This window comes from Anabrus simplex, chromosome 7 (genome assembly GCF_040414725.1).
Source record: "Anabrus simplex isolate iqAnaSimp1 chromosome 7, ASM4041472v1, whole genome shotgun sequence".
Taxonomy (NCBI): domain Eukaryota; kingdom Metazoa; phylum Arthropoda; class Insecta; order Orthoptera; family Tettigoniidae; genus Anabrus; species Anabrus simplex.
The window spans coordinates 115,473,984-115,600,694 of NC_090271.1; the positions used below are offsets into that span (position 1 = coordinate 115,473,984).

General features: G+C 39.5%; 1 protein-coding gene across 1 annotated transcript; it reads left to right on the forward strand.

The window, feature by feature from the left end:
• The first annotated feature begins 9,416 nt into the window (after nucleotides 1–9,416).
• On the forward strand, nucleotides 9,417–91,431 carry LOC136877324 (esterase FE4). Its single transcript, XM_067151266.2, has 9 exons — nucleotides 9,417–9,550; nucleotides 15,387–15,540; nucleotides 21,500–21,685; nucleotides 40,705–40,904; nucleotides 45,543–45,717; nucleotides 51,894–52,075; nucleotides 55,905–56,058; nucleotides 88,241–88,364; nucleotides 91,186–91,431. Exons 1-9 carry the CDS (start codon nucleotides 9,470–9,472, stop codon nucleotides 91,346–91,348), a joined length of 1,419 nt encoding a protein of 472 aa, XP_067007367.2. The 5' UTR covers nucleotides 9,417–9,469; the 3' UTR covers nucleotides 91,349–91,431.
• The last annotated feature ends 35,280 nt before the right edge of the window (nucleotides 91,432–126,711 follow it).

The following is a 126,711-nucleotide window of genomic DNA, read 5'->3' on the forward strand; positions in this document are numbered from 1 at the left end:
CAGCAGCAATAATCGATCGCAACAGTTTAAAGAATAAGTCGTGTTGAGTTACACCAGCTGTTAGTGAAGCGTGCCGAGTTCAGTTACATGGTCTTGTAAGACGCGCGTGTTGTCCGTTTCGACTGTAAATTGTCGCAAGTGTATTTCAGGCCCAGTAGTAAACAACCCAGACAAGTACATTGGTGTTGATGATGGTGGGTTTTATCTACACATACACACACACGCCTCCTGAAGATTGGTAGCCATTGGTAGGCCAGAAGATGAAGGTCATAGGAGGCATTTAGAGTGCTAATCTTTCTTCAAGTGAGGTGACCTAAAGTAATAAGACAAACACTTATGCTCGATTTAAAAGTGCATTATCGAAGAAATGAAACCTTGCCCGCATACTTGAGATTCAATTCTTGAGAGGTAAATCTTATCACCACTTTATATACACCAGAAGTGCTTAGTCAGTTACATATAACTGTAAGCGACCTGTGGTCTGCATAGTTTAGAAATGAAGGGCACAACAGCGATACTCTGGACTTTATTCATCCTGGCTACCGGTCAGCTGGTGGAAGTGTTCTCTGATGAAGAATATCCGATCATAACACTGCCACAGGGTGTTCTGAAAGGGAGGAAGGTGACTCCAGATAATCTTTCTCCTTATTACAGCTTCCTCGGCATACCTTATGGTAAACCACCGGTGGGAAATCTACGTTTTAAGGTAAGAAACTGACAGAAAAATAGTGATATTTCTCCAGTGTGCCATCGAATTATAAACTTAAGGAATGTTGGAGCGCTTAAGAAAATAACGATGATGATGGCGATGGAGGTAACAATTGGTGTCAGCATGTAGCCTACTACTGCCAAATAACACTAATAGTTCTGCTCAAGGCTTAAACGGACGCACAACCTCATACTTCCCAAACTGTTATGAATACTGCGGAGAGATCTGGAACTGAACCGCGGTTTTTGGCTCGCATCTTAGTGAATAGAAATTGTCTTCCAACATCTCTCCTACCCTTGTGTGATCGCGTAATCCTTTTCCACCAACGGGAATCGAATCGGACAACCAATGTTTCAGACCGTAAAAACTTGACACCTTAACGCTCATGTCCTCAGGCAGGCACATTTGCTGTTACAAAACTCGTTCATAAGTGATGAATTCCTTTTGTCACGAGAACGTCTATAACAGGCTACACACATTCGAAACTTGTGTAACGAAATCATGTCCTCATATTACGGCTAATCGATCCGGAACTGAAGATTCGATTCCAATGGCTGAGGGACATAAGAGGAAACATAACACTCAGTGGGCCTCAGTTAAGTGCACGTGGCGAGGGAACCTTTAAAGTAAGTAATGATTTTGTGGTAAAAGATTAGGTATTAACCCCGAATCCGAAATATATACCAATGTGATTAAGACGAAATTTTCGTGTAGAATTCTACGTGTGCTTTGGACGGCAAGAAGAACCAATGCATCCATTCTTCAGCACCTAAAAGTATAAAATTTCTGCCCTGTAGTATGTATGAAAGGATACTTTATTTCTTTGGACACTTGGGGAGACGACGTGGAGAAAACTTAAAGAACGTGTTGTTGTTGTTTTAGTCATCAGTCCATAGAGAGGTTTGATGCAGTCCTCCATGTCACCCTATCCTGTGCTAACCTTTTCATTTCTACGTAACTACTGCATCTTACATCTGCTCTAATCTGCTTGTCATATTCATACCTTGGTCTACTCCTACCGTTATTACCACCTACACTTTCTTTAGAAACCAACTGAACAAGTCCTGGGTGTCTTAAGATGTGTCCTATCATTCTTCTCGTCAAATTTAGCCAAATCGATCTCCTCTCGCCAATTCGATTCAGTATCTCTTCGTTTGTGATTCGATCTATCCACCTCACCTTCAGCATGCTTCTGTAACACCACAATTGAAAAGCTTCTATTCTCTTTCCTCCTGAGATAGTTATCGTCCATGTTTCACTTCCGCACAATGCCACGCTCCACACGAAAGTCTTCAAAAACATCTTTATAATTCCTATATCAATTTTTGAAGTGAGCAAATTTCTTTTCTTAAGAAAGCTCTTCCTTGCTTGTGCTAATCTGCATTTTATGTCCTCCTTACTTCTGCCATTGTAAGTTATTTTACTACACAAGTAACAATTTTCATCTCTTTCCTTTAAGACTTCACTTCCTAATTTAATATTTCCTGCATCACCCGCCTTCGTTCGACTGCACTCCATTACTTTTGTTTTGGACTTGTTTATTTTCATCTTGTATTCATTACCCAAGTGCCTCCGTGGCTCAGACGGCAGCGCGTCGGCATCTCACCGCTGGATACTGTGGTTCAAATCCCGGTCACTCCATGTGAGATTTGTGCTGGACAAAGCGGAGGCTGGACAGGTTTTTCTCCGGGTACTCCGGTTTTCCCTGTCATCTTTCATTCCAGCCACACTCTCCATTCTTATTTCATAGCATCTATCAGTCATTAATAAAATCACTTTGGGAGTGGCGACCCCATCGTACTAATAACCTATATATGATTCATTCATTTCATTCCTGACCAGGTCAATGACTGGAAAACAGGTTGTAGGTTTTCATTTTCACTTCTTACCCAAGACTTCGTCCATACCATTCAGCAGCTTCTCGAGATCTTCTGCAGTCTCAGATAAAATAACAATATCATCGGCAAATCTCAAGCTTTTGATTTCCTCTCCTTGGATTTTGATTCCCTTTCCAAATTCCTCTTTGATTTCCTTTACTGCCTGTTCTATGTAAAAACTGAAAAGGAGTGGGGACAAACTGCAGCCTTGCCTCACTCCTTTCTGGATTGCTGCTTCTTTATCAAAGCCCTCGATCCTTATCACTGCAGACTGACTTTATACAGATTGTAGATAATTCTTCGCTCTCGGTATCTGATCCCAATCACCTTCAGCTTGGTCCAATCAACATTATCGAATGCCTTTTCTAGATATACGAATGCCATGTACGTGGGCTTGTCCTTCTTGATTCGATCCGCTAAGATCAGACGTAAATTTAGGATTGCTTCACGTGTTCCTACATTTCTTCTGAAACCATATTGATCTGCTCCCAACTCAGCTTCAACATGTTTTTCCATTCTTCTGTAAATAATACGTGTTAACATTTTGCAGGCATGAGATACTAAACTAATGGTGCGATAGTTTTCACACCTGTCAGCACCGGCTTTCTTGGGAATAGGTATAACAACATTCAGCCGAAAATCGGGTGGGATTTCTCCTGTCTCATACATCTTACACACTAAATGGAATAGCCTTGCCATGCTGGTTTCTCCTAAGGCAGTCATTAATTAAGAAGGAATATCATCAATTCCAGGTGACTTCTTCCTATTTAGGTCGCTCATAGATCTGTCAAACTCTGACCTCAAAATTGAATCTCCCATTTCATCAGCATCAACACCCTCTTCTTGTTCCAGAACCAAATTAACTATGTCTTCACCTTGATACAAATTTTGGATATGTTCCTGCCATCTTTCTACTTTGTCTTCTTTCGCTAGAAGTGGCTTTCCATCTGATCTTTTAATATCCATACAGCTAGATTTCCTTTCTCCAAAGGTTTCGTTGATTTTCCTGTATGCAGAATCTATCTTTTCTAGGACCATACAACCTTCGATATCCTTGCACTTTCTATCCACTTCATTCTTTAATCGCCTGTATTAATTTCTGCTCTCTTCATTTCTAGCATTCATTTATTTTCGTCGTTCATCAATCAGGTCTAGTATCTCCTGAGTTATCCACCGATTCTTAGTTGATCTTTTCTTCCTTCCTAACATTTCTTCACCAGCCCTGCTGACTTCATTTTTCATGACTATTCACTCTTTCTATGTTGTGTTTCTTTGAGACTTTTAATTTAGTCCTTTTGTAACATGTTCCTTGAAACAATCCCTCACGTTCTTTTCTTTCAACTTGTCTATATCCCATCTTTTTGCATTCTTTCCTCAGTTTCTTCAGCTTCAGATGGCATTTCATGACCAACAAGTTGTGGTCAGAGTCCACGTCTGTTCCTGGGAAAGTTTTGCAATCCAACATATGGTTTCTAAATCTCTGCCGCTGAAGTTTATTTCATACCTTCCAGTGTCTCCAGGTCTCGTCCGCGTATAAAGCCATCGTTTGTGGTGTTTGAACCAAGTATTGGCAAGGACTAAATTATGATGAGTGCAGAATTCAACCAGCCGACTTCTTCTTTCGTTCCTTTGTCCCAATCCGAATTCTCCTACTGTATTATAATCTCTTCCTTGGGCTACCACTGCATTCCAGTCTCCCATAACAATTAAATTCTCGCCACCTTTTACATATTGTATTAAATCTTCTATCTCTTCATATGTTATTTCGATTTCCTCATCATCCGCTGAGCAAGTAGGCATATAGACCTGCACTATTGTGGTGGGCATTGGTTTGGTGTCTTATGTTGACGACAATAATTCTTTAACTATGCTGGTCGTAGTAGCTTACCCGCATGCCCTATTTTCTTATTCATTATTAAACCAATTCCTGCATTTCGTCGGTTTGATTTTGTGTTGATAAATCGGTTGTCGCCTGACCAAAAATCCTGTTCTTCCTGCCAACATATTTCACTTATACATCTAACTTTAGTCTATCCATCTCCCTTTTCAGATTATCTAACCTACCACAACGATTCAAACTTATAACATTCCATGCTCCGACTCGCAGAATGTCAGTATCCATCTTCCTGATGATCGCCCCCTCGCGTGTAGTCCCCACCCGGAGATCCGAATGGAGGACTAGTTTACCTCCGGAATATTTTACCCGGGAGGAAGCCATCATCAGTACACCATTCATACAGAAAGATCTGCATGTCCTCGGGAGTTAGTTACGGCTGTAGTTTCCCGTTGCTTGATGGAAGGGAAAGTGGAGGTCATTAGATCACAGGCAAGGACTGCGACCTGATAGATAGGACAAGTGAAGACTATCGCCGGTTATATATTTCCAGCGCACCCTGAGGAAACCCGATCGTCCCGGATAGCGACGCTAAAGCAGATATGTGATCAGTAAAGAAAAATGCACGGAGGTCACGACAATCAGAAATGAGTGAACATTCAAATAATAAAAATGTCCGAATCCCCAAAGAATAATATTTCAAGGGAAGAGCCCAAAATACGAAGTTTGAAAATTCTTTGAGAAATGGATAATTTTACCGTCTGAATGCGAATTGTGACGCTTCGAAGGGGTTATCACTGAAAATCTTTTCCTGAAGCAAAATTAAGGACATCCTAGAGTTTCCTTATGACCCTAAGGGACAAAATTATGCGGGGATTAAGAAAGATGGGATTTTATTTGTATGCTTCGTGTCGACTTCTGAATGTATATCCGATCCACGATGCACGCATCATTGAATATAGGAACTTATGCCCAACATAACTGTACCACTGTGGTAGAAGTTACATGGTGTTTAATATTTAGAAAATTACAAACCAAATGTCGGGAGCCATTGCCGAGTTTGAAACCAGTGGAATAGGGAATTCGCATAGAATTGAAGTCAGCCGTCTTAAACTTCTCAGAATTCAACTTTGCGGAATCATACGACTTACTAAAGTGTAGACACAGACTTGTACGGAATGGTAAGATAAGATACGGTTCGCGCATTCTCGGGGTAAATATTTAAACATCTGTGTCGGTGTATCAGTTAAACACCATTGCCGTGAAAACCCAGCGGGACTGTTCCCGGCCAAATTTGTCACTTTCTCCAAGACAAAATTGCTACATTTCGATATATTTCTAATAAAACAAACCACACGCATTTCTTATATTGGTAATATTCTTTTTCTTAATCCGTTTACCCGCCCGCCTCTACCGCCTCAAAGGCAGTGTCCTGGAGCATGAGACTTTCGGTCGGGCAGATGGAAGTGGAAAGTAGGACCAGTACCTCGCGCGGGCGTCCACACCTATTGAAACAGGTGCCTTGTAGAGAGAGGGGAAAATTGAAAGTGATAGACAAGGAAGAGGGAAGGAAGCGATCGTGGCCTTAAGTTAGGTATTATCCCGGCATTTTCCTGAGAATCGAATCCCCCTCTACTCAGATGATCTCCCGAGGCTGAGTGGACCCCATTCCAGCACTCGTGCTTTTCAAATTTCGTGGTAGAGCCGAGAATCGAACCCGGGCTTGCGGGAGTAGCAGCTAATCACACTAACCACTAAACCACAGAGGTGGACCCCATTTGTAGTAATGTAAGAACTACCGCTGCCCATACTTGGGTATGTCATTTCTATTTCAGATACCATCACCATTGGCAGACAGCATTTTGCGGGCCTTGGTCCTAATAATAAGTTTGTCCTAGTATTTCCTAATCAGTGCCAAACTCCTCCAGGTCTTAATTACCAGGATGCTGATGTCCTGTCACACACAGTGCTTCCACCTCTGCTTCGCTCTTCTAACTTGTCGGCATACTTCTGGGAACGTATTAAGTAATGTATCTTCTTGTACTTTATTGTCAGTGACACGAAGGACATGTCCATTCACTCTAGCCTCTTGATTTTTAGCTGTGCACTTTACTTGCCTTATATATTCTGCTACTAATTTTTTTTTTGCAAGAACACGGTAATTTTTGCAAGAGCATCTGCTCCCTTGTAACTTCTTACGCACATCAATTTGGACACGTATATTGTATCTGTCACGAGTGGGCTATTTTCTTAAACGTATTTCTGTACGGAGATTTCCACGTCAATTTATGAATACCTTTATGATTGAAAATAGCAGGCAAAATTTATTATCCTGATCCCATTGTCAATTCTCTGGTTATGGAGTCTGTATTTATCAGTCAGAGGCAATACAAGACTTCTTGTCCTATCATGCACTCATATTCCCCAAAAGTTATTTTTCTTTCGCCTCTTCGGCGCTCACTGTATAGCTCATTGAACGCATCATAAAGCAAGTCTTTCTTTACTTAACTTTTGTCTTCAAATGGAAAATGCACACGGATGAGTTGCCGTTTCTTATTCACAACAAAAAAAATTCCAAATATGTGTTCCTTCGTGTGACAGCTGTGGAATAATATTTGATCCTACTTTCCTATAACTACATTACCTGTACTTCTCACTTCTTGGATAGCGGTGTTATCTAAAGTATACTTATCAAGCTGATCGAAAAGCTTCTTAGTGCTCGAGTCTGGTACAACGTTAAACGTTCCACGATCCGGTTATCATGTCCAATGAACATTTCACACGCCTTCGTCGTGGTTAACGTGTTCGAATCTCCTTGGCGGAACAAAAACTTAGGTTCAGGATGTTGACTTTCAAGGTACAATCAATCAATCAATCAATCAATCAATCAATCAATCAATCAATCAATCAATCAATCAATCAATCAATCAATCAATCAATCAATCAATCAATCAATCAATCAATCAATCAATCAATCAATCAATCAATCAATCAATCAATCAATCAATCAATCAATCAATCAATCAATCAATCAATCAATCAATCAATCAATCAATCAATCAATCAATCAATCGATCGATCAATCGATCAATCGATCAATCAATCAATCAATCAATCAATCAATCAATCAATCAATCAATCAATCAATGGGTTGCGTGCTAAAAGCCTGGTTTAATTCCATACATCTCCGCAGTGCTCATACTCGTATGATGCTGTTGATGGTGACTCCTCCGTAGGATGCGGAAATTAAGCCTTTAGTGGTCACTTGGTGTTATTAGACATACACGAGGTTCCTCCAGATATCAACAACATTATCATTATTAGGGAGGATTGTGTGTATTTCGTTGATTAAATATGCGTACCTGAGGGCAGTTTCTGTTTATTTTAGTCTAGCAGAGTTTATTTTCTTTGCCTGGAATCGGACACAATGTTTCACCCTCTTCCTACCTCAGTATCATCACAACACACAATGTACAGGCTGGTCAGTCACAACGTGAAACGGGCATACCATTGTTAGAGGGTTGGTCTTGCTGATAAATAATTTGAAATAAATAATTCGATACCTGGATATCTCGCGCCATTGTCATTGTTGAAGAATCCAGAATGCAGTTGCTGAATTTGGCCAAACAGATCACTTCGCGGGTGAATTCAAATGAGTTTTGCGCGGCAATGTTGTTAAATCTCCTCGTGGCTTATGCCTGGCGTAGGAGTGCAAGGCGTAATAAAACTTTGCCAGTTGAGGGAAACAAACAAACATCCGAGCTGACAGTATCACGTCAAAGCAGCAACATAACGGTGGCACTGGCCGAAAACCAACAGTGTGTTTGTGTTTGAATCTCATTACTTGTCGTGGTTCTCAAACCGTTCTTCAGATTTAACAACAGTGCCGCGCAAAGCAGACCTGAATTGATCGGAAGCGATCTGATGGTCTAAATTCAGCAGATGATGTAATGAAAACGGCGCGAAATATCGAATTAATCCTTTGAAATTACACATTAACACCACCAAGTCTCTAACGCTCATATACACGCGAGATAACGATTATCATATTTCAAATTATTTATTGACACCACCAAGTCTCTAAAGCTCATATACCCATGAGATATAGATTACTATATTTCAAATTATTTATTAGCACCACCAAGTATCTAAAGCTCATGTACCCGTGATATATAGATTACTATATTTCAAATTAGTTATTAGCACCACCAAGTCTCTAACGCTCATTTACCCGCGAGATATCGAATTATTCCTTCAAAATTTTTATTAGCATCACCAACGCTTTAACGACTCACGTTATTTTCGACCACCCTCTGTATCAATCAGAAGGCACACCGACACTCTCAGTGGCATAATGATCATTACTGAGGAGAGAAGTCACTAACAACTCGACCCCACCCTCAACAATCACATGCAGTATATATAGATATATATTGCTACATTACATAAGGATTCTTCAACAAATCAGTATGAACCTACTGGAAGGGACTGTTTCAATGTATTATTGAGTGTATTCGAAAATCATGAACGTAGTTCAATTACTATAAACACGTGGCTGGCGTATTAAACACCTACAATTACCTCCGAACTGGGCCGGGGTGGATAACGACAACTTGTGTTCAGAAATCCAACGACATACCGTCTGAACTCTCAGCCCGGGTATATTCTTCCTTTTCTTACCAGATTTTGGTAGATGTTACTTAAATATTTCCGGTCTTTCGAACACAACTTCACTATAAAATGTTACATTGTAACATAGCTGTAAATATACCAGAGTATTAAACAGGGAATAGTATAGTGTGTATAGCGTCGACACACTATACTATTCCTTGTTTATAAAGGTATTTAAGTTACATATAATTGAGTCGACACTTGAAGGAATGGTTTCTTCTTAACAAACAAAAACAAGTATATATATATATATATATATATATATATATATATATATAATTTGGTAGATAATTCACTTGTTGTCATTTGTATTCCTGACAGGCTCCTGTTCCTGCCGAACCTTGGAATGGGACCCTGGAAGCACTAGAGGAAGGGAACATGTGCAAGCAGCCTCCCAACGTTAGAAACGCCTCTGGTAGTGATGAAGACTGCCTCTTCCTAAATGTATACACGCCAGAGGTGAGTGAACAGCAGCACAATGCAGTAACATATACCAAAGACTCCACTCAATCTACAATATGGTGAAATTGTAAGAACGACTCATTTCGATAACGATTTTCGAAACGCTATATTGTACCAGGAAAAGTTCGTGGGTATTGGGCATGAGAAGGACATCAGGTAGTGGAAGGTGATTTTGGAGCCGATACAGAGCAGGATAGAACCGCAGGGCGAGCAATAGATTGTTATACTTTAGTTAACAATTTTTTCATAATGTTCAAAGATTCATCACCCTGCAATATTAATATAGGACTCAAATTTTTCATCAAAATCAAAGGTTTAAACGGAGATCTTCTTGAAGTCAGTTCGAGAAAAAATAAAAGAATATCACTGATCCTATAGTCTTTTTAACTTTTATGAAAACACTAAGTATTTGTCTTGAACCTAGAGTCTTTCTAAGTATTATTATTATTAAATGAAAAGCGCACAAGTTGCAAAAAAAACAGTTTTTGTACAGATGGTCAACTATGCTAATGCCATTCTTATTATTGAGGTTGTCCTCATTTTGCAGTTTTGTGCATGGTATCTTTCACAATGATCGTTGAACAGGTTACATATACAGTCTTCGTTCGGCTGGTGGAAGTTTTTGGTTTGGCAGAATCTGTGGTGAAATCCATGAGTGGCGTAACGTGTAATTACGTGCCGTAGCTCGTAATTTGCTTGCTTCCATTCTTCCGTCATTATAGCGTCCGTGGAATAGAAGTCGGACCAAATAGCATTCCTTTTCTCGTTTAAATTTTGGCGCGCATTCTCGTAGGGCTTGGTGTTTGGTAGACAAAACTGTGTTTTGATATCGTCAATGAAATAGTCCTCCTTGGTTAGAACATACGTTAACCTTGAAGGGGCTGACTTCCCAATGTCTAGTATTCTCTTGAGATATCGGGCCTTGACTTTTTCTATTGTCATCAGGTCGCTGAGTGTGAGTTTTTCCCAGGTGATGCTAATCCCATAGGTTGCTATTGGTGATATGGCTGTCCTGAACAGTAACATTGCTGTACCCAATGATATTTGTTGAGGTTGTTGAATGTTGTAGATGGCTTTTATTGCTGCGGCTGCTCTTTCTTTGACGTGGATATTGTAGGATGTTAGAGTAGTTTGGAGGGTGACTCCAAGGTACTTGAATTTCGGCACTACTTCCAGAGGTTTGTTGTGCATGGTTATTGTATTTTTAGGTGCATGTTTTCCTCCTTTCCTAAAGGTCATTTGTTTAGTTTTGTTGTGGTTTATTTGCAAACCGTTTCTTTCTGCCCATGATGTGAGCCTATTGAGGACCTCTTGGAGCTCTTCTATGTTTTCTGAGCCTATTGCCATATCATCTGCGTAAAGTATAAGCAATGCTGAGGTATCTGTGATTATTTCTGTGATGTCTGCTGTCATGATGTTGAATAAAATTGGGCTGATTGGGTCACCTTGTAGGACTTCGTTTGTTTGGGTTACGTTTTTGGATAGAGTTATGTTGTCTGATATTTGGACATAGTTATATTTGAGGATATTCGAGATTATGATTGCTATCGGATGTGTAGCTCCTATTAGGTAATTGAGCTTCCGGATGAGTGTTGCTCTATCAACAAGGTCAAAAGCCTTACGATAATCTACGAAGACTACAAAATATTTCTTTCCTGGATGCCTCAATGTATCTTGGACCTGTTCTATTAGATATTTTACAGTATTTTAGATTTGTGTCTTTCTAGTATTAAATCCAAAAAAATGAACACACACTTATTATTGAGAAATTGAAATAAAATTTTTACACTATGATGAATGTTTCTCAGTTCGTTAGCATTGAAATTAAGGATCATAAGACACTTGTAAACCCTAAAGTTCATCTACGTAATGGGAACATGAATTAGTTATTAAATTTGAAAAATAAATCTATCAATAAATATGAAATTCTTGGTAATGATGAAAAGTTATGATATTGTTCACACGTAGCACTGAGAATATCACTGCTCAGGATTAATGAGAAGAAAGTCAGTCAGTTTGTGACTACTCACTTAGAAGAGAAGATTTTGCTTACAAATATTGAATGGGAGTCTGGAACATTCCGCGGAGTGCGGACGGAGACTCGAACTCGGCGATGTTCCATGAAGAGACCACATTGACGTCCCTCGATGGGTACCATAGATGAAATGATGTCTGATGTAACTGGATCTTGAAGTATTTCACCAAGACTTCCGCTGCTCTGGGAAGTGATATTTGAACACGGAAAGTTCAATTGGCGCGATAAGTAACCACAGATATTATCATTCACTGTCGTAAAACATAGTTTAGCTCGTATTCTAATTTTATAATGCTAAGTGAATAATTACAGTCCTTGCTGCATAAGACACTTGAAAAATGCAACGTGTAATAAGTTTTATCACAGTCTCTGATCACAGTCTCTGAACCAATATCGTAAACAGATCAAGCTGATTTTCTGATCGTGATTATATTATATTAGCATGAATTGTCTAATAAAAAGTTCTTAATATTCACCAAGTTCATTACTGGAGAAAGTCTTGTCCTGATATGGCACGAACACTGAGTAAATAAAGAGACACCGTTCAAGGATGTAATGTTTTAAAAGAAATGAGTCCTAGAATAATTAGGGTTATCGTAACTGATGGTTTCTGTTTATCACACGCGACAGTTTGAGATATCGTTGTAGTTCACTATTGTGCGAAATTAACAAAGTTCACATGTCATGCGCTAGTCTGTGAATATCAAATACTTGACTTCTCACTTCAATAAGTTCACAAGTGTGATCTTCTGAAATGTCCTGAATTTATCGTATTTTATCGTAGTCGCGGCACGATAGAATAAGTTCACGGGCGATCGATTACGGCCATGATTACGGACTCACGAAACGCGAGAGAGTGTACTTTCTTCGCGAACGAGACTGCACTGACAGACTGTACGAGGGTCAGACTGCTCCCTCTCCCTCTGTCTCACACAACACACACACACACACACACACACACACACACACACACACACACACACACACACACACACACACACACACACACACACACACACACACACACACACACACACACACACACACACACACACTGCTTGCCGGCCTTGACATAGTGGCATATATATCCCCGCCCGGAGGGGTGGCACTATGAATCATGTGACTGAGAGTGTGCGTTCTTTTCAAACTTTAAATTGTAATAATTCAAAAACTAGTTGACAGATTGACTTGCAATTTGCTGGGTTTTACTTTTATAACGTCAGCTACAATTTAAAAAGTTCATGAAAAAAGAACTTCGAGAAACGTCTCTAGGGGAGGCAAGTTACAAGCAGCAGGTGACGTCACTTGACCTTGCCTGGCTTGGTAGCTACTGGAATGTTCCTTCGCTCAGCTGTTCACATATCGGAAGGGAATTGTATGCTGAAGTAAAGTTTTAAATCCATATGTGCCAGGGCATTGGCATTCCTGGTACAATATGCTCTAGAACAAATATTATACCATATAATACTTCAAACCAATATTATAAATTTATTTCACTTCATTATAATTTTTTGCAGGTGTAGGGCCTGGTTGTGCCCGGACATTTTATTAGAATGCTTACTTCTAGGATTTATATTACCCGTCCGAAGTGATTTTTTAAAAATATTTTATTCCAACGTTGGTTGATATTGTTTACGGACTCTTTTGTTGGTTTAGTAATATTATGTGTATAATTTTAAGTTTCATTTTCAGATTATTAAATTTGCTTTAAACTGTTTCCTTGTTGCACCACAGATTGTCTGGTAAGTAGCTGATTCTTTCAACAAATAATAGAAGTAAGTTATACCTGTACGTATACACGTGTCACGCTGTTGATGTGATGTGCAAGACTCCAGCTGTCACTGGGACTGTCACCAATCAGGCTAGGGACCCCGAAAACGATGGCATATCTCTCGTTCATTTTAGATATTTTCCTTTTCACCCTCTTCTGAACCCCTATGCCGATAAGGGTGAACGTGGACTTAAATGGTATCCAGAGTGTACAATTCATCTCATTGAGACCGAAAATTATGGATTAGACACTAATATAGTACCACTTGCCTGACAGATACTGGGTAGTCCATTAATGAACTGTGAATATCTGATATTCAAAATAGACAGTCTGTACGACATATTCTGAAAGAAGTCCATGGATATCGCGAAAACCCCCAGAGAATGTTACCCTCTGGACAGCTGAAAGAAAGAAGTTTATGTGGCAGGAAATACTTCAATACGGAGCAGAGATCAAAGCCCAACAGTTGAAGAAGCACGGTCCAATGTAGGACCACTCGAACCAAGAAGAGGATGAGAAAGTGTTATATACGGTGGCACAGGTGTACTCTACGGGTTGGAGTACCTCATAAGTCATAAAAAATGCCATTTCTCTTCTCATTCAGCATTTTTGAGGGGCACTCTAGAATGTACCCATGGAGAAAATGAGCACAGAGCAGTGAATGAAAGCCATTGAAGTTTCCTTATTAAGTCAGCATTTCATTCTTATGCTTGTCCAGATCTGGCAGCCTCGAATTCCTTTCTTCGTGGATATCTCAAAGAATCTGCATACGTCGACAAGCTAGCAACCATTCGGAAGTGCGAGAACAATATTAAGGAGGAAATTAACTCGTTACAGGGAGAAGAAGTTGATAAGGATATAAAAACTGGTTTTGGAAAGAGCCCATCTTTGTGAGGAAGTGAACAGGAGCCACCTGAAAAACATAAAATGTATTTTCGAAGCAAGTATGTTTGTTGCATAAGAAAGTTATAAATAAACCAAGTTCATGTAAGAATTTCGTGCAACCTTAGAGTAAAGCAAAGCAAAGGCTACCTCCTCAGAGTGGTTGGAAGCTGTTGGACGAGCGGATGGTTAATGATTCCATTATTCATAAGCATAGCGCTTAGATGGACGAAGTGGTTTAAGGACACAAGGTAGAGTTTTTATGTTTTTATGATGCAACCCTATTACCATCCTTTTACCCATAGAACACTCAAATTTTACACATGCACTATATCTTTTTCAATCCAAAACAAGACTATGGTACGATTTATGCATTAATTTCCAGAAAATATTTTAAATTTGAATGCGTAAAAATTATTTTAAGGCATTTTTATATAAAGGTGCACATTTTATGGTAAAGAACCGGGGAGAACAACTAATATTCACCATATGATTCATAGGCTCAGATTTACATGCTAAGTCAGATATTATAGTAATTTTCCTAACAACTTGGTCATCAAAACATAAAACTTCAACCACCATATTTTCATACGTTAATAAATATTGTAATCAAAATTGATTTTATTTTGAAGATATATTTCACCTCTTATATAGCCAGTATCCCTGTCGATACATTCAACAAATTTTACTTCAATTGGTTCAAGGTTGTAGAGAAAAGTTGGAGAAAAACATATTAAAATTAACATTTCATGTACGGAATATTTTTCTTGTAATGAATGCATAAGTCGTGCCATATTTTCGTTTTGGGTTAAGGAAGTACTGCATAAATGCTTGCGTAAAATTTGAGTGTTCTATCTGTAATAGGATAGGAATAAGGTGGCATCATAGAAACATCTATTGTTGTGCTTAGTTCTATTTCCAACTACACCATGTGTCCTTAACCAAGTTAAACTCCTGATGAGGAGTCAAACCCGTGACCTTCCTAGTGAACCAAGCACATCTTTATCACCTCGGCTAGGTGGCCCACTGATGAGTGTGAAGTCCATCATTCGTCATTATGAAAATGTAGTGAAAATTTAAGATAGGATCCTGTAGTATGGAAATCATTTTTTTTGCTTCTAAGTTAAGCTGTTGCATTGTTTCAGCTGCCCGGATCAGACTCCTTGAAACCGGTGATGGTCTGGATTCACGGAGGTGGCTTCTTAGAGGGGTCTGGCAACCGCCAATCTCAAGATCCCCAGTTCCTCATCAATAAAGGAATAGTTTATGTTAGCATTAACTACCGTCTTGGTATATTCGGTAAGTGACTATCGCTTGCGTGTAATGTAACTTACAGATTTACACTAAACACCACTGCATCTTTTCTTCTGTGCATTAGAATATTTTCTCAAAATATAAAAAATACCTCTCGAGAAAATGTAATATCTTCAAAAGTAGGTCATTCATAGGCCCTGCGTCACCCTATTCGAATTAATTCCGTCCCATAAAAGCCTTTGCATATCGGTTTCTCATTTACCGGTTGCCTACGGAAATTTTAAAGGTTTAAAATAACACAGTGCGATCATGATGTATTTACGCGCACAGTAGTGTGAATAGCTGCCTGTCAGAAAAAAGTGCATGAACTCTGTTCGCAGTGCGGGCCTCGGCCGCCTGGTAATTGATTCCTTCGAACAGGCGACATACGGCTGGCAAACGATGCATGTTTGAATATATTTAATTTTCTAGACAAGTAATTGTCACATTTAAAAAATAATCGCTCCCCTATATTTCAAATGCCATACTTCTAAAGCCAGATGGACAGTCCCCAACAACAGTTCAAGACCACTGTATTGTTCCAAATTAAGGAATCCTGCCCTCACGTTTCTGTTGTTCTCAAACATGATTTTCTGTTGTTGGTTCATATTGCCATTTAAATAGAATTGAGATATGGTTATTAGTTTTCGAGTTACAACTGTCTTCTTTACTTGTTCTTACTCTATAACCCGTGACACAGTATCACAAACCGAGCAAGTGATTGCGCGGTTTGCGTCACGGGTAGGTAGTTCCTTCTTTCCTCACTAGAGCACAGGCCCTTACCACCCACAAAGAAGAAGAATGAGAAGAAGTAAAAGCTGTGTTAATAAGAAAATTATGAGATAACAGACGAGATAAGAGCTAAAAAAGCTCTTTCTCCGCCTTGAATGCAAATTTTAGATATTGTAAGTGCAAAAATTCTCACAGAGTAATTGCAGTGGAGTTGAGGACTAGTTAAGTCTTCCGTGCCGAGCACAATGAAGACATTTACAATTTAAATCGGCTGTTAAAGTGTGTGACAAATCACACAGAGGCTAGCCCAGACCAATATGTAGACTGTCTAGGGAGAACACCACTTTATCTAAAATGAATTGCAATCATTCACTTCCTATCTTGAGACAATTAGAGGCAGTGAGAAGAATGTAAACAATGACCACTTCACACAGATTAAAGGTATTCCTATGAGCGGCACAGGAAGCCATCGCTGACCATCAATTTTAGGAACGAAAAGTGGGATGTTTAGGTGCGATTTCTTTCTTTTCCTTTTCAAGTCAGTAATTACAGAACGTTCAGTGCACTGGTCGATGCAGGGTCCGATTCTTGGTCGGTCCGAGTATTTTATCTGCGTAAATTTAAGGACTGGGTGTTTGTAATTGTACATTTCTCTTCATCTATTTATAACACACAACCAACCACCGCAGAAACATTCAACTATGAATACATGAATCCACACTGTTTTAGAGTACGGAAGGGCATCTAGTCGTAAAGATGTACTAAATCCACATCAATGTTCAGGAATAATAATTAGAAGAAGTTGGTGTTCCCCATACTTCAGATACGTCATACTCTGCAGTAGAACGTCTTGTCAACCTGTAGGAGCTTTCATGTGATGCCCGAAATGGCTACACTCAACAACGTAAAGTGGGAGAAGTTGCCGAGTGTTGCAGGGGTTACAGACTAACCCGGGGACATAATTCGCTGAAATACTGCATAATAGCTCTGTGCACTGCTCATGGTAAAAGTCGCTGTAGTGTGTAGGCATCCAGTCTGCTCAAAAGCATAGGAACTGAGTGGCCACGTTATACGTATGAGAAATTTATGGATGTATTATTTTTATCTAGAGAGTGCCATCACAATGAGTGACAAACAGCTGCGATTTATGCATGACAGTATCCAAACAGAAGACATCCATATTACAGTAAGTTACGGAATGTTGAGTACAGACAAAAATCTGTTGCTGGGAAACCTCAGACAAGTACCAGATTTGTAGCACATATTGGAAATACAGCGTTGCGTTCTTATTAAACATAATCTGCACTGTCATCCATTGAAACGTCACACAATTCAACGCCTGCAACCTGATGACCAACGCCGTCGCGAGACTTTCAGTGAATGGATCGCGGAACAATTGAGTAGCACACACCGAACGTAAATTACGTTGTTACATATATGTCATAAATTCACGAATGTGGTGAATCGTGTCGTTTTGGTTTATTTGATTATTCCTTCAAGATCAACCGATTTACATCTCATGGACATTTTATGAGGTATCTATTCAATCAAACTTACGCACAATTACCTGCAAATAGAACTGATGCCATGCGTTAACTTCGTGCAACAAGTGCTATCACACCAACAATGGTAACGAATAGGGAGGGAGCACGCTGTGAAGTGTGGCATTGTCTGTGGGACAGAGAGGGGGCTAATTTGAGTATTAGTTGAGTTGAAATTTGCAAAAATGTTCGTACGTTTGTGATTAATCTTCACTTTCCCTTCCTTATGAATGATCCTACCAGGTGCGGGAACCCAACATCGGAGAGTGTACCAGAAGCAGCCAGTACAATAATGTAAAATAGGCCTAGAACAGTTTTTCATGAATAGTATTTTAATTTAATACATAAGGTATATTATATTTTGCTTGATATGAAAATATTGACAGAAGTGAGATGACTGGTAAAAGAATAGCTTTCAGGAGCCTACAGTGAAGTAAATATTTTAAAATCGTTTTCTTGTCAATAAATTAAAGAATCTTCTCTCTCATAAGATTTTATAACAAATTTTGGTGTGGTCTTACACTTTTGTCAGGCACAGTAGTAGAGAGCATAGTTCCATTTCAGAAAATTAAGTTAAGACCGTTATGCCAACACCCCGGAGAAATTCGGCGAGTTCATTTATGAATCCCGTAGTATCATAACCGAAAGTGGAAATGATTTCCTTTGGCGTTTTTTGAATTACTTGAGGTAAAAATTTCAGCTGACTCACCCCAGGCCCTATATTTAATCTTGCCATGTACTAAGTAAAATAACATTCAAAGATGACCTGAAAAAAGGGATGGTAATTATGGAATAGTCACAATAACTTGCTTCAAAGGGAAGGTTCGCTCATTAACTATTGGGTCACTATCCACAGAGTATGAAATTAAGTAGAGTTTTTCTAATCGCCGTCCCGCTGTAGATTATCCATGGCCATTTTCTTCCTATAAATCCTTCAGTTAGTCATAGTGAGGGGGTTCACACTGTAGCAGGCATATTTCACTGCTCAAGAAACATTCAGTATCTATTATTGGACGAAGATGAACAGACCTGTGAAATAATCTCGTACAAAAACCAATCAATTTGGGCTTTCTGTGATTTATTTGAAACCGATGCTTCTGTGCGTCAGTGGTAGAGTGTCCGCCTCGAAATATGAAGATCGTGGTAGATTAAAATACAACACCGAATTGACGTGTAGGAAACCTAAATTGAGTTAAAATAATCTTCAAGTAGTCAAGTAATCTGAAGTAACACATCTGGCAAGATGGATTGTTGACACCACCATAAAGTAGTTGAGATATTTAGGATTATGCACATTCAATGCATTTATTACACAACTAATATTCTATTAATACTTGTCTGGAATCTCTTTATTCTCATTTTATGATGTATGAGTTAACAGACATATAGTAGGTTTCAGAACACGTATACTTTTTTGACTCTTGCTTTTCTTATGTTTTGGCAGATTTCGGTTTTTAATATTTTAGGCAATTGTTATTGGTCAGAAATTGCAATTTTTAATTTTATCTAAGGCAAGCATAAGAAAAACTGTAAAATTTACTGAACGTCCTTTGCGAGAAATATAAACAATTTTATATCAGTGAAAATTATCAAGCAATTACTAACGTTTCTTCTTTCAGGTATAAAATTAAAATAAATGTTTCTCGCTATTATGGGAGATTAACGACGTTTTTATACAAGCTTTTGAGAAATGTTCCTTCTAAAAGTGACTTTTGTTTCACGATTGTCAGTTACCATTGTGCTCTGAGGAATGTTCATTGCTGCAGGTACTCTTCCGCATATGATAGATTATGTTTCAAGCACATAAAGTGTCGACATTTGTAGCAGAAATACTTGGTTTTCATGCCTGATTTTCTCTTGTACACAGTAAATCTTCCAAATTCGCGGTATCTTACTATAATTAAACGATACTTATAGTTCGTTTTTTGCGGTTGGATTCAATGGGAATTATATTCTCTTTTGCTTGATTCTGAAAACACGGTTTACTTGTCAATAAATTAAAGAATCTTCTCCCTCATATACAACAAATTTTGGTGTGGTCCTACACTTTTGTCAGGCACGGTAGTAGAGAGCATAGTTCCATTTAAGAGAATTAAATTAGGATCGTTATTCCAAAAGGTATTGACACTCCGGGGAAAATAAGTTTTTAGCGACTTTGCTTTTGTCCTAGCTGATGAAGCAAATTTCACTTTTCAGGGATTGAATTTCTGTTAATAGACATCCAATTTATTTGTGCATTGATACAAGGCAAATTCACGTTCGGAAAAATTCTGCCATCTTCGTATTCCTTGCCATACTGTAAGCAGTTGACTTCTTGTCCATTGTATTCTCTGCTCGGTTTGTACGTTTCTTTTTTTTTTCTTTTGCTAGCTGCTTTACGTCTCACCGACACAGATACGTCTCATGGAGACAAATGGAACAGGAAAGGGATAGGAGTGGGAAGGAAGCGGCCGTGGCCTTAATTAAGGTACAGCCGCAGCATTTGCCTGATGTGAAAATGGGAAATCACGGAAAACCATTTTCAGGGCTGCCGACAGTGGGGTTCGAACCTACTATCTCCCGAATACTGGATACTGGTCGAACTTAAGCGACTGCAGCTATCGAGCTCAGTGTACAGTTTTTGAAAGTAGTTATGAGTCCTTACTCGTCTCCGGAAAAACGATCAGTATCCATGGAATTATGATACTTGGCCAATGTTATCACTGCATTTTTTGCCTTTTCTTGGTACGTGAAATAAAGAAGAGATTTGATCACAAAGAGTAAATTCAGCACTGTTTCTTTTTCCCCTTTATGACGGTTACCTTCTTTGAAAATTGTGTTTTGTTTTACCTGATAGTATAAATAAGCGGCAATCTCTTTTCAACACTTCTGCTGCAAATTGCACACTCGCAAACCAATTATTGGCAGCAAAATTTCTGACTACGCCGCAGGTATATTCTGTAAGTCTAGAAACATCGTATTTAGGAGAATGAAAGTCTGTTTTAAAACCATTTCTGGCTTTAAGGTAAGAGAACAAGAGTCAGCTACCAACACATTGGAATTCAAAAATATGAACAGTGAATATACACTGACAATACATACACACGGGTACTTGAATTTCGTAGTTTCAGTAGTTTTAAGTCCTTACGGAATACTCTCCCTCTCTCTCTCACACACACACATAGAGAGAAAAAAGAAGAAATTGAAACACTGAAGCTGTACTCGGTTAAGTTTCATCCGATATTGTAACACTTCAACCTTAAATATAATTAGTCTTAAATCTAATTAGAGACGTTGAAAATATCATCACGCTGTTTTTTTACACTAAACCTCATGACCATAACATACCAGGTTTTTGCATCACCCTGATGCTGTACTTGTCACATTTGCTCGCTAAGTATTGTTTGAAAGGAAAATTTCATATAAAGGGAACAAGCTGCTCGTCAGTGCATGCATATTCCCTGATAGCGTATTTTTACTGTTCTCGGTGAACAGAGAACAGTCCTCTAACGGCAGGCAATATGTCTAGTTCTCTACGCTGCGGACGATCATTTATTTCTACAAACTTCAGATACCTCAAGAGAAATGGAAATATTGTCATAGACATGTTAGCGTGAAATATTTTAATTTCTACGCCATCTGTCGAAACAAGTCCTTCAAAGTTAATTTTGTTGCGCGATAAGAAGTAACAATGCCGTCGTTTTCTTTTTCAGGTTTCCTGAGCACTGAAGATGAGGTAGTACCAGGCAACGCTGGAATGAAGGACCAAGTCCTTGCTTTACGTTGGGTACAGCAGAACATCGCCGCATTTGGTGGCGATCCAAACCAAGTGACTATTTTCGGGGAGAGTGCTGGTGGCGCCTCGATACACTACCACATGATCTCTCCCATGTCTAGAGGTAAGCTGTTACCACAGAAGTGTTATCGTATGATCCAGTGCACCTGGAACTTTGCAGTGTAAATTTTATGTGCTTGCATTTTCACTGTTCACTGAATTCGAAGTATATACGGAGTTCGAATTTAATGCAAAATCTTTTCAGTTATCAGTACACATAATGTATCAAGTATATCATGTGACTCCCGAACGCCGTACTTTCTATATATAAATGTCCCGCATGCACAAATGATGAATGGGATATCTACCAACTGATTTTCACAGGCGCACTACTGCCAGTGGGCAGCTTACGTCAGAATATCAAGAGGTAAGAACCGGACGGTCACTCGCAGCATGTTACTCAGCGCTACCGGTCTAATGCACACCCCCTGCATTAGTAAACCGCGTTTTCCACCGAATAGTTCTAGTCTGGTGTATGGTAGAGTCACACTATATTTGCTGTCTGCATATCGGCAATGGCAACTGTGTTCAGCAGCGACGAATACACAGACATTATCTTAATATGGACAACCTGATTGGAATGCAGCCGAAGCTCCAAACAGACGTATGCCTTGTACCCACGTATTTCGACGAACAATATTATTGTTTCATACGAGCAACTCTTTTATCGAGTGGAATGTCTACACTTGCATGAATTAATAAGTTATTAAATTTACTTTTCTGCATCTTTGGCGTGTTTAGAAACAGAACTGGCGAGTAGGGGATGAAACGAGGAGGGACAGTTGTACCCCCCCCCCAACTTTGTCTAGTAAACATTACAATTTCATTCCACTTTTGCCAGCTGGAACTACGAATATTTAAAGAAAGCTATTTGTACAAGCCTTGTTGTGATATCTGCTAGTTCTTTCCTTTGTTTTCTTTAATTATTAACAAAATTATTGGCGGAAATACGCACAAAATTCCGTTTGTCGCGGCTGACCGATCAGTATAGCACTACGCCAAGTAGTGGAGACTTTCCATGTGCTGTGAGGAAGGGTAGAAGGGGTACATTTTTGTCCAAGGTCGTTGACACTGAGTTATAATTCACCCGCTTGCCACGCGCACTGGTCAGTCTGGCAGTCTCTTTAGTGTCCGATAGTTTCTTAGTGTGTATTCAAATACTAAATGATTTTAATTGCATAATCATACCGTAATTCTATTTAATTGTACCGGGCAAGCTGGCCATGGGGTTAGAGGCGCGCAGCTGTGAGCTTGAACCCGAGACATAGTGGGTTCGAATGCCACCGTCCGCAGCCCTGAAGATGGCTTTCCGTGGTTTCCCATTTTCATACCAGACAAATGCTGGGACTGTACCCTTTAAGGCCACGGCCACTTCCTTTCCACGCGTAGCCCTTTCCTGTCTCCTCGTCGCTATATGTCCCATCCGTGTCGGTGCGACGTAAATCCTATTGTAAAAAACATTCAATTTTAAATTATAAGCTAAATTATTTCTTTTGTGTTATATTATTTAAGTAAATGTATTCAACCTGCCCCGTGGTTTGTTTGTGAGACCTGTGAAAATGTTATTATACAGCCTGAATCAAAATCTCAAAGAAACAGTTATTACAAATAAACCACGGGGGAGGTTAATTACATTTACTTAATAAATAACATAACACAAACGAAAGAATTTAGTCCGGTGAAAGTAAAGTTGGCATTATCTCCCGTTGAAATTATAATTACAATTACAATTGAATATGTTCTTTTTCTTACAATTGGCTTTACGTCACACCGACACAGAAAGGACTTACGGTGACGATGGGACAGGAAAGCGCTAGGCGTGGGAAGGAAGCGGCCATGGCCTTAATTAAGGTACAGTCCCAGTATTTGCCTGATATGAAAATGGGAAACCACCGTAAACCATCTTCAGGGTTGCCGACAGTGGGATTCGAAACCACTATCTCCCGGGTGCAAGCACAAAGCTGCGCGCCCCTTACCCCATTGCCAGCTGTCCCGGTACAATTAAATAGAAGTACGACATGATTATGCAATTAAAATCATTCAGTATTTGAATACACACTAGGAAACTAACAGACACTAAAGGGACTGCCAGACTAACGAATGAGCGTGGCAAGCGGGTGAATTATAACTCAGTGTCCATGACCTTGGAAAAAATATGTACCCCTACTACCCTTCCTCACAACACATACGAAGTCTCCACTACTTGCCGTAGTGCTATACTAATCGGTCAGCCGCGACGAACGGAATTTTGCGCGTATTTCTGCCAATAATTATGTTATACTTAAGGAAAATGAAGGAAAGAACTAGCAAATGAGACAACAGGGCTTGTAAAAAAGCTTTTTAAAAAATTATTCCTAGTTCCAGCTGGCTAAAGTGGAATAAAAATGTAATGTTTCCTCCAAAAAGTGAGGCAGGTGTCAACTGGCCCTCCTCGCCCCACCCCCTACTCGCCACTACTGTTTGTAAACACGCCAAAGGTGCAGAAAAGTAAATATAATAACTTATTGATTTATACACGTGTAGACTTTCCACTCGATAAAAAAGTTGCTTGTAAAAACTAATACTGTTCGGTGAAATACGTGTATAGAAGGCATACATCTGTTTGGAGCTTCGGCTGCATTCCGACCAGGTTGTCCAGATTAAAATAATGTCCGTGTATTCGTAGCTGCTGAACACACTAGCCATTGTCGATATGCAGACAGCAAATATAGTGCGACTGTACCATACACCAGCCTGGAACTTTGCGGTTGAAAACGAGGTTTACTAATGCAAGGGATGCATTAGAGCGGTAGCGCTGAGTAACATGCTGAGAACGACCGTCCGGTTGTTACCTCTTCACATTCTGATGTAACCTGCCACCGGGCGGTACTGCGCCTGCGAAAATCAGTTGATAGATATCCCATTCTTCACTTGTGCATGCGGGACATTTATAAGTAGAAAGTACGGCGTTCGGGAGCCACTTGGCATATATGCATTGAGAGGTGGTTTAATTTACTTGGGCATGTTAGGTATACTTCTCCCCTCTTTGCACGTTTCCAGTAGTCCAAAACTTAGATAAGGAAAACTTAACTCCTACTCTACTGTAACATCTAACCTACGTAAACAGTAAATGTAATTGAGTGTAGTACATGAAGTACAAAGCTAATGTTCACGTTGCTTTCTAAATATTACTATAATGAATGAAAGAGTCGGTAGATTCAGGTAATTTGTTGACATTAACCAGATGAATACTAGCTAAAGGGAAGGCAGTGACTTGCAGAGAGGAAATGGTGACTGCCCTGCGTAGGAAACACAGCCTTTACAAGGAAAAGGCTGGGCATATCAAGCCACGCTAAGCTCAGACCTCCTTCGTCTCTTCCTAATTCTCAGTCCGATGATAGGTTGACAGCAATTATTTTCCTCCACTCTTCTCCATTAATCACTTTATTTTCTCATAAAGACCTCCTCCTACATCTTCTCGGATATATCTCTATAAATGAAGTTGTAGGGGGTCCGCTGTCTGTAATTTCGTTTGTTTTGCCATTTTTTTATATTGATCCGTTTTTGGTCACCCAAAGACATAATAGGTGGTTTTTACTTTCCGTGTCTCTTTGCTTGTTTGTCTGTCTGTTTGTTCCACCATCACGTCGATACGGCTGGATAGATCTCTATCAAACTTCATATTTAGAGTATACGCATCCCGGGGAAGGTTTCGATATGCATACCATTTTAAAATTTTTGAATAGACGGGGGTTTATAGGAAAACCAGAACGGTTTTCCTCCATTTTCTCTTATACTATTGATTTTCTGTAAACTCCGTGGATCGTACGTGAAACGCCTCTTCATTATAAACAACTTTCGTTATGTTCCTAATTTACCTTACTCTTCACATGACGGAGAAATTTACTATTTTATGCGGGTATCATGCTCTGCATTGAGTGACCGACAGACCGACAACGAACTTACAGGTTACCATGGCAACGTCTCTGACTGCTTGCCATAAGGGAAGTAACGTATTACCATTTTCCTCATCATGCTTTTAAATTCGTGGTTGTTCCTTGGGTAGAAGACAAGAGTGGCGTCAATCGGCCTATCTGCGGGATATTGGCGGAATATCGTTGGAGGTTATAACCGCCCTCGAATAGATTAAGTAATAACAGCATAAGTCATCTTCTTATCTGTTTACCTAAGAATCACTGCGCCTAAATTTCTCCTCTGTTACCGCTTTATTATATCCACAACTCACACCAGCATAATTTATTGAGGGGCATTTGATTTTTCAATACATTCACTTGGGATTTACATATTTCTCGTTATACAGCTCCTCAGTTATAATCCATTTTCAATTAATTTCAACTTTCTTAACTGTATTATTTTTTCCTTAATTATTCCGTATGTACGCGAATGCTAGAGTCTACTGGATATATTTCCACCAAACTTCATATTTAGAATCCACCTGTCCTTCGGTAGGTCTTATGGCAAATATTGTTTCTAAACCCCTAAACTAACTGGGGGTTTATGCGAAACTGAAACAGTGATTTTGCACTCCCACAAAATACAGTATACACAAAAAGAATTAATGGAAGTCTACCTTGCCGTTATGGAAACTAATTTCTAAACCTTTTTTCTCATGCGCGTCATTTCGATACGACGATTAATAAGGGAGATATCATTAACGGACCGTTTTTCGGACTTAACTCAAGAGCGGGTGCGTGTAAAGCGTATTTCTTACAACTTGAAAACTACTGAAGATATTCGAACCATACTTTATATTTAGCATCCACCTGTCCAAAGGTAGGTTTTAAAGGTCTATAACATTTCATGTTTCCGGAATGGACCGGTGGTTTATAGGGAACCGGAATGGTGAGTCTTCCACAATATATACAGTACAAGACCAACCTGACTGGAAATCGACCAAACGTGATGGAATTCTATCTCTAAAACACTTTTCATGTGAATTTCTTCGTCAGGGGGATTAATTAGGGAGATATCATGAATGGTCAGTTTTGCAGGTTACGTCCAGCGGACATAGCCCAAAAGGTGTTGTACGTGGAGCGGATTCCTTATCATTCTCTATATAAATAAAATCGTAACGACTGTGTGCCTGTACATTGACTATTTTTGGGAAAATTTCGCACAGCTATCCGTTTAAGGGGTAATAATAGCCAATTGCATATTTTTTTGGTTTAGTTTCCTGAAAGTCCCAATTTTTACCCTCCTCGCCCAAAATCCAGATTGCGGCATAATCTGACGGACGAAAAAGAAAATAGAAATTTGACAATATTATACGTTTTAGCCCATAACGGACGGAAAACTTCCAAGATATTTAAATTTTTCCCCTTTTATCACCGAAGAATATCGAAATACGGAGGCAATTTTAATGATGGTGCAGACCATCGGGAAGTCCTAACACATAAAAGATTGCACAATCTCCGTTCAATTTGGAATGATCTACAACCTTAGTCTTATGAACTTTTTGTCGTATCTGTATCCTTTTCACGTTTAATTTTTCTCTGTTAATCGATACTGATTAAATTTGGACTTTTCACATGCATAATTCTTACTTTCAATCACTTATAGGAAATATAGAATCATCAAACTCTTCACGAAAATTGGCCCACCCAGTAGCCATATGTGAGCAAAATGCTATGTATGTAGCTGTCACATAATTATCCGAAAAGTAATGCAATGTGAGATAATCTTACAAGAACTTTACCCTGTTCAACGTTTCTAACTCAATCTGACCCAAGAATAGATGAGGTATCATAGGACCAGCCATTTAGGGCACTAAATCCGGCGTCTTATGGTACAATCCTTTGTCGATATGACGTATGTTTAGCAGCAGTTATCTGTAAATGAATGTCTGCAATATTTAAACAAGTATATACTTTCGTATGTCGATCAATATATATATTCACTGATGTCGATTTGTAGCGACCGGTAAAGGGTGTGTCTGCTATTGTAATCAGTACTCCCCATACCAACTTTGACTGGCAGTAAGAATTGGGTCCTTCTCCAACTCCTGTGTAACTGGCAGTAGTAAGCAAGGCCTAGCATTGTAATGAATTGTTCACTTTTCGATTTGACTTGCAGAAGGCAAGGGAGCATGCAGTTTTGTTTAAAACTCCCCTACTCGATTGTGTTTGGCAGTAGGCAATGGTGCTCGCAATTATAAACCAATGTCGCTATCTAAAATGTGACTGGCATTAGGCATAGTGGCCTGCTATTTTGATGAAAACTCACCAACTTGGTGTGACTGGCAGTACGCTGGCTGGCAGTAGGAAAAGGGGCCTGACATTATAATGATAACTGCACAACTCAATTTCGACTGATAGTAGGGTAGTTGCCTGCCATTATAATAAAACTCCTCAACTGTTATCTGTCTGGAAGTAGGAAAGGGGGATGCCATTGTAACAAAAACTCCCCAAATCGATTGTGACCGCGCAGTAGGCAATGGGGCCTGCAATGATAATGTAAACTTCCCAACTCGATTGTGAATGTCAGTAGGCAAGTTAGCCTGTCGTTATATCACAAATTCCTAACAATGACTTTACATTGGAAACAGCGTATGGGAACCTCCCCATGTTGTTTCTCGGATAACGCTAGGAGATATGCAATTTTAAAACAATCTTATTTACAGCATGTACAGTATTTACTTCGATATTCGAACACAATGTAGAATACCGTAGCGAAGCACGGGTACATTTGCTAGTCTGGATATATATGTAGAGGAAATGGTCTCAACAATTAATGACATAGTAACGCAACTCTACGATCGCACGCCCCAGTGCGTACGGGAAAAGGTTCCAGAGCTCCTAAACCGTGGATAGATGACGAAATTTTCCACTTAATGGCTAAACGAGACGCTGCTCATAGACGATACAAGCACTACCCAACGAATGTGAACCACCAGATTTATAAAACACTGCGTAATAAAACGACTTCTAAAATCCGAAGCGCCAGACTACGTTACGCCCATAACTTGATTAGACCTGACGTACGCCCTGCGACGATGAGGAAATCCATGAAATATTTTGGCATCAATAACCAGAAGTCTAACGAAGAACTAAATGTTAACGTAGATGAATTAAACGACCATTTCATCTCGCCCACGGGAATGAATCCGGTCGTAAAGGAGAAAACTGTAAATACATATGACAATTCGCCATCTGTGCAAAGAGATCAATTATACTTCAGTCACGTCACACCGCAAGAAGTGATTGACTGAATAAAACGCATCAAGACCAGGGCTAGGGGCATAGATAATATAGGCCATGAAATGCTCATGAAAATTCTCCAGCACATCATTTATCCATTGGTGAATATCTTTAATTACTCATTGCAACAGGGGACTTATCCGGAAATATGAAAAATGGCCATAGTTCTCCTGCTTCCGTAAATAAGATTGGCGAAGGACGTCGGTGACTATCGGCCGATTAGCATCTTATGCATATTGTCAAAAGCTTTAGAATTCATAGTTCACAACCTGATTACCAAACTATCTTACTCAACACAATCTCTTCGATATCCACCAGTCCGGCTTTAGACCGAGACACAGCATTTGCAATGCATTAACACATGTGACTGATGACATAAGGCAAGATATGGACAACAAACATCTGACAGTTCTAGCGTTATTGGACTTTAGTAAAGCTTTCGACACTGTTGACAGAGACATACTTATATCCAAATTAAATAGTTAAAATTTCTCCGCGTGTGCACTCCAGAGGATCAGATCCTATCTCACCGGTCGCCGGCAGTGTGTACTTAATAACAACAATAAAAATTGAAAATGACGTACGGTTGACGTAGGAATACAACAAGGATCTCTACTGGGCCCCCTATTTTTCTCTTTGTATATAAATGGCATAGCTTCCGGATTAAAACACTGTAAATACAACTTATACGCTGATGACCTACAGGTATATACATACAGCAAACCCGAAAACCTACACTCAGAAACACGTCACCTTAATGAAGACTTGATGACCATAGATACATGGGCCAGAAATCACCTATTAAAATTAAACCCAGCAAAATCCCAGGCAATAATTATTGGTTACCCTACATTACTTCGCAAATTCAATCGAACAGCGTTACCACAGTTGTCCTTAAGTTGTACTACCATACAGTATAACCAAAATGTAAGAAATCTTGGTATAATATTTGACGAACATCTGTCCTGCTCCTCCCAAACTATATCTGTGTGTAGAAAAATATACGGAACGCTACACAGTCTCAGTAAATTCAAATACACTTTCCCTTTTAAACTACAGAAAATGATTGTTGAATCACTCGCATTACCTCTTTTTGATTATTGCGGTATAGTTTATAACAACCTAGGAGTAGACTGGGGAAGGAAATTACAGTGTGCTGAGAATGCTTGTGTAAGATTTATCTGTGGACTTCGCTACGCTGACCATGACACACCGTCTTACACTCGGCTCGGGTGGCTTCGGCTGCAAGAACGACGCACACTTCATACTCTTTGTTTTTTTGCATAATATTCTTAAAACTTCTCAACCAGCCTATCTCCGTGATCGCATGAAGCTCCCCTCCACAGACCATAACAAAAATACCCGATCCTGGAGCACCATGTGTTTATCCCTTCCTGTACACAGAACAGCAATCTACACGAAATGATTCACCGTTACCGCATCCCGACAATGGAATCTCTTATCAGTGGACGTCAGAAGCATGTCCAGCAGCTCAGCTTTTAAACATGCCTGTGTCGAAACACATGCATGAATCATCAAGTTATGACCTGAAAACACCTCCTCCTATCCTACCGCCTCTCCATCATAATTTCCCTCTCCCCTTCACAGATCTTCTTCTTTTTCTTCATCACGTTCGTCTTCTTACTAATCCTTCTCTTCCCCTCTCAGTTGAAGGCGATATTTCGGTGTACTGTAGAAACGTATGTATTTTCTAAACTTTCTCTTAAGTAGTAGTTATAGTACACATTATTCATATATATTTTATGTTCTCTACGTACGATTTGCATTATATTGATGATATGATTTTTGTAAGTGTGATTACCTTTGTTAATAATATTACTGTTATTATTGTTAATATTATCATATTATTGTCATCAGTAGTTATTGGTAAGTGTTCTAGGTTAAGACTAGTTAAGTGTAAGAAAGGGAATACATCCCTACCTTTGCCAGGATAAATAAACCATATTATTATTATTATTAGTATTATTATTATTGCACTCTAGGTTTTCCTCGTCCTTTCTTGTCATGAATCATTCCTTCCATTACGTTTAACTTCTGTGACTGGTCAATTCATTGATGTCTTCTTTTCCTTACCGTTGCTAGTAGAGAAATTTTTCACCTATTCGTTTAAGAATTTCTTCATTAGAGAGTTCTTCTGTCTACGAAAAATTTTCCATCCTCCTTCAGCACCACACCTCATATACCTCCAGACATCCAATTTTCCTAGCTATACAAGGCCACACTCCAGACATATCACTTCACAAATCTCTTTCTGGTTTCCACATTTAGGTCCCTTCACGTAAACAGCACCCACTCCTTGTGATGGGCTACATTTATCTGAGCAATTTTCCTTCGCTTTATGTCGACCGAAATTTTGACATCCAGAGTGATTTTACTTCGTAAGTAGGTACTGGTGTTTGCCTGTCTGAGTGGTGGTATATCATCCATTCTGATGTCGACTGCAATATTTTGGCGGTTGCGTGTCATTATTTCCGTCTTCTTTGTATTTATTTTCATGTTATACTTCTCTCGCAAGATCTTGTTGATTGCCTGCAACTATTTTTTGTAGCTTCTCTTCGTTCACCTATTGACGGCTATGTCATCAGAAAATCTTAACATTTTGACTTCCCCTTCACTGCTCTTCATCCCTTCTTTTTCGAATACCCCAAGCTACCATATCGTCTTAACATTCCTTAATGCCTTTCAATATATGAGTTGAATAACACTAGTGACAAATTAATTAATGTTATTGGCTTTACGTCCCACTAACTACCTTTTAAGGTTTCAGAGAAGCCGATGTGCCAGAATTTAGACCCGCAGGAGTTCACTTAAGTGCAAGTAAATCGACCGACACGAGGCTGACGTATTTTAGGACATTCAAATACCACCGAATTCAGCTAGGATCGAACCTGCCAAGTTGGGGTCACAAGGCCAGCACCTCAACCGGCTGAGGCATTCATCCCGGCAGGTGACAAATTATGTCCCTGTCATACTCCTTACCGTATGTATGTGCCTTGTACTTCACCAATTGTATTTGAGGTGCCCTTCTGATTTTTATACAGTTCGCCCATCATTCGCCTGTCTCCGAAATCTAGACCAACATTAGCCGCAATCCTCATTAACATATTCCAGTTCACATTATCGATGATTTTATCTAAATGCACAAGTCCACTATGATTTTCTTATGTCGAGCATTTTAACTATAACATGTCGTAACTTTAAGATAGTTTCCCTTGTACCTCTGTTACGTCTAAATCCAAACTCGTCTTCAGATAAATTTGGTTCTACTTTATTATCTATTCGGTTAAATATTGTTCTTATCAATATTTTTGATTCGTGCAACAATAGACTCGGAGTGCATTGGTATTAACATCCCAGAGGTCCAAGTTTCTTTGATATTGGAATTATGGGGCAATTTTTGAAATCTTGTGGAATTTCTCTGGTTTTACTCATTTCCGTGATCGGTTTAAACATAAAGCCGTCCATTTCTTCGTCAAATCCCTGTACAGGGTATCGCTTCTCCACTCACGTCATCTTGTCCTGGTTCTTTATTAACCTTTATTCCTATAATATCCGTAAGACTCTTCCTCCGTTAAAGAGGATCCTACTTGAAAATTTCTTATGAAACCTTCATTTTCAAGATCGCCTATCTCGGCTGGAACTTCACATAATTTCTCTATTTACCGCTCCAATGACCCACTTCTTAGATCCCGAATATTTCTCATTTTTGTTAACATGCTGTCAGTACAGTCAATGTCTGTCTGGAATTGAATTCTTAACGTATCATAAGCTGTTACTGTACTTCCTTTCTCGATATTTTCCTCTATTTCCTTCCACCTTCTGGTAATGTATTTTTCCTTTGCCTTCTTTGACTCTTTGTTGACTAGATTTCGGAGCCTTTTATGACTTCTAATTCCTTCTTCACGCTTCGGGGTTTTTCAATTTCCTGCGGACGTTCAATCATATCTACCGTTCTCGATTGTTTCCGTACTTGTGTCTCCTTTTTTTATATTTTCTGATTCGCATATCTGAGGATATAGTGCTTAAGGCCAATCCATTTCTCGTTTAATGTATCAGTGAATATTTCTTTAATCTTCTACTGTACCAGTTTTTGATAGTTTTTTACAAGGATAATGAAAGGCTGATGGAGGCAATAAAGAAACGACGACTGAAGTTTTACGGACATCTGTTCATGATGGATGCAACACGACTAACGAAGCAGTTTTTTAATGTGTTGTGCAATAGTCTTAACGTCTCGCATAAATGATTCAAGGAAGTAGGGAAGGACTTCCAGATCACGGGATTGATTTAAGAGGACATTTCTAACCAAGCAAAATACAGATTAGATATCAAGATCCTTAAGGGCTTCCACGATGAGAAAAAGAAGAACATTGGGTGGACAGATGAGGAAAGACAGGTGGCCAGAGAGTGCAACGTTTCTGAGCTGCAAAATAAAGCTTCAAGAAATGCCTTATAGTTACTTGACGCGTTACAAAGTATGTCTCTCAAAGAAAATCATCAATAGAATTCTTATCTGTCAAGTGTAGTAACTAACTGCATTGAGGGATGCGGCAGTACTATCTGTAAGTATTACCGACTCGCGCTAGAAAAACTTTATGGAATGATTGGATGGCTATTTAGAAACTTCATACCTGTCTATTCACAGTAATAATGGGACCTGAACAATTGACCTAGTCTTTTGTACACAGGAAAAGTTTAAGTCGACCTTTCAACGCCCACATAAGAAAAACTTGTTTGCCTGCATTCACATTTACAAACAAGTGCTGTTATTTTAGCTTTTATCTGACAATCTCCTAGTTACGTCTTCAGTTCGGTGCACATGCCGTGCTGTCACAAGGCAGAAAAGTGTACTCTGTGAACGATAAATTGAACATAACCGAGTGTGTGAAGAACGGAAAGTCGAATGTGTGTATTTTAAATGCATTATATTTCATTAAATTTGCTCTCTTCTAGTATACTACATTCAATCCAATCTTCTGCCACTCCATAAGTCATTTTCTACTTATCACTGTTAAGATATTATTCAGTGAAAAGCGCACAATGTGCAAAAACAGTTTTTGTACAGAAGGTCAACTATGCTAATGCCATTCTTATTATTGAGGTTGTCCTCATTTTACAGTTTTGTGCATGGTATCTTTCACAACGATCGTTGCACAGGTTACATGTACAGTCTTCGTTCGGCTGGGGGAAGTTTTTGGTTTGGAAGAATCTGTGGTGAAATCCATGAGTGGCGTAACGTGTAATTACGTGCCGTAGCTCGTAATTTGCTTGCTTACACTCTTCTGTCATTATGGCGACCGTGGAATAGAAGTCGGATCAAATAGCATTTCGTTTCTCGTTTAAAGTTTGGCGTGCATTCTCGTAGGGCTTGGTGATTGATAGACAAAACTGTGTTCTGATATCGTCAATGAAGTAGTCATCTTTGGTTAGAACATATGTTAACCTTGAAGATGCTGACTTCCCAATGCCTAGAATTCTCTTGAGATATCGGGTCTTGACTTTTTCTATTGTCATCAGGTCGCTGATTGTGAGTTTTTCCCAGGTGATGCTAATCCCATAGGTTGCTATTGGTGATATGGCTGTCCTGAACAGTAACATTGCTGTACCCAATGATATTTGTTGAGGTTGTTGAATGTTGTAGATGGCTATTATTGCTGCGGCTGCTATTTCTTTGACGTGGATATTGTAGGATGTTAGAGTAGTTTGGAGGGTGACTCCAAGGTACTTGAATTTCGGCACTACGTTTAGTGGTTTGTTGTGCATGGTTATTGTATTTTTAGGTGCATGTTTTCCTCCTTTCCTAAAGGTCATTTGTTTAGTTTTGTTGTGGTTTATTTGCAAACCGTTTCTTTCTGCCCTTGATGTGAGCCTTTTGAGGACCTTTTGGAGTTCTTCTATGTTTTCTGAGCCTATTGCCATATCATCTGCGTAAAGTATAAGCAATGCTGAGGTATCTGTGATTATTTCTGCGATGTCTGCTGTCATGATGTTGAATAAAATTGGGCTGATTGGGTCACCTTGTAGGACTCCGTTTGTGTGGGTTATGTTTTTGGATATTGTTATGCTACATGTGATAATTATCATTCTTGATCCGTATTGATGATACTTGAATGAATAATATCAATAAGTTAATTTATTGAATTTACCACCTAATCAATACAAAATGTCTTATTTTAGTTGGTTTACTTTGGCATATTAACTAAAATGGTACATGTTTCGCCTTGAATTCAGGCATCATCAGCCATTGTCTTAACTTTAAAATAGAAACACGCACCTGATTTATATAGCCTATATATGAAATAAAACAAAAAACCTTACAGAGACAAGAATTACAATTAACATATAGTAAAAGAATTAAAGTTAAGTTGGTTATAAAGATATTACAATGAGTGAGTAAAATTACAATTGGTGAAAGTAATGGTGATATGACATTAGAAGGCTTCTGTTATAATTAAAAAGAAAGAACAAAGCACCAGTCTGTCATAAACGAGTGATAGGATTGCTAAAAATTATGTTGGCCGACCAGCGGTTACAACGAAAATGACAATGATAATCGTATTTAATAAAAATGTAGAATAAAATAGTAGTGAAATATGGTCATGTGACCGTCAATATTTGTTGACAAGAGATAAATCGAAAGTCAATGGCATATGGTGATATGGTTCAGTTTAATAAAAATACGAAGTTGAATAACGATGTTTAAATAGGGCCCTTATGGACCCCCTCAATTTGTTGCAAATGCTGCAATGTTGTTAAGAATGTGAAGATGATTGACATTCAAGTCGAAACAGAAGATTTACAGTTGAATCTGTAAAAGGAAACAATAACGTGGTGTTAATTGAGTGAAAAATCATAATGAAATGTTAAAGTGAAGATTGTGTACACTTACCATTAGACTAAGAGAGGGTAGTTTGTTACGTTATTAACAGAACGTTATTGTCGACTGTCTGCTTCTTACTGCGAGTGTTGTAATTGTATGTTTGAGTTGGAGGTGGAACTGTTTGCGAAGGTGTGACTATGGGCTTGTTTGTAGTACTTGGAGGGGAGTTGCTATTGGCGGAAGAGAGAGAAGGAAGTGTATTGCTGCGCGTGTTGTAACGGTTAGATGCCGTTGGAGGGAGCGAAAATACAGTGGATGTGGCTAAGTGTCTATTGGTTGCATTTGAATTAGAGGTACTGGCGGTGAGGGAAAGGGAGGGGATTGTGTTAGTTGTAGAGGAGGTAGGGGCTTATTGATTTGAGCTTGAAAACTTTTAGGAATATATTGGTGAGGGGAATTGAATCTTGTAATAGACATAAAGTCTGTTCGTAAAAGGGGATTTTTTATCAATGATATCGTTTAAGTTCTTATCTTTGTTGAAATGTTGGTCGAGGAAAATGAATAAATTTTCATACTCAGTCATAAGTTTACTTTTGTTGACTCTTTTAAGGATATGAAGGTCTTGTTCTATAGTGGTAAATTTATGTCCTGTGTCCCTCATGTGGTTGGCCATTGCTGAAAATTTGTTATGTCTTTGTGCATTACAATGCTCGGCGTATCTAGTGGAGAAGCTGCGGCCAGTTTGGCCAATATAAGAAATTTTTTTGCTAGGGGCTTTACGTCGCACCGGCACAGATAGGTCTTATGGCGACGATGGGATAGGAAAGGCCTAGGAGTTGGAAGGAAGCGGCCGTGGCCTTAATTAAGGCACAGCCCCAGCATTTGCCTGGTGCGAAAATGGGAAACCACGGAAAACCATTTCCAGGGCTGCCGATAGTGGGATTCGAACCTACTATCTCCCGGATGCAAGCTCACAGCCGCGCGCCTCTACGCGCACGGCCAACTCGCCCGGTATAAGAAAAATTACATGTGGAGCATTTTAGTCTGTATATTCCTGATCCAGAGTAACTATTGTCTGTGATGTTAATAGAGTTATGATTAAAGAATAGATTGCGATTAGTGTTTTTGTTGTATAGGCTATTTTTACATCGTGCTTCATTAGTGAATTGGATATCGGATAAATTCCATGGTTATTGAACATGAATTTAGCGTATTTTGGTTTAACGGGTTTCAATGGGGGTTAAATTTGTAGCTAATTTTAATTTGGTTTTAATGATGATTTTATCAATTGTATCTGTATGAAATCCGTTGAATTTACCTATTTCTTTAATGAATTGTAATTCTTTCTTTAAATTGCTGGGGGACATAGGTATTTTTAATGCCCTATATATTAGACTGTGATATGTGGCTTTTTTATGTGAGTTGGGATGTAAAGAATCATTTTTTTGTGCTTGTTGGAGAAAAGGTGGATTTTCTGTATATTTGGAAGTGGAACTTGTTTGATAATCGTGTGATTTTGATGTCTAAGAAATTTAAAGAGCTATTGATTTCATCTTCTTTAGTGAATTTAATGTTATTGTCCAAATTGTTGAGGAAGGATAATATGTTATCACTGTTATTAATTTGTTTATCTATTATTGCTATGGTATCATCGACATAACGATGCCAAAGACGGAGTCCGTTGATGTTATTGATAATCTTGCTGTGTTCGAGGTTATCTAAGTATATATCAGCTAATATTCCAGATAACGGGTCTCCCATCGCCAAACCTTCGTGTTTGTAAATTTTCTTATTGAAGGTGAAGTAATTGTTTTTTAAAACGAAAGTAAGTAATTTTGACCACTCATCAATTTCGATTTTACTCAATTTGCTATGTTTCCATAGATTGTTCCTTATGATATTAATAGTATTCTTGATAGGGATATTTGTATACATGTTGGTGATATCGAAAGAGCATAAAACGTGGTTTTGTTGTAGATTGAATTTATTTAGGGAATTGCAAAGTTCGATCGAGTTTTTTTATGGGGTTGGAGTTGTTGAATTTGAAATGTTTTTTCAGGAATTTGTGTAAGAATTGAGAAGTTTTATTGGTAGGACTATTCATACTATTAATTATAGGTCGAATGGGGACTTCCTTTTTATGAATTTTGGGTAATGATCTTGCTGTAGGTAACTTTGGGTTCATTATGGTTAATTTTTGATAATCTTGATCATTTAAAATAAAAGTAGAATTTTTGAGAAAGTTCTTTAAGCCGCGCTGTATTTTGTTTGTTGGATTTTTATTAATTATAGTATAGGTTTTGTCTGATAGAACGGTTTCTGTTTTACCTATGTAACTTGTTTATTCATTATTACCATAGTGTTGCCTTTATCTGCTTTGGTTATTACTACATTACTATTATGGATTTTAGATTTCAGATTTAGGATTTGTTTTGAGATGTTGTAGTTGTTGTTAGATGTTATCTCATTAAACAATGTTGGGAGTCTCTTTTTTACTTCATAACGTACGTCATTTTGCTTCTCAATCGGAATTTGTTTATCAATATTAGTTTCGGTTTCAGCGATGGTGGTAATTATGTCGTCTGCTTTTTTGTGATTAGGCCAATTGTATTTAATACCCTTACCCAATAGATTCATCTCTTGTTTGGAGAAGGCAGTATTAGATAGATTAATAGTAGTGGAAATGTTAGTCAAATGGGAAGGGGACACTTTGTTAGTTGTGTTATGGTCGGAAGTTTTGCGTTTGTTTTCTTGTAAACAAGATAATTTATGGTTTAGGGTTTTCCGTTTCCTGTCTAATATGTAAGATAGTTTAAGGTCAGTGTGCCTTAAAAATGAATTCCATTCGAGTGGAGATAGTTTTTGAGAGATGGTCAAATGTGTCCTATATAATTGTAAATTCAATAGATATTTCTTCCTGTATAAGAGCTTGATTTCACTTTTTAACCATATAAACATAACAAATTTTCAGCAATGGCCAACTACATAAGGGACACAGGACATAAATCTACACTACAGAACAAGACCTTCATATCCTTAAAAGAGTCAACAAAAGTAAACTTATGACTGAGTATGAAAATTTATTCATTTTCCTCGACCAACATTTCAACAAAGATAAGAACTTAAACGATATCATTTATAAAAATCCCCTTTTACGAACAGACTTTATGTCTATTACAAGATTCAATTCCCCTCACCAATATATTCCTAAAAGTTTTCAACCTCAAATCAACAAGCTCCCCTACCTCCTCAACAGTAACTCTTCTGTTTCGACTTGAATGTCAATCATCTTCACATTCTTAACAACATTGCAGCATTTGCAACAAATTGAGGTGGTCCATAAAGGCCCTATTTAAACATCGTTATTCAACTTCGTATTTTATTAAACTGAACCATATCACCATATGCCATTGACTTTCGATTTATCTCTTGTCAACAAATATTGACGGTCACATGACCATATTTCACTATTATTTTATTCTACATTTTTATTAAATACGATTATCATCGTCATTTTCGTTGTAACCGCTGGTCGGCCAACATAATTTTTAGCAATCCTATCACTCGTTTATGACAGACTGGTGCTTTGTTCTTTCTTTTTAATTATAACAGAAGCCTTCTAATGTCATATCACCATTACTTTCACCAATTGTAATTTTACTCACTCATTGTAATATCTTTATAACCAAATTAACTTTAATTCTTTTACTATATGTTAATTGTAATTCTAGTCACTCTAAGGTCTTTGTTTTATTTCATAATAGGCTATATAAATCGGGTGCCTGTTTCTATTTTAAAGTTAAGATAATGGCTGATGATGCCTGAATTCAAGGCGAAACATGTACCATTTTAGTTAAAATGCCAAAGTAAACCAACTAAAATAAGACATTTTATACTGATTAGGTGGTAAATTCAATAAATTAACTTATTGATATTATTCCATTTAGGGTTATGTTGTCTGATATTTGGACATAGTTATGTTTGAGGATATTCGAGATTATGATTGCTATCAGATGTGTAACCCCTATTAGGTAATTGAGTTTCCGGACGAGTGTTGCTCTATCAACAAGCTCAAAAGCCTTACGATAGTCTACGAAGACTACAAAATATTTCTTTCCTGGATGCCTTAAATTATCATGGACTTGTTCTATTAGGTATTTTACGGCATGTAGTGTGCTTCATCCCTTTCGGAAGCCGAATTGATTTTCTGGTATCTGGGAGTCTATTTCTTCTGCAAGCCTGATTGTTAAGATTTTCATGAAGATTTTGAATGATGTATTTTCGAGGGCTATACCTCGATATGAATCAGGATTGTCAGTTTCTCCTTTCTTAAACATCATTTTGATTGTTGACAATCTCCATTGCTCTGGAATTTCCCCAGTGTGCATGCATGTGTTGAATAGTTCTACCCAATAGTCTAGCATGACAGGTAGAGATTCTTTCAGGTGTTCTGTGCAGATGCTGTCTGGGCCGGGGGCCTTTACATTTTTTGCTGCTGTTATTGTATTATATATTTCCTGCCTCGTTATGGGGATGTGATTCTCCGTCATTGTTACTTTAGTTAATTCAAAGGCTGTTGATAGGTGTTGGAGGTTGAGAATCTCTGTTAAGATATAACGTGGCGGTAAAGCATGACTCCGAAACCGCGTTAAATAGAGCTTATGCTGTATTTTGACTTATCGTCCTGTAGGTTGCATTTTCGAGTTCAGGTTTTCGCTGGGAATGATAAGTCCATTTGCGATGTTTTACCGAGTTTTAATTAATTGGTCGAGAGTAAAAACCAAATGTACCGACATAATACGACATGGATACCTCAACGGATGGATTTCAGTTAACCTTTAATGTAATCGAATAAATATGACAGGAATAAATCCACGACCTTGGGATCCATTGGGAGTAGGTTCGGCAGAATTCACATGTACATAACATTTAAAGAATTCCCTGAGTTAAAACTTTCTTAGTACTAAGCAATTTTAACTCCGATGAAAATTCTGTGTAGAGAAATGGGTTGACATATTAATATTAGTTGAAAATTCTGTTTTCCAGGTCTGTTTCGCAGTGCCATTGGTCAAAGTGGTTCATCATCCAACGCCTGGGCTGTAGCAGATAAACCCAGAAAGAATGCTTTCCTAGTTGGAAAAGCTTTGGGATTCACTGGAGAGTCCAGTCAAGATCTGGTGGACTTCCTGCGCAACGTCAGCCCCGACGAACTGCTCATGACATCAGCTGCCACCATAAATGTAGAAGTAGGTTTCAATCATTAGCATTTATATTGCTTATAAATACAGAGGTCATTTCATAAATTATGGCAAACATGTTATATCTTCAGAACATGCGGGAACACAGTTAGTGATGTTTGAAAATATGTATCACACATTGATGAACGCTGCCGACTACTAGAGTCTGGGTACTTAAGTGACTAGTTAACAACGCTCTAAACTGTTAGTGTTCTACTACCCATGCTCTAAGATAATTAAAATCTTCCTTCTTTCGTAATATGACATGACATATTTCACCAGAAAGTGTTGATTGCAAAGAGCATGAGGTCTTTCTGAGGGGTACCTAGTCCATAGGAGAGGGTACAGAGAGGGAGGTTCACAAGGCGAAATAATAGATATTATAACTTTCTTCCATTTATTCAATCTATGAAAAGTTACCCTATTATATTGCTGAACTGTAGCAATCATAGATATTTATTGGAAAATAAACCCCAATTCGAACAAGAAAATATCGAAAAAATTACGCTGATCGAGCAAAATACAACTGAATGATGTCCTTTTCAATCAGTTATGGCCATCATGGCTTTCTCGAGGTAAAACAATAAAGTGCTTTGTATGTAGGTTAATATTCCACTCCAACGAAATTCTAAAGTCCTTTAAATTATCACTTGTGATTTCGAAGTATGCTTTTTCTACGTAAATTAAACAAATACAATTTTGTAATTCCTTCTCGTGAACATCTCAAACTATCTATATTCAAACATAGAACACTTGAAATTAAATCCGATCTCCTGGTATAAGGATCTAGGTATTGTCCTATTTTACGTAATTTATTATACACTTTACGTGAATATTGCAAATCGAAAGTTTATGGTACGTTTTCACAATGAATATAGCACTGAATTGAAATTCTACTGTTCCAACAAGTGTGAACATACGATATTACGAGAGCACACTGTCTTCAAAAAGTCTGTCTTTCCTCTTAAATATTGTAAAGCTTTAATTTTCAAAGTTTATAAAATATCAAGTAAGTAACTTTTGAATTCAGTTAATGTTCTTCGTCAGCAATGGAACATTCTGTTGAAAGTCAAAATTATGTTCCTGAATGAAAAGACACTTATATCACCTGAAATATGTTTTCTTGTTGAGCTCGAGCTGTTGAATGCTGCTATGCAAGCAGCAATCTGAAACTCGGCTAACAGCAAGTACCACGATGTTCCATAGTACCACGTCCCAGAATCCGTCCCCCTAGTACCAAGTCCACGTTCCGCATTGATCTGCATCAAATCACCGTCGATCTCCGTCGTTCTCCGTCGATATTCGCCGTTCTCCGTCGATCTCCGTTGTCTTGAGTCAGGATTTCTCATGTTAATAAAAGAGTGGCTTTAACACGAGAAAGTCCATCCTACCACGCCCCTGTTGAGTGCTCTGTGTTGAAACAAGCACCATTTGATTTGTGCTGTTAGAACTGATTATAACTGTTTCGGAAATAATCACCATTCACTAGATGATATACGTGTCGAAGCATTGTTTCTTTTCATAAGTTGCAATAATTTGGAAATGAGAAAACATATTTCTATGCATAGTTCATCTTTACACTCACTGCACACCGTTCGTCTTGTCAGAAATAACTCTCATTCGAAGCACAGTTCATTATGACTCACTTTCGCGGCAAGGAAATAAATAAGTAATAGCTCTCTCTCGTAATATATCGTAATGTTCCTTCTCACCATCACAGTTCCTCAAGTATTCGTGTACGAATCCTATAGTTCACAATGTCACTAAAATACGAAGTATGCGCAAAGTATTACGGCGTATTTGGAGTTCATTATACATTCTATTCACACGAATTTTTTCAAATGGTACAGTCTGTTACTATAATTAGCGAACAGTATTTACACACAAGTTAAATTGTTTTAGATTTTGATAATACTCAAAATAGTCAATGTGTTGCAAACCTGCACTCACAATGTTCTAGGTTGATACATTTCAAGGCCATTACAATTTGAAGTAGTCGTGGTAACTTCAAGTTGGTTAAAGTTATTTACACGAAAACTGAGATATTTTGTAAGTTCAAATATTGCTGAAATATAACAAGTCTTACGACTTCGATGTTATAAACACGTTAATTTCCGAAGTTCAAATGTCCCTGATGAATTGTAAATCCAACAATTTATAGGTTACTCACTGGTGTTCACATAAACTAAGTGTCAACATGCTGTCGAAAATTATGCAAGTATTTCGACGTTCCCGTAGAATGAACACTGAGTTCGACTTCACTAGTCGCGAGCAGCATGAACCGGCGAGCCAGCTGTGAAGGGTTTGAACTGGTCTGCTCTGCCCGGAACCTCGAGTTATATTCCGTAAGGCCAAGGTTACTCGCCACGTCACGAGGAGAAATGTGGTTCCTTTCTCGCTTATGTCTCTTGAACGACTTGATGGAATTTCTTGAGATTGACATATGTTTGCCTTCAGAACACTAGCTACACGATGCGGGATGTCTCATTTCTGTATTTTCATCAATTAAAATTTTAGAAGATTTTCTTCTAGTACATTCGAGAGAAAGGCATACAACATGTGGTTCATCGCTCATGACGTGTCCTGCTTGCCACGTGGCACTTCGTATCGTGCTCACATAAGATATCGGGCACATGAACACATATTACTGCCGTCATTTTCCAAATATTCTGGCAACTTTAAAATAATGTACCTGGCTGAAACAGTACCACATCGACCAGCTCAAGTAAGGCAAGATGAACACTGCTGAAAGAAAACACCTTGTCAGTATGGGTTCGAGTTGTATTCTGGACATTTTATTTCTTAATTCTAAACAAATTTGTTCACCTTTAAGTCCATGAGTTTCAAATAATTTTTCACCACTGGAGTAGCCCCAGCAGTGCTCCAGATAAGACTCCAGATGCTCTTCAATGGTGATAATGGTCTGTTTGTAATCCTGTCAAACCATTCTATTATTTCGAGTGCATTTTCGGTAAGATGGAGACATTTACTGTCCATATATATAGCTAGTGACCACGAACAGTTTCGTTATACATTCTGGCGTTTACTTGCAACAGTTGTTTATTTCCCATCCCAGAAATTCTCAAAAGTCAAGATGGCTGATCTGATAAGTCTCGTTTGAGTTCGTTCTTGACGTTAACGTACCAGGGAATTTTTGTTTGATTCAGTAGGTTTCCATTAGATCGCTGTGTTGAGCACAGGGTTCATCCTACCTACTTCAAACAGTTGTTTATTTCTCATCGCAGAAAGTCCCAAAAGTCACAATGGCTGATCTGATAAGTCTCGTTTGAGTTCGTTCTTGACGTTAACGTACCAGGGAATTGTTGTTTTTGGTTTTGAGTCAAAATGGTTCAAAATGCGTTTCATGCATCGAGAGTCTTCTATGCGTCGTATATGACTGTAGGAGTAAGCCGCGTGCTTGAGCACTGTGCCCATGATCTTCTATATTGGAGTGGATAGCTTGTCTGAATGTTCATGTTTTGGGCCAAAAGTTGTTGATTTTCATTATCACTTGTATCTCTAACTTAGCGAGCGTTTGTTTATGAAAATGGTAAGGCATTCTGACGCATAGAGAAATACCGACTTGACGACAATATTCATTGACGAATTTCGGTATTCATAGGAAAGCACCTTGTGTTATATATATTCAGCTTGGTTTAGAAAGAAGCTACATCCATTTGTTTTGCTGTAGCCACCAAGGCTATGTAGTCCGTTTGATTGGAACCACTACCAAGGTATTTCAACTTATGCTGACAGTTTTTTGTTCCATACTCGGTGTTTAAATGGGCCGTGTTTCCTTTGATGTTTGACATTACTTCCGTCTTTTCGAAGGATATCCGCAAGCCTGTTTGTTCTGCTATGTCTTTCAACACATTAATTTTTTTCGCAGTTCCAAAAAAACTCGGTCAAATGATGATGATTATGATGATATGGTGATTAGGTACAGAGGCTTCCGGGTTCAATTCCTAGCCGGGCCAGAGATTTTAACTGCGTATGGTTAATTCTTATAGCCTAGGATTTGGGTGTTTATGTTAGTCTTAATCCACACACATCACACTATCAATCACCACAGAAACTCGCAATGATGGATACAGAACATCCCTCAAGATAGTGACGCGGAGAAAAGGTATGCGACTGTAAAAATCCCACATTTCGCGTCAACTCCAAGGGATGGAGAAAGAGCCAGGAAGAAAAAGGAAAAGAAGAAGAATTTCTGTGTGTAGATATTTGACATTCTATCTGGTTGGGACCAAAGTCCTTCTGCATTGTAACAAAGAGAGCAGGGATATTCAACCTGAAGGATTCACAACACGCTCAACGGTAGTGATAACACAGGTGCCCTTGCACTGGAATGGCTAGGAAACTTGTCCGTCCACGCCGTTAAACGGCTATACATGCATTCTAGGCGTTCTAAATGACGATACGAACGGACTTTTGCCCCAAGAGATAGATTTCACCTGACTCGTCAGTGATCTCCTTGTACGTTACGGATCTCATATCGTTTTCTTTGTTTTGTCTATGTGTATCTACAGGACCAGTTCTGACTTATGAATGTACAGTATATTTTAGATTGCACCATCACAACCAGTGATCTCTTTGTACATTCTGGATCTCATAATTTTCTTTGTTTTGTCTATGTGTGTGAAGGACCAGTTCCGTCTTATGGATGTTTACCATGAAGTACCTACCGTGGAGCCGGTGGTAGAGGGAGAGACGGCCTTCATTACAGAGGATCCGGTTACCCTTCTGGACAAGGGGAAATTCTACAATGTGCCCTATCTAACAGGAGTAACTTCAGATGAAGGAATATATCTTGTAGCAGGTAAGTATAATAAATTAGTAGTATATATTACTTATTTTGTTTTTTATAAAGTATTATCTCTTTTCGTAGCAGCATTAAAAGAAATTTAGTGCTAGATAGTAGGAATAGCATAAGCTTCACTCACAGATTGTACTCTCCTCTGGGTAATATACCAGTTCCAATGGTAGGAAGTTTCCACCCTAGACAGTTTTTAAGTAAAGTGCCATTCAAATTTGTGCCTAGTATCTTTGACGAAGTATCGATGTCCGACTTTCTTGCACCAGATCTAAGGTATGTATTAACGTTCGAAATCACTTTTTTCACCCAAAAATGCCATTTTATTTTCACTGGAAATGAAAACTTGAAGCCTTTACTTCAAAATGACCGGGCGAGTTGGCCGTGCGCGTAGAGGCGCGCGGCTGTGAGCTTGCATCCGGGAGATAGTAGGTTCGAATCCCACTATCGGCAGCCCTGAAAATGGTTTTCCGTGGTTTCCCATTTTCACACCAGGCAAATGCTGGGGCTGTACCTTAATTAAGGCCACGGCCGCTTCCTTCCAACTCCTAGGCCTTTCCTATCCCATCGTCGCCATAAGACCTATCTGTGTCGGCGCGACGTAAAGCCCCTAGCAAAAAAAAAAAAAACTTCAAAATGAGATATAATTAATACATACAATCCACTGTAAGTATCAGAAAGTAAGATGTAAATTGCCTCGTGCGCGCGTGCTAAGGGCGTGGCTGCTTACATGTAAACATCTCGTCAGATTTTCTTATTCAAATTTACCTGTTGCGTGCGCCATGCCTCCTGAGAATATAGTCCATAGTTCTGACCAACAGATGGCAATACTTGCGTACTCCGAAGATTTTTATTCCATTACTAGAGAACAGACAAGAACAAATCTGTCAGCTTCCCTGTGGCCAAGTGGTCTTCCAAGTTGTGACTAAGGATTTTGTTTCTTTGTGAGTGTATATAAAGTGGGTTCTAGAAGCCGATGTGGAGCGAAGAAAAAGCGAAATTTTCACGGAAACAAACATAGTAAGGTGAATGTAAGTGTTAATTGTTCTGTCATTATAAATAGTGAGACAGAACGTAGGGCTAAAGAAAGGGCATCATTTTCTAGTGCTTCTCAGTCCATACTTCGTTTTGTAAATATTGAACCGCATAGTCTTAGTGACATTTTCAATATCATTTACAATTGCAAATATATTGTCCTAGTTGCTTCATTTCTAAAACAGTTTTGTAAAAAACCTAGAAAATCTGAGATTTAGTTGGGGAATGTCCCTTGTATTGTTCTGCAGCAACTATGATTATAAATTCCCCAATGTCCAACTCCCAAACGGCAGGGTAAATTCGTTGAAGTGAATAGAAGGTTACCTTATGCTATGAAAGAGAGATTGGTTGTGAACAGTGTGAAGCTAAGAAATTTTCTACCATCATTAACCTGGCTCCACCTCCTTCACTTCTAGCATATTATAAACATGTCAAAGCTCTTACTGTCACTCAAGGGGTTGCAGAAGAGAGCATGAAAGGTGGCTGTAGAAAAAGTGAAAGTAAGTAGCGGATATGAGTGTGGGGTATCAGTGGATGGAACATGTGAGAAACGTGGGCATTCATCTCTCTCTGGTGTTGTTTCTGCGATATCAGTTGACCCTGGTTAAGTGATTTGATATGCATATCCTATCGAAATATTGTGTGGGTTGTAGGAAACATTATGCAGATGACAAGAAATCACCGGCATACCTTTCCTGGCAGGCAGACCATGCATCAGTGTGTGCAAAGAACTACATTGGCTCATCTCCAAACATGGAGCCTGAAGGTGCAAAATTAATATTTGGCCGATCCAAGGAGAATAGGGGCTTACAATATATTCGTTTCTGTGGAGATTTGGACTCCTAAAGTTTGAAGACTGTGGTAGATTCTGGTCCATACAATGGAAAAGATATCACAAAGATGGAATGTGTGGGACATTACCAAGAAAGGTTGGAAATAGCTCTTCGAAAGCTGTCACAGGAAATTAAATTTACGTTCCAACACAAGCAGTATTCACGCCATGTCAAATGGCATATGAGCCACATTGTACCATTTGACAGCAACAAAGGACCGTCCAACTCACCATAGGTGTCCTGTAGGAGCTGACAGCTGGTGCTCTTATCAGCGAGCTAAAGCAAATAATAAGGTAGAAAAATTTAAATTCAAACCAGGCCTGTCTTTTGACATTCTTCAAGCAGTGAAGCTTGAGCGACTCACCGACTCAGAAATGCTTTCTAAGTGCTTGCATGGATTGACTCAAAATAATAATAAGTCATTCAATGCCATAGTATGGAGAAGGTGTCCTAATGAGACATATGTGGGGCTTGATACCTTAAAATTAGGAGTGATGATGTGATTTATGCCAGGAGATCCAAAGGATTATCTGGCAACCAGTGTTGTTGCTCAGTCAGCACCACCCGGAGGACATGTGTAGGGAAATTTCAGGTAAAACCTACGGACGTTGAGCAACGTTGTCCCCGCAATCAGAAGTGTAGACTCTGAGTCAGGAATATCGGAGAGGCGCAGCAAAGACAGTAGTTGCTTCGTTCCATCTCAAAAATAAACAAGCGAATAGAGAACTGAAAGTTCACTTTGATGGCAGATTACTCTCACATACGAAGTATCCATAATTCCTAGGAGTCATTCTAGATAGGACTTTAAGGTTCAAAGAACATCTTACGAGAACAGCTGCCAAGCTCAGAACCAGAAATAATATCCTGCAGAAACTGTGTGGCACTACAGGGGGTTTCAACAGCTTCTACACTTCGGAATTCCGCCCTTGGCTAAATATCCCGTGGCTGAATATTGTGCACCAATCTGGATAAACAGCGCCCTTGTTAAGCTTGTTGATACTCAGCCCAACCAAACCATGCGTTTAATATCAGGGACAATCAGATGTACTCCAATATACTGCCTGCCACCATTAAGTCACATACCACCTCCATCCGTGAGAAGAGAACAAGCACTTATCAAGGTGTACAATAATATATGCAACAATTCTTCTCTTCCTGTACATCTTGACCTCCCTGTTATTAAGAAGAAGATACTTCGCTCTCGCCTCCCTCCATTGAATACTTCGAGGAAAATGCTGAAAGTAATTTCAACATGAATGACAGCTGGAAGCAGTTGTGGAAGACCTCTGCAACACCAGAACAGCAATCTATTTCATGCATCACACCTAAGCAACCAGGTTTTGAGCTCGCCAGAAAAATTTGGTGTACTCTAAACCGAATCAGAGCTAACTGAGGCAGATGTGCAGACTCCCTTTATAAATGGAAGAAAATTCCATCTCCCGAGTGTAGTTGTGGTGCTGAAAGACAAACTGTTCAGCATATTATCCAAGAATGCCGTCTAACAGCCTTCTCAGGAGATCCAGCCGAGTTCCTGATGGCTAACCAAAACGGTGTTAATTATATTAGAGATACCAATCTGACATTCTGGCTTAATGTGTTCAGACGTGTAAATAGTTTTAAAATAGTTTTTTGTGATGTGATTGTAAACCATACGATAATATATAGGAGTGATGGATGTCGTTTGCTATTTCAACTGGGGGAACAGAGTTTAGAAACATTGAAGAGGATGGGAATTGCTCCTGGCAAGTACACATCATTTGGTGTACTTGAAGCTGATGCAATACGGTTGCACAAATGTGCAAATCAAAGTACTGCAGAACAAAAACAGAGGAGGCGGTACTTGAGAGGCAGAAGAAAAATGAAAGGACAAGAAACTTCTAAACGAAAGTCCAACCCATGGAACAGGCGAATTTTAGTGTGCCCAAGTAAGGGGGTTATGTTCGTAACGTAGTTCTAAAACTGCAGTGCTGTTTTTCTTGAACGTGTTTTGTACATCATCCCACATTTGAAATAAATTTGAATACCCTTAAAATTGAGATATAAAACTCAATGATAGATTGAATAAAGGTAATGAATGTGGGGATGTTGAAAACTACTACTTTGTTAATATTGTGAATAATTATTTATATATTTATCTGAAGTACACTGGTTTTTCACCCAATTAAGTACCTTCTTGACCCATTGATACCATTTACAGTTTAAAAGAAATAAAAATTCGCTAAGAAATCACACGGCAATGCAAAGCAAAATACAATACAAAAAAACTTAAAACACGAATGAGTACATTAAGAAATACAGTATGATGAATACCAGAAAGAAGGAATTATCAAAAATTCACAAATTGCAAATTGTAAATAAAAGCTTCTAGTTTCTTACTGAATTCATTATCGGATTCGGTGAATATATCGACTTCTTTTGTTACAGTGTTATAAAGCGTTGTCATTTTTACGAAAGGTGAATTTGACTGATGCAATGTTCTTGACCTTTCAACGTGAACTACAGTAATTGGTGCTGATGTGATCTTGTCTGCGGTACATGGAATAAAATGCGTTTTAACAGCTCCAAAGAATCAAATCGTCCTATTACAATTCTTCCTAGTAATTGTATAGAAATCAGGGACCGTCTGGTTTTCAATGAAGGAAACTGAAATATATTCCTTAATAACTGGGTTGATGTGTCGAAAGGGCAAAACGAATTAAAAGTTTTCAAATAAATATAACGTAGGGACTTGGTTTGTACAATTTCAGTAGCATTCACTTGTTGCTTTGTATAGGGGCTCCAAATTATTACATAATATTCCAGTATGCTCCGTACTAAGGTAATATATAATTTAATCAGTACAGAGGGCTGGGTAAAAAGGTCACGAATTTCTTATAAAAAATCCTAGCATTTGGTTAGCATTCTTTGTTATTGTATTGATATGATTGTTGAACGTTAGCTTACCGTCAAAAATTACACCAAGGTCCTTAAACATTAAAACCCTATCCAATTTTTCTCCCCGTATATGATAGGCTGGGACTTAAAATTCCTCTCTCCTGGTAAACGTCATGTTTATACATTTACTAACATTCAAAGACAAATTATTAATGACACACCAAGAAATGATATTATTAATATCCCTTTAAAAATCATCCTAGTCTTCGTGGTCGCTAAAGGTTTCAAATCATCTGCAAAAATTAAATCGTTAGAGTGGCAAATGTTGTCCGGTAAATCATTAATATTAGAATTAAAAACAAGAGAGGTCCAAGATTTGAACCTTGCGGAACACCAGAAGGACTGATAGAATTATCTGAAATTCCATTAAAATAAACAAACTTCTGTCGATTTTTTAAATATCAACACATTAACTTCAACAACTGTTTACAAAACCCAAATTTAAACATTTTTAAAATCAAAATTATATGGTCGACTTTATCGAATGTTTTTCGAAATCCATATAAACAACATCAATCCTTCCGTTCGTATCATACAAATTTTGAGTATAGCCCAAGAGATTGGTGATAACTGATCTGCTGGGTACAAATCAATGTTGAAATTCGGACAGAGCAATCTTAACATGGTTTTAAATCTTATAGTGCAATATATGTTCGTATACCTTAGCTACGGTGTTGATAATGCACACTGGATAATAAATATTATTGTCATTATTATAAGCATTTTAACAGGGATGATTAATTATTTTCAAATTTTTGTAAATAATGATGTCTATCTCCCTTTCAGTTCTTGATAATTAGAAGACCCAAGTTCATAACATTCTATGAATGAAGCACTTCAATTTGGTGAAAACAATTTCAAGATTATAATATTTTTTTGAAATTTTACGTATGACATTTTGAAAATTTATGTATTTTTTAACTGAACATTATTTTTCGGTTAAGATAAAGCAGAAAATGTTGATTGAATTATATGAATATATTAGTCTAATCTTTTGTGCCTTATTTTATAGAATACAAAAAATCGGTTAAGAATTTTGGATTTTCCTTCGAAACGTCAAAACAGCCTCAGCAGTTTACATGTTGCCTTAGGATGCACTCTTCCTTCCTTCGGCTCTTCGACGGCAATAGCTTTCTGAACTTCTTTGAAATAATTTAAGAAAATACTAGGTAAGCAACTGATAGGGAATATACCACCAAGAGGAAAGCCCAAAATTCGGATCAGTATTGATTGATTGATTGATTGATTGATTGATTGATTTTGTTATAACCTCATTCGTCTTCTTATATTTTTAAATGTTATAAAGACGTTATTTTTTCCTAGATTGGTAGTGAAATAATACATAGAGGCTCGAATTTCATTTCCATATTTATTTTTCAGCCGGAATATTTCAAAAGAACAGAACGTTGCAGGAGGTCGATGAAGATTTTTTAAAGACCTTTAAGCCTGAGTTGAGGATGTGCAGAGAAGCAAACTGCGGAGATGAGATGATACCCAAGATCAGATCCTTCTACTTCGGTGACAAGCCATTGAGCAACGACACTTTAGGGGCTCTAATTGATGTAAGTGATTACAAAGAAATACACTAACCTGTTAAGTAGTTTAAGACCAAGCATATTATTGCAGTCATACCCTCTATAGGCCTACCACCATGATCTTGAGATTAAGTGTCACTGTTCAATTAGAATGTTAAAATTCTTCAAGTGCTGTAGTCAGTAAGTCAGCGTGGTCAAAAAAAAAGTAAATTCTGATGTTTTGAACTAAAATATTCTGAGGAATTTCTTGAACAAATCGGTGTGTATATAGATAACAGAAATATGCCAACTCAGATCTGTTAAAATTTTAAATTTTAATATACTGTTGAAGATTACGTTCAATTCATATTTTGCACTAGAGTTTTATATAAATAAATCAGGGAGAGAAATGTGTCGTTACGTGCTTAAGCGACCATCAACCTTGTCGAGAGCCCTTTCGCTGTTACCTGAAGGGGGATGACTAAGCCAGCTCGGGGAATTTCCCACCCCGCCCGGGGACATGCCATGGCCCTTCCTATATTGTTCCTTTCATCTAGTTACTCCATGCACTTTCTGGAAGATAGGACGGGAAGTTTCGATCTCCAGCCAAGCCCTGAATATCCCCAGCGAGCGAGCTGTTGTTGTAGTGTCCGACAGACCACGGAGTGTATAACTGGAGGCGACGGAACTAAAAACTGTGTACTGCCTTAAGTGTACTGTGTGTGTGTATTTCCATGGATTGAGGACCGCCGTGAATTAGCGATTGAAGCAGTTAATGAGCCTTAGGATAATTGGACGTGTGTTAATACTCGCTGTTGTGAGTATCGTCCTGCTGTTGGATACTGTTGAGCTGTTGCTGATTTTTGTTCACTTCATGAGATTGTGTGAAGTACCATTGGAGTCGAACCGACGAACAGTCGTCGTGTGTTGTATAGCCAGGGGCACTGTGTTCAAATCCAGCTGTCTACCCACAGTGGCTGCACGAGGTGACTGTACTTGTGGGAAAGTGAGAGCAAGTATTATAGACGTTCTCAGGTAGCAACCGGTTGGGACTCCCGGGGGTGTGTACTGAAGAGAGATTTGTAAATAGACTGGTAATTAGTGTGTGTGTGTGTGTGTGTGCATTTATTAGGCCATCCTGAAATAAATACTAGTAATGAAACAGATGGAAACAGATTCGTACCAAATGGTGTCAGAAGTTAGAATAGATCCCATGTGTGATACATAATTATAATCAGCGAACCAATTACTGCAGGTTTCAAGCGCCACCGGGAACATTCCAGAACTTCGGTGCAGAGTGAATGCACACTCATATAAATCTTTTTGACAACTTTTGTTGATTACAGTTTGCTAGTTGAGACCAGAGGCCACACGAAAATGGAGGCTCAGTTAAATTCGCTCTTCGATATGGTGATGAAGATGATGGAGGACAAGATGGAAGAAAATTCAAAGAAGATGGAAGGAAATCAAAAGAAGATGGAGGAAAATCAAAAGAAGATGGAAGAAAATCAAAGGAAGTTGCAGGAAAATTTAAAGAATATGGAAGAAAATCAAAAGAAGGTGGAAGAAAATCAAAGGAAGATGGAGGAAAAGATGGAAGGAAATCAAAATAAGATGGAGAGGAGGACAGGAGAAGGCCAGAAAATGACGATGGGGAAGATGGAAGAAGGCCACAAGAAGGTAGAAAACGTACAGAGACAGATCATGCAGGGTCACCATGAGATAAAGGATATTATCCACACAGAAATAAAAAAAGTGAAAGACGAACTTGAAGAAAAAATACGGAGGTTTGACGAAACAATAGCTACGGTCGATCAAAAATTCAGCGCGATTTGCGAGGACCTGAAGTGAGAAGTCGCCCAGCTACGCGGTAACGTACGAGACGGGACCTTTGTGGAGAGGCCATTGTCTCCAGTACAGAGTTCGACCAAGGTGACGCCGCCAACGTTCGACGGGTAGGTACCATGGAGTACGTACCTGCCGCAGTTCGAGGCAGCCTGTTCTGCTAACCACTGGAGTGAGGGGGACGAAGTTACAGCCCTCGTCGTGGCTCTGAGAGGAGAAGCCCTCAATTTACTACAGGCATTACCAGAAGGCGCACAGAACAACTACACCGAGCTAGTGGCTCACATGGACGCCCTCTACGGAGACCGCCACCTACAACAGGCGTACCAAACCCAGCTTCGAACCAGAACTCAGAAGAGTACGGAGACACTCCAGGAATTCGAGACAGATGTCGCCTGTCTCGTTCACCTGGCTTATCCTTCAGCACCAGAAAAGTTCCTCGAACAGATGGGTAGGCACTCCTTCATAGATGGACTACGCGACCCAGATAAGTCCCTGACCGATTTCCTCGAAGCCGTGGGATGTTTTATGAATCCAAGCGTAACCCAACAAACGAGGCAACGAACAACGCTCGAGCCCTCGGGTACCTCGAAGACCTGTCACCTGTTGGAATTGTGGTACCAAGGACCATATACGCCGTAACTTCGAAGACCGCCGTAGACGGGAGGCCCCATCTGACGTCCCGACGACCGAGAAATACACCAGCCAGAGAAATGACTATTAGCCAGCCTTGGGGGGCGAAGGTTGGCTCAGGAAAGTCGTCAAGCCTCAGTCGCCCACGTCCGCGTAACGAGACTGCGATCAGATAACTGCAGGCTAATGGTAGATGGAGTCGTCGAAGGGATAGCGAGGATCATTCTGATTGAAACTGGTGCAACGAAGACCATTGGGAAGTGAACAGTTGTGCAGCGGTGAAGAATTCGACCCCTGCCGGTGAACCTCAGCCTGGCTACTGCTACCGGAGAGACAACGCCTGTCCACGGGGAGACGATGATGGATTTCTTCGTAGTGTGGTGGACAGTGAAGCACCGGGTTCTCGTTGCGGACATCGTGGACGAGATAACCATAGGATTTGACTTCCCGAACGAACATAAAATCATCCTTGATATGAGCGCCAAAACGCTTCGGTACGGGGATGAAGAAATTGCCATGCTACCAGCGCAGGAAGGCACTGTTTACGCCAGATTAAGCTGCGAGAGGATCTGACCATCCCAGCAAGGACCTAGGTGGACGCAGCTGTGGACGTAGATGGAGCTGCTGGAGTTTTGACGGCCATTGTGGAGCCGGAATATCACAACGGTCAAACAAAGGGATTACTGTCGCCAAAACCTTGATCAGCACCTCTCATCAGCCTTATTTTCGAACTCTCCAACTTGAATGACTACGACATGGCCATCCACCATGGCACGTCTCACAAATGTCATCTCAGCACCGTTGATTCTAGGTTCTCCTCTCTTCCTGATAACCCATGCTTGACTTCCGTGCGAAAGGACTGGCCTGGCAAGTTCACTGTAAATATGAAGTCTCGATATTCTCAGGACTGAAGATATTTTCATCACTGACTTTATGGTATCCTTGGTTTTGCTAAAAATAGCAATATTTTTTATCGATATCTCCATTTATATTACTAGCAAGTGTAGGGGATTTGCTGTGATAGTTGATGGAATTATTTCATTCTAATGGATTCTTAATCATGATATGTTTACAGTTACCTGTGGAAGCAAGTGGTTTTTTTCTCATTGTTATGTGCTGTTCAGTTAATATTGTGTGCATAGCATTTTAAATCATCCTCTGAACTGAAAAATAATACCTGATCATCAGCATACAACAGCGTATCGATTTATAAGCTGTTATTTATGATGGAGGATTTCCAGTCCTTGGTAAGAGCGTTCAGTAGATTATGAACAGCAAGAGTGATAGGCAGCTATCCCACCGTATGACTGATGATTCATTTCCTTTGTGATATGGTGTTACTAGTTGTGAATGCAACCATAATGCTTTAATTCTCCTACATTATACTTTATACTTACAGGTGTCAACGGATATGTTGTTTGCTGAAGGAGTTATGCATGGAGTCAAGAAAATGTCTTCAATAAGTTCTGCGCCAGTTTACCTTTACCAGTTTTCATATGACGGTGGTCTAAATATTATGAAGAAGTATTTAGCAGGCATAATTAACTTCCCAGGTACGTAAAATCGTGAGATTATGGGACGCGAATAGAAACAAAACATCTGGTTGTGATTATGATGCTCTCAAGAATAACATTACAGCTGCAAGTTTCATAAACATTTATACGTAATGACTCGACTATTCGAAAATCTGAATACTGTTTCATGACTGGAGCATATATTGGGGTATTTTGATAATATTTTAAAGTGGTTAGAGATATTAAGTTCTACTACATATCACCTTCCTCTGCTCAACATTCTGCATTACATTAAATATAGAATAGAGTAAACATTTTCATCTCTTAATTGTTTATAGAAATAATATGAACAAATTATTCGAGAATGGACCTTCATTTATGTACTGTTATAAATATAATAATATATAGAATGTAATAATGTTCATATTAGGAATGTACTTGTTTGTATGTTCTGAAAACATGCCGTGAGCGGCCAACTTGGTCAATAATCTGTTTTCTGGGTCCAAAAATTAAACATTTGTGTGGTCCTTATAGGGTGCACAATCCGCTGGTACTGCTGGGCGGACCACTTACCTAAAGTCAGAAACAAATGCAATATATCAGAAATGTACAGTGTGGTCGGAAAAAACGTTAATCGACAGAGGGTTAGTGATACTGGTTAATAATCGATATCTCGCGCCGTTGTCATTTTATCCCCTGCTGAAGTTAGAAAATCAGACCGCTACGTGGGCGAATTCAAATGAGCTTTACGAGGCGGTGTTGCTAAACCTGCTCGGGGTTTAAGACCGGTTTCAAAGCACCAATCGAAGAAGACTTGCGTTGCAATGAGAGTCCAGTTTCAATGTAGGCACGCCATATTGATGGCTGCCACATTTCTGCAAGTGACCGTTCGTCTAGCAGCCACCGATGCCAAGAAACGAATATTAAAAAAAAAAAATTATAAGCACCGTGTTACCATTACGGTGTTACCGTAGCGTACTTGCTATGGCGCGTTCCTGTCAGCTCAGAGGTCCGTGTTCAAATCCCTCTCTTGCAGAGAAGTTTTCTTCAATCGGTGCTCCCAATCTGGTCTCAAGGCACGTGAAGATTTAGCAACACTGCTTCTCAAAACCATTTTGAATTCTCCCGCGTAGTGATCTGATTGGCTAACTTAGTCAGTTGATACATTGGCAACGGCGTCAGTTATCGATTTATATTTTTCAACTTATTTATCAGTTTGTGACCAATCCTATAACACTCACTTTTTACCGACATTTCTCGATAATGTGAGATAATCGGCATTTTGGGATTATAAATACATAAGCAGATAATTAGCACAGAAAAATTCTAAATACGTAACATTATAGTACATCTGACCGAAAATTACATAAAAATGACAGTCGAGTAACTTTTATACTATAGCATCTATACATGGGACCAAGATGTTAGTGAAAGTAACATTTTACTTTAGTCCACAACGACCGACAAATGAACAGTACTCATCCACCAGGGGATGAAAGAGGCATTTCGAAACACTACATATGGAATATGTTCCTGTACATCCTAACTAAAGAACATAGCACATCACTGGACTCGAACCAGTGGCCCTTGAATATACACTAGATTTACACAGATCCCTTCCCGCACGAGCTACTACGTATTGATCTTCCGTAACTAAGAAAGTAACAATCCAAGAAATGCATATACTGTTGAAATCAGGAAATTATGAGCATTTTTCAACTACAATGAAAATAACAGGTATAACGGAGAATAAACGGATGTAGGTATATTTATTGAATACTAGCGAATGTACCCGTGCTTCGCTACGGTATTCTACATTGTATTCGAATATCGAAGTAAATAGTGTACATGCAGTAAATAAGATAGTTTTAAAATTGCATGTCTCTTAGCGTTATCCGAGAAAGAGCATGGGGAGGTCCCCGTACGTTTCCAATGTAAAGTGTTTGTTACGGATTTGTGATATAACGGCAGGCTCACTTGCCTACTGGCATTCACAATCAGGTTGGGAAGTTTACATTATACTTGCAGGCCCCATTGCCTACTATGCGGACAGAATCGATTTGGGGAGTTTTCGTTAAAATGGCAGCCCCCTTTCCTACCTCCAGACAGATTACAGTTTTTATTATAATGGCAGGCAATTACCCTACTATCACTCGAAATTGAGTTGTGCAGTTATCATTATAATGACAGGCCCCTTTTCCTACTGCCAGTCACACCAAGTTGGTGAGTTTCCATCAAAATAGCAGGCCACTATGCCTAATGCCAGTCACATTTTAGATGAGTACATTTCTTTATAATGGCGGGCACCCTTGCCTACTGCCAAACACAATCGGGTAGGGGAGTTTTAAACAAAACTGCATGCTCACTTACCTTCTGCAAGTCAAATCGAGAAGGGAACTATTCATTACAATTGTAGGCCTTCCTTACTAATGACAGTTACACAGGAGTTGGAGAAGGAACCCTTTCCTACTGCCAGTCAAAGTCGGTGTGGGGAGTACTGATTACAATAGCAGACCGACCCTTTCTCGATCGCTAAATCGACATCAGTGAATATATATAGATCGACATACGAAAGTATATGCGTGTTTACAATATTGAAGACCTTCATTTACAGATTAACTGCTACTAAACGTACGTCATATCGACAAAGGATTATACCATAAGACACGCCGGATTTAGTAGCCTAAATGGCTGGTCCAATGATATGTCATCTATTCTTGGGTCAGATTTAGAAACGTGGAACAGGGTAAAGGTTTTGTAAGATCATCTCACATTACATTACTTTTCGGATAATAATGTGACAGCTACATACGTAGCATTTGGCTCACATATGGCTACTGAGTGGGCCAATTTTCGTGAAGAGTTTGATGATTCTGTATTTCATATAAGTAATTGAAAGTATGAATAATGCATGTGAAAATTCCAAATTGACTTAACATCGATTAATAGAGAAAAATCAAACGTAAAAGGGATACAGATACGGCATAAAGTCATAAGACCAAGGTTGTAGATCATTCCAAATTGAACGGAGATTGTGCAATCCGTTACGTGATAGGAATTTCCGAAGGTCTGCACCATCATTAAAATTGCCTGCATATTTCGATATTCTTCGGGGAAAAAAAATGAAAAAATTAATGATATAGGATTTTTCATTCGTTACAGGCTAAAACGTATAATTTTGTCAAATTTCAATTATCTTCTTATTCTTCTGGCAGATTATGCCACAATGTGGATTTTGGGCGAGGCGGGTAAAAATTAGGACTTTCAGGAAATCAAAAATTATGGAGATTGTTATTATTACCCCTTAAACGGAAAGCTGTAGGAAAATTTCGCCAAAATAGTCAGTGTAGAGGTACACAGTTGTTACGATTTGATTTATATAGATAAGGAATCTGCTCCATGTAAAACACCTTTTGGGCTATGTCCGCTGGACTTAACCTGCAAAAGTGACCATTCATGATATCTCCCTTATTAATCCTCCTGACGAAAAAATGCACATGAAAAAAAGGTTTAGAGGTGGAATTCCATCAGGTTTGGTCGATTTCCAGTCAGGTTGGTCTTGTTCTGTATATATTGTGGAAGAGTAAAATCACCATTTCGGTTCCTTATAAACCGCCAGTCCATTCCGGAACATGAAATGTTATTTACGTTTAAAACCTACCTTTGGACAGGTGGATGCTAAATATAAATTTTGTTTCGAATGTCTTCAGTAGTTTTCAAGTTGTAAGGAATACGCTTTACACGCACCCGCTCGTGAGTTAAGTCCGATGGGACTTGTACAGAAAAACGGTCCTTTAATGATATCTCCCTTATTGATCCTCGTATCGAAATGATGCACATGAGAAAAAAAGGTTTAGACATTAATTTCTACCAAGGTAGGTAGACTTCCATAAACTTTTGTTGTGTATATTTTTTGGAAGTGCAAAATCACTGTTTCGGTTTCGTATAAACCCCCAGTTAGTTCAGGGATTTAGAAACAATATTTGCCCTGAAACCTATCAAGGACAGGTGTATTCTAAATACGAATCTTGGTGGAAATGCATCCAGTAGTTTCTAGCATTCACGTACATACGGCGTAATTAAGGAAGAAAATAATACAGTTAAGAATGTTGAAACTAATAGAAAATGGATTATAACTGAGGACAGCCGGATAACGACAAATAAATAAATGCCGTGAGTTATGGATATAATAAAGCGCTAACAGAGGAGAAATTTAGGTTCAGTGATTCTTAGGTAAACAAATATGAAGATGACTAATGGTGTTATTACTTAATCTATTCGAGGGCGGTTATAACCTCCAACGATATTCCGCCAATATCCCGCAGATGAGCCGATTGATGCCTCTCTTGCCATCTACCCAAGGAACAACCACGAATTTAAAAGCATGATGAGGAAAATGGCAATACGTTACTTCCCTACTGGCATGCAGTCAGAGACGTTGCCATGGTAACCTGTAGGTTCGTTGTCGGTCTGTCGGTCACTAAATGCAGAGCATGATACCAGCAGAAAATTGTAAATTTCTCCGTCATGTGAAGAGTAAGGTAAATTATGAACATAACGAAAGTTGTTTATAATGAAGAGACGTTTCACGTACGGTAAACGAAGTTTACAGAAAATCAATAGTATAAGAGAAAATAGAGGAAAACCACTGTGGTTTTCCTATAAACACCCCGTCTATTCAAAGATTTTAAAATTATATGCATATCGGAACCTTTCCTGGGATGAGTATACTCTAAATATGAAGTTTGGCTGAGATCTATCCAGCCGTTTCGACGTGATGGTGGGAAAACCACTCTGGTTTTCCTATAAACCCCCCGTCTATTCAAGGATTTTAAAATGATATGCATATCTAAACCTTCCCCGGGATTAGTATACTCTAAATACAATTTTTGTTGAGATCCATCCAGCCGTTTCGACGTGATGGTGGAAAAACCATTCTGATTTTCCTATAAACCCCCCATATATTCAAATATTTTAAAATGATATGCATATGGAAAAGTTCCCCGCGATGAGTATCCTCTAAATATGAAGTTTGGTTGAGATCTATCCAGCCGTTTCGACGTGATGGTGGAAAAACCATTCTGGTTTTCCTATAAACCCCCTGTCTATTCAAGGATTTTAAAATGATATGCATATCAAAACCTTCTCCGGGATGAGTATACCCTAAATATGAAGTTTGGTTGAGATCTATCCAGCCGTTTCGACGTGATGGTGGAACAGACAAACAGACAGACAAACAGAAACAATTTTATTTATATAGATTTTTACACTCGTTCTTCACCTCCTTTCCATCCCCGCCCAAAGGAGTCCTATGAGTGCCTTACACAACAGTATATTTTTTCCCAGATATTAAGTCTTATTTGTACCTATTTTGGTCCCTAACCGACGGAAAAATTCCAAGATGTTCAAATTTTTCACTTTTACCCCCCCAAGGTATCGAAATATGGAGGCAATTTTAATGACTGTGCAGACATTCCTTTTGAGCTATTTTTTGGCTAAACGGTAAGTCGTATCACAAAACGGATGGCACAATGTCCCTTCAATTCGGAGTCAAGACCTCAAGAATATACGAAGTTAGAAATTCCAGTCATAGTCGAATTGGGAAGGATTTTTATAATAGCAAGCCCCTTACCTACTGCAATTCACAATCGAGTTGAGGAGTTTTAATTATAATAGCACTCCCCCTTGCCTACCACCAGTGTCAATCAAGCTCGAGAGTTTTCATTTTAAGGGCAGACCCCCTTACCTAGGGCCAATCGCAGTCAATTCGGAGAATTCCCATTTTAACGTAGGTCTTCTTCCCTATTCCCAGTCAGTGTCGATTTGGCCAGTTTTCATTATGTTGGCATGCCCCCATTTCTACTTCCAGATAATCAACAGTGTGCTTGGAAAAATTAAGTAACACTGATGATCTTCCCATAATTAGGAGTCTATTCGTTTATGGGATCAATTTCATTTAATTTGTCACCAGTACACGTACTGAAGCGAAGGAAGAACAGAGTCATTGAAGAACCTCTTGATAAACAATGTTTCGTGTTTTATTTTCTGGTGCACATATAAACAGGGACTTGCTGCTGCTGACTCGGGAACATGCGACGTACAGTTGCCCGTGGGAAAAGCAGGGTGATCTGAGGTCAAGTCCAGCAATACTCAACGTCTGGCCCTGGGATTTATTAATAGTCATCGCAAAGCAGAGGCTGACTGGAAACTGCAGACGCTTGAACTCAAACGGGTAGTTGGTTGGGATTAGTGGTATCCGCGGGATAAGAACTGACTCTCCTTCACCGCATCCAGTCATGATAGTTGCCTCTATCACATGTTTGTGGAGGGCGTTTACCTGAAGTCTTGTCCCATTGCACAAATTAGGTGGGCTGAGATTGCGCATGAGTATGATTGGTGCGCCGATCTTTAAGGTAATTTTGTGCGATGGAAGCCCCGGAGCCGTTATAGAATTCAGGAACTCAGGAGGATAGTGAACTGCGTCGTCAGAGTTGATTACTTCATTGACAGACGTATAAACTGTCTCCTCGCCGTGGAATATTGTGAGGATAGTCGAATTAATGTACGCCGCTTGTTCATTAGTTGGAGTTAAGATCGCTCTGCAGCAGAGCCATGAGATGGGTTTGCTCCTAATATTTTCTACGTCCGGGTACACCGATGAAATGAGAGCTTCAAGGTTAGAAAGCGACAAACAAAATTCATCAGAAAGAGTAATGATCCCGTTACTGTCTCCCAGTGAGCCGTTCCCAATCGACAACAATATTTCAGTGAATGTATGTATGTTTTCATCACCACCTAGATGTACCCTCATATTCTGTGTCAGAGACAGTTTTTTGATATTTGGCCAAAGTGATGATCTCCTTAATGAAGCGTTCACTTCATCTGCTCTGCTCCCTCTTGGAACAACCGGTAACGTTTGACGAAAATCACCAGAAAAGAGGATAGGGACACCTCCAAAGAAGTTATCACTGTTTCGGATGTCCCGCAGCGTTCGGTCAACTGCTTCAATCGCCTTTCTGTGAGCCATAGTGCATTCATCCCAAATTATAAGACTGCAGTCTTGCAGAACCTTGGATATGTTACTTTGTTTTGTGATGTTACATATTGGTGACTCTGTGCAGTCAAGATCTATAGGCACTTTAAACATCGAGTGAGCAGTTTTGCCACCGGGTAAAAGAGTGGCTGCGATCCCCGAAGAGGCTACTGCTACAGCAATCTTACTATCCTGTCTGATCTTAGACAACAGTAAGTTAATCAGGAATGTTTTTCCAGTTCCGCCCGGAGCGTCTAAGAAAAACATTCTACTTTCCTTATTTCTAACACAGTTTAATATTTCCCGATATACTACAGTCTGTTCATCTGTAAGTTTTGGTTCATTTAATAGAACAAAAGACCTTAACGCTTCTTTATTGTAATTTGTTTCCCTGAGATAGTCAGCATTTAACGTTTGTAAGATCTGAGGGGAAGGAAGGCCGTAAATGTTCAAAGGCTGACCGCCAATCGATAGAACGTATTCTTCGAGGTCTTGAAGACATCTGTCTTCCACATGGGCGATCATTTCATGAGCAGTACCGTCGTTACAGGGGGAAAGTTGTCGTAAGAAATCTTCTGCTAGGCTCTCCTTATATTTGTTCCACAGATCCAACGGATCAGAGAGACTGCAAAAGACTAACAATATGCCAAAAAGCCGGCGAAGTTTTGCTGGGCTTTGTGAAACTATCGCCTCCTTCAGTGTCTCTTCCCATTGAGAGTCATCCAGGAGTAATCCATGGGCTTTGCATGCACTCCGATATGTAGGGTGAAGTATGCCATTGACGGTGCGAAGGTCAGTGAAGGATGTTGGTCCCCTGACAGTGAACAGAAGCATGCGTAAATAGAAGCACTCGGAATTGTTAGGATGGACTGCATACACTCGGCTAATTACGTGCTGCTTTCTAACGCCCGAAAATGCTACCACAGGTACTCCTTTCTTTCTTCTTACAAATGTACCTTGCTGTTTGTTATACGTATAGTAAGAGGGAACGTCTTCATACAACAGTGTCTTAGCAAAATCATCTGTCTGACATAAGTTAAAGAATGCCATTAAGGTGGTGTTACGTGGATTTTCTACTATGTCATGAGCCGTTTCTGCAGTAAAGACAATTCTTTGAAAATTTTGTAGATGAACATCTAAATGCATTACTGGAGGATACCTTTCATGGATAGGAAATGAAAGAATTCGCCAAACTGCTTCTGAGCTGGATATGTACCTTCCGCTCTGATACTGGCACACTTCATCATTTTTGTCTTGCAAACCTAAGACTGCCTGATCGCTTCCTTTGTTGATGTACTTACAGATGTATTTGATGGACTTAACACTGCTACAGTATTCAACATTGATGTGTGTTTTGAATACCCTAGACAAAACAGGACAGTATGGCACTATCCATCTATTATCCACTTCCATATCCTGTCCATTTATCATAAGGCGTGCAGTGAAGCCACCCATAGAAGGAATCCTGCGCTTGTAGGATGGGTACCCATCGTTCCCTGTGACAGTTTCATTGACGAATGCTCGTGGGTATCGTTTTGAGCATCGTCCACCTTTCATACATGGTGAGCCTACGTTGAAAGATCCGCATGGTCCATGGACCATGTGACATTTAACTATGTTAAAAAGCTGTGGATCTTTATCAGGATCTGGAAATTCAGCACTAATAACCTTATCAATATCGACGGGTCGTATCTTGTCCTCAAGCCATAATAATATGTGGGCGTGAGGCAAGCCACGCTTTTGCCATTCAACAGAGTACATAAAACAAAGAGTTGGCCCAAATATTTGTTCTCTGGTTAGTAAGTCCATGAGAGATTTTAATTTCATGTGAAATACACGTGTAATAATGTCGTGACGATCATTCGCTGACTGACCATTATATACGGCATTACCAATTTCTTCCCATTTTGGATTAGTTGTAGCTGTAATAAAAAGATCTGGACATGAGTATTTTCGCACATAACAGAGTGCATCTTGAGATCGCTCGTGCATATATCGGGGTCCTCCAGTGAAAGTGGACGGTAAAATGACTAACCGTCCCAAATCTGCCATGTTACCCTCGTCCTTCCTCAGGGCGTCTTTAAGGTGAATGTAGCTCTCAGCCCTTAATTCCCTTTGGTGTGTTCTGATATAGACTAACCTTTCAGTCTCTATTTTAGCATACATGTCTACCCAGAACTGATTGGACAGTTGACGGTAACAATGTAAGTAGTTTACCTCGCCTTGTCTTATCATTATACGATAAGAATAAAACTGAAGAGAAGATGTTTTCTTGAGAGGGGTCTTTAGTTCTCCGGTTCGTGGGTCTACGTGGTACAGTAGGAAGTGGTAGCCATCATCTCCACGAGGGAACATCAGGGGATATTGAAGAGCGTCGTATGATCGGTGGGTTTCAGATATTCGTCTCAGGCCCTGGTCTCTTGTCCGAAGCACGATGTCTCGCTTATCACATTCGTGTCCAACCAATATGACAGCTATCTCGTTTGTTGTCGGCTGATTATAACAGCCTCTGTGCTCACCAGCAGGAACTCGGTCGGCGTGGATCACAATCTTGTGGGTGTCACCGTCCGGCATTGTCTCTAGAGTTGTCTTCAGTTCCTTGACATATGGGTTCACATCATGTAACATGCCCTGCAAATCATTAACTAAATGGGTTTTTAAATTTGGTATTATTGCTGTTCTTTGATCTACCTGTGCTTTGTGGTCTGCAATGAAATATATTTGAAGATATTTAGAATTTTCATTGTTTGCAGGGAGAAGTGAACCTATTAAGTGGTATACTTGTCCTTGAATTTTGAATGTTGGCATAAAATTTCCTTCCACTACTTTAGTAGCTCCGAAGCTTGTCATTTGGAATGCGCTGTTGTAGGCTCGCACAAATTGAAGAAAATGGCGAGAGTCAGTATGCGTCCCATTTAACAGAGAAATAAGAAGTTCCGGTAGAGGAGTTAGATGATTTAATTTAATTTTTCCGGAAGAGCAGCACATTCCCTCTGGCTCTTGCTTCCATTTGAGAGCCCTACAGAAAGGGCACACTTTACTCAAAGACCCTATATGGGCTCTTGGATGGTAGTCGATAAGAGGGTTATAAGCAAATGCACTTCGCTGCTTTTCATGCCATGGAATCATATTAGGACACCTAGATTCAATTGACGTTGAATGTAATTCTCTAACATTGGCATGTCTCACTCTATCTTCATCTAACCGTCTGAGATATTCATCAGTGGTCTCTGATGAACGTCTTTCTGCTGCACGTTGTCTTTTCTCTTCCTGCTGGACATTTTGCATTTCGTTTAACGATGCGTAGGTACTTCGTCGTTGTGTTAACGCCTGAGCATATTCCTCCGCAGCTAGGTTTTCGCGTGTGAGGGAATGGTGCTCTCTGTCATGCTCCATTCGAGCCATCCGCTGATCCTCTGATTCTGTTTCTCTTAAACGCATCTGTCTAAATCTTTGCGATCTGAGTATTGCCTCGCGGTCTGAAGCAGTCTCAGACGCCCTAGATGTGGACTGGCGTGCTCTCTGTGAGCGAAGCCTGGCCTCGCGCTCAGAAGCAGTCTCCGAATCACGGTCAGTGCTCTTCCTCAGTCTGTCTGCATTGAGTCTGGCTTCGCGGTCTGAAGCAGTCTCAGACGCCCTAGATGTGGATTGGCGTGTTCTCTGTGAGCTAAGCCTGGCCTCGCGCTCAGAAGCACTCTCCGAATCACGGTGAGTGCTCTTCCTCAGTCTGTCTGCACTGAGTCTGGCCTCGCGGTCTGAAGCACTCTCAGACGCCCTAGATGTGGACTGGCGTGTTCTCTGTGAGCTAAGCCTGGCCTCGCGCTCAGAAGCACTCTCCGAATCACGGTGAGTGCTCTTCCTCAGTCTGTCTGCACTGAGTCTGGCCTCGCGGTCTGAAGCACTCTCAGACGCCCTAGATGTGGACTGGCGTGTTCTCTGTGAGCTAAGCCTGGCCTCGCGCTCAGAAGCAGTCTCCGAATCACGGTGAGTGATCTTCCTCAGTCTGTCTGCATTGAGTCTGGCCTCGCGCTCAGAAGCACTCTCCGAATCACGGTGAGTGCTCTTCCTCAGTCTGTCTGCACTGAGTCTGGCCTCGCGGTCTGAAGCAGTCTCAGACGCCCTAGATGTGGACTGGCGTGCTCTCTGTGAGCTAAGCCTGGCCTCGCGCTCAGAAGCACTCTCCGAATCACGGTGAGTGCTCTTCCTCAGTCTGTCTGCATTGAGTCTGGCCTCGCGGTCTGAAGCAGTCTCGGAAGCCCTCAATATCTTAACTTTTTTAGCTTTTGATATGGACCGTCCAATGTTAATTCGCTTCCTAGCAGGCATGGTCAAAGGAACAGTCACAAAAGTGTCGAAACCCAATCAGTAACTCTGTAATGGGCAGCAAAGTGCATGTGGTGGTGATTATTTTCTGTTGGTGACGGTGGTGTTGGTGATTATTGTTTTAACAGGACGTACAACGGGGCAACTATCCTCTATTAACACTAATCAGAAGAAAACTGAAAGAGATCCGATACTTCGAAGAATGAAGTTATCGGCAAAATAAAGGGAAGGGCCGCAATGAGCTCGAAAATATCAAAAACAGAAACCCCTCCCAGAGCAGAAACTGGGAAGGCAGGAAGTACTAAGGGGTAATAGTCAACAAAATAGAGGTAGTTGTGATTATTGTTTCGAGAGGTAGTACAAATGCGCAACAATCTTCTGTTAACACTAATCAGAACGAAATATGAAGAGATGCGATACTTCGAAGAATGAAGATATCGGAAAAGGAAGATAAAGTCCACAAAGGGGTTAAAAATCGCAATCAGCAACAGAATTGAAATGGCCGTATTGGTGATTGTTTCAAAAGGAAGGACAACTCCTCAACAATCCTGCCTTATCACTAATCAGAACGAAATTGAAAGAGATCCGATACTTCGAAGAATGAAGATATCGGCAAAAGAAAGGGAAAGGCCGCAAAATGCTTCCAAATAACAACCACAAACCCCGCCCAGAAAAGAATTTCAGATGCAGTGGTTCCCAATGAAATTAGAGTATCCGAAAATTTCTAAAGTGGAAATAAATTAACGTACCGTCGCAACACTTCTGAAACAGGAAACAATATTTCAGATATTTTTAAACGCAATAACTGACATGAACACTCACATAGATATGTTAACAATCTCAGTTAGAAAGTAACAATGTAATACAGAGAAGAACTAAGCGCCACCAGTGTGAATACCATTAAGCAGTCAAGTTCCTTTTGCTCAGAGCAATATTGATTTCGGTTACGCTTATCGACATGGATGATATAGACTGCTGAAGCTGACCGAAGTAGCTGTTGCCTGTGACTCACGGGTGGCCCAGATTGGTTGCGCAGTAGTGTCGTAGGACAGGTATCCTAATTAGGATAAAACCTTCAATACTGGTATTTTGAAGGTTTATGATGAGCCGAAATTATTATGTTATTATATTTATGTTTCGTGTCCATGGACGTATAACGTGCGGACGTACGGCACACAGATTTCCAATATGGCGTCAAGGAACAGCACCATTAGATATCTGATGTAAAACATGTATAAATTCTATGTAGATTGTTTTAGAGAGCGATTGTTTTCTTTTTTGTATTCCGAGAGAGGCACTGAATGTTTTCTTCTATCTGACAGGATAAGTTCGTAGCGATAATAAAGTTGCTTTTAGAATACGTAAAAGTGTTCTCGTGTGATATTTTTATTGCGTAAAATAGAAAATCGCATATAGAGAACGACAGTAGATGTTGGTTTTCCCCACAGGAGCACCGTGACTGTGTAGCACACAACCGCACGTGTATCTTATTTCTTTGTTTATAGCTGTCTCTCTTATAAAGGAAAGATTTCCATGTAACATCTGTACGTAATTTCTTTCCTTATATTGCTGTTGGTGTATATAGTGACCTACTGTATTTTGCGTAGCGTGTGCATCGTAGTTCGTTTCTGTGAACCGCCTGTTGCGTGGTGAAGGTGGGAGGGGGGGGGGAGGAATACATCCGGGTTATTCCCTGCCTGTCGTAACAGGTGACTGAAATCGCCCCAGGGGTCCTTAACTTGGCAGGGTGGGCTCGCGACCACGGACCCTTTTAGGTGCACTTACTTATGCCACGCTCCTCACTTTAGCTATATTATCCGAACTTCCGTGGTCTATTCTTGTTCTTTGCAGACTCCGACGGCATAAGAACATTCGAGGCCTCATTTCCACGCCCTTCGCGGATAACTTAATTTCGGAAGAGTCGGATTCCTCCATTTTTGTCACTGATTACTGTTAATATAGGATGGTTGCCCCGTTGTAGTTCCTCTTGAAACAAAAATCAGCACCATCACCACTCTCTTCTCTCATCCGACTTGTGTTCTTATGTTTGAGAGATCTCGGGAGTTGGCCCAATTTTAAGATCGTATGCCGTTCCTGAGGCCAACCGAATGTGGAGGATTGTATTGAACAATTACGCCTTTCTGCTGGGATTCAATCAATCAATCAATCAATCAATCAATCAATCAATCAATCAATCAATCAATCAATCAATCAATCAATCAATCAATCAATCAATCAATCAATCAATCAATCAATCAATCAATCAATCAATCAATCAATCAATCAATCAATCAATCAATCAATCAATCAATCAATCAATCAATCAATCAATCAATCAATCAATCGATCGATCGATCAATCAATCAATCAATCAATCAATCAATCAATCAATCAATCAATCAATCAATCAATCAATCAATCAATCAATCAATCAATCAATCAATCAATCAATCAATCAATCAATCAATCAATCAATCAATCAATCAATCAATCAATCAATCAATCAATCAATCAATCAATCAATCAATCAATCAATCAATCAATCAATCAATCAATCAATCAATCAATCAATCAATCAATCAATCAATCAATCAATCAATCAATCAATCAATCAATCAATCAATCAATCAATCAATCAATCAATCAATCAATCAATCAATCAATCGATCGATCAATCAATCAATCAACATACATACGGAGTAATTAAGGAAGAAAATAATAGTTAAGAAATCTGACATTAATGGAAAATAGATTATAATAACTGAGGAGAGCCGGATGACGACAAATATGTAAATACCAAGTGAATGTATTGCTCTTACTTATGCCCCTCAATAAATTATGCTGGTGTGAGTTATGGATATAAGAAAGCCGTAACAGAGGAGCAAATTAGGCGCAGGGATTCTTAGGTAAACATATAAGATGACTAATGGTGTTATTACTGAAGCTGTTCGAGAACGGTTATAGGCCTAACCTCCAACGATATTCCGCCATTATCCCGCAGAATGGCCGATTGACACCTCTCTTGTTATTCTACCGCCCCCACCCACAGGGGGACGTTGTCGGTCTGTCGGTCACTCAATGCAGAGCATGGTACCAGCAGAAAATTGTAAATTTCTCCGTCATGTGAAGAGTAAGGTAAATTATGAACATAACGAAAGTTGTTTATAATGAAGAGACGTTTCACGTACGGTAAACGAAGTTTACAGAAAATCAATAGTATAAGAGAAAAAGGAGGAAAACCATTCTGGTTTTCCTATAAACCCCCCATCTATTGTAATATTTTAAAATGATATGCACATAGAAACCTTCCCCGGGATGAGCATACTCTAAATATGAAGTTTGGTTGAGATCTATTTAGCCGTTTCGACGTGATGGCTTTCGTATAAACACCCCGTGTATTGAAAGATTTTAAAATGATATGCATATCGAAACCTTCCCCGGGATAAGTATACTGTAAATATGAAGTTTGGTTGAACAGACAAACAGACAAACAGACAAACAACAAACAAACAAACAGACACGAAACGTAAAAACCACCGATTCGGTCTTGAGTTGACCTAAAACGGATAAATATCTGAAAAATTGGCAAAACAAAAGAAATTACAGACAGCGGACCCCCTACAATTTTATTTATATAGATAATTTCGCTGCTGTAGAATCCTGGAGCTGACGTTGCCATGGTACGGTATTCTACATTGTATTCGAATATCGAAGTAAATAGTGTACATGCAGTAAATAAGATAGTTTAAAAATTGCATGTCTCTTAGCGTTATCCGAGAAAGAGCATGGGGAGGTCCCCGTACGTTTCCAATGTAAAGTGTTTGTTACGGATTTGTGATATAACGTCAGGCTCACTTGCCTACTGGCATTCACAATCAGGTTGGGAAGTTTACATTATAATTGCAGGCCCCATTGCCTACTATGCGGACAGAATCGATTTGGGGAGTTTTCGTTAAAATGGCAGCCCCCCTTTCCTACCTCCAGACAGATTACAGTTTTTATTATAATGGCAGGCAATTACCCTACTATCACTCGAAATTGAGTTGTGCAGTTATCATTATAATGACAGGCCCCTTTTCCTACTGCCAGCCAGCGTACTGCCAGTCACACCAAGTTGGTGAGTTTCCATCAAAATAGCAGGCCACTATGCCTAATGCCAGTCACATTTTAGATGAGTACATTTCTTTATAATGGCGGGCACCCTTGCCTACTGCCAAACACAATCGGGTAGGGGAGTTTTAAACAAAACTGCATGCTCACTTACCTTCTGCAAGTCAAATCGAGAAGGGAACTATTCATTACAATTGTAGGCCTTCCTTACTAATGACAGTTACACAGGAGTTGGAGAAGGAACCCTTTCCTACTGCCAGTCAAAGTCGGTGTGGGGAGTACTGATTACAATAGCAGACCGACCCTTTCTCGATCGCTAAATCGACATCAGTGAATATATATAGATCGACATACGAAAGTATATGCGTGTTTATAATATTGAAGACCTTCATTTACAGATTAACTGCTACTAAACGTACGTCATATCGACAAAGGATTATACCATAAGACACGCCGGATTTAGTGGCCTAAATGGCTGGTCCAATGATATGTCATCTATTCTTGGGTCAGATTTAGAAACGTGGAACAGGGTAAAGGTTTTGTAAGATCATCTCACATTACATTACTTTTCGGATAATAATGTGACAGCTACATACGTAGCATTTGGCTCACATATGGCTACTGAGTGGGCCAATTTTCGTGAAGAGTTTGATGATTCTGTATTTCATATAAGTAATTGAAAGTATGAATAATGCATGTGAAAATTCCAAATTGACTTAACATCGATTAATAGAGAAAAATCAAACGTAAAAGGGATACAGATACGGCATAAAGTCATAAGACCAAGGTTGTAGATCATTCCAAATTGAACGGAGATTGTGCAATCCGTTACGTGATAGGAATTTCCGAAGGTCTACACCATCATTAAAATTGCCTGCATATTTCGATATTCTTCGGGGAAAAAAATGAAAAATTTAATGATATAGGATTTTTCATTCGTTACAGGCTAAAACGTATAATTTTGTCAAATTTCAATTATCTTCTTATTCTTCTGGCAGATTATGCCACAATGTGGATTTTGGGCGAGGCGGGTAAAAATTAGGACTTTCAGGAAATCAAAAATTATGGAGATTGTTATTATTACCCCTTAAACGGAAAGCTGTACGAAAATTTCGCCAAAATAGTCAGTGTAGAGGTACACAGTCGTTACGATTTGATTTATACAGATAAGGAATCTGCTCCATGTAAAACACCTTTTGGGCTATGTCCGCTGGACTTAACCTGCAAAAGTGACCATTCATGATATCTCCCTTATTAATCCTCCTGACGAAAAAATGCACATGAAAAAAAGGTTTAGAGGTGGAATTCCATCAGGTTTGGTCGATTTCCAGTCAGGTTGGTCTTGTTCTGTATATATTGTGGAAGAGTAAAATCACCATTTCGGTTCCTTATAAACCGCCAGTCCATTCCGGAACATGAAATGTTATTTACGTTTAAAACCTACCTTTGGACAGGTGGATGCTAAATATAAATTTTGTTTCGAATGTCTTCAGTAGTTTTCAAGTTGTAAGGAATACGCTTTACACGCACCCGCTCGTGAGTTAAGTCCGATGGGACTTGTACAGAAAAACGGTCCTTTAATGATATCTCCCTTATTGATCCTCGTATCGAAATGATGCACATGAGAAAAAAAGGTTTAGACATTAATTTCTACCAAGGTAGGTAGACTTCCATAAACTTTTGTTGTGTATATTTTTTGGAAGTGCAAAATCACTGTTTCGGTTTCGTATAAACCCCCAGTTAGTTCAGGGATTTAGAAACAATATTTGCCCTGAAACCTATCAAGGACAGGTGTATTCTAAATACGAATCTTGGTGGAAATGCATCCAGTAGTTTCTAGCATTCACGTACATACGGCGTAATTAAGGAAGAAAATAATACAGTTAAGAATGTTGAAACTAATAGAAAATGGATTATAACTGAGGACAGCCGGATAACGACAAATAAATAAATGCCGTGAGTTATGGATATAATAAAGCGCTAACAGAGGAGAAATTTAGGTTCAGTGATTCTTAGGTAAACAAATATGAAGATGACTAATGGTGTTATTACTTAATCTATTCGAGGGCGGTTATAACCTCCAACGATATTCCGCCAATATCCCGCAGATGAGCCGATTGATGCCTCTCTTGCCATCTACCCAAGGAACAACCACGAATTTAAAAGCATGATGAGGAAAATGGCAATACGTTACTTCCCTACTGGCATGCAGTCAGAGACGTTGCCATGGTAACCTGTAGGTTCGTTGTCGGTCTGTCGGTCACTAAATGCAGAGCATGATACCAGCAGAAAATTGTAAATTTCTCCGTCATGTGAAGAGTAAGGTAAATTATGAACATAACGAAAGTTGTTTATAATGAAGAGACGTTTCACGTACGGTAAACGAAGTTTACAGAAAATCAATAGTATAAGAGAAAATAGAGGAAAACCACTGTGGTTTTCCTATAAACACCCCGTCTATTCAAAGATTTTAAAATTATATGCATATCCGAACCTTTCCTGGGATGAGTATACTCTAAATATGAAGTTTGGTTGAGATCTATCCAGCCGTTTCGACGTGATGGTGGGAAAACCACTCTGGTTTTCCTATAAACCCCCCGTCTATTCAAGGATTTTAAAATGATATGCATATCTAAACCTTCCCCGGGATTAGTATACTCTAAATACAATGTTTGGTTGAGATCCATCCAGCCGTTTCGACGTGATGGTGGAAAAACCATTCTGATTTTCCTATAAACCCCCCATATATTCAAATATTTTAAAATGATATGCATATGGAAAAGTTCCCCGCGATGAGTATCCTCTAAATATGAAGTTTGGTTGAGATCTATCCAGCCGTTTCGACGTGATGGTGGAAAAACCATTCTGGTTTTCCTATAAACCCCCTGTCTATTCAAGGATTTTAAAATGATATGCATATCAAAACCTTCTCCGGGATGAGTATACCCTAAATATGAAGTTTGGTTGAGATCTATCCAGCCGTTTCGACGTGATGGTGGAACAGACAAACAGACAGACAAACAGAAACAATTTTATTTATCCCCGCCCAAAGGAGTCCTATGAGTGCCTTACACAACAGTATATTTTTTTCCCAGATATTAAGTCTTATTTGTACCTATTTTGGTTGACAGCTATGCCCAAACGTACATGCATAATCTCACTGCTCTAGAATCCTGGAGCTGACGTTGCCATGGTTACGGCAGTTCATTTCTTTATCCGATTCCTAGAGCAGGGGTAGTGTGGTGCCAATATCTCCGTAACGGTTGGTTTTAGGGCCTTAAAACATGGTTTTCGGGCCCGGAGGGCTTACCGAGTTTTGTTCTTTGCGTCAAGAGGATTAAATTGAGCTTTGTCTCGTCCTTATACGACAAATTCGATATTTTGCCTATAATAGTATAAGAGAAAATGGAGGAAAACCGTTTTTACTATAAAACCCCCGTCTTTTCAAAGATTTTAAAATGATATGCATATCGAAACCTTCCCCGGGGTCAGTATACTCTAAATATGAAGTTTGGTTGAGATCTATCCAGCCGTTTCGACGTGATGGTGGAACAGACAAACAGACAGACAAACAGACAAACAGAAACAATTTTATTTATATAGACTAGCGAATGTACCCGTGCTTCGCTACGGTATTCTACATTGTATTCGAATATCGAAGTAAATAGTGTACATGCAGTAAATATGATAGTTTTAAAATTGCATGTCTCTTAGCGTTATCCGAGAAAGAGCATGGGGAGGTCCCCATACGTTTCCAATGTAAAGTGTTTGTTACGGATTTGTGATATAACGGCAGGCTCACTTGCCTACTGGCATTCACAATCAGGTTGGGAAGTTTACATTATAATTGCAGGCCCCATTGCCTACTATGCGAACAGAATCGATTTGGGGAGTTTTCGTTAAAATGGCAGCCCCCCTTTCCTACCTCCAGACAGATTACAGTTTTTATTATAATGGCAGGCAATTACCCTACTATCACTCGAAATTGAGTTGTGCAGTTATCATTATAATGACAGGCCCCTTTTCCTACTGCCAGTCACACCAAGTTGGTGAGTTTCCATCAAAATAGCAGGCCACTATGCCTAATGCCAGTCACATTTTAGATGAGTACATTTCTTTATAATGGCGGGCACCCTTGCCTACTGCCAAACACAATCGGGTAGGGGAGTTTTAAACAAAACTGCATGCTCACTTACCTTCTGCAAGTCAAATCGAGAAGGGAACTATTCATTACAATTGTAGGCCTTCCTTACTAATGACAGTTACACAGGAGTTGGAGAAGGAACCCTTTCCTACTGCCAGTCAAAGTCGGTGTGGGGAGTACTGATTACAATAGCAGACCGACCCTTTCTCGATCGCTAAATCGACATCAGTGAATATATATAGATCGACATACGAAAGTATATGCGTGTTTACAATATTGAAGACCTTCATTTACAGATTAACTGCTACTAAACGTACGTCATATCGACAAAGGATTATACCATAAGACACGCCGGATTTAGTGGCCTAAATGGCTGGTCCAATGATATGTCATCTATTCTTGGGTCAGATTTAGAAACGTGGAACAGGGTAAAGGTTTTGTAAGATCATCTCACATTACATTACTTTTCGGATAATAATGTGACAGCTACATACGTAGCATTTGGCTCACATATGGCTACTGAGTGGGCCAATTTTCGTGAAGAGTTTGATGATTCTGTATTTCATATAAGTAATTGAAAGTATGAATAATGCATGTGAAAATTCCAAATTGACTTAACATCGATTAATAGAGAAAAATCAAACGTAAAAGGGATACAGATACGGCATAAAGTCATAAGACCAAGGTTGTAGATCATTCCAAATTGAACGGAGATTGTGCAATCCGTTACGTGATAGGAATTTCCGAAGGTCTGCACCATCATTAAAATTGCCTGCATATTTCGATATTCTTCGGGGAAAAAAAATGAAAAAATTAATGATATAGGATTTTTCATTCGTTACAGGCTAAAACGTATAATTTTGTCAAATTTCAATTATCTTCTTATTCTTCTGGCAGATTATGCCACAATGTGGATTTTGGGCGAGGCGGGTAAAAATTAGGACTTTCAGGAAATCAAAAATTATGGAGATTGTTATTATTACCCCTTAAACGGAAAGCTGTAGGAAAATTTCGCCAAAATAGTCAGTGTAGAGGTACACAGTTGTTACGATTTGATTTATATAGATAAGGAATCTGCTCCATGTAAAACACCTTTTGGGCTATGTCCGCTGGACTTAACCTGCAAAAGTGACCATTCATGATATCTCCCTTATTAATCCTCCTGACGAAAAAATGCACATGAAAAAAAGGTTTAGAGGTGGAATTCCATCAGGTTTGGTCGATTTCCAGTCAGGTTGGTCTTGTTCTGTATATATTGTGGAAGAGTAAAATCACCATTTCGGTTCCTTATAAACCGCCAGTCCATTCCGGAACATGAAATGTTATTTACGTTTAAAACCTACCTTTGGACAGGTGGATGCTAAATATAAATTTTGTTTCGAATGTCTTCAGTAGTTTTCAAGTTGTAAGGAATACGCTTTACACGCACCCGCTCGTGAGTTAAGTCCGATGGGACTTGTACAGAAAAACGGTCCTTTAATGATATCTCCCTTATTGATCCTCGTATCGAAATGATGCACATGAGAAAAAAAGGTTTAGACATTAATTTCTACCAAGGTAGGTAGACTTCCATAAACTTTTGTTGTGTATATTTTTTGGAAGTGCAAAATCACTGTTTCGGTTTCGTATAAACCCCCAGTTAGTTCAGGGATTTAGAAACAATATTTGCCCTGAAACCTATCAAGGACAGGTGTATTCTAAATACGAATCTTGGTGGAAATGCATCCAGTAGTTTCTAGCATTCACGTACATACGGCGTAAAAACTAATAGAAAATGGATTATAACTGAGGACAGCCGGATAACGACAAATAAATAAATGCCGTGAGTTATGGATATAATAAAGCGCTAACAGAGGAGAAATTTAGGTTCAGTGATTCTTAGGTAAACAAATATGAAGATGACTAATGGTGTTATTACTTAATCTATTCGAGGGCGGTTATAACCTCCAACGATATTCCGCCAATATCCCGCAGATGAGCCGATTGATGCCTCTCTTGCCATCTACCCAAGGAACAACCACGAATTTAAAAGCATGATGAGGAAAATGGCAATACGTTACTTCCCTACTGGCATGCAGTCAGAGACGTTGCCATGGTAACCTGTAGGTTCGTTGTCGGTCTGTCGGTCACTAAATGCAGAGCATGATACCAGCAGAAAATTGTAAATTTCTCCGTCATGTGAAGAGTAAGGTAAATTATGAACATAACGAAAGTTGTTTATAATGAAGAGACGTTTCACGTACGGTAAACGAAGTTTACAGAAAATCAATAGTATAAGAGAAAATAGAGGAAAACCACTGTGGTTTTCCTATAAACACCCCGTCTATTCAAAGATTTTAAAATTATATGCATATCGGAACCTTTCCTGGGATGAGTATACTCTAAATATGAAGTTTGGCTGAGATCTATCCAGCCGTTTCGACGTGATGGTGGGAAAACCACTCTGGTTTTCCTATAAACCCCCCGTCTATTCAAGGATTTTAAAATGATATGCATATCTAAACCTTCCCCGGGATTAGTATACTCTAAATACAATTTTTGTTGAGATCCATCCAGCCGTTTCGACGTGATGGTGGAAAAACCATTCTGATTTTCCTATAAACCCCCCATATATTCAAATATTTTAAAATGATATGCATATGGAAAAGTTCCCCGCGATGAGTATCCTCTAAATATGAAGTTTGGTTGAGATCTATCCAGCCGTTTCGACGTGATGGTGGAAAAACCATTCTGGTTTTCCTATAAACCCCCTGTCTATTCAAGGATTTTAAAATGATATGCATATCAAAACCTTCTCCGGGATGAGTATACCCTAAATATGAAGTTTGGTTGAGATCTATCCAGCCGTTTCGACGTGATGGTGGAACAGACAAACAGACAGACAAACAGAAACAATTTTATTTATATAGATTTTTACACTCGTTCTTCACCTCCTTTCCATCCCCGCCCAAAGGAGTCCTATGAGTGCCTTACACAACAGTATATTTTTTCCCAGATATTAAGTCTTATTTGTACCTATTTTGGTCCCTAACCGACGGAAAAATTCCAAGATGTTCAAATTTTTCACTTTTACCCCCCCAAGGTATCGAAATATGGAGGCAATTTTAATGACTGTGCAGACATTCCTTTTGAGCTATTTTTTGGCTAAACGGTAAGTCGTATCACAAAACGGATGGCACAATGTCCCTTCAATTCGGAGTCAAGACCTCAAGAATATACGAAGTTAGAAATTCCAGTCATAGTCGAATTGGGAAGGATTTTTATAATAGCAAGCCCCTTACCTACTGCAATTCACAATCGAGTTGAGGAGTTTTAATTATAATAGCACTCCCCCTTGCCTACCACCAGTGTCAATCAAGCTCGAGAGTTTTCATTTTAAGGGCAGACCCCCTTACCTAGGGCCAAATTTTAAGGGCAGACCCCCTTACCTAGGGCCAATCGCAGTCAATTCGGAGAATTCCCATTTTAACGTAGGTCTTCTTCCCTATTCCCAGTCAGTGTCGATTTGGCCAGTTTTCATTATGTTGGCATGCCCCCATTTCTACTTCCAGATAATCAACAGTGTGCTTGGAAAAATTAAGTAACACTGATGATCTTCCCATAATTAGGAGTCTATTCGTTTATGGGATCAATTTCATTTAATTTGTCACCAGTACACGTACTGAAGCGAAGGAAGAACAGAGTCATTGAAGAACCTCTTGATAAACAATGTTTCGTGTTTTATTTTCTGGTGCACATATAAACAGGGACTTGCTGCTGCTGACTCGGGAACATGCGACGTACAGTTGCCCGTGGGAAAAGCAGGGTGATCTGAGGTCAAGTCCAGCAATACTCAACGTCTGGCCCTGGGATTTATTAATAGTCATCGCAAAGCAGAGGCTGACTGGAAACTGCAGACGCTTGAACTCAAACGGGTAGTTGGTTGGGATTAGTGGTATCCGCGGGATAAGAACTGACTCTCCTTCACCGCATCCAGTCATGATAGTTGCCTCTATCACATGTTTGTGGAGGGCGTTTACCTGAAGTCTTGTCCCATTGCACAAATTAGGTGGGCTGAGATTGCGCATGAGTATGATTGGTGCGCCGATCTTTAAGGTAATTTTGTGCGATGGAAGCCCCGGAGCCGTTATAGAATTCAGGAACTCAGGAGGATAGTGAACTGCGTCGTCAGAGTTGATTACTTCATTGACAGACGTATAAACTGTCTCCTCGCCGTGGAACATTGTGAGGATAGTCGAATTAATGTACGCCGCTTGTTCATTAGTTGGAGTTAAGATCGCTCTGCAGCAGAGCCATGAGATTGGTTTGCTCCTGGATGCGGTGAAGGAGAGTCAGTTCTTATCCCGCGGATACCACTAATCCCAACCAACTACCCGTTTGAGTTCAAGCGTCTGCAGTTTCCAGTCAGCCTCTGCTTTGCGATGACTATTAATAAATCCCAAGGCCAGACGTTGAGTATTGCTGGACTTGACCTCAGATCACCCTGCTTTTCCCACGGGCAACTGTACGTCGCATGTTCCCGAGTCAGCAGCAGCAAGTCCCTGTTTATATGTGCACCAGAAAATAAAACACGAAACATTGTTTATCAAGAGGTTCTTCAATGACTCTGTTCTTCCTTCGCTTCAGTACGTGTACTGGTGACAAATTAAATGAAATTGATCCCATAAACGAATAGACTCCTAATTATGGGAAGATCATCAGTGTTACTTAATTTTTCCAAGCACACTGTTGATTATCTGGAAGTAGAAATGGGGGCATGCCAACATAATGAAAACTGGCCAAATCGACACTGACTGGGAATAGGGAAGAAGACCTACGTTAAAATGGGAATTCTCCGAATTGACTGCGATTGGCCCTAGGTAAGGGGGTCTGCCCTTAAAATGAAAACTCTCGAGCTTGATTGACACTGGTGGTAGGCAAGGGGGAGTGCTATTATAATTAAAACTCCTCAACTCGATTGTGAATTGCAGTAGGTAAGGGGCTTGCTATTATAAAAATCCTTCCCAATTCGACTATGACTGGAAATAGGAAAGGAGATCGGCCGTTATAATAGCAACTTCAAACTCGACTGTGACTAGCACTGGTAAACTCTACCAGCATTGATGATGAAAACTCCCCATTTTGAATGTGACTGGTAGTAGGCAAGGGGAACTGCTACTATAATTAAAACTCCTCAACTCGATTGTGACTCGCAGTAGGCAAGCGGGACTACCATTATAACCAAACCTCGCCAATTACACTATGACTGAATATAGGAAAGAGGGCTGTGGCTATAGATAGGCAAGTGGGCCGGCCATTATAATGAAACCTACGCAAGTCCATTGTGACAGGCAATAAGAGAAAGTATGCCTGACATCATAACTAAAGGGTGTATTCTGCCCGAAGGCAGGTCCGAACCTCCGTAGAGGTGTGCCTGAGCCGGAGTTTACGTACGGTAGGGTGGCCAGTCCCTTTCCGCTCCTCCATTCCCTTAACCCCACCCAACAGCGCGTGGCAACCCATCCAAATCTTGACCACGTCCAGTGTTGCTTAACTTCGGAGATCTCACAGGATCCGGTGCTTCAACACGGCTACGGCCGTTGGCTGTCATCATAACCAAAGCTGCTCAAATCTACTGTCTGTAGCGGTAGGGAACCTTCCACCTCGACTGTGACTGGCAATAGGCAAGAGGATCTGCCACTGTAATGAAAATACCCCACGTCGGTTGTGACTGGCAGAAGGTAAGGGGGCCTGCCAATATAATTTTAACTCCTCAACTCAATGTTTTTCGCAGTAGACAAACTGGAATAATATTACAATGAAAACTGTCCAACTTCGTTGTGACTGCCAATACGCAAGGGGGCCTGGCAATATAATCAAAACACGATAACCGGAAATAGGAAAGAAGATCTGCCGTTATCATGGGAACCCCCAAATTGACTGGGTTTGGCAGTAGCAAGGGGACCTACTTTTATAACCCACACGCCCGAACACATTTTTGATTGGTAATAGGCAAGAAGGCTTGACATTGTCATGAAAAGTCGCCAACTTGATACTAACTGGCCATAGGCAAGCGGAAATGCCATTTCAATGAAAACTTCGCAAATCAACAGTGACTGGGGATAGCAAAGACGACCTATAATGATAATGGGAACCTTGAAATTCGATTGTGACCGCCTGCCCACCAGTGGGCCTGCCATTATATTGAAGAACCCTAAATACATTTCGCTAACAGTAGACAAATGGGCCTTCTTTTCTAACCGAAACTTTCCAACTCATCTGACTGGGAATAGCAAAAATGATCTACCGTAATAACGGAAACCCTCCACCTCGACTGTGACCGGCACTAAGTAAGCAACCGAGCTCGATAGCTGCAGTCGCTTAGGTGCGGCCAGTATCCAGTAATCGGGGGATAGTGGGTTCGAGCCTCACTGTCGGCAGCCCTGAAGATGGTTTTCCGTGGTTTCCCATTTTCACACCAGGCAAAAGCCGGGGCTGTACCTTAATTAAGGCCACGGCCGCTTCCTTTCACTTCCTAGGCCTTTCCTATCCCTTCATCGCCATAAGACATATCTGTGTCGGTGCGACCTAAAGCAAATTGCAAAAAAATAAGTAAGCAGAACTGTCATTATAATTAAAACTCCCAACTCGACTCTGACTTCTACTCGAACTCCCCAATTGGACTAATACTGTCGGTAGACAAGTCCGCTTGCCATTATAGTTAAAACTCCCCAACTGATTATCATTGGAAAAAGGAAACAAGATATCCCATTGTAATGGGAACTCTCCAACTCGACAGCGACTGGAAGTACACACGATGGCCTGGCATTAAAACGGAAAAACTCCATCACGTTTTTGATTGCTAACACCCAAGGCCACCTGCGATTTCATGATACTTCCCCAACTACACTATGACTGGAAATAGGGAAGGTATTTTCATTATAATGGCACGTTCCCTTTACTACTGTCAGTCGCAGTCGAATTCGAGTGCTATCATGATGCCGTGTCATAAGAGGCGACTACAAGCAACCTCAGGGGCTGTTAAGTAGGGAGTATGGGTTGGCGATCGCGGGGCCTTAGCTGAGTCCTGACATTGCTTCTGTTTCCTTGTGCTAGGCTTCTCACTTTCATCTATCCTTTTCGACCTCCCTTGGTCAACTTTCGTTCTATTTCAACTCGCACGGTATTACGTGTGGAGGCCTTTCATTTTCACGCCCTTTGTGGCGAGGGGGGGAGTGATATATACAAATAATCGAAAATAGTGTCGAATCCATAGATTTCGGGGTCGCTGACATGAATACTGACACTTCGGATTTTTTAAAGTTCAACTTCAGCCCCCTTTGCGGTGGGGGCGTACAAATATAACCTACTATGTGGAAAAAGTACTGTGGGAGCAAGACGCCCCTAGAACCCCTCGGTAGGGGGGTGAAATATAATATATATATTAATAAATTGAAGTCGCTTTGGAGACTCACCTAAGGGTCCGTGGTCGCGAGCCCACCCTGCCAAGTTACGGGCCTACTCACTGCCTTTACAGTAATTTACGGAGGAATCCGTATACAATGTAGAGTACCGTAGCGAAGCACGGGTACATTTGCTAGTAATAGTATAAGAGAAAATGGAGGAAAACCGTTTTTCCTATAAAACCCCCGTCTTTTCAAAGATTTTAAAATGATATGCATATCGAAACCTTCCCCGTGGTCAGTATACTCTAAATATGAAGTTTGGTTGAGATCTATCCAGCCGTTTCGACGTGATGGTGGAACAGACAAACAGACAGACAAACAGACAAACAGAAACAATTTTATTTATATAGAATAGATAGATTTCTATATCTGCATGGATTGATGACATATCGCAGTTACTGTGGATTAATGGACAAATACTTCCCTATGTGATTTCATTTCTCCCTCCAGTGCACACAACAACGTAAAACGAGGTTTAATAAAAATAATGTCACTAGAAAACCTGTGTTCGACAGACTGAAACCTTTTTAACCGAGCTCGATAGCTGCAGTCGCTTAATTGCGGCCAGTATCCAGTATTCGGGAGATACTAGGTTCGAACCCCACTGTCGACATCCCTGAAGGTAGTTTTCGGTGGTTTCCCATTTTCACTCCAGGCAAATGCTGGGGCTGTACCTAATTAAGGCCACGGCCGCTTCCTTCCCACTCCTAGCTCCTTCCTGTGCAATCGTCGCCATAAGATCTGTCTGTGTCGGTGCGACGTAAAGCAACTTGCAAAAAAAAAAAAAAAAAAAAAAAAAAAGAAAAAAAAGAAAAAAAAAAAGAAACCATTTATGAACGGACAGTATGCGCCGCGGCGATAGAAGAAAGCGTCTTGAAGGGAGAACGCCTCCGGTAACTGAATGTACTTGTGCTGATTGTTGGGAATGACGTCATATCCGATTATATCTCAGCCAATGCAAATACTAGTGCGTGCTTGAGCAATGGAGAATGGCGCATGCTGCATTTAATTAGGTTACAACAGCAAATAAATAGCCTCCTTGGCTCAGGCAGCAGAGTGCTGGCCTCTCAGCGCTGGGTTTCGTTGTTCAAATCCCGGTCACTGCATGTGAAATTTGTGCTGAAGAAGCGGAGGCGGGACAGGTTTTTCTCCAGCCACTTCGGTTTTCCCTGTAGTAGTGATAAAAGACCGCTTCTGGCCCAGGGGCTAATGGGCAAGATGGCCGCCACGCGCAATCTACCTCTAGCTACGCGCTACGTCCTCGGAGGTGGTGGTGGTGATTATTGTTTTAAGAGGAAGTACAACTAGGCAACCATCCTCTATATATCACTAATCAGAGGGAAAAATGGAAGGGATCCGACACTTGGAAAAACGAAGATATCGGCCAAAGTAAGACAAGGGCCACGAAGGGCGTGAAAATGAAAGGCTCCCTAGCCCTCGCAAACCTAATAGGGTCGGGGTCGGAAAAGAACAAGAGTTGACCAAGAGAGGTCGAATAGGAGAGATGAAAGTGAGGAGCCTGGCACAAGTAAGTGGAAGCAATGCCAGGACTCAGCTGAGGGCCCCGTGGTCGCCAACCCACGCTCCAAAGTTCAGAGCCCCTGAGGCCTACGTCCTCGGACACCTTCAGAAAATAGCTAGAGGTAGATTGCGCGTGGCGGCTATCTTGCCCATTAGCCCCTGGGCCAGAAGCGGTCTTTTATCACTACTCCCTGTCATCTTTTATTCCAGGAACACTCTCCAGTATCACTTCATTTCATCTGTCAGTCATTAATCAATGCCCCAGAGGAGTGTGACAGGCTTCGGTAGCCGACACAATTCCTGTCCTCACCGCTAGAGGGAAACTTCATTCATTCCACTACTGACCTGGTCGAATGACTGGGTACAGGCTGTGGATTTTCATAGCAGTAAATATACTTCTGGGGGTTGGTGGGTGGGTATCTGGCTCTCGTAGTGAACACATCTCTCCTCTACAAGGTATTTCACGTAAAACGTGCGTAATTTCTACTCCATTAGAATGCTGTGGAACAGGGATGGAAAATCTTTACCGGATAGGCTGTCAATTAAGGTCTTGTTTATTCCTTTTTATTGTCTAGTGTCACATCGGGTATTTTTCTTCAAAATCATCATGAAAACCTTCATTTACTTAATTTAGGTATTAGATTACATTACATATTTATCCGTTCATCTGAATATTCAATTATTTATTCTACAAACGCAGAGAATTTCATTAAAAAAAACAGGCACATTTTAAGAATAAAGTAATTCTTGCTTTAACAGAATAAAGTTTGTAAAAATATAGTCATATAATTTATTTATCAAATGTAATGTTAAAATATCGTCCCTTAAGGAACAATAGCGCGTATCTGGCAATGCTCTTCCTGTCCAATAATTTACTTAAGTCTGTCGCGCCTCCGGACCACATACTGATGTGCAGTCCATCAGAACAATTTTCGTTGAGTTCATTTTCTTATGCGCTTGAGTAAACAAAAATGAACCTTATATACACCATACTCTAGGAGTGGGTTATGTCATGCAAACATACATTCCTACAGTACGGTACAGTAAGGTTCATTTTCCTTTACATACACGCGTAGCGAAATGAACTCAACGAAAATTGTTCTGGTGGACTGCATATCAGTATGTGCCTGGGAGACGTGACCAGTCTTGAGAAACATAATGGACATGAAGAGCATTCTCAGATACGCGCTATTGTTTTATAAGGGACGATATATTACAGTATGTCGCTAGAAATGTGACCTATTTATTACATGCTTAAAAATGTTAATATTTGTCCGACATGTCACAGAAGTCGTGTTCGCGTGCCACCTAGTGGCACGAAGGCTGGTTGCCTAGTTGTACTTCCTCTTAAAACAGTAATCACCACCACCAACACGTAGTGGCACGCGTGTCATAGATTCGCCATCCCTGCTATAGAACTTCGTTAGTAAGCAGTGAAGTCCTACCACGTCAGTCGGCAATGTTCATTATCTCTTTTTAAAGAAGAAGGTCAAGGTATCCAGAAATGAGAGTTTGACATTGGTGCGACGCCATCGGGTGATGCAATAGTACTGCATCCTCGAGGTACTAAATTCGTCGTGCCGCGCGGTTGAAAGGAAGTGTAGCTCTGAACTTCGGCGCCGTAACACGTCATATGAGGTGTCATTTGGTTTATGCCAATCATTTTTACGTGTATTCGGGAAAACAAAATCAAGTATTAAACATTCGAAGAAATTGAAGTGTGGAGAATAGGGAAAAAATGTATTCCTTTCGTAAAATTATGTCGTGACACATGCCCATACCCATGATCGAAGTCGCATTCTAGTGAATAAAGCGGCTTCCAAATTGAAAAAAATCTTAAATCTTTAATATCAAGCGTCAAGAGGCTTATCAGGATCATCTCAAAATTAAGGCGGCTGGGCGTCGTGAGATGAGTTCCACAGCCACAGTGTTGGAAAATGATTTCGGGCTCATGATTTTGCAGACGTGGAAAGTGGTTTCACATTAATAAGTAAAATGTCAACAATAACATTTCGAACTCGTACGGACTGGGAACTTCATCCCGACAATATCTACTACACGGTATATATTTTTGTCAAAACTAGTGTCCATAACCATGTCACAGCCCCGTTGTATTCTTCGATGTTACCTGCTATAGTTTCCAAAAACAACTTAATCTTTCCAGTCGGTCGAGATCTGATAAATTTAAATATATATATGGTTGTGTGGTTAGGTTTTACAATAATAAAAAAACACCTGGTTAGATGTTAAAACAGCATGTCGCTGTTTTACTTGGCATAGTACAGAATAACCTAAGACACCTTTCATATAAATAGTCGTGATCTATACAGAGATAGAAGAACGATCTACAATCCGCATAAGAAATCAGTCTACAGTGATAAGAATTGAGGGATTTGAAAAATAATCAGCAATGCAGAAAGGAGTGGGGCAAGGATGCAGTCTTTGCCCCCTCCTTTTCAGTGATTTTTATAGAACAGACAGTAAAGGAAATCAAAGAGGAACTTGGAATGGATCACAATTCAAGGTGAGGGAATCAAAACCCTGCGATTTTCCAATGATATAATTATTTCATCCGAGTCTTCAGAAAATCTGGAGAAATTGCTGAATGGTATGAATTTTGTCCTGGAGAAGGAGCACAAGAAGGAACTAAATAAGTTCAAAATCCAAAACAAATTAATGGAGTGCAGTCGAAGTCGGGTGATGCAGGAAAAAATGAAGTCTTTAAAGGAAGTAGATGAATGTTGTTACTTGGATAACAAAATAGCTTAAGACGGTAATAATCAGAAAGATATAAAATGCTGATTAGCACAAACAAGGAAGGTCTTTCTCCAAATTGACTCAATCCGAACATCGATATAAGAATTATAATGACATTTTTGAAAAATTTATTCTCGAGCGCGGCATTGTGTGGAAGTAAAACATGGAAAATGTTCAGGAAACAAAAGAGAATTGAATCTTTCGAAATGTGGTGTTACAAAAGAATTCTAAAGGTGAGATTGGTAGATAGAATCACGAATGAAAAGATTCTTAATCGATTTAGTTAGAATAGATCGATTTGGATAAACTTGACGAGAAGAAGAGATGAAATGATAGGACACATTCTATGACACCCATTTGTATTTTGAGGGAAGTGTAGATGGTATGAATGGTAGGGGTAGGCCAAGGCATGAGTATGACAAGCATATTAGAGCACATGTAGGATGCAGTAGTTACGTAGGAATGAAAAAGGTTAACACAGGATAGGGTATCATGAAGGGCTGCATCAAACCAGCCTATGGACTCATGACTCAAACCAATACATTTTTTCTCCGATGGAGGTCAATTACGTTGATGTTTGGTTCCTTAAAATAACAGTCATTGTCATATTCTTTTGCAGAACATTGTATAGAGGTGATATCAGTATATCCCCTGAATGTAACGTATTAAACTGAACGGTTTCCCTTCCTAGTTTGTAAGCTGATTTAAACAGATGTAATAATATTTAAAATAAGAGCATTAATATTTTCAGCTCCGATTCGTTGGTACTGTATATTTCCAGGAGAAAATGCACTGTGTAATATGAATGTTCTCATAATTTTTAAATTCACGTCTCCCGGGTGCATTTGATAAATGCTGCAATTGATGAATGATACTGTTAACCCGCAGGCGCTGCACACGGCGATGATCTTGGATACATCTTCGATTTTGGAGTACAAGTTTCAGACGATTCTTTGGACGCTAAAGTGAGATCAAGAATGGTCACCTTGTGGACAAACTTCGTTAAGACTGGGTAAGTATCGGGATATTTCTTCTTTAGTGAAACGTAAGAACTTTACTTTCAACAGTATTCCGTTGCTTATTATTTGCTAGGTAATATGTAGACTACAGTGCCACAAGCAATCCCTCAAATGAATGTGCGTATTGGTCACTGGCGTCAAGCATTTACTCCCACAAAACATTCTTTTTTGAGGTTTAAATGTCGCACTAACACATATAAGGTTTCGGCGACGCGGGGATGAGAAAGGACTAGATTTGTGAAGGCAGCTGCCATGGTCTTAATTAAGGTACAAATGCAGCATTTGCCGAGTGTGAAAATAGGAACCTACGAAAAACCCTATTCAGATCTGCCGACGGTGTTATTCGAACCCACCATCTCACATCTACGCAAACCCAACTGCACGGTCAATTCGCTAGATAATCTTATTATTATTATGCATGCAGCACGTCTTTTGATAGAACGTCACAATGAAAAGAAGAAACCACCCCACATCGCTTTCTTGGATCTCGAAAAGGCCTTTGACATCGTGATATTACTTGGCATGCACTCGGGCTTCATGGTGTACCAGAATATGTTCGATGGATCCAGCTTCTGGATCGGAATGCCACAAGCTCTGTCCGATGTGCTGCTGAAATGTCTGCACCATTTCGCATTCATGTTGGCGTTCATCAGAGATCGGCTCTATTTCCGCCTCTGTTCAAGCTCTGTCTCGATACCATCAGCACAGAAGTGTTAACACCACGCCGTTGGAAGATCAGAAGAATGCACATGCGCGGTGAGGCACGGGGCCAAGGGATTTTCACCAGCAGAGCTAGTGATGCAATAGTTACCATAGCAACTCCGCTACTACTCAGGCGACTTATGTTATCTTCTACTGGCAGCTCTTCGCCCTTGTCAGTTGTAATCCAGCAAACTGCAAAGTGTGAGTCAATGTTTTCTCAGATAAGAGCTGATCTGTCTCGACAGAGCAGGAAGTTCCTGCTTGGAGGCCACATTCCTCATTCTTGCATTCTTCTGATCTCTACACAGTACTCTATGCTGATGATGTTATGGTCCCCTGTGAATCCCGTCAAGATTTGCAGTAACTAGTCCAACGTTGGAAATCTCCTTGGACACTGCAATTAAACGTCGGGAATACTGAGTACCTAGGCTGTGGGGTACAAAGTTATGGGTCAATTAACATCGACGACGTTGATATTCTCAAAACATCTTAAAATTTAAATATCTAGGATCACTTATCCATTCGAACGGTGACACGCTCCCAGATGGTCGAAGCAGAATAAACGCAACCTGAATGAAGTAGCGCCAAGTTACATTAGTCCTTTTTGATCGGAGAGTGCCAACATATCTGAAATCCAAAATCTATAGAACCATCATTAGACCAGTGGCACTGTATGGAACTGAGGGTTGGCCGGTCACAAGGATACACGAAGAACAGCTGCGTGTCATGCAGATGAAGATGCTTCCCTGGCCAATGGGATTCACTGGACTAGACCACATCAGAAATTGAGATGTATGAGTGGCATTTGGCGTGGCCCCAGTCCCTGGGAAAGTGCGAAAGAATCGGTTGCGATGGTATTGCCACGTCCTATGCAGAAACGATTCTTCAGTTGCGAGAAGGGTATTCAACTTAAGTCCTGAGAGCCGCAGACCACAGGGTGACCAAAGAAGCACTGGCTCGACATTCCGCGGGAGGACTACATGTGGCGAAAGTCTCTCCTGAAGATGCACAAGACCGCATACAGTGGAAAAGGAAGTGCAGAACTGCAGACCCTGGAAATAAGCGGGTTAACTGCTAAGGAGAAGAGAAGAAGAGGATTATTGTTATTAACATATTGAACACTAAACTTTTTCTCAAAGAAGAGGAAACATAAAACAGCCCATTTCGGCCTTGGTCTACAAGACGACTGCTGTCCAGCCAAATGAGTGCCGGTACTGCTCTGAAACGTGTTCAGCTTGATGGTATCTTCAGTTGCATGGTTTGATTTTCGACTAGGTCAGTTTTTCAGACAGTTGGCCTCATGAGGCTGAGTGAACGCTGTCAGAGCATTCAGTCCAGAAAGATCCCTACACTGACCGGGCATAGTACCCAGGGCCTGCGGGTAAGTGCTAAGCACGGTAATTTAAGAAGACTTCCAATACTGAGCGAATTGGGTGCTCTGGTCGGATCAGGTAGCTGTGAGCTTGCGGTGGAACCTCAGCGTTGGCAACCCAAAAGATGGCTTTCCATGTTTTCCCATTTTCACTCCAGGCAAATGCCGTAGCCATATCTTAAACAAGGCCACGGTTGCTACGTCTCCAATCCTAGCACTTTCCCATCCTGGAATCACGAAAAACCATCGATGGTCCGTGCAATGTTAAACACTCGACACCGAGCTTGATAGCTGCAGTCGCTTACGGGTGACGATTATCTAGTTATCGGGAGATAGTGGGTTCGAACCCCACTGTCGACAGCTCTGACGGGGGATTTCCGTGGTTTCCTATTTTCACTAATATTTAGAAATGTCATGATCCGTATTGAAATGGGATTACAACCCTCTTAATTTTAAATATTGTAATTCCTATTTTCACACCAGGCAAATTCTTGGGCTGTACGTAAATTAACGCCACGGCTGCTTCCTTCCCATTCCTAGGCCTTTCCTATCCCATCGTCGCCATAAGACTTATCTGTGTTGGTGCGACGTAAAGCAAAAAAATAAAAAAAGGAAAGAAAAACCTCGACAGAAGAACATGTTGGAAGACAAATGTTCATGATTGTAACAGTATACCATTTACGATAAAATTGGTGTCAGCTATATCTCACACTACTTTATTTTGTTCTCGTATATTTCAGGAATCCAACACCAGAGGTGACAGAAGAATTCCCTGCATGGCTTCCCTATACGAGTGATGCAACGAACTATTTGGACATCGGGTCACAGCTGCAGGCGAAGAAGGATCTGCATAAGCGCCGTATGGACTTCTGGGACAATCTCTACAGTTTGAAACAGACATAAAATGTATACACTGAACTTATATCTCGCATCACTGATACTTCTGTAAATATGTAATCTCTAATACATCTTATTAAATATTTTCTTCCAGAAGATAAAAGTGTATGGAATTATTTTTCTTATATATTATATCAGCTGTTTAATTTACAATTCGTACTGTTATTCAGAACATCAAATACACAAATTGTCTGTATAAACTAAGATGACTAAGATAATAATAATAATAATAATAATAATAATAATAATAATAATAATAATAATAATAATAATAATAATAATAATAATAATCAAATGACCTCAGCAATCATGTTCAAAAATCTTTTAATTTCTTGTCGTTTAAGCTGCCTGTATGTCAGTCTTGATGTTCAATTTTGCTCCACCAGATAGCAAAAATGAGGATCTCTTTTAGGTGATGTATGGCTGCGTTATAATTAATTTTGAGCGGTAAGCGCCAAATTTTTTACCAGAAATCCTTTCGTACGATATGGAGTGTCGGATGGACTTTAAACCGACGTTCAAAAACCAGACTAGCTCTGTCGGGTTTTAATCCACTATCTCCTGATCCGCAGGCCGATAGTCTACCAGTTATTCACAGATGGAGCTTATGACTGAAGTGAATCACAGTAATGAATATGTTTGTTACCTAAAGATAAATATCGAGCTTCGAAAAAGTTTTATTGGAATTCTTTTCACATTGTTTTTATAATTTGCTTTACGTCGCACCAATAGAGATAGGTCTTATGACGATGGGGGTTTAGGAAAGATTTAGTAGTGGGGATGAAGCGACTGTGGCCTTAATTAAGGTACAGTCCGTGCATTTGTCTGGTGTGAAAATTCACGGAAAACCACATTAAGTGTGTTCGAACCCACTATCTCTAGAATGCAATCTGACAGCTACCTGACTCAAATATGCGGCCACTCGCATTATAATTCTTGTTCCCCTACAGTGCATCTCTAAAATTTGAAAAATTTATAGTCAGTATTGTGCTACACTGGATACTACTACTACTACTAATAATAATAATAGCAATTGAAGAGCAATTTGGATTTAGAAGAGGAAGAAGCACTGTGCACGAAATAAGAAATCTACTGGGCGATATACATAACATCTTACGACTACCAAGGGGTAAATTTCACACAGTGTTCATAGATTTTTTCCAAGGCCTTCTATAATCTTAAAAGAAACATTATATCGTCGAAGCTTGATTCTCTTGTTGATAAATAATACTGTCATCATTTCGGACAATATAACTTCATCGAGGGAGATCACGCAGACAAATAGCGTTCTACAGGGCGACCCTCTCAGTCCTCTATTGTTTAATGTAGCTATCTATGATGGAGTTCAAGCGATAAAAGAGGTGTCAAACGAAGTAACCATGTATTTATATGCTGATGATATGGTTCTAGGATCACATGATGTTAAAGAGCTACAAAAATCACTGGATGCACTGGAGAAGTGGACAGACACAAATGAATTGCAAGTAAACATTGAAAAGACTGTCTACATGACTTTCAGGAAGGGTGGACGAACATCCTCAAGTGACAAAGCGACTTATAAAGCAGAAACACTAAACGACGTGAACAGTTTTAAATATCTGGGCTTGACGATGCAGACGACAGTAAACTCATTTAGACATCATATTAGACTACGTGCTGAGGCAGCTATGAAAGCAATATTTGACATCAAGAATCTAAATAGATTATTTCTTAAGACGGCCATGACATTATTCGACGCAAAAATAATCCCTACTTTAACATATGGACTGGAAATCACTTGGGATAAGCTAACAAAGAATGACCTACACACTCTAGAAAAAGTCAAAGCCCGATTCTTAAAGACAACTCTCTGTGTGTCCAGATTTACTAGATCAAGACTGGTTTATGAACTCGCAAAGGAGCCTTTTATAATTGAAGATTTGAGATTCAAGCTTGCTCTACCTTATACAGTCCAATGGAAGAAACTCTTGGATGAAAGAGTGGCCAAAAGGAAAGATATTTGTCCTGAATTCTATTCGACTGAAGCAATGACGAATAGAACATGGACCAATACAAACCAAGATCTCCGACATTTTATCAGTTCTATGGCAATTCATGGATACCACTATAAACTCTGCAAAACTAGGATCTTTCATGAACCGGACGATAGTTGTGTGTGTGCACTGTGTAATTTGACTTGTACTCGTTACCATGTTGTGGAATGCTCTAAGAGAAATAGGCCTATAGTAGACTTACGTTCACCGAGCTCGATAGCTGCAGTCGCTTAAGTGCGGCCAGTATCCAGTAATCGGGAGATAGTGGGTTCGAACCCCACTGTCAGCAGCCCTGAAGATGGTTTTCAGTGGTTTCCCCATTTTCACACCAGGCAAATGCTGGGGCTGTACCTGAATTAAGGCCACGGCCGCTTCCTTCGCATTCCTAGGCCTTTCCTATCCCCTCGTCGCCATAAGACATATCTGTGTCAGGGCGACGTAAAGCAAATATATATATTAAAAAATAGACTTATGTTTAAATGACATGTAATTGCTTTATACACACAAATTGCGTGCTCTATTAAATTATATACCGTATTGTATTTAAATTTCAGAAAATCTCCCGATACGAGGCAAGCATTGTCGAGCACGCTGGGTTCAGAAAGCCAGTGTTGTACCATCTGAACCACTCAATTCAGTCTAAATGTTTCATTTCTTAAATGAACTTTTATTACGTTTGTATGGGGTCGTTACAGCACTATATTCAATGTTTTGTCTTGGCCGTCCAGGCTGAATGGCTCAAACGGTTGCGGCGCTGGCGTTCTGACCCAAACTTGGCAGGTTCGATCCTGGCTCAGTTCGGTGGTATTTTAAGCTACTCAAATACGTCAGCCTCGTGTCGGTAGATTTACTGACACATAAATGAACTCCTGCGGGACTAAATTCCGGCACCTCGGCGTCTCCGGAAACCGTTAAAGTAGATATATAACATTATTATTATTATTATTATTATTATTATTATTATTATTCGTCTTGGCTGGTTATAAATCAATGAGCGCGCTTCCTTCTGCCACCTGTCAATTCTCGAGATAATCCCTGTCGGAAACTGTGAAAATTCACATTCGATATAGTGGAGTTGGGGGTGGTGTGTTTAACCACTTTAGCTACGCGACTTCATTAAAATATATTGCTATCAAAGGATGATATGATATTAGAAAATTATTTTACGTTTACTGGTCACCTTTGTACTTAGAAAGCGTAGTAACAAAAGGTTGTACATAAGAAATGTATTAGGAAAATGGGAATACGTGGTAGAAATACGTGTAAATTAAACATATAAATTTATCTTAGCACTCAGCGTACGACCTATTTCCAACTGAGCAAGTGGCTATGGGACTTGGGTCACTTAAATATCAGCTTGAATTCGGGAAGTAGTGGGTTCAAACCCCACTGTCGGCAGCCCTGAATATTGTTTTCCGTGTTTTCCCCATTTTAAAACCAGGCAAATGCTCTGACTGTAACTTAATTAAGGCCAGTTCCTTCCCACTCCTAGCCCTTTACTATCCCATCGTCGCCATAAGACCTATCTGTGGCGGTGCAAAGTACAGCAAAGAGTAAAAAACAAAAAATCTAACAAATCTACTGTATTTCAAGATATTCTTAAGCTTTTTATTAGATCTATTTCTGGTGCTACTTTAAATTTGGGTACATTTTCTAAAAGAAAATCGAGTATAAATCTGTAAAAATAATTGTACAAAACTTTGTTCTTCAAAGACATAACTATTATGTTATTACTTATTTCGCTACTATAGAAAACAGCACATTCTGGAGATTTCCCTGATTGAGGAGATTAATAGGAATTTCCAGTAAAGATATCATCTTTCCTTCCTCTCTGGTCTCCAACGACGACACGAGTGCCATTTTCAGATGACGGAGTTATCCTGCGTGTTGAAACATACACTGACTGACAGAGCAAATGCAACACCAAGAAGGAGTGGTCAGAGTGGTCAGGAGTGGCCAATTGCAGGGTAGACTGACGTCACTGAGGTATGCTCATGATGTGAAATGCGCCGCTGTGCTGCGCACGTAGCGAACGATAAATGGGACACGGCGTTGGCGAATGGCCCACTTCGTACCGTGATTTCTCAGCCGACAGTCATTGTAGAACGTGTTGTCGTGTGCCACAGGACACGTGTATAGCTAAGAATGCCAGGCCGCCGTCAACGGAGGCATTTCCAGCAGACAGACGACTTTACGAGGGGTATGGTGATCGGGCTGAGAAGGGCAGGTTGGTCGCTTCGTCAAATCGCAGCCGATACCCATAGGGATGTGTCCACGATGCAGCGCCTGTGGCGAAGATGGTTGGCGCAGGGACATGTGGCACGTGCGAGGGGTCCAGGCGCAGCCCGAGTGACGTCAGCACGCGAGGATCGGCGCATCCGCCGCCAAGCGGTGGCAGCCCCGCACGCCACGTCAACCGCCATTCTTCAGCATGTGCAAGACACCCTGGCTGTGCTGTTCCAATATCGACCAGAACAATTTCCCGTCGATTGGTTGAAGGAGGCCTGCACTCCCGGCGTCCGCTCAGAAGACTACCATTGACTCCACAGCATAGACGTGCACGCCTGGCATGGTGCCGGGCTAGAGCGACTTGGATGAGGGAATGGCGGAACGTCGTGTTCTCCGATGAGTCACGCTTCTGTTCTGTCAGTGATAGTCACCGCAGACGAGTGTGGCGTCGGCGTGGAGAAAGGTCAAATCCTCCCTTAAGTTCCCGGACGCCTCAGAACCGACTTTGTCCTTCCTTCTCTCCCTCTAACTATCATGTTACACCCCCAATTCCTGTCCACTATTCTACGTTTCCTTTTCCTACCATCCCATTTCCTCTTGCCCCACCCTTCTCTGTAACACTTCCATATTTCCCATCTTCCCTCTGCTGATTTACCTGCGCTGACTCAGACAGATTCCTAATCGATAATTCTCCTGGGCCCACTCCCAGAGGAAATCCCTCCGTTCTCCTATTCCTACCCCTTAAATTAGCCCACCTGTCTTCCTCAACAGTACTTTGAGTTATGGTGATACTGGAACATGACGTCAGCATTTTTCCTGCTGAGTCAGCAACCGAGGTCATTGACCCCGGCCAAAGATCATTGACCCTATGATATCATAACCACGTGACCGTGACGTTACGCGCGCATGGCCTTGTTTGTAAACAAAAGTACGTGCTTTTGACAACTGTCAGGATGACAGCTGTCATCTTGAAGGACCCAAACCTCACTTTTTCGGACAAGAGAACATCGCTAATCTCACTGCTGCCATCTTAACAGCGCGTAAGCTCACTGCCGCCACCTTAAGCACGTAGTGGGAGCGAAATTTAAAATCCACGTGCTTTTAACAGCTGCCATCTTGACATGTCCTAGATACGTGCACTTGTTGAACATGTGAACGCGGCTAACCTTACTGCTGCCATCTTAACAGGGCCTAACTTCACTGTTACCATCTTAACGTCGTAGAGGAGGCGGTATTTAAAATCACGTGCTTTTGACAGCTGTAAAGATGACAGCTGCCATCGACAGCTTCTACCTTGATAGCTCCTAACCACGTGCACTTGTTGGCGCGGATGTCAGCAAACCTAACCTCACTGCTAACATCTTGACGGGACTTAGCCACATGCAGGCGCAGAATTTTTGAAAAAGGGAACGATCTCTTATTTAACAGAACTTAACAATGTGCAGGTGCGAAACGACTAGAGGGTCTAACTACACAGAAACTAGTTTTACAGCAAGATGCCCTTCCTGACACTACGTTAGAGGGTCTTAGTTTTCAGGCTAGCTGCCATTCTCGCCTTACCATTTCCCCGACACCATCTCTTACTGCTGTTATCTTGACGGGTTATAGCCAGGTGACTAACTAGAGAGGGATATAGTTTTAGGGCTAGATGCCCTTCTCGACATCCTTCCCTTCCACCGGCACCATCTTATAGGGGGACCTAACCTTAGAGAATTGTTGTTTTATGGCTAGCCATCCCTGTTACTATCTTGGAGGGGGCTAACCTTAGTAGACCCCTGCAGGGCTGCCCTTCTCAACACCTCCCTTCCCCGGCACTATATTCACGTTAGAGGTTAGCTCAATCCATCCTCCTCCTCCTCGTTTTACATTTACAGAGGTCAGCACAATTCCCCCTCCTCCTCCTCGCCGTTACGGAGGTCAGCTCAATACCCGGACAGATGCCCTTCTCCCTGGAGGAAGCCTAACTACACCGTCGCTAAGTCTTTACAACTCCATCCGACGTGTTACCTCCCTCCTGAACAAGATAAAACATGTTGTTAATCGGAGGCTTTACGCTAAGGCTTTATTTTTCTATCCGACGCGTGACCTCGATTCGTAAACAAGATAAAACATGTTGTTAATCAGAGGAAGCCCCAAAACTACATCCTCGCTAAGGCTTTACAACTCAATCCGACGCGTTACCTCCTGAACAAGATAAAGCATGTTGTTACAGAGGACCGGAAATGATGTGCTCTCTACTAAGAGCATCCATTTCTTGTGTACAGAATATAGTCTGTTGTTACCTTACAGTAAAGATACTCCCTATCGTGTTTTGAACAGAAAAACTTACCCTGCTTATAGGAGGAGGGCGCGCGGTATTTTAAAACAAGGGAAATTGATCTGCAGGAAGATGATGATGATGATGATGATGATGATTGCATGGAATAAAACTACCACTATCTCCTTATTTCTCGAATATAACATCAACTTTATGACGCAAACACTATAGTCACGTTAAACTGAATAACAAATCTCTAATACATGGATTTCGACCTCTGAAAAAATAATGGATTCAAACCCTGTTCTCCCAATTCATCGTCAGAATAAAATCATCACTAATACAAGAAATCGAACCCTTCTTATTTCGTATGCTGTCTACGCAGTTACCGTAAAAGAATACATACATGGAATCAAATCTCTCTGATGTGTAAGATAACAACAGTCTATACATGATAACAAACGTACTACTTCCTGTAACGTTATACGCGCACAAAACACTCTCTATCGTAAAACCGAACACACGCAAAAGTGCGAACAAAAAATGCTGTGAGTTAGCCCTTACACACATACATTTTACCACTACACTTCTATAGAATATCAGTCAGGTTAACATAATGCCTTACGTCCCCATCCGACAAACAAAATAACTATGAACAGTGTCCTCTAGCTGCAGAGAGTAAAGACTTTAATATTACTTATCTAGACTCACAGAGCGCGCTGGTGCTATGCGGAAAATTGAATATCTTCGCGTATCGCCATGTTGTGGGCACTTAAGTTTTGAATGCATGGTTAACTCGTGGTGATATTTAGAGTTTCTTGTGTGTTTTTCATGGTGATTCCTATCGGTTAGCGGATCTGTGGCTGTGTTATGTGATAAAGTAATAATTTATTGTATTGGCAACTATTTGAGTGATAATTGCGAGCTTACATTGATCGGCGATATTAAAGGAGAGTAGGCCTAAGTTAAGCCGTAAGTGCGGAGTGGAGAAATATTCAAGATGGTGACCTCTTGTGCAGCTTTCAATTGCACAGTTGGTATCAGAAAGGATCTGGTATTTCTTTCCACAAGTGAGTAGAAATTGAAATGTTATAATGTTACCATAATCGAGAATGGGCTACAGATTGGTGGATTCAGGGACGTATGGACGTGGCATTCTCAATATTTAGGCTTCCTCTTCTTGGCGTTTTTCATTTCATTAGGGACAATTCGTAAGAACTAATCAGCTATTCTGAAAAAGCACACATTTTGTTCTTACAGACTGTGTACCCGTAATAAAATTTCGATAAACACGGTCCTAGAATCCGAAAAATATGATTGATAAAGCTTGGTAAACCAATCTATTTTTAGATCAAATTATGACTTCAGATTATCAACCATTATCAAAAAAATTATTTATTGATACAATTATCCATGCTTTTACTTCTTCGTAATAATTGTTAAATATGCTGTTCCAGACAAGTTTGACTAGGCTGACTCCTACTTTGCACTAGAAAACACTAATCAATCTACCGGTTTAACTATCATGATCATATATGCTTAATATTCAAGCTTCTTTATCTTCTTCCTTATTGTGAATCATAATGTTCCTGTAATAGAAAAGTTAGAACATATTTTAAATTTTAATTTGTGATCAGAAAATCTCCTTTCAGTTCGAGTTTATAAAATCAGTAGGCCTAATGTTGGTATTCAAGATGAGAATAGTATGAGAGGGTATTTTGCATCCTAGAAGATCTATTTATCCTCTCTTAAATTTAACCAACTGGTAAAATATATTTAATTCAGAAAAACTTAAACCAAGCTAGGTATTCTTTTCATTGTTAGATACATTTAGAATTATGAGGTAGAGTAGCACTAGTGTAATGAGTTTCTTCAGGAAGAATATTTTAAAAATGTAAAATAATGTAGTGAAATATGAATGATTGCTGGCTCCACCACTCTGTTCTGAAACATATCACATGAGATTCTATTCATGAAGCAGAAGAATATTTTGTGATAAATCAATGGTAGAATGTTCTGTCATTGTACCAGAAAAAATGAGGAGGTAGAAATACATACAGTTCTTTGATTTAGAATACATGGCTATTATTTTTAGACATACTGCTTACAGTTTTCCATTGAATAAGCCTGAATATCTGTCGAAGTGGGTTGTTGCTGTTAAAAGAGACAAGTTGGTTCCAACTTATTCCCATAGACTATGTTCAATTCACTTCACAGAAGCAAGTTTTTGGCAATCTGAAGGCAACACAATTCTGAAAGATGATGCAGTGCCAACACTGTTTGACTTTTTAGATCATCCAAAAAGGTACTTGTTAGTCAAGTCATTTGGATTAGATATTGTATTACTTCATTTTATTTTTATTCTTCTATAAACGATAGGGCTTTGCTTATGGTAGACCCAATAGGCTTATACATTTTTATTTTTGCAGACTGGCAAGGCTCCCTGTAGGATCTTAAAAAGGAAGTTAGATTTTGGAGGGACAAATCAACAGAATAACACTCTAGATCCCAGTCCACGTAGCAGTTCAGTCAGTACTGTTACACAGTGCATTTCATCTGAGCACAATAATTTTATTGCAGAAAGCACCAAAAACATTCAGTATATCTCAATAGATTTTAGATAGCTATTTTTCAAACCATTTAGAAATCATAACTGAAGGTATACTCATCCTGATATACTATTCTTTATCCTGGAAATAATAAAAAAAGAAAAATTTCATTCAGACGGGAATTAGTAAAGTAAGCAAAGTTACATGTGGTGAACACTGGGCATAGCATAATTTTTTTTATATATTTTTACAGATTTCTGCAGTCATGTACCTTTTCAACAATCTGTTCATAGTACTGAATATTAGCTGCTGTGATTACTCATCAGAAAGAAAAGATCTGCCATGTAACATTCAAAGTAAACATTCTATTTCACAGGTTTTATTTTTGCCAATGTTACAGATTCTTGCTTTTGATACAACTGTTTGTAAATACTGTAAATATTGAAAGAATTGATGGATTATTGAAGTTCTCCAGTCTCATAAGTCACAGGTAAAAGATGATTTTCTCCTCACGATCTGTAAATCATACTGAAGTTGTAAACTGTTGTGATTAGAAAATGTCTTGGTATTTTCATGATAGCTTAACTGCCGATTCCCGGATTTAATTGCATGTGTCTATTCCGAATATGCAAACAAATCAGTTAAAAACATGATCATTATAGTAGGCCTAATGTGAGCTAGAAAATCTTTTTTGAAATTTATTAATTTGATGTACTGCACCCATCAGATGAGTCTGGTTGGTTAAATTTTAATAATTGTATTTAATAACTAATGGTAGTAGTCCGGCAGGTTGAAACAAAGGACAGCATTGAAATTTCTAGTAGCCAGTGCGTGAGAACGAAGCTTTGATAGAAACCCACGCTTCTTTCCTCTGCTAAAAATAAATTGATATCTCTGGAACACCTGTTATTACGTCATCTTTCGAAACTACGTACCAGGAGTGGAAAAGTACTGAAGTATGTGAGTGAGATAGAGAATCATGGTCCTAACTACCTGAATTCCCTTAATTTGAAATGGACTCGTCCATACAGATGAACATCGGAGTGTATGCTCCAATCAGATCACTGCATTCAAATATTTTTAAAATTAGCGCGACAAAATGGTATGTGGCTCATAATTAATCCCGGTCAGTAATTAATGAAGATTATGTCAAGAGGAGATGTCAATAATTACTGTAAAATTTCTTGACCAACTTACCGGTTTGTTGGAAACAGATTGAAGTATTTGTGTACCCAGGTGTTCGATAGCAACAGCAGTGGGAATCCCTTGCCAGCGCGGAGAGTGGTTCAGCAGCGCGGGACGAGATATAGTCCAACTGACGCCCACTATATTCTGAGAGTAATTATGAACAGTTCAAGAATCATGGTGCATCCTGGTAGTAACAAGAATTTATGCAAACTGTGTGTACAAGGCATTTCTTTTTTTAGTAACTTTATTTTGGAGCTACCCAGCACTATTTTAATTGGGATTTTAGGGGTCAAAATTTGGTGTTCTTACGCCGATAAGTGCGCCAACATCCCCGAGCAGCAGCTTCCCACTGGCCAGTCATCACCCAGAGTCTACTTGCGTTCAGACGTGTTTTAATTTTGCTCCGTACTCAAGTACAATTATATTGAGTTATGTGTAATTACTACTACATTGGAGGTGGAAGCAAGTTTTATAAACATAAGCTGAGTTGGTAAAGTGTTTGAGACCACGTTAGTGAGTGGATTAACAGATTAACAGATTTTACAAGTGTTCAATCTACGCAGGGTTAAAATGAAACTTTGAATTATGCAGTAGTTGCATCTTATATGACACAGTTTGAATATGTAGCCCGCAGAGGAACTCAGACAGTTTAACATGTATTTGTAAGCCGTAGGAGTGGAGAATATTTTGCCTGCTACTTTGAGCAGTTAGTTGAGAGTTGGAAAGTTGCGGAGAGTGCACTTTCCTTATCTATAGATTTTAGGTCAGACTTTTCCCAGCTGCTTGGTGAATACAAAGTATAGTGTAGATGCCACGAAAGATTTCGCTGCATTGGAAGCAAACGTGAGTTAGAGCATAGTACGTTAAAACATGCTTAAGTTACAAGATATCTGAGTACTGCGTGTGTTGTGTATATATTATAGTGTTTAATGTTGAGTGTTATAACAAGTTGTCATATTTAATATTATGAGCAGGAAAGAAACGTGTGTAAAGTGTTAACACGGGTGGAAATTAGTATATAAGCCAATGTCGGATACAGCAAGAATGATCAATGGTATTAATATGTTTGTCATGAATCTGTAAAACAACATGGCTGCCTCAAGTCCTGGGTGATCCCGAAATGTCATCAATGTGAGTACAAATCTCATATTTAAAGTAGAATCTAAAGCTTTTCTTTGATAATGATATCTTGATGTAAATAGGTATGCGAGTGACGGTGGTATAACTAGAAAACCCGGGTACACAGCCAGATAATTAGGATAATTCAGTTCATGAACAATGTAAATATTATTATTATTATTAATCGTGTGTGATATAGTTTGGAGGTATAATTTGATCTGTCATTATCGACTGAATTTTATTTTTTGAGGCAATTATAATGAGCAGTTTGCTTATACTTATTATTATTATTATTATTATTATTATTATTATTATTATTATTATTATTATTATTATTATTATTATTATTAATATTGTCAGTATTTCATTTATGCAGATATTTATTTGTTTGACGCAAACATAGACACCGTGGTAGATGAGTGATGAAGTGAATTAACGATGAAACCACATATATATGATAGTTACTGTCGAAAATTCTGGTTGGACGACAGTAACACAGATACATCCATATATATTTTTGTTGCGATGGCAAGTACCATAATTAGACAGTTGGGTAGACAGTGGTAATAAGAGAATTTGTTCAGGTAAATTGAAGTGTTGTTGAGTAATAAGAACGATATTGAGTGACGGTAATAAATGTTTGAGAGGTTTGAAGGTCCATAGTTATGAGTATATAGTAATACATGATGTTATTTGCTGAAGAAAAGTATATAGAACAAGGAGTATGGTGAACATATTCTCAAATATGACTGGAAATGAAGGTATTCAGCGTGATAGCTGAGATGTAATAGAATTTATGCAGAATGAAAATGGAAATGACTCCGTAAATGAAAAATGTAGTGGAAAAATAAGCCAGTCAAAGATGATGTATGATTTAGAAGGACCAAATGATACTTATAATATTTCAACTGTGACACAATATCGTTTACTAAGAGAAAAGTTATCGTACGCATTTGAGTGCCATTTTAATATTATGTTGGCAACATTGTACACCCAACTGAGCTGTTGTGAATGCTCGCTGGTAGGAACTACTTTCGTTGGTTACAACAGATGATGATTATTATTATTATTATTATTATTATTATTATTATTATTATTATTATTATTATTATTATTATTATTATTATTATTATTATTATATTTTTTTAATTATTTTATTTGCCTCTTATTAGCAATCTTTAGGTGCATTCTGTTGTTGTCTGTGCATTGTCAGTGTATTCTATTGTGAGGGGACCACAGTAATATTTGTACTGGGTTGTGGTCAGGTTTCAGCGAATTAAAATATATTTGGACGCTGAAATAAACCGATAATTTGAGATTGAGTATATGATAATGTACATTTATGTATATATTAGCGCAAATTTAGGTATTAGGTTATGGTTTCTGGCTGTGTTATCTCGCTTGGTGTATATAGTAGAATAATTTAGGGTATATTATATTTTAAGTGGGAGAATATGTTTTCTCCGAATTATTTTATGCTATCTAAGGAAGAGACACTCGCATATATGAAAAGCAAAGTTTTAGATTCTTATACAGCAACAACCAAGGTCCATTATGTGAGTTAAAGGTTACTGAATTCTCAGGTTAAAAATAATTGTTTATTGTACCTGGAAGGAGGATATTTGAAATTATAAATTCCACATGGGAAATCAGTAACAGTTTTATTCAGAGAAATGTTATTATTATTATTAATATTGTAAAACCTATTATGAGAAATTTATGTTTACGCCTTTACACAGTGAATCAGGTATTTCATTGAATTATAATTTATCCTGGCAAATATTGTTTTATAGATGAAGAAAATTCAGTAAGCACTGTTAATAAAGTTTATATTTCAATGGTATTAATTATGGTAAATGAATGTTCTAAGGTAACAGACACAAACACTTATGGTTTATCAGGATAGTGGATCAATAGTACCGTAATTCCAGGTCAGATTAAAAATATTATTGTTATTATTAATATTATTATTATTATTATTAATATTGGTTCTTATTATTTAACATTTTACCAGTGCAATTCACAGGCTATTAGGGAGTCCTGATGAGTATAATATTAATCACTTGTGTCAGTCAATTGTGGATTTATTTATTTATTTATTTATTTATTGATGTCTTTATTTGTGGCGAAGTTAGGGCTCTTGGCCCTCTCTTACACTTAACCACATTATGCGGCTTAATACTGAATCCAAACTTAATATTCAAACTTAACACAGTGTATATAATATAATAGTAATATAACTTAATAAACTCTAAAACTAAAAGATTACATCCTAAGTCTAAATTTAGAAAAATAAATTCAATATTAACTACTCTAGGTGGAAATCATAAAATATAACAGTAATTTATGTAAACTTTTGGGAACAATTTACTCCAGACATTCACTCTCACATTCACACATAACTACATGATATAGCCTACGTATTCAAGAGGAAATCTTTAGACTGTCTTTTGAAGGTAATTAATGAGGAACAGTTTCTAATTTCAGGGGGTAAAGCATTCCATATTCTAGCGCCCGACACAAGGAAAGAATTACTGAAGGCAGATGTATGATGTGGAGGTATTGCAATTGTTGACCCAGATCGCGTGTCACGGTCATGAAAGGAGGATAGAAAACGGAAATTACTGGAGAGATATTCAGGTATATTTTCGGTCAAGAGTCGATAGATAAGGGTTGATACATGGTGATTCCTCTGCTTCTCTACTTTTAACCAAGAAAGTTGTGCATAAAAAGGGGGTACATGCGAGGCAAAATTCAATGAAAAAATAAATCTAATGCAGGAGTTTAAAGCTCTCTGCAATTTCCTATTTTGTTCACTGGTAGCATCCAGCAACACAACATCACAATAGTTAAAAATTGGAAGTATCAATGTTTGAACCAGTTTTATTTTTAAGTTGAGAGGTAATACGGTCTGGTGAATCTTAAGGGGATGAAGTGATGAGTGAACTTTCCTGCATACGTTAGTGACATGCTCATCCCAGTTTAAAGTTTCATTTATAGTGACTCCAAGGCTTTTTACTGATTTACAGAATGGGATAGCAACGCCATTTAGTTGAATGACTGGAATTTGTAGACTGTGTAGATGGGCAAGCAGTTTCCTCTGGCCTAGTATAATAGCTTGTGTTTTCGTTGGGTTGATGGAGAGAGAATTCTCAGCTGCATAACAGCTGATCTGTTCTAAGTTTCGGTTCATATTTTCAATAGCTGCATTTATGTCATTCACTTTTGTGTGACAGTAAATTTGAAGGTCGTCGGCATAGAGATGGTAGTTGCAGTTTTTCAACTTAGAAGAGATGTCATTCAAATATAAAATAAACAACAGGGGGCCGAGTATAGAACCTTGTGGCACACCATTAACTTTGTACTTCCACTCCGTTCTCTTATCATTCATGACAACACACTGTCGTCGGTTATGGAGGTAGGAAGCGAACAATTTGAGAGCAGCGTGGCTAAAATGGTAGGAATGCAATTTCGCTATTAATATGTCCGTACTGATAGTGTCAAAAGCACTGCTGAAGTCTAGGAGAATGAGCACGGTCACTTTGCGTTCGTCCATTGCTTTTCTTACGTCATCCGTAACTTTTAGAAGAGCAGTAGATGTACTATGTCCTTTTTAAAATCCAGATTGCAGGTGATCAAGTAACGAATGATGCATCAAATATTGGAGCAGTTGTTCATGCATGAGTTTTTCTAAGACTTTCGAAAGTGAAGAAAGTATACAGACAGGTCGATAGTCAGATGGAGAATTTGCTAGAGATTTTTTTGGTACTGGGAAAATTAAGGCATCCTTCCAAACAGTTGGGAAGTAGCCTTCCAAAAGACATGAGTTACATATGTGGGTTAAAATTGGCAGTACTACATCTATCAAGGTAACGACGAAGGATATCGGGATGTCGTCCACTCCGATTGCTTGCGATTTGATTGATGTTAGTTTTCTTCTTACATCGTTTTCATTTACTTTACGAAATTTGAACAAAGGCCGTTGTGGTAATGGAGTAGACTGAAGAGAATTTATTGTTGTTTGTATAATATGAGGGTGGGTATTAACTATTTCTCTAGTAAAGTGGGCATTTAATTCATCTGGATTTATGTCATGCGTATTGGAGTTTGTAGTTTGCCTCCCAATACCTACGGATCTGAGTTGTTTCCAGGTACTTTTTGTGTTTAAGTTACTGGCTAATTGTTGGAAGTACGCATATTTTTTGTTTCTGATTATTTGTTTAACTTTATTTCTAAGCACACGGTACTTTTCAAAATCTTCGGATGATAATGTCTGCTTGTAACATCTGTGTAGTGCATCTCGTTCAGCCATTGCGGACTTAATGTCATTTGTTAACCATGGAGCAGCTTTTCGAGTCACCCTAGCAGTACGTTTAGGTACGTGTTTGTTATACAATCCCAACAATAATGTGTTAAACCTCTTTACTTTTTCGTCATTGTCAGTCAAGTGCAGTATTTCGTCCCACGGGCAGAGATTAGCATCTTGTATCAATTGTTGAGGATTTAAATTTTTCATGTCTCTATAGGTTATCCACTTCGGCTTTGTTTTGGGAACTTTCAAAGAATAAGCTAAATATATGAGATCGTGGTATGAAATACCAGGTACAGAAGTTTATCCGTGTTTTAGTATTTTCTGAGGATTATTTGTGATAAGTAAATCTATTAGAGTGTGTGAGGATCCGTTAGCCGTGTGCACGTGGTGAGTGGGGTTAAGTGGCAACACTGACATGTTACAAGAGGTAAGTATGTTCTGTAAACGATTTGCTTCAACGGAGTCTATTAACAGGTTTGTGTTAAAGTCGCCAAATATGAGTACATGTTCGTAGATAGGTAGGAGTCTTAGTAAATTTTCTTCGAAGTCTGTGAAGTTTCCTGCTTTTGGTGGTTTGTAAACAACTCCAATCAGTACTTTAGTCTTATCAACAGATAGTTCTACAAACATATATTCAGTTAAGGTATCGGTAGACAATGTCGAAGTATGTATAATCTTCCCCGTTAAATTATTTTTGTAGTATAGAGCTACTCCTCCTCCACGGCGCTTCGGTCTATTGTGAAAAACTGCATTAAATCCTTCTATATTTACCGAATTCAGAGGGACCGAGTCCTTCATCCAACTCTCACTAATTGCTACAACATTTACCATGCTTCCTTCAAAAATAGCTTTCAGCTCAGTGTGATGGGCAATTATAGACTGAGCATTGACATGGGCACACAATAATGAGCGGGGAAAGGACGAGAATTCTCTCTCCAGGTGACTGCGGGCGGGGTGAGAGGGGGTCAGGGAAAGAGAAGGGTGGGAGGGTTCAGTATCAAGGTGAAGGTTGTTTACCCTGCCCAGGGAGAAAGCTACGTTATTACCTGTGTTAGCCATAATCAAAAATAAACAGAGGGCAACTTACCACGGTTTCCTCTTGCCTACGTAAGCCACTTGAATCATTTAAACATTCACTCACACTAAACTTATAATAAAACCACTTATAATTAAATCGTAAATCCATGAGTCATGTACTCTACTAATCACCTAGCCCTGAAATAACAGCATTTAGTTCCGCTGTAGTGGTCACAGTGAATTTGTTTTTGTTTTTGCCTAGAACTACTATTCTTCCTTCCTGGGTCCAAACGTTACGCACTCCGAGCTGGTCTCGGGCTCGATTTAACAGATCTTTTCTAGAAGCAGTCAGTGACTCCGTAACCAATAGTTTGGTGCCTTTGAAGAGCTTCTTAGCTAATCTAATATTAACATTTTATATTTTTTTAAATTCAATTTATCTACGATTTGGTTATCAACAGAATTGGATTTGATATGCAAATATTAATTCTTAAGGATTTATTTAATGATATTCAATATAGAAATAATATTCATTAAATGATATTATTATTATTATTATTATTATTATTATTATTATTATTATTATTATTATTATTATTATTATTGCAATATTATTATTATCATCTCAATGCATTGCTAATTCATTTGATATCACTATATTGGAAGGTTTGAGTCATAAGATAATGGTTTCCAGTAGTCAGCTAGGTAATTAATTAAGTAATTAATAAATTTGATTGCAATTAAATTAGTAAACATTAATTAATTTTTTTACAGTAACTTCTTGTATGTTTGTTTAAATTTATTTTACATATTTGAGGAGTTATTAATAATATTTCTGGACTATTGATTTACGCAGAATCGTCGTAGTATTTCAATTATTATTATTATTATTATTATTATTATTATTATTATTATTATTATTATTATTATTATTATTATTATTATTATTATTATTATTGTATTACATTTTCAGGTTGGTTTTCCAAACTTTATACACGCATTTATGATGCATTGTGGAGACATTTCTGAATTTTTTAAAAAATAGTTTACAATGCATTTCAGTGATACCAAAATAATTTTATTAATTAATTAGTATCAACATTTTATTTATTTTAATATCTTAGAAGTATATATTATGATTATTTTGACTGATGGCAAATAGTATTTCGACGAATAACTTGGATTAGCCACATTAAATTTTATTCACATCGATATTATTATTATTATTATTATTATTATTATTATTATTATTGTTACCGTGTTTTAGCGGTAGGTAGAGGTGAAAGAAGGTGCGGGTGTGAATGGATCTCAAGCTACGAAATTATAGTGCCTGTAAAGTAAATTTAAAATTTAATACGGTTATATTTTCTTTTCAAAATAAATAAGTAACAAGCATGGCAAGTACAGAATAGCAAGTCAAAATAAGGTAGTCACAATATTTACAGAATTTGGGCTTCGCGCCCCGAGTTCACAATGCTTGGACAATCAGCCCCGTTTTACCCCAAACACAAGTTTTAACAGAGGGGCAAAAAACCCCATTCATACCTAGGAGCCCTTGCTCCAAATTACACTGAAAAGCCTCCATGAGGCATACAACACTCAATTTTCAAAAGAGCCACTCGCTCTCAAATTTAAGCCTCTCCCAGGCCACACCAAACTCCACCTTCAAGCTGTCCTCAACGGACGTAAACACAGGGGTAAAATACCCAATCTACTGAGGTCTATTAAATGAAAAGGAGGTTAATTAAATGACCTCTAAAATAACAATTTGAGAGGAGGCGAACTTGCACTCCTAATACACTTTGATTAAGACCTACTTGGCACTAGGCCGTTAATACAAGGGCTAATCCCATACTAAAGAGGTGACTTAAGAAGAGAACAATTTGTTTTACGTTAACGAAGAATAGGTTGAGAAAAATAAGTTCACCTCAAAACAATATGAGTGGGAGCTCGAGAGGGTTAACACTCTCTATCCCAGTATGTAGCTTTAAAAGATAATATATAAAAGGAGTAGTTACATTTAGGAAAAGGTTACATGGTGGAACGCTTAGAACCCGCCCCGAGAGTTAAACTGCTGAGCTAGCAAAGAAAGAATATATTAATCGGCCATTACCTTATAGTTGACCGCTGCTGGAGAAAGAGGCGCTTCCCGCCTCCTGCTATGTACTTAATACACTGAAAGATGGAACAGAAGTGGCCCGGAGACCCAAAAATCAGCAGTTTATATCCTCTCGCGGAAGGTTCTAGGTGTTAGGGGAAAGAAAACACCCTCCCACAAACTTTTTATTGGCTAGGGTATAGAAACATATTCAAGTTGGGGGAAGATACCAATGATTGGTCAGAAATATATAACAGAAATTCGGGATTGGTCAAATGCAAAACAAGGGGAAAGAGAGGTGTATACAGCCAACTTAAACAATAACAGAAAGAAATTTAACAAAGAACAAACTTTTGAAATAAAATTTTCTCCAAAAAACAGTTATTTTTCTTCCCACTAGGGTGCACTATTGTAGTTTTTCAGTGGTGTCCTCTAGAAGAGAAAGTTCACACTTCTTACTTCAAGCAAAACAAAAGTACGTCGAAAATGACACAGTTCACAAACTCAAAAATTTCCAGGTGGTGACATCTTCTGAGAAACTAGAAAATTAATAGGGTAAATAAAGTTCAGACTTCCTCCAGCAGAGGAGTTTCCACAGGCGCACATTTTAAATTAGCGGAGTGGAGGTGTACCGCCCGGTACAATTATTATTATTATTATTATTATTATTATTATTATTATTATTATTATTATTATTATTATTGTACCGGGCGGTACACCTCCACGCCGCTAATTTAAAATTTGCGCCAGTTGAAACTCCTCTGCTGGAGGAAGTCTGAACTTTATATACGCTATTAATTCGCTACCTTCTCAAAAGATGTCACCACGTGGAAAATTTTGAGTTTTTGAACTGTGTCATTTTTGATGTGTTTTTGTTTTGCTTGAAGTAAGAAGTGTGAACTTTCTCTTCTAGAGGACACTACTGAAGATCAACAATAGTGCACCCTAGTGCGGAGTCAAAGAACTATTTTGTTGGAGAAATTTTTATTTCAAATGTTCGTTCTTTGCTAAATTTCTTTCAGTCATTGGTTAAGTTGGCAATATTAACCCCTTCTTTCCCCTTGTTTTAAATCTAGCCTATCCCGAATTTCTTAAATTAATTTTCCACCAATTATGTGTTTCTTCTTAGTATTGTGTAGGGGGTTTATGGATGAACCAATAAAATCCTCGTGGGAGGGTGTTCTCATTCCCCTAACGCCTAGAAGAGTATATAAACTGCTAATTTTAGGGTCTCCGGGCCACTTCAGTTCCATCTTTCAGTGTATTAAGTACATAGCAGGAGGCGGGAAGCGCCTCTTTCCTCGGCAGCGGTCAACAACAAGGTAATGGCCGATTAATAACTTCTTTCCTTGCTTGCTCAGCAGTTTAACTCTCGGGGCGGGTTCTAAGCGTTCCACCATGTAACCTTTTCCTAAATGTAACTACTCCTTTTATATATTATCTTTTAAAGCTACATACTGGGATAGAGAGTGTTAACCCTCTCGAGCTCCCACTCATATTGTTTTGAGGTGAACTTATTTTTCTCAACCTATTCTTCGTTAACGTAAAACAAATTGTTCTCTTCTTAAGTCACCTCTTTAGTATGGGATTAGCCCTTGTATTAACGGCCTAGTGCCAAGTAGGTCTTAATCAAAGTGTATTAGGAGTGCAAGTTCGCCTCCTCTCAAATTGTTATTTTAGAGGTCATTTAATTAACCTCCTTTTCATTTAATAGACCTCAGTAGATTGGGTATTTTACCCCTGTGTTTACGTCCGTTGAGGACAGCTTGAAGGTGGAGTTTGGTGTGGCCTGGGAGAGGCTTAAATTTGAGAGCGAGTGGCTCTTTTGAAAATTGAGTGTTGTATGCCTCATGGAGGCTTTTCAGTGTAATTTGGAGCTAGGGCTCCTAGGCATGAATGGGGTTTTCTGCCCCTCTGTTGAAACTTGTGTTTGGAGGTAAAACTGAGCTGATTGCCCAAGCATTGTGTTTTCAGGGCTCGAAGCCCAAATCCTGTAAATATTGTAACTACCCTTGGACTTGCTACTTTGTACCTGCCATGCTTGTTATTTCTTTGTTTTTGAAAAGAAAATATAACCTGATTAAATTTTAAATTAATTTTACTTTAGTAGCTTGAGACCCGTTCACCACCCCGCACCTTCTTTCACGCATAACTACCACAAAAACACGGTAACAAGTGGTAGCAGAGCGTGGTTGAATGGGTCTCAATTTAGCCCCTTTTGACGGCTAAACATTGTTTTGTTCCGAACTCTAACTATTTTCCCAGTTGCTGGAATCTTTTGAGTTTTTCAAAATTGTTCTGTCACCATGCCCGGCCCTCGCGATGTTCTCCATCTTAACTATTTGCGCAAGGAGGAGTTGATCTATGAATTGACTATTAGAAATGTACAATCTGGAGGCACGGTTGCAGTAGACACAAACAAGCTTAGAGAGTCCCTAGATTTGCCCATTTCCATCCCCAATTTGGGAGAGAAAGAAATTGACGACTCTCTTTCCACGATCACGGAGAATATTACTGGGCTAGCTTCTGTAGTTAGTTTTTTTGATGAAAATGATCCTTCTCCTAATCAAATTAAGCGTGTGCAAGCTAGGCTGTTTCATTTTTCCAATAGAGTTAACGATCTGTTGTCTCTAAAGTTGAATGACGTTCAGAAGAAGGAAGCTAGTACGCTGCTTGAAAATATTTCTGAATTATCTAGCAAGGTCACTCAATTGTTAACAGGGGAGGTTCCTCCCAAAAGCGATCTACCCACCACAGTGAATGTAGGTAGCGAGGAAGAGCCTCATTAGGGAGATGTTAATAGGATAACCGTTGCTGCTCAAACTATCTCTGCCCCATTGGACAACGAATCTGAACGCCGTGCATCGTTGAGTAACATCCGTTCGGAATTAACTTCCTTGCCATTGAAACCTTTACCTACTATGTCACCCGGGTTTAGCAGCTTGCCTCACCCATTGGCAATGTTGCTCAGAGGTATCTCTAAGTTTTCGGTTAATACCACCAGTGAAGTAATTTCATTTTTAAGATTTCTAGTTGAATTTCAGGATCATGCCCTTGTGTTTTCTCTTTCTCCATGTCAAATTTTGCAAATTATCTATCCTTATGCAAATGGTATTCTTTCTGACAAAATAGTAAGAGCCATAGCCGAACAGTCATCTATTGAAGATTTGCATGCACACTTGCTTGCAAATTTTATTCCCGCCCGCGCGAGGTCTTCTCTGATTCAGAAGTACTATTATCGTGTACAGCGATTGGATGAGAACTTGGCTGATTTCATACAAGGCATTAAGTTTTATACTAGGGTGTTTGCTCTCAACTTCCCTGAGGATCAAATTGTACAAGCTATTGTGGAAGGTATTTCACCATCTTATAGGTCATACTTGTGTTTCGCGGCGTGCCCGCAAACTTTCTCTGAACTTGAAGCGTTGGCCGTCTCAGCGGAAGGAGTTAGGTACGCCGATTCTTTGCGTGTGGCAAAAGAACCCCCTCCTTCGTTTAGTAATACTCGGCCTCCACCTCGCCGACCAGTCACACCCCGTAAATGTTATGCTTGCGGGTCGCCTGACCATCTTCGCAATAAATGTCCATTGGTCAAAACTAGTAGGGCAAATAATGGAGCTGGTTCAGCACAAGGCTGTTTTAAATGTAGGGCTTTCTCACATATCGCCAAGAATTGCCCAAACTCGAATAGCACCCCCTCCTGCTCAACTTCTGGTGCAAATTCTACCTATGCCAATAATAAAAAGTGACTAGTGGCTTCGGCTGAGTCGACTAATCCATCTTCCCGAGACTCAGCCCCTGGTAAACAGGTTGTAAATTCAGGGAACGAGCAATTTTCAAATTTATCTTTTGAAGGTCCCAAAGAGTGTCTTAGGATTGCGGCGGATTCCCCCGCACCTGTTCCTTTTCTTAAGATTGAGTTAAATAACGAGCCTATTACAGCTCTCTTAGATTCAGGCAGTGTTTGTTCGATTATTTCGGCTGAATGGTATTCTAAATTGAAATCTGTTTGTAAACTACCTGACTATGTCTCATCTCCTGTTCAATATGTTTCGGCTAATTCATCCCCATTAGAAATTCTAGGTTCCTTATTGGTCAACATTCGTATTTTTAAATTCACTTGGAAAGTTAAATTGTTTGTGGCCAAGCTCTTGTCTTGCCCCATTATATTGGGAGCGGACTTTATTTTTCACACTGGTCTTGTGCTCGATATTCAGAGTAGGTCTTGCACTTTCAAATTTGCTTCTAATTGTAGCATCCCTTTATTAAAGTGTAATTCTGCATCATGTTCTTCTATTTCGCCTACCCAGGATGAGATGTTGTTAGACCTTAGACATCTACCTGAGGAGCAGGCTGATAGTATTCGTAAGCTGTGTCAGTCGTTTCCAGAGGTGTTTTCTGATACTCTTGGTGTTACTGACCTGATAGAATACAAAATTTAGGTCACGGATTCGATTCCTGTCCGTTTTCCACCGTATAGGCTATCTCCACCTAAAATGAAGGCTCTGAAAGAAATTATCGATCAGATGTTGAAGGATGGTATTATTAGGCCCTCTAAGTCAGCGTATTCCTCGCCTATTTTTCTAGTCCCGAAACCCCAAGGGGGCTTCAGGCCTGTCATTGATTACAGGGCTCTCAATCGGAAGGTGGTGTTACAATCTGTGCCCCTTCCCGACCTTCATTCTTGTTTTTCATGGTTTCGTAAGGCCAAGTTCTTTACTATCTTGGACTTGAATCAGGCCTATAATCAAATTCCCCTTGCCGAAGAGTCTAAACACCTTACAGCGTTTGCCACGGACTGGAATTTATATGAATACAACCGCGTGCCTTTCGGGCTCCCCACGGGAGCAGCTGTACTCACTAGGCTGCTAGATAGGGTCTTCTCCGACATCAAATTTGAGTACTTATATCACTACTTGGATGATGTCGTCGTATTTTCAGAGACTTTTGAAGAGCATCTAGATCATCTGCGAGAAGTTCTCGATCGCCTTCGTAAAGCTGGGTTAACTGTTAAGTTGTCCAAGGTTGCCTTTGCTAAGCCCTCTATGTCTTTCCTAGGGCATATTGTGTCACCTGATGGTGTAGCCGTCGATCATTCTAGAACACAGGCCATCCGTGATTTTAAACCTCCCAAGGACATCAAAGGCATCGCCAGGTTTATTGGTATGGTGAATTTCTTCAGAAAGTTTATTCCTAACTTCGCTAATAGAGCGGCGCCCTTAAACCTTCTTCGTAGGAAAGGCATCAAATTCGAGTGGGGACCTTCTCAACAAGCCGCTTTTGAAGACCTTAAATTAGCTCTTTGTAATGCCCCCGTACTTGCTATGCCTGATTTCTCGAAGAAATTCATCGTCCAAACCGACGCGTCGTCGTCAGCAGTAGCGGCAGTCCTTCTTCAAGAGACTGAACTAGGGAGGCGACCCATCGCCTATGCATCTAGGACCTTGTCGGCTCAAGAAGCCAAGTATTCCATATATGAGCTCGAAGGTTTGGCAGTCTTATTCGCCTTAGAGAAGTTCCGTCTCTATCTGGAACATGTTAAATTCGATCTGGAGACAGATAATCAAGCCTTAAGCTGGGTCTTAGGTAGGCCGCGTCGTACTGGTCGTATAGCCCGTTGGGCCATCCGTATTTCTGCCTTCCAGTTTGATGTTAGACATATCAGAGGTACCGAAAATATTGTCGCTGATGGACTCAGCCGTATGTTTTCAAACGACGTCGAGACCCAAGAACCGGTCGACAGTTCATCACCTCCCGAGTCCATACTATCTGATGTTAATGCCATCTTAACGGATGCCCCCATGCTCTTTAGGGATATCGAGAAATTCCAACATGAAGATCCGACGCTGGCTCCGATAATGGAAACCCTTTCTTCTGGGGAACATGTCGTCCCTTATGTTCTGAGGAATGGTGTTTTATGTTGCCCTTCGAGGCATGACAAGATGATGAAGGTTGTCGTTCCAGCTGTCCTTGTGCCTATGATCTTCAAATACTATCATGAGACCCCATTGGGGGGGCATCTGGGAATATTTAAAACTCGTGAAAAGATTCGTGAAATGTTCATCTGGAAAGGTATGGACGGTGAAATCCGTGAACTTGTAAAAGCTTGTAAATCATGTTTGCTCAGTAAACCCACCATGTCCACCAAGGTAGGCCTTTTGTCTTCGCATCAAGCATCGCGCCCCATGGAACGCCTGTATATTGATTATGTAGGACCCTTCCCCCAGTCGAAGGGAAATGCCAACAAATTCATCTTTGTATGTGTAGATGGTTTTACAAGATTTTCCTGGTTATTTCCGACTAAGCTGGCTACCGCTCAGTCCACCATTACTTGCCTAAATTCTATTTTTGCTTCTTTTGGTCCGTGCCAATATATTGTGTCCGATAATGCTAAGGCGTTTACATCAAATCTTTTTCGTAAATTCTGTTTTGACTTATCCATCTCTCATGTAACTACTTCTGCTTATTACCCTCAACCATCTCTGGCTGAACGGGTTAATCGTAATCTCAGGTCCGCACTTATTGCCTATCATCATGATGATCATTCCAGGTGGGACACGTCCCTGCATTGGTTAGCTTTTGCTTTGAATTCGGCGGTTCATGAATCACATAAATTTACTCCAGCTTCTTTGATGTTCAAGTTTGTTCCCAACTCGCCGCTCTCTAACCTCTGGTCTCTGAGTGACATTCTACCCGAGACAATAGATCCGGATAATATTAAAGATCTTTGGAAGAAGGCTAAAGCCAATCTTAAGGTATCTCATGAAAAGGTTAGGGAAAGGTATGATCGTGGACGGAGACCCACCACTTTGAATGTAGGTGACCAGGTGATGGTCAAGAACTTTGTTCCCGCGGGCAAGTTTGCCCCCAGATTTCATGGGCCTTGTATCATTCTCGATTTTCTTACGCCAGTTACGTTGTTAGTAAGCAATCCAGCCACCGAGAGGATATTTAGGGTTCACCTGTCACAGGTGAAACCGGTGTAATTTCTGTGTTAACTTGCTTCATATTATTGTGAAAGGGGATATGAAGGTTATATTTTTTTTGAGTTTTCAATTTCTAGGCATTCTGCCCCTTCTATAATATTTTGTTTTATATGTAAGCATTTGTGTGAAACCTCCCCCGATTTGTTAAACTGCCATCCTGTCCTTGCTTCGGCCATTACCACGCTCCCGTCTCCTGCTCCAATACACACTGTGGCTGGATTATATTAAATGCCATGGACATCTGCACGCCGCTGACCCCTCAACCTCTTCACCAAGCTTGTGCCCTCAAAAAGATGATGGTCCAACACAATTCTACCGCCTAGCTTTAATGTTTCAGTGCCCCCGCAGCCGCGCGGCGCCGTGCAGCAACTGGGGCAGAGGACGGGCCCCCTCTTCTCCAGCGAGGACGTCTGGTGCACGGCGAGCCGGAGCTCTCCTCCCGGCCAAGGCTGATGCGCGGCGCACGACCTGCTACTTGCCCGCAGCCTGTATATGTTCACCGCGGGCACGGCGTGTTTCAACACCTCTGCTCCCCTCATAGTGCGGGCGAGCGGTATCCCAGGGTACTTGAGGGGTCCGAGCGGCCTCCCTTTGGACGCAAGCTGCAACGGCCGGTCTGGCCATTCAACTTAATCAACTACATGGACAGTTACGATAAGCAATGACTACACTTGGGAATTCAACAGCAATATTTGGTGGCAATTGCAAAATTTTTCTTCACCTTTAAGTATTAAAAGTTTATCTTCAGAAATTCAACTTCTACAAATATAAAGACTTTACTTCACCTGCAACAACAAAATTTTGAAACTGAATCAAACCAAATTAAGAAATCTTATAAATGCTTCTGCAATCAATCTTCATATCCACAGCATAACTTGGACCTTGTTTCAAACAGATTTCATGTGTCACCCCTGGAGGTACTTTTGAGGGGGGGGAGGTCTGTACCGGGCGGTACACCTCCACGCCGCTAATTTAAAATTTGCACCAGTTGAAACTCCTCTGCTGGAGGAAGTCTGAACTTTATATACGCTATTAATTCGCTACCTTCTCAAAAGATGTCACCACGTGGAAAATTTTGAGTTTTTGAACTGTGTCATTTTTGATGTGTTTTTGTTTTGCTTGAAGTAAGAAGTGTGAACTTTCTCTTCTAGAGGACACTACTGAAGATCAACAATAGTGCACCCTAGTGCGGAGTCAAAGAACTATTTTGTTGGAGAAATTTTTATTTCAAATGTTCGTTCTTTGCTAAATTTCTTTCAGTCATTGGTTAAGTTGGCAATATTAACCCCTTCTTTCCCCTTGTTTTAAATCTAGCCTATCCCGAATTTCTTAAATTAATTTTCCACCAATTATGTGTTTCTTCTTAGTATTGTGTAGGGGGTTTATGGATGAACCAATAAAATCCTCGTGGGAGGGTGTTCTCATTCCCCTAACGCCTAGAAACTTCCGCGAGAGTATATAAACTGCTAATTTTAGGGTCTCCGGGCCACTTCAGTTCCATCTTTCAATGTATTAAGTACATAGCAGGAGGCGGGAAGCACCTCTTTCCTCGGCAGCGGTCAACAACAAGGTAATGGCCGATTAATAACTTCTTTCCTTGCTTGCTCAGCAGTTTAACTCTCGGGGCGGGTTCTAAGCGTTCCACCATGTAACCTTTTCCTAAATGTAACTACTCCTTTTATATATTATCTTTTAAAGCTACATACTGGGATAGAGAGTGTTAACCCTCTCGAGCTCCCACTCATATTGTTTTGAGGTGAACTTATTTTTCTCAACCTATTCTTCGTTAACGTAAAACAAATTGTTCTCTTCTTAAGTCACCTCTTTAGTATGGGATTAGCCCTTGTATTAACGGCCTAGTGCCAAGTAGGTCTTAATCAAAGTGTATTAGGAGTGCAAGTTCGCCTCCTCTCAAATTGTTATTTTAGAGGTCATTTAATTAACCTCCTTTTCATTTAATAGACCTCAGTAGATTGGGTATTTTACCCCTGTGTTTACGTCCGTTGAGGACAGCTTGAAGGTGGAGTTTGGTGTGGCCTGGGAGAGGCTTAAATTTGAGAGCGAGTGGCTCTTTTGAAAATTGAGTGTTGTATGCCTCATGGAGGCTTTTCAGTGTAATTTGGAGCTAGGGCTCCTAGGCATGAATGGGGTTTTCTGCCCCTCTGTTTAAACTTGTGTTTGGAGGTAAAACTGAGCTGATTGCCCAAGCATTGTGTTTTCAGGGCTCGAAGCCCAAATCCTGTAAATATTGTAACTACCCTTGGACTTGCTACTTTGTACCTGCCATGCTTGTTATTTCTTTGTTTTTGAAAAGAAAATATAACCTGATTAAATTTTAAATTAATTTTACTTTAGTAGCTTGAGACCCGTTCACCACCCCGCACCTTCTTTCACGCATAACTACCACAAAAACACGGTAACAATTATTATTATTATTATTATTATTATTATTAAATATTCTTATTATTATTATTACTGTTATTCATTGATCCACCTGTTATATAAACGCTACAATCCTAGTAAATGTGTACAGTTACATTGATATCAAGAAATTGGGTGAACACATCTGGCAATTATTAATTTGATATAAAAAATTAATAATTAATTATTTATATTTTTTTAATTAACAAGTGAGGTGGTTATGTGTGTTATTATGAGGATTTTAGTTTGTACAGTCTCATAAGGTAATATTAACAAAATTTTATTTTACATTTTTTAACATTTATCTACACTTTTCTTTCTTTTGATTTTTATCAATAAAAATTTTATATACACATTTAAATTGAAATCAGTCTGTGTCATAAATTATTATAGTGAGTAGTTTTCCAAATGCACTATCCCTATGCATCCCTATTCGACGACGGGGACTGATCGCGCCTGAGAAGAGGATCTCACACACCTTCGGTAAGTATTTTTTTTTTTTAGGGCAGCCGAGGCAACATTGACATCCAGTCAACACCGAAGGAGGTCTGCAAGGGTGCAGTACTGGTATACAATGTTTTTCTGTTTTTGGAGAGTGTTATCTAAATTTAAGACACGTGTTTATCTACGTAGGTATATATTTACTATCATTACTAGTGTATTTGAAGTATTCTTATCCAGTTTTATAAATGTTGTTTTATTGCGTCTGTTACTTACAGGCTAGCTATCCAAATGATTTGTGGAGATTTGTTCAATAACAATGCAAATGTGTTCAGTTTGTATGCATAAGAATCATTTCCGTGTTATTACCGTGTTTATTCTTGTATATTTATTGCGTATGTTCCCGTTAGTCGCTGTAGGCTGTGCTATTTATTATTAATGAATTAGGACTTGGGAACATCTAAGTTCCCTGATGCTTGGAATGCAACATTTCCGTGCGGATCTTCTGTTTTCTAAAGCGGCACCTTTTAAAAATTTAATTTTGGATGTATCTAATGAACATATTTTCTTACCGTGTTATCCTGTATAGCAGGAATAAAAATAGCCTATCGAGAGGTGTTTTCATTAGTGCGTAATTGAAGTTAATTCATGAATTCCATACTACGATCTCCTCGGCGAGCTGTTGTGTGCCCGCAACATGGCGATACGCGCACGGACAGCTCTTCCTTAGTCACACGCTACTGAGCAGCTAATGGTGTATGGCCTTGGAGGAGATGAATATTTTTCACAGAATATTATATACTTATGCTGAATGGCTTGGACGGCATTGTAACTCTCGATAATACTTACAATCTTCTAATACAAGATAATAAAAAAATAACATCCTCCGCTGGCCCATAGTATATACCAAGCAAATGCTGCGACTGAATCTTCTGTTGATATTCGTTTAGAATTTCAAAACATCGCACAATATTCCGGAAAACACAAAAGCTTATTTGTGTAATGATGCAGTCTTCTAACGAATATTGTTACAACACAGTCCCTGTTCTGACTGGGAATCGAACATGTGAATACTGATTAATAAAGTCGGCTTTCCGAGGTTTATTACTTTTACACCCATGCGAATCGAATCCCGGTGACCTGAAACGCATTCGATAATAGCATACGCTTATATTAGTTCTTCTTAATGGCTAAATGGGTTAGCATTCTGGCTTTTATTCATTCGATCCCAGACAGTGTCTAGAATTTTAACAAAAGCCACACAGCATTTAAAAAAACACAATTTAATCGTAAATTATGTAGAAGAAAATATACATACACTTACCTTTGAATACACATCCCTAAACGCGTAGCGAATTCGCTCGGTATAGGTGTGCTGCAGTAACATTAACACACACAGCTGTTTAGAACACTGAATGTTTGATTGTAACAGTTTTCCTCTACGCAAATTGAAGCTAGGAATGATCTATCCGCAGCACACATACAATGGCTTTCCGCGGTTTTACATTTTTAAAACAATAATTACCACCACCACTACTAGTATTCAAAATATCGTAATCACTATTTAAACGAACGGGTTATTAAACGCTGCAGAAATAAACTGTATGTCAAATGGCTTGGTTGGAGGGCTGTGTGGCTAGGAATCGAACCCGGTCCCGCTGACTAACCCATAGTAAAATTACCAAGCAAATATTAGGATTTTATCGAAAATTATTTTCGTCACTACAGCGTAGTAGTTAATGTGAATATCTATTGTTGCTAACCCCGACGCACTAAAGTTCAGAGCCCCTCTTGGATGCCTTTCAGTCGACACTTACAACAGGTGTTTAGTGTTTAGAACACTGATTTTTATAACACTGCACAGTTAAACATAGATATTGTAATCACATACACGCATACACATTATTTTCATGTATTAGCTTACCTGAGATTATCAATACTTACATATAAAAAATAAAGGGTAATTAATCATGTTTAAAATTGATTTGCATTCACTGCATAAGGTGAGAGAGTTCTGCTCTTAGCACGAAGTTCAATAGAAGTGGGCAGAGGCTCGGTGTGAGTGCACGCATGACAATACTATACTTTGACTCGGATGTGCGTCAGCGAAATATTCCAAGGATGAACACTTGTCTGCTTCTTCCTATACAGTAGTACCGTTTCTACATTGTACCGAGATTTATAATATATGGTATGATTTAAAATGTTACAGTTTCCCTGGCTTGAGTGCCATGTGTGCCTTTACTATTATAAGATTTCACCGTGTCTGTGCAAGAATCATCCAGGCTATGCGACATAAATAATCCATTCCATTATTATCATTATTATTATTATGGCAGACATGAAAAAAACCATGAGTTTAGTATCATATGATTTTAAACTTGAAGATCGATACCCGGGCTGCATGTCCGGATGCTGTCTCACGCGGCAGCGCACCGGCCTCTGACCACTGGAATAAAACTAGAGAGAATGTCCAGGACCTCGCTCTTATCTGCTATGCAGAACAGAGGGTATGTAGAAGAATAGGAAACAACGTTATGAACTCTGTTATAGATTTTCCTACAGTATCAAGCATTTTTTGATGTAAAACTGGACAAGAGAACCCACGATCCCCCGGATGCAAGCTTACAGCTGCGCGTTCGTAACCGCACGGCTAACTCGCCGTTATCTTTTGTGAGAGCCTCCGTAGCTCAGGCGGCAGAACACCGGTCTCTGGCCACTGGAATGAAACTAGAGGGAATGTCCAGTACCTCGCTTTTACCTGCTATGCAGAACAGAGGGTATATAGGAGAATAGGAAACAACATGAAAGAACTCTGTTACAGATTTGCCTACAGTAAATGCCTCCGTAGCTCAGGGGGATGCGCACCGGCCATTTACCGCTGTGTTCCATGGTGCGCGCGGTCGTAATCGCACGGCTAACCCAACCGCTACAACATTATCTTATGTGTAATATCATTGAGAGACATATTAAAAGTAGCTCAGGCAGCTTGTTTTTATCTCCTATCCGATCGTCGCTAGGACGGGAGCTGGCTCACTCCTTATCTTTGCTGTTATATGGCGGCTTTATTCTATTTCTAACCTGGCTATGTGCCTAGTACATCAAACATGTAAATGAGATATTCCGAATTATTTCACCCAACTATCTACTTTTACGGATTTCGGTGGGTGCCGAGGTGCCAGAATACTGTTATATTGAATCATCTTTAAATATCACCGGACTGAGCCAGGATCGAACCTGCTTAGGACGCTCCAAGATAGTAGCAGAAAGGGACTTGTTGCTGTGCGGTTAGATGATATGTAATCTGCAAGTCATGGGGCTATACAGCGGTCGCTTGGTAGGTCAAGTCCCTTCGGGAGGCTGTTGCGCAATAGGGTTTATAATAAACTCTGTTATAGATTGGTCTACAGTAAATCTGTTTTAAACTAATATATCACGGTGTAGGAATTTAATCTGTAGATGAGTAGTCACCGTTCCTGTTCTGTTAAGTGGCGTAAATTAAACGCTCACCTCTGGTGTGTAAGCATTGCACGAAAAATCACTAACAATGTTCATCATGTATTTTTTATTGTAAAACTAGACAAGATAAGGAAGGAAGGAGCATCTATCTGTAAAACTGGACTTAATAAAGAGAAGGGGGGAAGGGATATCTGACGATAAAACTAGATAAGGAGGAAGAGAAGAGAAGGGGGATCGATCCGTAAAACTGTGCCATAAAACGATGAGGAAGAGGAGGAGGGAATCTATCCGTGTAACTAGGTCAGACGATATGGAGGAGGAGTAGACCCAAAACAGCGACCGGGGACTGAAGATCTCTACGCTGTTTACTCTTCCCCCTATAGACTTTGTAGTTCTATAAAAAAAAAGGAAATGTGTTAATATTTATATTTGCATAACAACCAGTCCTACTTGTAGACAGTTGTTGTTGCAGTAAAAAACTTTATATTATATCTACCTAAGTGTGCACATAAAACATCTAATATGTTAATGTGTGATCTTTGTTGTGCGATTTTTCAAGACATGACAATCCTCAACAACATAAAGATGTAAAACATAACTTCGGAATATATTCATGCAAACAATGTACTGCTACATTTAACAGGCGTGATCTTCTCACACCACATGTAAATTCTAAACACATTCGCTTAAGTAATCTATTAGTAGAATGCCTCAGATCTTGGACAAAATGTCGAAAGCGTGATCTAAACGATACAACATCGTCTCAGCCTGCTACAAGTTCTGTTACTATATTCACACTACCAGATAAAGACGAGATGCATAAGGAAGAAGAAGAACTTAACGTTTATTTATCATAGGAGCTTTTTCATTCTATATTATGTTCTAAACCGACTACACGTTATGTTGCTGTGCAAATAACCCGAGAATTAGAAGATAAAGAAAAAGAAGAGTATTTTACCGCTTCTTTTCAATCAAACCATGTTAAATTTTTATTTACTGATAACATTGCAGAAGCACATACTACGTCGAAAACAAGTTCTTCCGTTTCCTACTCATCAACTGTCTACACGTATTTACAATGTTATTAGCAAGTCTCGGTTACCCTATGCAGATATTAGACACTGTAAGACCTCCGTGACGTCACGCTGTCAGATACAGAACTGTAAGGAGGACGAGGAGGAGGAGACAAGACAATAAATAAGGATAGCCCTTTATTATTAACTTTAGTGTGTGCTTCTACATCGTACACTATGGAACAGAAAGAAGAAAAAGTCTACACGGTTACGGACATTCTTCTTGATAGAAAGCAAAACTGTGAATGTGCATGTAGTTCGCATGCGAATGCGCAACATCTTATTTATTTCACACAAGTAAGTGAGGCTATTAAAATGTCCTATAAACATGTAACCTTATATCAGATACCAAAATACCTGATTCAATGTTTACCTCTAGGATTTTCATCTACGTACGCTGCTCCTTTCCTCAATGCTTTCTGGGACATCTTTCCTCTCCACAGTAAGATGCCAGTCGATGTAGATTTATGCAGACCCTTTCAATGTCATTACAAGCATCGAGGAAAAAATGGTGAAGATGATTGGGATGGACCTAATCCGAAGATTGAAAACTGTACACAGTGTGTGGATGAACTTTTTCCCTTCATTACAGTAACTGATAATAATTCAGAAAGGAACAAAACACATGAATAACAACAAGGTAAGAACTGCATTAACTTCTTTGTAAAGCATAACACTTATTGTATATTTCACAAACAATAAATGTTTTGTTTAATTTGAATGTTTCAGGGGGCATTACAATTTTGGAAGCATTCTACCTCTTCGCAGTAACCTGTTAAGGAGTACAGAAAACTTGTCGGCAGCATAACAAAGACTGTTGCACAACCGGTAGTAGTTTGTTTAATTTTTTAGATAATTATACAATAAATATTTTATTAACTTTAAAAAAATCCATTTATTCCATTCCTTTTGCCTCCTTTTACTTATTAAAATATTTACACTCATACCATTTATCAAGGCTTGACATTACTAGAGAATGACCTTGATAACGAACAAGTCTAAACATGCATAACCATGTCGACGTCATCGCTGCATGTTATAAACACAATAATCTTAGTATGGCACGTGCTTAGTCCCGTCGAAGACAATCTGTCGTATGGAGGCGAAAAGCCTTAAGCATAAGATTATGTCGTCCGAGTTATGCAAGTTTAGACTTGTTCGTTACTGTCGGATAAAGATATAATATTATGAGCTTACCTCCTAGACCCTCTTCAAGGTAGTGTCGAGTAGGGCTGCCTGCCGTAAACTACGGTCTTTAGATCCCCTCCAAGATGTTGTTGGGAAGGGCAGCTAGCCTTAAAACTAGCGTTTTAGGCGTCCTCTAAGATGGTGTCGGGGGAACGGAGGGATGTCGAGGAGGGCGGCTAGACTTAAAACTATATTCCTATGTAGTTAGGCCCCTGGCTATAATCCGTCAAGATAATAGTAGTAAGATTTGGTGTCGGGGAAGGTGTATGTCGAGAAGGGCAGCTAGCCTGAAAACTAGGCCCTTCTAACGTAGTGTCGGGAAGGGCATCTTGCCGCAAAACTAGGTTCCGTGTAGTTAGGCCCCTAGTCGTTCCGCACCTGCACGTGGTTAAGTCGTGTGCAAATAATAGATGGTTTCCTTTTTCAAAAATTCCGCGCCTGCACGTGGCTAAGTCCTGTCAAGGTAATAGCAGTGAGGTAGCGACGTTCAAAATTCCACACCCACGCGGTTAGAATCGGTCAAGATAACAGCTGTCAAAAGCACGTGGATTTTAAATTCCGCGCACTCTACGTGGTTAAGATGGCAACAGTGATGTTATCCACGTTCACTTGTTGAAAATCCGCGCCCACGTGTTTAGGACCTGTCATTTTTACAGCTGTTAAAAGCACATGGATTTTAAATTCCGCGCCCCCTACGTCGTTAAGATGGCAGCAGTGAGGTTAAGGTCCGTCAAGATGACGGCTGTCAGCTTGACAGCTGTCAAAAGCACGTGATTTTGTTTACAAACAAGGCCACGTGCTCGTAGCGTCACGGTCACTTGGTCATGACGTCATAGGATCAATCACCTTCGGCCGGGGTGAATGACCTCGGGGGCTGACTCGGCAGAAAGAATGCGCACGCCATGGTTCTGAATCCCCCTTGCACACACTACTCACAAATTCTCCCCTTCCCCTTCCTCTTGCCTACCAACCGTATCCTGTACATTAAATGAGGAAGGT

Coding starts and splice junctions, on each gene's coding strand:
- LOC136877324 (XM_067151266.2), top strand. CDS start 9,470: ATGTGCAAGCAGCCTCCCAACGTTAGAAACGCCTCTGGTAGTGATGAA. Junction 15,541..21,499: donor CTACCGTCTTGGTATATTCG/GTAAGTGACTAT, acceptor TTTCTTTTTCAG/GTTTCCTGAGCACTGAAGAT. Junction 88,365..91,185: donor ACAAACTTCGTTAAGACTGG/GTAAGTATCGGG, acceptor CGTATATTTCAG/GAATCCAACACCAGAGGTGA.